Genomic DNA, 144,179 nt, shown 5'->3' on the forward strand with positions numbered 1-144,179 from the left:
TGACAAACCCAGTAACACAATGGATAAATCCCATGAAGGAACTCGCACAGGGCGGAAAGGTCTCAACCGTCGCGCACCCTGTATAAAGCGAGAAACCAGTGGATGACGACCCACTGAAACACCACCTATATGCTCATGGTGAGCTGAGATAGCTGCCACATAAACCTTCAGGGTGGCTGGTGTCAATCCCTCCGAAAAACGGTCTTGAAGAAACTCCAGTACTGAAGCCACAGGGCAGTAAACTGGATCCACATCATGAGTTTCACACCATGTCATAAACAGTTTCCACTTGAAAGCATATAAGCGTCTCGTAGAAACTGCTCTAGAGTTCAGTATAGTCTCGGTAGTTTCAGCAGAAAGACCGGGACATATCAACTCACTCCACTCAGAGGCCACGCCCACAGGTTCCACAGATCTGGCCTCGGATGCCAGATCCGTCCCTGTGCTTGCGATAATAAATCCCGTCTGAGGGGAATCTCCACCGGAGAGCCCGCTAACAGATTGATGAGATCCGCAAACCACGGCTGTGTGTGCCATCGCGGAGCCACCAGCAACAGCTGTCCCACTCTGTCCCGCCATAATATTCTGCATAATACCGCTGGGACCAGCCGAATCGGAGGAAACGCATACAAACTGGTCCTGGGCCAGCTGTGAGCTAGCGCATCCAGACCCAGGGGTGATGGAGGGCATAGGGAGAACCATAGCGGGCAATGCGTAGTCGTGCTCGACGCGAATAAATCCACTTTCGCTTCCCCGAAAATATGCCATAGGTGATTCACCGTTTGGGGGTGTAATCTCCATTGCCCTTGTTCCAGAGCCTGCCTGGATAGTAAATCCGCTCCGAAGTTCAGTCGTCCGGGGATGTGAACAGCCCGGATCGACAGAAATCTGTCGTGAGACCAAAGAAGAATACGCCTCGCCAGTCTGCACAGAGAGCGAGAACATAATCCTCTCTGATGGTTCAGATAAGCCACGACCGCAGTGTTGTCCGTTCTGAGAAGCACATGACGGCCGGTCAGTAGACTCGAAAAATACTGGAGAGCCAGAAAAACCGCCAGTAATTCCAATTTGTTTATGTGCCAGCTGCGTTGTGCCGCTGTCCACACTCCGTGGGCTGGGCGCCCCTGACAAACAGCTCCCCACCCGGTCAAAGACGCATCTGTCGTGACAGTCTCTCGGGAAGCACAAATTCCCAGCCGAACCCCAGTGAGGAGAAATTCGGCTGATGTCCATTGTTTTAACGACATCACACACCTCCGCGCCACCGAGATCGTTCGATGCGGAGAACAACGGGGTGAAATATTCTGTCGTTTCGTCCACCACTGAAACGGGCGCATGTAAAGCAAACCCAGATGAATCACGGGAAGCGCCGCCGCCATTAGACCTAGTAGTCTGAGGCACAGTCTCACTGTCACTGTGTGACCCGCCCTGAAGTGCTGAACGCATGACGTAATCGACTGAGCGCGCGGGACAGAAAGCTTTGCTGTCATCGCGCGAGAGTCCAATTCTATTCCCAGAAAGGTAATCCGTTGAGAGGGGATTAATACACTTTTCTGGAAGTTTGTGCGTAAACCCAGGCTGTGTAAATGATTTAGCACAATATCTCGATGAGAGTGTGCTTGAGTCTGAGATTGCGCTAACACCAGCCAGTCGTCCAGATAGTTTAACACACGGACGCCCCGGAGCCGCAACGGGGCCAGAGCTGCGTCCATGCATTTTGAGAATGTACGGGGAGCTAGCGCTAAGCCAAAGGAAAGAACGCGGTACTGATACGCTTTGCCCTCCAAAGCGAATCTGAGAAACTTCCGGTGTCTCTCGATGATCTGAATATGAAAATAAGCATCCTTCAGATCGATCGTGACAAACCAGTCGTTTGGTTGAATCTGAGACAAAATAGATTTTACCGTCAACATCTTGAATTTGCTCGACCTGAGTGCAAGATTTAGACGGCGTAAATCCAGAATGGGTCGTAATCCGCCGTCCTTTTTTGGTACCACAAAATAACGGCTGTAAAACCCTGACTCCATCTGAGAGGGGTGTACTTCTTCTATAGCCCCTTTGCTCAGTAGAGCTAACATTTCCTGTCTCAGCACCGCCATGTCCATCGGTTTCATCACCGTGGAGAGAATTCCGCGGAAAGGGGGCGGGCCTTTCCGAAACTGAATGGTGTATCCGTGACAAATTGTGCGTAACACCCATTGAGAAATGCCGGGCAAGCGTTCCCACACGGCCCGAAACAATATTAGCGGTTTCAACATGCTCGTTTCCTGCAACGCTGTTGCACACATAGAAATGTCCGGGCACGAAAGACTCACGGTGTTCGTGCACAGGGGAAGTATATGCATAGCAGGCGTTGCATCTCGTTGTACGTAATCCTGAAACGTGTCCACGGCAGGAATTAGGCCAACAGATTGAGCATCGGGCTCTGCCGCTAGTGAAACAACGGCGGCTGTGCGAGCCGTCATGACGGGCCGTTCGATGACGACCCTTTGAAGCGCTCCTCGAGCTCTGAAAACTGGATCGTGCATAGTGTCTGAGGAAGAGATTGGTGTTACAGTTCGCTCCAATGCTGTTCGAGGCGCTGTTTGCGGCGAAACAGTCAGGGTTTGAGCGTGGGGACTGCAATGAGAGTGTTGGATGCGCGAAAGCGGTCCAACAGCGCTCTCTAGCGGAGGGCACAGTCCCTGGCAGGCAGCGAAAAAATCAGGAGCTGCTGTTAGGTGCCCGAGAACGAGAGGCATTGGCCGTCGAACTCAGGTTCAACCTTTTCCGCTGGCATTGTTGAGCCGGTGGAGCAACCCTAGGGCCCCAGTCCTTGCGAGGGGGCGCCATAGGTGAAGGCTCTTCCCGAGAGGGCACTCGCTGGCGGTGAGAGGAGGTTGAGCGAGAACGCGCGGGCGCCTGACGGCGTTCAACCTCTCTGGGTCTGCGGGGAATCAGCTGGCGGAAAGCGGCTGATTGCTGTTTCGCTGCTCTGAACTTCTCCACCACTGAAGTGACCGCCTCTCCAAATAAACCGTCCTTAGACACAGGGGCATCCATGAGGAAAGATTTATCCTTTTCCTTTATATCGGTGAAATTAAGCCAGAGGTGGCGCTCAACCGTAATTAATCCAGCCATGGAACGGCCCACTGCTCGAGCAGTATGTTTGGTAGCACGAAGCGCCAAATCAGTTGCTCGCCGTAGTTCCTTGACCGCCTCAGGTGTAATGCCGTCCCCCTCGTCCAATCCTTTTAACAGCTCCGCTTGGTAGGCCTGAAGGACCGCCATAGAATGAAGCGAAGCAGCCGCTTGGCCAGCGGCCATATAGGATTTTCCCACTAAACTAGACGTGACTCGACACGCCTTCGAGGGGAGGAGGGGGCGGGACTTCCACGCCACGGCCGAATTAGGCGCAAGATGTTCGGCGAGAGTCTCTTCCACCGGCGGTATCGCTGTATAGCCATGACTCGCCATACCCGAAATGGTGGCGAAATCCGCGGCCGCAGCGTTCGTGACGCGCGCCGCAAACGGCTGTTTCCAGGACCTCGAAACCTCCTGGTGGAGGTCCGGGAAAAAGGGTAAAGGCCTCCGGGGCTGCGCAGGTGTCCGACTAGTTAGGAAACGGTCGTCCAGCTTCGAAGAAGGTTGGGCCTCGGCCTTTTCAACCTCCCATTCCAGCCCCAATGTAACCACTGCACGGGAAACCACATCCAACAGCTCACTGTAGGAGGGGGAAACACGCCTCTCCTGTCCACTAGGAGGGAGAGGGCTCGTGTCGGCCGCGAAGTCCTCGGACCCCGAGGCCGCAGTGGAAAGAACGTCGTCATCATGGCGGTCACAACCGAAGGAGATGGCACTACATGCCCCTGGTGTGGGCCGTAAATCCTCACAGGAAAAGACGACAGGTTCAAAAGTTTCGCAATGGGGGCATGAAGAAAGGCCGCTAAGCGCCTCCTGTGCGTGGTGTAAGCCTAGGCAAACTACGCACCTGTCATGAGTGTCCCCCTGAACGATGTACCTGGTACACGGGTCCTTGCACTTCTTGAAACTCATCGCGTCCGCGGAGAGGAGTATACTGCTCGTAGACGATCGCTGAGAACGCGAGACAATAGGGCACAGAAGATTCGCTTCGTACTGAAGGAATGAAATCTGAGGTAAATGGCGCGCGGCACCAGGTATATATATGCCTACGCATGCTGGGCGGTGCCACGCGCTATTTGGCCAATAGGATTGGCGGGATGGTATAGGGCTTCAGACATTCGTCACACCGAAGGTGTTCCCATACGTGGTGACGTCACCGCAGCATCGAAGTGACCTATGAAAGGGAACCGGGGCGGTTAATGACTCTGTTGGATTCTAACAAGTTAAATATATTTGATCAAATCTGACTTGGAAACAACCAGGACTTCTGCTGTGTTATGCTATGTGTGGCTAAAGACTTATTAGACATAAAGCAGAGACATGACTGACTGTTAATAAATTGTAATAAATTGTAGTGTGTGCATTTTATTGTAAAAGTGTTTATTTTATTCAATAAATAAATCTCACTGTTTTGTTTAATATTTTAGGCTATATATACTTAACTAATTAGACTAATTAACAGAAGTATATATCATTATTTAAGTTAATTCAATTAATTTCAGACTTATTATTATTATTTACCTCCTGTTTTTGCTGAATGCACTAAATTCAATCAGTACCTTTTCCTCTTTGAAAGTATTAAAATAGTCAATGAAGGACGCGTTAAAGATTCTGAATCGCAAAGAAGTATCGGAATGGAACTGGAACCTGAATCGATTCCTCACGATTCCCATATGGAACACGAATCGCTCCGTCACCTTTCCACGGGAATGACCCTTAAATAGCGTGAGCAGTGGGTGTGTCTCCAATGAAATTATCCTCGTAATAAGTATACTAGGTCATATACTCAGACCACAACCGTTAAAACACATTCCAACCTGAAGAATTTCCTGTTCAGAAGTGGATATCGTTCTAAGAATTAACACGAAGAGCGCGTTATTATTATTATTATTATAAAATCGCTGTAGTCCGGACTCATTATAGTTCCTGTGCCGCGCTTTCCACACGGACTTGTTTGACAGGAGCGCCCTGTGTCTGCTTGAGATGGCGGCCAGATCGGAGAACGCGAGGGCCGAATAAACAATCAACCTGCGCGTCTACAACCTCCCGCGAAGCGCAAGCCGTGTTATTTACCCCATATCTACACCCTCCAGAAACGCCATGGAAGGCGGGAAACCCACCCTGCCGCTGGTTTACCAGGCCGTGCAGGCGCTGTACCACGACCCGGACCCCGCCGGCAAGGAGCGCGCCTCGGTCTGGCTGGGAGAGCTGCAGAGATCGGTGTGTTCATCAGCGGGCCTACTGCGCCACAGCACCCTCACTCACTAATGAACCTTCACAACATGCATTGCGTTCAAAATAGTATCCACTGAGGCCGCAGTGAAGCCTTGTAAACCATAAACTCTAGTTGTGTTGAGAAGTGGAGCTGATCACATGCGTTGTGGGGGTTGATTTGTATCCATTGCTAAATCCATTCAGCTTGCATGTGGTTTGATGGGTTGAAATCGAGTTTTGGGTGGGTTTAAGCAGCAAGTTTAGCAGAAATAGTTCTTGTGAACACCAGAATCTAAATCAGGTTTATCATCTAGACTAATATGTTAGAAACACAGATGTGGACTGTGTTTTGAACAAGGTAACGTTAGCTAGTTCCCTGTTGGGCATTAGCTGTTCCAAAAACCAGCTTGTCCACCCTAAACACCAGAATGACCAACTAGTAGCTCTTTTTTCTGGTTTACCATCCTAGAGCAGCTAGAAATCAGCTACTGTGTTTTTAAAATAATCTAAGTTAGTTTAAAATTGGTTTATCAGCAGAGTAGGTTGAATTCAAACTTTGCTGAGTTAGGGATCTAGACAGCTTTTATTATCATTAGACATATTTCAGATATTAATAAAAATAACTTCTATGTTGCAATTGTTATTTCAAGGCAGATGCATTTATGCTGCCTCTGGTAACACCATAAGTTTGTTGTTTTGCCCTTTGAGTTACTGATTCTTCACTTAGTTCCGCATCAGCAAACTGCAAAACGAGTGATAAGGAAGGTGTTAAGATTGCAAACTAGTGGGAGAAATTTTGCAACTCATATGTTGGTTTTTGCAGAACTAAGTAGTGCACTATTGTGGCAATAATGGTATGAATTGCGTGGCTTCACATTTGACACTTAGGGTTAACTATCCTGCTCCTCACAAGACAGTCTGTCCCTTATACATCTTAAAATAAATAAATAAGCTTATCACCACCTTGTCAAATCTAATCTTTTTTGTTAAATATTTTAATGAAATGTACTAAGGGACCAATTAGTTAGATTGCATTTATACAGACTTCCAAAAAATAATTTCCGATTAGTTATTTCTGTTCTCTTGAAATCTCGACTCTGAAATCTGACACTGTTATGTTACATTAGACTAAATACAGTAAATTAAATAAGAATTGAATTTTTTTTTTTGCAAAATTATGTCACTGTGTATAACTCCATTTTAAGACACTTAAATTGATCTGCTGAAACAGTCTGTATTTTCAGGTTGTGAATTATACGTTACACATAATGAGTTCCCGGTTCCTAGTCCTTCAGTTTATTTGCATTAGCAATGTTTGTGTGATGCATCTGATGTTGAAGTGTTTATTCATTTTTTGCTTTTCCTTGTCTATGCAAAATACAACTTGTCCGATTTGATGTTCAGTCGTGATAACTAGAGAGTGGGGTGACTGATACAATGCTAAATATGTATGTGAAATTAGCTAATATAGTTTTTTTTAATGTTCATTAGACATTTACGCACACATTAGTCATAAAACATATTGATGATTGTTCTGTGGTGACACCTGAAGGGAGCAGTTACCGAGAGAGAGATAGGAGATAAAAATATCAGATAGTTGATAATTATGAGGTTAATCTCAAAATCATATATATATATATATATTTTTTTTTGTACTCCTGTGCAGATGTATGCATGGGAGATCTCGGATCAGCTTCTGCAGCTGAAGCAGGACGTGGAATCGTGTTACTTCGCAGCCCAGACAATGAAGATGAAGATCCAGACGTCGTTCTACGAGCTTCCCCCAGAGACCCACACCTCACTGAGAGATTCGCTTCTGTCTCACATCCAGAACCTCAAAGACCTGTCTCCAATCATCGTCACACAGGTAACATCACTGTCTGTTTGAACCGCCATTGTATCTGCTAAACCTGATTTGGATGTGATTTGTGTGGCCAGACTCAAAATGTACGTAGGGGTGTGCGATATGAAAATTTTTGATTGTGGACGATTAAAATGTCTCCACGATCTGCTTTTAGAGAAATATCGTAGTTCTGGCGCCGCCGTATTAAGATACTGTACAACACCGCATATATTCACATCAGTGACTACGTTTACATGCAGTTAAAATTCGGGTTATGGTCGGGTTAAGGTCAGTTTTGTCAGGGCAGAGAGGGAGAGAGAGAGAGAGCGCGAGGGAGATGAGAGAGAGAGAGAGCGCGCAAGGGAGAGGGAGATGAGAGAGAGAGAGAGAGAGAGAGAGAGAGAGAGCGAGCGAGCGAGCCCTGGCCGCACGCTCACCGTCTTCAAACAACATGAGCGCTGTCTTGCTCTATATCTCCCTCGCGCATATTAATCACTTGACACGATGGTGTCGATGTTTAAATCATTTAAAATGAGAATGTAAGTGTGCTCACCCCATTTTTGTTTGTAAGAAAAAATGTGATTAGATTTCATATTGCAATATATATCGCAGAAAAATAAAATATTGCAATGTCATTTTTTCCCAATATCGTGCAGCCCTACTTCAAACAACCAAACTGCAAAATTTAGATTTTGTATATTATGCGTATATTATATTATTTGCAATGTGTATCTCGGTTTTAATTTTTTGCCAACTAAAACAATTATGACACAGATTTTTATCTTCACCCACTTTGGCCTAAATAGCCGCCATTGTTTTTTTTTTTTATATATTTTGTTACCTTGAAAAAGGCTTTATCTTAAAATAGGGAAATTAGTTTGTCTGTACTCCTCGCACAAAAAAGTAAAACCAACATGACAAAGAATCATGATAAAATTGTAAATGGTGATCTGAAATGTTTGCCTTATCGCCTACCCCTAAATGTCCATGAGTGACCTCAAACATCTGGCGTTCATGATGTGTTAACGGGGACAGTCCATCTCAACCACATAGCAGTGCTAAATATTGAGTGCTGTTCAGAAAGTGTAGTTAGTGTTTTAATGTCTTTCTCTCTCCCAGCTTGCATTGGCAATCGCAGATCTGGCTCTTCAGATGGCCTCGTGGAAAGGCTGTGTTCACACCCTCATAGAAAAGTAAGAATCTACTTGGGACTTTCCTTCATTTGTATTTTATTGATATGTTTCTTACCTGTGGCCCTGGTTGATCCATTACTGATCCATTAAAGGAACAGTTCACTATAAAATGGATATTATTCCATACTGTTAAACTGTCAGGATTAGGTTTGCTTGGCTGCAAAATTACTTAAATAGCACAAATTTTAATCACCTGAAATGTGCAATAATTCTAAAAGAATTGCATTTAAAATAGTTGATGTCATCTTGAAATTTCAGTATTTACCCAGTTCTCTGTTTTGGCTCTTCCAGATACAGTAACGATGTGTCCTCCATGCCTTTCCTGATTGAGATACTCACTGTTCTGCCAGAAGAGGTGCATAGCCGCTCTCTGAGGATTGGAGCCAATCGACGGACAGAGATCATTGAGGATCTGGCCTACTACTCTACCACAGTGGTCACACTTCTGGTCCGTACGCATTGATCTCTGCAAAACCATTTCTGTCATTTGTTTGGCACTTTGCAACCATAAAAAGGTGCCTAGCCAGTCTGTCTAAAGTTTAACAGTTATCACATCCTTAAGCCACTTAAAGCATACAAGATACATGACTCCCCATGCAGGGCTCAAGGAGTATTGTTAATTATTATTTTTATACATTTATTTTAGCTGTACATTTGTAAGTGTCTGAATTTTGTTGACTTTTTTTTATTTAACATGCATATTCAATATTCAAAATAATTTTATATGTTAGAATATTTAAATTGGGAGAATTCACAAAAGGAAGTTTTGCAAGGCATAAAAACGCATCTCTTCCTCTATTGGGCCATCATATGTTGCTTTAACTTTGCTAACTCCCTCATCCTTTGTTCTGTGTTGTCATTCCACACATGCAAATCATTTTAGTGGTTTAGAGTCTTCGTGAACATGTAAATGGATGGTTTATGATACTAAACTTGGCTGTTGGTGTATTTCCATGACTAGGTGACGTGTGCTGAGAAGTCCGGACATAATGAGAAGATGCTTATCAAGGTGTTCCGGTGTTTGGGCAGCTGGTTTAATTTAGGAGTGCTGGACAACAACTTCATGGCCAGCAATCAATTGCTGATGATTCTCTTTCAAGTGCTGGTGAGATCAGCAAATGCAATCAGACAATCACTAAGCTCCCACTTTCTCTTACTTTTATTTTGTAAATATCTCCCCCGACTCGTTCATTGCAGCAGAGGGATGAGACGTCCACAAACTTGCATGAGGCGGCATCGGACTGTGTGTGCTCAGCACTGTATGCGATCGAGAATGTGGCCATACACATGCCTTTGGCCATGCAGCTCTTCCAGGGAGTCCTCTCTCTAGAAACAGCTTACCACATGGCTGTAGCCCGAGAGGACCTCGATAAGTATGTATGGCATTGTTTATGAACAATGAATGCAGTTCATACAAGCCTTAAACAAAATATCTCTGTTCTGATATCCAGTGAGATGCCATAAGACAGCATTGTATGTCACAAAGGACCATATAAGTACATGTGTAGCTAAAAGCTTTTGACACAATAAACAAACCGGAGACTTGACCCTCAAATTCAATATAGTTTGATGTTAACATGTTGCTAAACTAAAATCTCAACTTGCGCAATTCATTTCAATCGAGTTTGACGTTGAGATTTTGCTACATTAAGAGATCCAATATGTGCACTACTATAAATGGAAGCCTCTTCACAAATGATTTCCATAGTTATATTTTAGCGCGTTGCTATGCTAAAATCTCAAATTTGAGCAAATCCACTTAACTGTAACCTGTCTCAAATTTGGTTTCGGTAGAGTTTGTTGTTAGCATGTTACTATGATAGCAGCTCAAACAAAGTAATATGCTAAAGAGGAGACTTGACCTAATTAATTTCTGTCAAGTTTGACGTTAACACTTTGCTATGGTAAAAGCTCAAATTGCGCAAATATACTAAACTGGAGTCTCAGTTTACAGTTGATTCCAATAGAGCTTGACGCTAACAAGTTGCTATTCGCATACTATTTTATACAGGAGACTCCATTTACATATAGTTCGATGTCAAATTGTATAATACTCCAAATGCTGAAAATACATTACATAACTATTGTGTGAAATTATTATTTAGGTTAAATCAATATTAATAAGGTTTTGGGACCGAGCAAGTGATTTGTGTTCAAACCTGTTGTAAACTGCATCTGTTTTTTTTTCTTCCTTATCTTGATTTCCTTTTTCACCACAGGGTGCTAAATTATTGCCGGATCTTTACGGAATTGTCTGAGACATTTTTGGAGATGACTGTAAGGACTCCTGGTCAGGGCATGGGAGATCTACGCACCCTAGAGTTGCTGCTTATTTGTGCTGGCCATCCCCAGTATGAGGTTTGTGTGAAACACATTCACGCGTAATAAGTGAAAGTGAGTATGAGATTTTTAAGCATCCTTTTTGACCGTCTGCTGGGAATCTTTTGTCCTCCTCCAGGTGGTTGAGATCTCGTTCAACTTCTGGTACCGTCTGGGAGAAAATCTTTATAAAATGAACGATCCAGCGATTCACAGAATATTCAAGCCGTACATACAGAGACTATTGCACAGTCTCGCCCGCCACTGCCAACTCGACCCAGATCATGTGAGCATCCTTCCCTTCAAATACAAGCCACTTCTTTCTAGTAGCTACATGATTTCCATCCGTTTTTCTTCATCATCTCTTATTTTGTGATTCCTGTACAGGAAGGAGTGCCAGAGGACAACGATGATTTCGGGGAGTTCAGGATGAGAGTGTCTGATCTTGTGAAAGATGTTATTTTCCTAGTCGGATCCATGGAGTGTTTCTCGCAGGTAGAATTTATTCTAATAGAAACATGAGTTGAAAGTGATTTGAGGAAAAGGCCTCAAAATGATTTTGGATGATTTACTGAGAAACCAAAGGGAATATTCAGCCGTACCATTCTTTTTATAAATGCCTTGTGTCCTCTCATCAGCTATATTCGACTCTGAAGGAGGGAAACCCCCCATGGGAAGTAACTGAGGCTGTTCTGTTTATCATGGCTGCCATAGCTAAGAGTATCGATCCGTAAGTATCGCATTGTCATGATTTAACAGCTTCATGTTCAAGACTTGCTTTCACCAGTCAAATTCACACCGGCGGCTTTCATGCGATTTTCATTTATGCTTCTGTGTTTTGAGGCTGAAAAGGTCACTCAAACCTATTTGTAGTATTTAATTATACAGTTTTCATTTAAATTTTTTTAGTTTTGCAGTAAATATAGACTTTGATGCTGATATGGCTTTGATCTGATATCTTGTATAGCCATGGTTATTGATGCAGATTTTCTGATTCATTTAGATTGTGATTCACAAGCTCTCAATTTGATTCTTATTTGTATGTTTATGATTAACTAAAAATAACTTTTCCATAGGAATCATTTGCTCATGAATCAGGCTACACTGGTTACTTTGGGTTTGAAAGTGAAAGTGAATATTAAGTGAAATTGGTTCACTTAATATTATTTTTTTTATCACTAGAAAGCCATTATTTTGCAGGATCAATCAAACGAAGATCACAATTAATCGTGAAATCTTTGTTGCGTTGAAAGTTTGATTGTAACTCTAAAACGTCTCCCTCTGCTGGTTCCTAGTGAGAATAATCCCACTCTGACGGAGGTGCTGGAGCAGGTAGTGTTGCTTCCCGAAACGGTCCACATTGCCGTTCGCTACACCAGCATCGAGCTAGTTGGCGAGATGAGCGAAGTGATTGACCGGAACCCTTGCATGTTAGGTGACTGTCACAATCTGATTTAATAGGTCATCTTCACACGATGTTTAGTTTCTCTTTGTGTATTGTATTCATGATTTCTGTATCGGGTTGGCAGATCCTGTTCTGATCTTCCTGATGAAGGGTTTGCGGGAGAAGCCGTTGGCCTCTGTGGCAGCTAAAGCCATTCACAACATCTGCTCAGTGTGTCGAGATCACATGGCACAGCACTTCCAGGGCCTGCTGAACATCGCCCGTGCACTCGACTCATTCGCCCTGTCCACAGAAGCTGCAGTTGGCCTGCTAAAAGGTGTGGAGGGGATCTATGCTAAAGGGATAGTTCACCCAAAAATAAAAATTGTCATTAATTTCTCACCCTCATGTCGTTCCAAACCCGCAAGACGTTCGTTCATCTTCAGAACACAATTTAAGATTTTTGTTTAAATCCGAGAGCTCTCTAAACCCTCCCATAGACAGCAAGTGTCCAGGCACGTAGCAAGGGTATCGATAAATTAGTCCATGTGACATCAGGTGTACAGTTGTAATTTTATGATTAAAATCAAGAATACTTTTTGTGTACAGAAAACAAAAATATCAACTTTATTCAACAATTCCAAAGATGAACACAGTTTAGAAAGACATGAGTAATTAATGAATTAATGATGTTTTTGGGTGAGCTATCCCTTTAAATGTGGTTTATTTTTATTAATCTTTGATTTAGTTCTTTACACACTTCTCCTGTAGTCATGGCCTTGTTGTATGGCTGTTTTGTTTATGTGGTGTGATTGGTTTATCTCAGGCACAGCGCTGGTGTTGGCCCGCCTGCCCCTGGAGAAGATCGCAGAGTGTCTGAACGATCTGTGTGCAGTTCAGGTCATGGCACTGAGGAAGGTTAGATACCGGTGACTGTGTGGTCTATATTTCTCACTGTCTTTGGTTAATGCAGTAAAGTAATGTGTTGTCTTTGTGTCCAGCTGCTGGCTCAGGACTCCAGTAGTGGGAAGTCATCAGACCCCACTGTGTGGCTGGACAGACTGGCTATTATCTTCAGGTTAAGACTCCCAACATCACTGTTGCCCTTTAAGCACAATATTGGACTTCACACTTTATTGGACTGTGAATATTTCTAGTCCCTTGAGAAAAGTTTTGAGAATTTTTCCAACTTATACTCTTAAAAAAGGATTTTAAAGTAATTTTTGTGAAGGTTTTGGTAGTTAGGATAGTTAGATAATTTTATAGAATTTTGAAAAATTATGTATTTTGTTTGGTAATTTTTTTTCTATAACTTTTTATGTTTGTTTTCTTTGTTTTGCTTGGTCATTTCTTGTTTTAGTTTTTTTTTGTTTTTAATAATTTATTATTATTAGCATGTAAGAAAAAAACACTTTTTTTAATGGCTGTAGAATTTGTCCTCCTTGCAAACTATTGTTTTATGGTTTTGAAAAACTTTAAAGTTTAGAAATTTTAGTGAAAATAATTACTAGGAATGAATTACAACATATATGAAATAAAATTTAATCTGAATTCTACACCACGTTGTCTTAAAGTTCATAATTTGTTGCTCACAAAGTTCATTATTTATCTGAGCATTCTATTGAAAAAGGATTGCAGGTGTAAATATTTCACAATCCAGTTAAATCCTGGCGGATAAAATGAAGTTCTACCCCCATTTTATCCCATTAAACAATCATTTTCACTCCGAAAAAAAGGTCACATTTAAAGATGTTTTATTTTTATTTTTCTATTAGACACACAAACCCCATCGTAGAGAATGGACAGACACACCCCTGCCAGAAAGTCATTCAAGAGGTATGTTTACCTGTGTGTTGAATGACACAGTACTTTGTCTGCAAACGTTTCCTTCTGATCATCTCTGTTCTTTGTTGTAGATCTGGCCAGTGTTGTCAGAGACGCTAAATGCCCACCAGAATGATAACAGGATAGTGGAGCGCTGCTGCCGCTGCTTGAGATTTGCAGTGCGTTGCGTAGGCAAAGGCTCTGCGTCCCTATTACAGCCACTTGTTACTCAGGTTTGTCTTTGTGCCTTAAGAATACACGTCCACTGGAATGGAAAAGCCAGTGTGGATCTCAAAAAGATGTATATGTGTTTCAGATGGTGAGTGTGTACCAGGTGTACCCTCACTCCTGTTTCCTGTACCTGGGCAGCATTCTAGTGGACGAGTATGGCATGGAGGAAGGATGCAGACAAGGCCTGTTGGATATGCTACAGGTAACCTAACACACAGTTAACCTCATAAAAAATGATTTCATATGAACCCTGTACTGCAGTGAATGATTAATATTAATGAGGAACTAAGAGTTCTTGATCAGCAGTTGTATCTTTCCCTCTTGCAGGCTCTCTGTATGCCGACCTTCCAGCTGTTAGAGCAGCCTAATGGACTGCGCAATCACCCCGACACAGTGGACGATCTTTTTAGACTTGTCACAAGGTACCAGTTCTGTGCTTCTGCAATAGTAGGGCCTTTTGCACCACTTTGGTTCCAGAACTAAATGTGCGATACTAAAGTACTGCGACGATTTAGTGCTAACTATTTTCCAGTACCATTCCCAAGTGTTGAATTCGCACTGACAGCGTGTACTAGTGCTGTCACTTTTAGTTTGAAAATCGATCGGACCAACCAAAAAAATGAAAATAGGGAATCGATTTTAACCAAATATGTACACTATTAATTTTAAAATAATTAAACAATTAAAAAATATAGATGTAACAAAACTCACAAACAAGCAGAAAAAGAAAATAAAGAAATCCGAAAGTGCAGTATGCCTTGCGAAAGCTAGACAGAAAATACCAGCAATTTTACGCGCCTATAAGACCCAGTGACGTCGAAAAGAGCGTCTGGCGCGAATGATTTCAATGTTTAATCAATGTAAAGACGCGTTTACGTGCGTCTGGAGCTCTCGCGGTGTTTCATTGGCATGAAACTTCATGCCAATAAATAAGAAATATTGCTGACTTGTGCATTTCCAGCTCTCCCTTTACGTTCGTCCGTTATTTGACGTTGAAAAAGGAAACGTTTTTTAGACATGGAAAATCGATTTTACAATTGATTCAATGAACACTTATGTCTTAAAAATCGAAAATGATTTTTTCACAAAAGTGACAGCCCTAGCGTGTACTAGGACATGACGTAAGCCGGTTGACAGCGACATCATTTGTGCCCAGCGTTCAACAACAGGAGGATGGAGGACGCTGTGATTGGAGCTGTGTTTTTGTTGCGTCTCACTGGTTTCACAATAATGGACATGGAATGTCGACGTATACGAAAAGCGTTTGAAAGAACGGAAAGGAGGATTAAATAATCTCCAACGACAACTGGCAGTGTTTGCTACAAGTGCCTGCACTTCAGTGTCTGTCCATCTATCACTGTTCTCCATACTTGCGAAATAAATTAAAACTATTTTTTTTACAGCGTTTTAAATCATGGCCAGTGAGGCCAAAAAGTGGGTAGTTCCACAATGAGTTCTGGTACTGTGAAAAGGTTCCTGCTGCGGGAAAGGCCCTAGTGTTAGAAAAACAAGCTCAAAATGAGCGACTCGCCACACAAAAATAACACTCATTAAGACGAGCTATTTTATCTCCTTATGTCAGGTTTGTCCAGCGTAGTCCGGTCACGTTGCTGAGCAGCAGTATTATCGTCCACATCCTCCAGTGTGCCATCGCTGCCACCACCCTGGACCATCGAGATGCCAACTGCAGCGTCATGAAGTTCATTAGAGATCTCATTCACACCGGGGTCACCAATGACGTAAGCTAAGCCAGGCAATCGAAAGACTTTGATTACTGTTCATTCTTTGCATAAAACAATTTTTCTTGTCTTTCAGCATGAGGATGACTTTGAGACACGAAAGCGTCTGATTGGCCAGGTGATGGAGCAGCATGGACAGCAGCTAGTGACTCAGCTGATCAACACCTGCTGTTTCTGCCTGCCACCTTATACTCTTCCTGATGTGGCGGAGGTTCTCTGGGAGATCATGCTCTTTGATCGGCCGGTATGTTTGTACTCTGATTGTCCCTCAAATACAGATTAACTTTTATGCATTGCAACCCTCTGCAATAGATTTGCCATTGGCTAGTACTTTTTTCCTTTTTTTTTTTTTTCTTTTTTTTTTTACTTGTCAGACTTTTCGTACAGCTTTTTACTGTACGGAAATCTGTGCTAAACTTATTCTTCGGCCTTAACCCAAACACTAGCCCATTGGAATCTCACAATTATTAACTAATGGCTTACAAATAGACATTATGTAATCACCTAGCATGAGAATTGATGCGATTTATTCCTGTTGTAGAGTGTTATATTTGTCAGACTCTTTTGCATTTAAAGAACAGACATTTTACTGTGGTATTTTAATATATTTTTTTATTATTAAGATGACCTTTTTTCCCCATCCAATTTAACATTTATCCATGTTTTTCTCACAACACCCCAACAATTGGGGATCAAATAATAAAATTAGCTAATAAAAAAACTAAGATCAATATAAAATCAACTAAGAAATAATATAAAATAATTGTATTATATTTTATTCATATGAACCCATTTAAGCTTAACATTCTTATCTAATATCTGTTTTTCTAATAACTATATTGTTTTCAAAACTCTTATCTTTAAGTATCATAAACTTCAAACGATTTCAAACTGAAAACTTTTCAGATTTTTGTGGATGTTTACTTTTTAAAACTTTCTGGTCTGGCTTTTCCATGCCAACTTCAAAGTTTGTCTTGACGAACATGTTTATCTAGTTTTATTTTATTTCTAATGTGTTAACTAGTGTTTTACTAAAGATTTCGAAACATTTATTTACTAATCCTGTCTGTTGTCCATTTAAATACATCTCAGAGATCTTTCAGTATCATTTTTTTTCATAAATGAGGCTGTGATGCCAGTTGTCACATGTTGTGGCTTTCTCATGTCTGTAGACGTTTTGTCGGTGGCTGGAAACCACACTGAAGGGTCTTCCAAAAGAAACAGCAGGAGGCGCTTTATCCGTCACAAACAAGCAGCTCACCGACTTCCATAAGCAGGTCACGAGGTGAGTTTGTGCCTGCCGTCACCTGAGCCTTCAAAGAAGGCTGTGAACATCAGATAATTTCATTATACTCCCGAGGAAATTGACCTGTTCCTTAATTAAAAGTACTTTTGCCTACAATAAAAAGTAATATAGTGCTCATCAGTGTAGATTACAGGCAACATTTGTCTTTTGAGGTATTGCGAGTTGGTGCACGTTTGGTTCTCCATGTGGTTAGCTCAGCACGGCATTCATAAACAAGTTCCCATAACCAGTCGTCCAAGATGGTGAAATATTTCATACTTCAGCAAGTCTTGACCTGAGGAACGAGGAGCCTCCCAGCGTGGTGTTGTGCACAGATGCCAAATACTTACTCTGACAATGCAGAATGAGTCACAGGCTTGCATGGGAAGTCCAAACCACGCGAGACTGACTGATACAGCATCGATGTGTTCCTCGCCCATGCTTTTGGAGTGTTTGAAAATTGACCTGTGATTAGTAATAATGGGCCAGCTTATTGTTTATTAGTTTGTTGAAGAGTAATGTTAATTTGCTCTCTCTGTTTCTCCATCTATCTATCAATCTGTCACCCCAGTGCAGAGGAATGTAAACAGGTTTGTTGGGCAATAAGAGAGTTCACCAGGCTGTTCCGATAGCTGTCCTTAACGTGCTGATGCTGCAAGACCAGGTAACACAAGCATACTGAACACTAAATGTTATTGTGGATGGAACGTATTTCTCAGTGAATGAAGTTGAATTATTAATGAAATTATTTTAATTCAAAGTATCAGATTAATGCATTTAAAATAATTTTTTTGCTTTATTTATATTTGTCTTAATCTGTGTTAATTAAAAAATGAACTATATATTTATATTACATTTGTAAGATATAATATATTGCAATATATTAACTGAATTTTTTTAATTACAATTTCTGGAACTGGAGGGTTTACAAAATAATGATAAAAGCATTATACAAGAATAATTTTTTTCTCAAGTCAAATCCAATCTTTTTTCCTCAATTTGTTTTTTACCTGTGCAGAGTCACGATTTTGTGAAATTTAATTTTTTCAAGTCAAAAGCAGATTAAGTTTACATAACTTAGATGTTGTCAAAAAACTTTTTTTTTTTTAAAGTCACCAATGACTGGAAAAATCATAACATTTCATGGTCAAACATGTTAGAATAGCAAAATTTCGGAATAAATTCAGCATTATAAAACATTCTCTCTCGTTCTCTGCAGGTCAGATTTTTTTGTTTTGCTAACATTTGGAGGAATAGGCAAAGGGAGCCATGATGACCACTGTTGAGAAACTAAAGGGAACTCTCGCATGAAGGATTTGGCAAAATGGGAAAGCCGACCAATTGAATTGGAGCTTTGGAATGGCAGGGTTTCAGGAAAAGCAAATTGCCTTGTGGGTGTCAAAAGACCGCAGCCCCATCCCTCCCTTTTACCCCTACGAGCACACAGATGCCAGCCGCAGCCAGAGAAGGTGGGGAGGGGGAATATTTCGGAAAGGGACTCCGTCGTCTTGTGGGAGGGGGGCCGTCGAATGGACACTGAAACACGTTCACTCATTTCAAAATATGGATGAACGTCTGGATCGATCAGATTTTCGGGGGTCCATCAAAAACCAATGACAAATAAGGATGTGCCTGGTTGCAAATCATAATGCATCGTTAAAAAAGAGAGACTTGTACGTTTTTAAAAACAAAAATGGAGATTTATTTTCATGGACGTGTGTTGTTTAGAGATCAAGTTATGGCTTTGCTGCCAGTGCCATAAAATGATTACCAAACTAAAGATCGTCGCAGCAAGCAGCAGTCTGCGCCTGTGGGACATTTGCAGAGGGAGAGTTGGCGTCACCCTTGATCTTTTTAAAAGTTGGCTGGGATTTTATTCGTACAGGTTATGCTGTAAATTATGGAGTGGACTGACTGGCAGGGGCTTTTTTTTTGTTCTTTCACCATATTGGCATATCTCGAGATGCAGAGATCGTCTTCGGGCCGATTGTGTGAACAAATAAACCAACATTGTGAGGAACAAACTCATCTGTTTTGAGTATCATTGCAGATGCCCTCGTTTGTTTGAGAAGTGACTTGTATTCTCTTTCTGCAGCTCTCAGAACCTGTTTGACCAGGTTTCATTTTAAGAAACGTACATTTGTCCTTTAGGTCTCGTTTTCTGAGTCATAGAGTAAATCGAACCCTCCTCTATTGTCTGAGATTTTAGAAGGTCCAACAATCATGTGTTTCTCACAATTGCACATGTATACCCTCAGGTCACCCCTCCCGTGTACGATTTGCTGAATGAACGTTATGTGATTAACTCAGTAGTCATATCTGTTCAAGTTCAACAGGTTCGTGTTACTGGCACCGACCCTATAGGATGAGGTCAGCAGATATTATCCACCTGCTCTCGTAATGTTTGCAAAGGACTTGCATGAAATACGAGTCTTAAATCTGAGTGACAGCTTATTTCAGGATCAGGAGTTTTACTAACGTTGCTCAAGCATTCACGGGATGAATCCTACTGTGGTAACCTGTTCATGCCAGCAACCATTTAAAATACTGCAATGGTATTTATTGAAATTTAACATTTTAAAATACCAGTTAACATGAAGACAAAAAAAAGGGGGGGGGGGATGTCAAGTTTGGTCTCCAATGGAAATGTTTTCAGTATGGCATCAGAGAGGGCACCCTATATATTCCAGTGTTCAAAAGGTCCTCCAATTCTGAGCAGTTAATTAGCAAGATGGCGTTCATTTTTCAGTTAATGGATGTTTTGAGCCCAGGTGGGGTGTGCGTTTTGACTCTGCAGAAGTCTGTGGAGTTCTTTGAACTGCTCCACCGTTTGGTCTTTTAGGTCAGGGTTGGAGATCTGCAAACGAATGCTGTCTGTCGACCACGAAAGCTCGCCTGAAAACATCTCGGTAAGGATTCTTGCAACAACAGGAACAACCTTGATGATGAAAAAAAATGGCAGGCTTTAGTAAATTTAGCAGATAGTGAATGATTATTAAACCGTTTATTTTGTTAAAGCAATCTATGCTAGGTTTGAAAATCGTTACATGTTGAAATGTTATTTCTGGATGCTTATTGGCTAAAATACAACATCTATTCATCTAGTTATAGTTGTGAACGCAAGGCTGCATGTTCCTGCTAACACAAGTTAGCAATATAGTAAAGAATACTAATATAAGAATTGCCCTAATCTACATTATGTAATAACAGCTGTGACTTGAAAAAAGTTCTCCCACCTAGTTATAGAAGATATATTGTGAATACAATGCTGCTAACACCACATGGTTTGCTATGTATAAAATATAGCTCTGGTTCTGGATGCTGATTGGTTAAAATTGGGGGTTCGATTCCCCGGGAACAAATGATACGTAAAAATTGATAACCTGAATGCACTGTAAGTCGCTTTGGATAAAAGTGTCTGCTAAATGCATAAATTTATTTTATTTTGTTTTATTTAAAAGTCCTGTACAGCACTCAGAAACAAGCACTGACAAAATATATAAATGTTAAGTAAAACAACAACATGATTCTTTCAAATAAGACACCAAAATGTTTCTAAAAAATACTGGGATGGGAGCACGTCTAGCATCAAAATACTCAATTTTGATACTCAAAAAAAACATATCAATTACATTCCAAAATCTGCGCGCATAACAAGAAAAGGCAGTTTTACCAAACTCAGAGTATGATCTAGGCACAGTTAAAAGTAATTTAAAGGAAGATCTAGTTCTATAACTACCAGAACAATAAGATAAGAGACTACAGATATACTATATATCTATGTAACGATGCTAACAACACAATTTAGCATGGTTTTGTTAGTTCTGACATATTACATTATGAAACTGTTTCTGGTTACTGACGGGCTATAAAACACTATACAGTAATATATTTAACATCAATTTGCCTGGTTGCAACTATGCATTGTTGCTAACAATGGAATTTAGCAATATAGCATGATTTGCAAGATTGTTAAATTAAAAAAAGAGTTCTGGTTGCTGGTTGGCTGAAATGCACTATAAAGTAACCGCTATAGTGGCAAACACATGTGCACCTAATTATTGCTTGTGCATCATTGCCAAAACACATTATGGTATGGTTTTGCTAGGTTTAAAGAATGCTACTACATAAACTGCTCAGGTTCTGGATGCTGAATTGCTCAAATACACTAATGACATATCTGACATGACACCAGTTCACCTGGTTTTTGTGAATATAACATCGTGAGTCATTGCTAACAACTTGATTTTGTGATTGTAGCACAGCCTTGTATACCATAAACAACTAAACTGAGTCTTTGCACTCTAAAGTAAACGAATTAACATGGATTTCATCTCCAAACCTGGACAACGATGAGCTTTTTCTCCTTGGGCTTCCTGTCTGGCCAGTCCTCACCGAAGCAGAAGTAGATCTCAAAGGGAGGTGGAGTGGGCGTCTCTCCTTTCTGATACAAAATGAGACCTGAGAAGAAGAAAAAAAATAGCTATTTTGTTAGACTGAATCTTTTACATAGCAAATCTACAAAATGATCCCAGCTGATCATATGCACATTTGACGTCTCCTGAGAAAATTCCGGAATGTGAGTTCGGAAGTGTTTTTTATATATACATAATAAAATGTGGGGGCAATTTAGTATTTTCTCTTTTTCACTTCCCCGAAAAGACCATAAGCTTCTGTAGAATTAACACAACAAAAAGAGCAAGGGGTGTTTAATTGGCGGTCTATGTATTTTAACATTGTTGTGCTGCCATAGAGAATAGATGTGAACATTTGATCACCTCATGAATCAGTTAAATTTTCATCAAGTTTTAAAGCTGTTCTTCATTAACAGTACATAAAATGCATAAACGTGTAAATAAAATCATTCTTCCAAACTCAGAAACTTGAGATTCAAAGGAATTCCAGGGCTTGCCAGTTATGAATCCCAATCCAGTCTCATATGTGCTCAACTGTTTGTCAGTGCTCTAATGCAGTCACAATAAATTAGATTGTAATTATTGAAATTGATTCCTCTTACACTGAAGGAAGTTGTTCAGACTGAAGACCCTGATCTTCATTTCTCTTTCCATTGGATTGGGCGGACCCTGCTCTGGTACACCTGGCCCAGACCAGAACACTTTACACTGGCACAGCCTGATGGCGTAGATATCTTGTCCCCTGATCTCCAAGATAAGCCCTCGGTCCATCACATCCAGCAGATGGTCAGTATAGAACCTCTGCTTCTCGTTCTGGATCTCAGCGGTTCCTGGAAACAGCACCTGCTGCAGTGTTACCGGACCAAACAGCTCTACTTGCTCTGGTGTGGGCGCCAGGTTACCGTAGTAAAGTCTACAACCCTGAGGGTTACTGACAGTCAAAGAACCAGCTGTCCGACCCCTGTACTGGAACTTGATATCTAGATCAGTCACTGGAGAAAAGAAAACAAGGAACATTTTATTGTCATTTACTCACCATTGTTTCTTGGTCATTTTAAAAAGAGATGTTTAGTACAATCTCGATGCTTCTTTTTTCCATGCAATGCAAGTGAATGGTGATAAAGTGATATAAAATTACTTCAGTCATTATAAAAGTGGTTCATACAAGACTTCTGTAGTTATACAGTAAGTTTGTGTGAAAAACAAATGTAAATTTATATTGATCACTGAAAATGTTCTCAACAGCTCTGAAATTTCACTCATCTTTATGTATCTGGTGTATCAAGACATGTTAGGCTAGGTTTGACATCAGTTATGGCAATAATGTCAGATATCAATGGTTCTTATAACGGAGCATGATGTGTCGAATTTGCAAAAGCACATATTCAAATAGCATAACTGAAATTTAAATGTCAAATTCCACTCACAATTCTATTATACGATTCTTAAGACTTTAAAATTCAGAGCACAAGTATTTTGGACAAATCTTGTGATAATTTTATGGGGCTTTTTTTTATAACTTAGAAGGTTTTTAAGGGGTCACCATTTACTTTCATTGTATGGAAAAGAGCAGCATTAACATCCAGCCTAATGTTCTCCTGTTGTGGTGTATGGAATTGCAAAAGAACGAATGATGACAGAAAGATTAACTTTTTTTTTTTTAAATAACAGATTACCAGTCTTACAACTGAAATTTTCATAATTTCATAATACAGTTAAGGTGTGCCTTATATGTTTGTAGTGACTCTATACACACTTCTTGCAAAGTCATTTAACATCAGCATTACTCAAAGTGAATGGGTGATTTTTTTCTGCAATTTAGCTACGTCTTCATCATAAACTGCAACTTTACTCCAGAAGAACTAGGCATTAGAGGCTTACAGGGTAACATGTGTGGACTGCTCAGCAACTCTGAGATGCAGGGATGAAGCTGGTTCTCTGCTTGAGCTGGCACCTCTTGCATTGGGCTGTCCACTATGTCTGGAGGGCCTACAGAATGAGTGACTACATCTTGAAGACCAGGAGGTGGTATGGATCCAGTCCCCATTCCCAGACCATTTGGAAGTCCACTGCCATGAATGGGATAAGACGTCTGCTCAACTTTGATAGCACTGTGACTGGGAAATTCAGTCAAAGAACCAGCCGAAAGTCTGGTGCTGGGCTGGGAGAGGTGAGAGGTCATAGGAGCACCTCCACTGGGGTTATTATGGACAACTTCTCCTAAGAGGTTCATTGGAGGGTTATGGTGGGTGGGATTATAGCCATCAGCAATAGAAGAGGTGAACGGAACGTCAACTCTAGTAGGATATGCTGAGTAGCTGGAAGGGTCTGTCAAGCACCATGCAAAAAATCCTTACTGTATGTATTGATTATCAATAGTCATTTATTTTAAACAACATCCACTTTAAAATCTTACCAATGGAGAGTTTGACAAAGTTTTGCAGCTGCAATGCAAAAAAAAAGAAATTCAATTACTAAATGAAGACAATGGCAAAAATTGTGTTGATTTTACTATTTATTTATTTATTTTTAACTTGCAGTTATTCAAGCTATTATTCTACGCTCTATGCTCTTTAGAACTTACCTCCTCTTCATCATCATCTCCAGCATCTAAACCAACAAAAGAAGATATGATTTATTGGCTTGTCCATCTTTTAATCCTTAGAGACTTCTATGGTTTCATTCCTGTGTTTATATCTTCTAATTAAACAAGATGTCGTGGTGGGAAATATTGAATAATCTGAGCTAATCAATTTAGATCTTTAGAGCAAACAGTGTTGTTTCAACAAGTATATTATGTTACTGGATTGCAGGCATGCGTTCCCGGTCCTTACCTCCATTGACTGACTGGTTGCACACCTCATAGATCTTATAAGGCTGAACGGGGGTGTCCTTAGTGCCATCGTAGTGGAGTCCGAACTCTCTGCTTTTGTTTAGGGCACAGCGGAGGTTGGCCTTCCATTTGGCTGGATCAGGCTCATCTACTCCTTCCTGGTACTTGCCTGTTTCCAGAGCCCAAGCCTGCAGAGCAAAAGGAGAAAACATGCTTGTGTCTAAATCTTTAGACGCATGACTTGTCCCTTTATTTTTTTTTAACAGACAATGAGCCTTTGTTAGGTCACAGTCGACTTGAAGTATAATTAGAGGGCAAGACATTCCTATTCTAGTATTTGACTGGGAAAAAATGTGTAGCGCAGGTTAAGTCGTCAATATTTTTTATGTGTTTTTCTGAAACTGAAAAACTACATTTTAAAGCATACATCTGCTAAAGGTGAAGTCTGTCAAAATACACTTGCACAGTCACAAAACTAATTATGAATTCACAAACTCTTCTAAACTATTCTTGACTTCCCCTAAAATCTTGCCACAGTGAAGTCAAGTGGAATTGAAACTCCAGCCTTTTTAGTTCTCCAAAGTTGGTTGCAAAAGTACTAAAAAGATGATCAAAGTAACACATTACTAGAACTCAATGGCTCCGTGTTCTACAAAACAGTAATTTGTTTTCCAATTATTTTCTGTTATTTGAATAATTAAATGCTGAAGAGTGAAACTACTTGGAGATTCAGTACTCTCAATCTTCCCCACCCCCAACCCACACACAAGAATAAAATAAAATCCCCCAGTTCTAACTTTAGAACAGAAAGAGTACAGGAGTTAAAATAGATATAGGAGGCTTGGGTTGGTGTTGAATCTTAGATCTTATATGGGGAAATACTACTTCAATGTAAACAAAAAAGGTTACAAAAGCAGCATGGGTGATGGCAAAACCATATTATTCACCTTAAATATAGTGTTCTCCTCCTCCAGGGTAGGCATATGGCGGGTGGCATGTCTCCATGGGATCTGGAACAGTCTGCGCTCTTGATTGAGCCAGTGCAGTCCTGGGTATTTTCCACTGTTAATCTGGCAGGGTGAGAAATGTTTACTTTATTGTAGCACTCACTATCATATGCCTATGCACATATTTTAAAAATGCTGTGTCATGATACATGATGTGGCATAATCAACATTATTAACTATTTTTATGATGCTTTTTGGTCATTTATAAAGCTTGACACCACATGGTCATGTTCACTGGAACATCATGAGGACGAGTTTTTGGGGTTTTTTTGCCTACAGAAATGCTCTTTAAAATTACAGTGTGCATAGTAAATCACAATTCACCTGTGCCAGCAGCCATGGCTTCAGACGGACCCTCCGTGGTTGACCACTCATGGTGCTGGAAAACGAGGGGTTCGGAGGAAGTGGTAATGGTGAACACTGTTCTTTTGGTCAGCTATTATCGTAATGGGGCAAAAAAAGATGAATATTTACATTGTTGACAGATGATTCATTCTGGAGATTGCCAACTATCAATGAGAAACTTAATCATAAGCTGAATCTTCAGAGTCTACCCCAAAGAAAGGTGTGGAGATTGATAAGCTGAAAAAAATCTGTAAAAGTATCACTCCACACAATTCTAGGTCAAAAGCAGCACAATGAATGACAAATGTGACAAGATGTGAACCTTCAGGCCTCTGCCAAGTCCTTAAATCACTGCTATCAAAGCAGGTGCGCGTGGGAAAATAGAAAGCATGTGGGTATTCAGTTTAAAAAGCTCAGTAGCAGGGAGGTCATGTTACCTCTGTAAATAATCGACAACATGACTGAGCACTATGACAGACAGCCATGCGCAAACACCACCTTTAGCGCCGTCTGCACTTTAAAGGCATTTTAAGTTGTTTTCATTACTGCTGTGACTTCTGCAGAAATGAAAAAGAGGCTGTGAAACTTTCCAGCCCAATCCTTCTGATTCTGACATGAGTCCGGAGACTTTATTATGTGAATATTTTCAATGAGTTTTAAATGGCGTCTTGATATTGCACTCCCATAAAGGAAGTTCTAAATACTACTAAATTCATTATGAATTGACAAGAGGAAGAGTAATTTTGGTTTAGGATGGGGAAGTAGGTGGGGTACCCAAATAAAGATTGTGTTCTGTTCCCTGATTTAGTTCCTTTAACTCTCTGTTGCTGAACTTCTTCACTTTCTAAGCATATGCATACGATATTGTTAATAAACAAGGTTTAGCATTGCATACAATTAATTTTTTGTTCCCCTATAAGAATCTTTGTCAAGTCCTCTAAATTATGTTTTGAGAAACTTATGGGAAACTTTAAATTTAAAAAATTAAATTTTATTATGACATTTCACACAATGTTTAATCACCCAATTTCTCTTTAGATATTTTAATAAAAAATTATAAACTTCACTTAGTATTATTTAATTTCTCTCCACTGACACGTCCTAAAATACTAATATATATATATATATACATATATATATATATATATATACATATATATATATATATATATATATATATATATATATATATATAAAACATTGGATTCTAAATAGAAGAAAAAGAGTGCTGTATTGTTAGATATTGACAGACGTTTTGTTATTTTAAAATTAGTTACATGCAAACACACACAATACAATTAATACGAAAAATCCCTCAACATTCCATGCTCTTTAACTTTTACAAACGGTTTAAAGAACTTAAAATCACTCACCTGCACTGAAAAGTGTCCAAACGGTGAGTCGGCTCGGTTCAGCGTTCACCTGACGCATTTAGACAGATCAGGTGAGTTTAGATCTGCGTCTGTGTACGTTCTTTAGCTCCAGCAGATCAAATTGGTCGAGGACTGACTGATCGAGGCTCTCTAGCAGCACTCTGGCAGATCCATGTTGTTGTTTTTTTACAGACATGAGACAACAGAAGACGTATTTGCAGAAGTTGAACAGGTACCACCCTTCCGGATGACAGGGGCTAGTGTAAACGGAAGTGGTGTGGCTTTCATTTTTCATACATGCACCGTGTACCATCTACACTGTGTTTTAGTGTGTATCTTAATGCCAGTAATACATAAATGCATGAAAATGTCAGTGCATTTTATTAAACAAAATAAATCGGGTAAACCCTGTTTTATTGGTCAGATTGTACTGTTTTGATTGTGAAGTTTGGTGTATCATTTGTGAAGAAAATACATTTCTGAAGCGTAAATATTCAACAATTATAGCTTATAACAATTTGGCATAAATACAGAAAGCAACTGCGCATTTAATAAGAGTGTTTTATTTAGTATCCATAAGAGATATTTTGACTTGTAGTACGTTTATTTATTCACTAGTTGGGTTCTGTCATTATTGGTATTTGTAGATGTACGTAGACTAGCATAGTAGTTTTTTGTTTTGTTATCAAGACTGAACAGTTTTGTTCTTATTCTTTTTGTATATAAATATTTATTATTGTTCATGCAATTTTATAACTTCATGATATTAAAAAAACACTATTTTTCGTTTAAAGTTTATTTATAGAGTGTCTAAAATGAACAAAAAAGTGGAAACGATATTAATAATGTCATTACACAATGCGGCGTCAATTCCGAAGTTGCGTAATGACGTCGTGCGTGACCTGCCGGGGGTTTCCAGGGCAACTTGAATTGTTTTAGGATTACGGCGTGCACGCAGAACTATTCAGTCGCTTTATTACATTGGATAAATCATTCTTTTGTAACGATCTTGCTTTTAATCTTCAAAAGACCGTTCACAACAGTAACAGTAGGTGAAAACGGTGTTTTTAAATCCTGTGCACTGTAATTTAAAAAAAGTTTACTAAGTATTGTTGTGTACTAAATCAGGTCACATTCAGTAAATTGTGGTGATGTTGATTTGCACCAGGTTTAAACTCGAAAAGACTCCAACTGATAAGGATTTCATTTAATTTTTGCACCTTAAATGTTACTAAATGAATGCTGAAAAGTTTGTTTATTGTGGAGCCAAGAAGTTATTTTTTAACTTTATTTGGCATGAGTAGGCTTTTAAAGTTTAAAAACACAATGTCAAACTTCGCAGCTGATTTATTTACATAGCTTAGTATATTTCTGCAATGCAGTGTCTTCAACTTCAGTGTTTTGGGAATGAATTGGGGAAAAACCAAGCACACGTTTGTGAGCACATTAAATGTAAGGACCTCCAAATGATGCTCCACAGTCGAGAGGTTCAGAGCTTTCTGAGACCTCTTTCACAACTCTGCCACATGGATGTCAGTTTTGACAGGGTGACAGGTCAGTACTTTCTTCACAAGCTAGATAATTCACTCTTGAAGTTTTGACATCAGTCTTACATTATTATAAATTTGTCGTCAGACAGGTCTAAAGAGGTGAAATCAGCGTTTTCAACTTATAAGAAGAATAAAAGTGCTCCAACCTCTTTGACACAGTTGTGCAAACAACTGGAGGAGAGAATCACCCAGAAATCACAGCATTACTCCATCAGCCATGAAGACAGACAGTCTCTGGTCAGTCTCAAATAGATGCTGTAAATAAACATTTCAAACATTGTCTGGAGCATTTTGAATTGTGCGTTAGCAGTATTGAAAACAGTTGTGCTGCTTATATATTTATTTTTATCAAAACTGATTTTTCAGGATACTTTGATGAATATAAATGTATTTATTTTAACATTTCAATTTATAAAAAAAAAATAATAAAAAAATTATATATATGTGTGTGTGTGTGTGTGTGTGTGTATGTATAAGCCAAATCAAACATGGTTAGTTGTACAGTAAATGTTTATGCAGTCAATAGCAAACTTAAAATGCTCTCAGAATTATGAATTGATAGTTGAATGTGTTTACATGATATATCCCTTTTCTGTTTGCTTTTGACATTCAGACTGCAGTGTTGACCTCTGAGCTGAGTCTGATCTGGCAAGACCTGAAAACCCCGTCTGTGGACACCACGCTGACCCATGAAGAGAAAGTGCTCCTTACCTGCCAGACCTTCAGTGAGGTGCTGCACATCTGTGAGCAGCTGTTTCTGCAATCCTTGCACCTGCTGGAGACTCTGCGGAGGCGAGGTGTCTTCAGCAATCATATCAACCGCAGCAGGGTGGCAGCTCAGCTCGCTATTGACTGCACCAGTCTGTGAGTGTGACTCTTTTTACCGAGATTGCATTGACGTAAACCGGTTTGATCACACACTGTGGTGACATATAGCATGACATTACTTATTCATAGCGGATTGTATTCATAGCGGACTGTTTCTGTTTACAGCTTGAACGTTCGCTCCATAAGATGCAGAATTGTCACAGGAATCAAGGATGCACGGAAGTGCAAACAAAGTGCTGTTACACATAACAATGAAAGGTCCAGGATGGCCACATCATGGGAAAAAGCATTGGAGGATGACCTCAAAGAGGTGCGCTTGTGTGTGTGTGCTAGCTGTAAAGAGAGACGTTAAGGTCATATTAATTCACTTCTGTGTCTACAGATTCAGGAGAGAATCGGAGAGCTGGATCTACAATGTGTGTATGACCTCCTGCCCTGTAACATGGAGCCAATCGCCTATGAGACGGACACACAATGTATGGCAAGATACGCAGATACAAAAAGGGATAGTTTACCCAAAACTGAAAATTCAGTCACTTCTGACCATACAATCAGTCTATGGGGTACAATGTTGTTTTGGAATCCATTGACATTCATTATACAGAAGACTAGTGCTGGGTAGATTACTTTGTAGAAATTGTAGTCCATTACTGAATAAAAAAAAATTAATAAAAAATATTGTAGTTAGGAACATAATCTGTTGCATTGCACATTTTAGGTAATATAATCAGACTACTTTTTGATTTCTTTAAGATTACTTTTGACCTAACTCATCAACATTCTTGTACAATATTGGTATAAATGTAGACATAATTAAAAAAATTATAATAAAAATATATATTAATATATATAAATAATAAGAAAATCAAAAATGGCAAAGAATACCAAAAAATTTATTCCTTTCTTTATTTACCACATTCCTCATCCTACATATTGCAGGAACTGCATTTCAAAATAAAGTCATTTAAAATAAAACATAAAATAGGTGAAATATTAAATTTATGCTGTGTGGAATTTTGTGTATTAGGCAAGCTTGTAATAAAAAAATCAATAAATAACTGCAGTCTGAGATAAGTGGTTTAAAATAGAATATAATCTAATACAGATATTTAATTTTCAGAATACTCCAAATTATTTTTAGTCATTTACTACACAGCACTGCTGTAAACGGTAGCAAGATTCTAATGATACCAAGGTATCTTATTTCCACAGAAGAGGTCAGTAAAGACATGAGGGTTAGAATATAGAAAAATGATGCTGAATATTCATTCTTGGGTCAAGTCATAGTTTCCTTTAAAAGTGATATCATTCTGGATGTAGCTTAAGGATACTGTCATTTTCTCATGTGACCAGGTTCTAAAGCCAATAAATCGATCATAGTGAAACAAGAGCAGGATCAGAGTCCACCTCAAAACCGACTGGTCAGAATAAAGGTGACTCAAATTCCATATTGGCAGTTTTCAAACAGTTGCATATCAACCTTAATGATTTCTTCTTCCACCTTCTTAGGGATGTCATTCCATGCCTGACCTACAGAGGGAAACACTGCTGGAGGAGCTGGAGATAAGGCTACTCGATCCACCTTCATCCCCATTAGTCCTGTTGTCCACAGATCCTACCTCCAGCCTGGAGAAACGCATCAGTCCTGGAGAAGATCTGAAGAGGTTGGGTTGTTACAAAGTACCCTTACAACATACTAATCACTGTGTCTGTGTGTGAGAGTAATGGGAGCTGAAACTCAATTGTAGTGTGTGTTTTTAGATTATTACAGGAGAGAGATTACAAGGATGATGGTAACTGTGGGACAGATCTGTGCTCACTTATAGAATCCCTAACCTGCTATAGTCCCAGCAGACTCCAAAGGCTCAAAGAAAAACTACAGGTACATACAGAATTAAACTCATTGCAGACAAAATTATGTGCAAGACCTATGCCACCTGCAAATCAGACTTTAAAGAAGGACATTTCTTTCTAGAAAATGGAGGAAGAGGAGGAAACCAAGAAGCACAAAGTTCTTGTGAAGAAACCTCTGCACCCACAAGGAGATGTGGTCAGTGTGACGTTTTCTCCTCAGAACATCATGCGCACAGCAGCGGCCAAAGTGTCTGATCGGATTCTCCCAGAGACCATCAAACTCGGCATGTACCCACCAGTCTACAATGAGGTGAGACTCTGATATCAGCAGTTATTTATATACTGTTTAAGCATTTATTTATACTTTCAATGAGCTTTTATTTTTATATTTTCATTTTTTTTTTTTTTTAGTTTATATATATATATATATGTTAACATTATATATTTACATTTATAAAATAGACACTGAAATTTAATTTGGCTTATATTAATAATTTTAAAACTCTAGATTGATTCCGCATCGGTCACTCTGACGGATCAGATCTTGGTTGCAGAAAAAATGGATATCGGCAAAGTCTTTGAAGAGCTATCCAGAAGTATTTCAACAAAGTATTTCAACTTTGATGAGGTAAGTTGATTTAGGGCTTGGGGATTAGCGATGGTATTTTCAAATGTAGATATTTCTTAGGTGTACTATCACAACATCCTTATATGATGAAGTTGAGAATATTAAACGCAGCTTTCATTCTTTTTTAAAGGACTCCAGGATTGAACCTGCCCTGACAAATGTCACATTCTGCCCAAAAAGAGTGATTAATGACCAGCTAATGAACCCATCTCTCAGGAGGCCCAATCAATACAGCATATCCCACAGGTGCTTTCTCCTTTCTTATTATATGTGTATTTGTGGTTCTTTCACATCAAAAGATGATCTAAAAATTTTTACCGATTTGCATAAATGCAGAGAGAGAGCAGAGAGGGCTGCGAACAGGAAGTGGCCTGTGAATACGACCGCTCGAGCGTACAGAGCCTGGTTTCAGTGGTGGAGGTGTCAACTATCAATGGATGATTATCTTAACTACATTTCTAATCAGGTTAGTTTATAATAGGAGTGTGTGTTTATGGGTAATGCTAAATATATTCAGGATTTGTGAACTTTAACAGTTGTGCTTGTGTTATTCGTGCCCTGGTTTTGAAGGACTCTGATTATCTGTCAGTGCTGTTTCACCTGTATGACAGTGAGGATGATGATGATGAAGAGGCAGAGAGACACAAGCTGGCTCAGCTGCAGAGAGACGAAAGGAGAAGGTCTGTTTTTTTTCACATTTATTATGAGAATGATGCATGATGACTTACACTATTTTATTCTCTATAACTAATGTAAAATGTGAAACATCCATGACACATCTTTTCAACTTCTTATACTGTGGTAGTCAAAAAAATGGCTAAACACCAACATATTGATAAATGTATATTATTATACAGTATTGTTATTTTATTCATATAAGGTTCATTTTTCCAGAAGGCAACAGGAAAGGATCAGTTCACTTAGGAGACAGAAACAAGAATTTGTTCCTGGATTCTGGAACATCAACACCATAGAGATGGGAGGACTGGGAAGGGAACCAGAAATGGATGGCATGTTATAGTTTTTTTTTAAATAGATAAATAAATACTGGTACATTTATAAAAATGTGTAATTTAGTGTCCAAAACTGCATGAAAGAATGAATGCAGAAATATCTGTGTTTCAGAGAAAAATCCAGAAGAGGAAATACAAGAAGCAGTGAGCTCATGTTTCTTTCCTCATAATCTGACATAGCAGTTTTCCACTGATTACTCTGTCTATCACGTCATGTCACTGTTATTTTTAGTACAGGCTTCTGTTTAGCAGAAATAAGTCTGACGCACACTGTCTAACTAACATAGTAACTTTTTAGTGTAATAGTCAGATAGATATGTAGACAGACAGAAAGATTGACAGATATACTGATTGATTGATTGATTGATTGACGTTCTTCAGTCTGAAGGAGAGGAAGGTGAAGGTCCAGCTGCTGGACTTCTGGATGGAGAACAGATGCAGGTCAGGCTGGAGAGGGTCTGGAATACCCTGTATCTGCCAGAAGGACAGCGACTAGACATGGCCATCAAATACAGCTCTCATGAGTACAGAAACCGTCTGCAGGAGGTACAGATAATGATAATGAATTCTCCTGGCTTTCCATCCTTATCATCCAGGATTTATGTTGTCACATGGATGTGTCTGTGCCCTTAGGCAATTGCTGCATGGGAGCAGGGTGCTGGGTTGATCCAGAAGAGGGAGCTCTTGCTCTCCAGGTTGGAAGACTTTGAGCGGGAGGCATCTGACCCCAACAGATTTTTCCAGCGAGGTGCATCAGAGGCACTTGAAATATGCTGATTTACAAAGATTTTTGAAAATGAATCAAATAAAATAATGACTCTAATACAGATTATTTTCAAATACACAGGTTATAATGGTTCATCCATCGCTAGAATGGAAGAGGCAAGTCAAAGGGAGAAGATCAACTCTCAGATTTCAGTTGTAGACCAAGAACTGTCCAAGACTATGGGCCACATCACAACCTGTTTCAATGATAACATCAGCTATAAGGTGAGTGCATCAAAGCTTGGCTACGCACCATTGGCTATCTGCAGCTGTTTAACATTCTCGCTGCTGTTTGGGTTGTAACAGGGGCGGCCGTACAGAGAGAAGATGCGCTGGGACCGTACTGAGATGCTGTACTGGCTGCAGCAGGAGAGGAGGGTCCAGTCTCTGGAGATGTTTGTAGATGGACGGATGGCTCTGCCTGTAAGGCTTCCTCCTTTGAACCAAAGCAAGGAGCTTCAACTTGGCAACCATCAAACCCTCCAGGAACAGCCTCAAATTAATGCAACACTGTGAACTCTAAAAAAATATACCATAGTATTGCAAATAAAGCAAGATCTGTCAGTTTTGTAGACCTGTTTGATTTTGATTACTGGTTTAGTATATTCTTACTATTTTGCCGAAGAACTTTTAGACTTTGAAAAGGAGTTGGTTTAAGACTTGTTAAAAAAACAAAAAACAATTATGATTTATTTTATAAATCTATATCCTTGTTTTGGCAGCTTAGAAATAAAATCAGAAATGATATTATAAAATGTGGAAAAAAATAAATGTATTCTTTTATACATCCATTTTGTGTGAAAATTAGTATTTTGTTTTACAGCATCTATATTACACAAATTGCATGCTGAAAAAGAATAAAATAGAACTAATAATATCAATGTGAAGTAATCAAGTCTACAAATAATTGTGTATTAAATACATAGAGTAGAAACTACCAAAGATAAATAATCATTTTAAATTAATTATTTTATTATTAACTTGTTTTATTATCTGTTAGTTCAATATTTTACATATATATTAGACACAGGAAACACACTTTCCTTTCTTTTATCATTCAAAACATATCAGAATAGTAACATTGTGTGCTTAACTTTCCCTTCACAACAGTATTACTGTACTCTGCTATTTAATATGCAACAGTAACCTTTTTTTTTGATAACTAATCATTATTTGTTTATAAAGATTATATAGGATATATAAGACGTTTCTAAGTATGATGTATTACATTTTCTCTCTATTTCGGGTTTAGTTTAGTTTTTTTGTTAAGTTATGTTGTTTGATTTACTCCCAGTAGTTGGCAGTGCACTCTTTCCCGCTTGTTTTTATGTCTCTAATCACCAGAAGCGAAGAAGAGATTCGAGGCGCTCTGATTGGCTGTGTGCACATCATGTCATCTTTTCTGTTTCTAAACGTTTCATGACATACGCCTCTGATTCTAGATATTTCTAACAAAACGACAGCGAATAATAAGGGATCGGCAGGTACGTCATCTTATTTTGATGCTTAATATTTTTTTAAACTCCGGCTTTTCTTCAAAATTATTTAGTTTATGTAACGTTAGTCTTATCTGATAAAAACAACACAAGTGGTCCAAAGAGCAGCCTCTTGAAAATAACAATATCCATTTATTAACAACAAATTACTATTTCTAAAACATATTCAAGATATGGATATAGAGATAACAATTCATTATTATGATAATAGTCATTTAGCGTTTAAAATGATTCGAGCTAACTTACACTAAAAAGAAAAGAAAAAAACGCACCTTGACCTTATGTTAAATATGAGACCTAACCTAACGTTAGTCTTCTTCTTAGCGTTTGCATTGCGTGCCTAGTGATGATAGCACAGTGCTTCCTTATGAAGCATCAGTTAAATCATTTGACTTTATTTCCATTGAAAGTGATCGTTTGTAAACAGCGAATTAAACGGATATGTTTTGAAGTATTAAAAGTCAACGGTGTCCGTCAGCAAAGTCTTGCTCTCAATGACATTCATCAGCCACTTCTCCCTGAACCTCGTTTGTCCTGGACTATGTTTGGACCTGTTGGCCTCGACGAGGAAGTGGACGTCCACAGGCCGTGTGTCTGGTTTGATTTTGGAGATCTCTATGGTGAAGTACACGCTGGCTGTGACTCTCGGGATCGGGGCGCTTGGGGTCGGGATGCTCCATTTGACTTCGTACTGGTACTGCGTTTTAAACTCCAGCTCTGTCTCCTGGAGAAACCTCAGATTGTAGAGCCAGCCAGGCTGCTCTATCTCCCATGTGTCCATGTAATGTCTGATCTGCTGCTCTCCGATCTTGATTGTGAAGTCTTTGCATGGGATCCAGTCGATGTTTTTGATTGTATGCTCACAGTGAGCGTTATTCGCGCTGTCCATCTCCACTGCTGTCACTGTTTCTGAAATGTTGTTGACGTCGGTTTCCATGGTGATGACTGACACAGCGCACTGAAACTCGACGTTTTACTATTTATTTTAGTAGCCTAAGTTTACTTTTATATACCACTGTAATTTTTGGATTTCCCACCACATTTTTACTTATATTGTTAATTATCTGTATGACATTCTTTCTTCTGTGGAACACAAAAGAAGAAATCTCGAAGTTGTTATTTTGACATGTTTTAGTAGAAATGAATATAGACTTCATATTTCCATTGTAAGTTACTCGTGAACTGTATTTCAAGTTTTCAAACCACACCATAGCTTTGTGTCAGCAACAAACCGAAAGTTTAAGTTGTTATTCATAGAAAATGTAAGCCTTCGGTGAGCTGTTATCCACTGGGAGGTAACTCACGAATGATTAAATATGAACTGAATTAAATAATACATTGAAAAGATCTCATTCAAAAGAACAATCCGTTCACTAACTTGAGATCTTAAGTTACTTCTTTCATTTATTCTGTTTGTTTTTGAATATGAAATGCATGAGAAATCAAGAGAAAGAAAGAGAGAAAGAGAAAGAAAATTTGCATGCAGAAAATGAAGCCTATTTTCAAAACCATTCATTGTTTTATCATTGACACCTTTTATTTTTTTTTACATTTTAAATTTTTTTAAATGTTACATTTTTTTATTTGTATCACTATGCTAATTTTAATCATATTCATTTATTTTTATTTTTAACAATACGATTGTATTTGATAATAATAATAATTGATATAATTATTATTATTCTTTTATTTATATATTGTTATAATACTTAAAAAATGAAATATTGCTACATTTAGAAAAATATATTTTTTATTATTATCAATATTATGTTTTCTTTTTTAGACAGGATAATGTTTGTTACTGTGTTACAGTAAAGAAATTTTGTTGTGAAGAATGTTGAAAAATTATTATAATGTAAATGAAGCACTTATTCTGCTCTTGCTTCATGAATAAGGACCATTGTCTTTATGCAAAATATACTCTCATTTTTACTTTAATAATACTCATTCACTTTAAATATGAAGTATTGTGGTAAGACGTCCTGGATTTATTATTCTTAGTAACATTATATATCATTAATTTAATAATAACAAATACCAGTCTTTCAATTTACAGGTTGTCGGTAAGCTAATTCTAATCATTTTAATGTATGCAAATGTTAATAATAAAACATTATTAAATAAATATGATAAAATATTATATTTTCATTTTGTGTATTAACTAAAAACAGGAAAAAATTTTGATACTTTATTACAGTAATGAGAATATGTTTTAAAAAATATTGGAAAAGCATCATGAAAATGAAGCTCTTGTTCTGTTCATGGATACCTTCATAAAATACCTTCATTTTTATACCTTCACAAACATTTTATTCACTTTGAATATTTAATATTGTGATTACTGAGTGTTGCTGTTCAGTTGCTCAAGGGTTCCTAGGATTTTCTGGATGGTTTCTTGCATATGATTGATTTTTTTAATATTAAACATTATGAATTTAATAAAAACCAATAACAATCTTTCTCATTACAGGTTGCCTTTAAAATGAGAAAATCTCCTACCTCATGTATTATCATGGAGTCCTTATTAAGTGGATGTGAAATGCCTAAAAGTTTGACTGAGCTCTGCAGGGTTCGGCAGCTCTGATACCCAATCCACACACACGTCTGTTTCCTCAAGAAATATCCCAGAATTCCCTTGAGTTACCTCACCGCATGTCGCGCATCAGGAGCACCCTGGACACCTTTACCAAAGCTGTGAGTAGAACGGTGAACACCGACTTCCTCGCCAAGATCACATCCCTCAAACCCGGCACCGCCCAGGGCAAAATTATTGAGGTTAAAGTGGAATGTCCCGAGGCAGAGGCCGGAGCTGTCATGACCTTGGCGGCACCTGAGCATCCCAGGGAGAAAGAGGTGAAAAAAGATACAGAACCTCATAAAGAAGCCCCAAAATCTGCCAGCAATTTGTCGAGCAATGCAGGAAACACAACCAGTGCGGTTGCAAAGCAAACTCTGCAATGTTTTCAGCCTGCAGCGTTCACAACCAACATGGATGAAATGTACAATCACCTAGCCGAACATGTCAGTACCTACTTTGGAAGTGACACACAAAATGACAAAAGGTCACGAGACACACCATCTAAGATCCAACCTAGCACTCTTCTGAAAAGTAGCAAGGATCCTATCATAAAGGCGGTGCCTGTGTCCAATAGATCCACACCAGAAATGCCCCCTGCTATTGACAAGGATGGCTCTGTCCCAAGTACACAAGCCCCTTCTGTACCCACCCAGGATGAGGGTGTTTCAACCATCCCCATATCGCCAAGGAAAGGCATCATTCATTACCTGTCCTATCCAAGGCCCAGCATCCAGGCTTTTGTAGGAAACTACATCACTCCCCTCGTCCCAAAGTTCAGAGTGGATTCAAAGAGTGGCACAGTAGAGAAGGACAAAACCTCAGGATCTGAACTAGCCGCGTCCCAGGATGCAAAGAATACAGAAAGCAAGGGGACAAAAGAGGCAGACGAGAAAGCACGGAGACTGCTGTCTCAGAGGGAGAAGGTAGATTAATATCAGTCATTTTCAGTTATCAGTTATTTTAGTGTGGTCTGCTGTACAGTTTTTTGGGGTTGATCTAACGAAAATTGGCAAAATGAAATAATAATAATATATGGTCATACAAGTTGGCGTAGTTTTCTTTTATGCAAAAACAAACAAACAGCAATAATAATAATTAAAAATAAAATACGTTTTGAAAAATAAATTGTAATTATATAAACTGTATTTTATATTAAATTATAATCTGTATTTGATAAAAATAAATATTGTTTGAGAAATGTGTGTGTGTATATGTATATACAATTTCAATAATTATAGATAAAATATTTTATATAAAAATAAATGACAATCATATATGTATATATATGCATTTAAATTGTATTAAATATTGTCTGAAAAAAAATTATATATATATTTCTATTATTTTTATTTCTATTATTTCTTATTGTTGCAATACAAAAAAAGTCTTGGACCCAAAGAAAGACTTAATTGTGATACATTTATTCAACGGAACACAATTGCATGTACGTACAGTGGCATTCAAAAGAATCTGTGAAAATGTGAATAATTTAAACGAAATAAGAGAGCTGAAATTATACATATATTTCAATAATTTAATCTATTTTTATTTTGTCTCGTGTGTACACATATATTCAGGACAGTACTAAATAAACAATAACATGCATTTTGTATGATCTCTCTTATTTTGTTCAAATCATAATAAAATTATTATATAATCTTTCGCATGCCACTGTAGTTCCTTCTGCTCATATTTTATAAATGAGACCCATTGCCTTTGTGCCAATTATAATGACTTTACTTTTGATTTTGAGGTCAGTTATCACCCAAAACTTTTCTTTGTTAGAAGCTCACACATTGATTAGAATGAAATCATTGAATGTAACTGTTCTGTGTGTCTGTAGATTATAGCACGTGTTAGTGTGGATAACCGAACCAGAGCACTGGTCAAGAGTCTTCAGCGAGTCACTGATGTGAAGATCACCATCAGCAGGGTGGAGGAACTGAGCTTCCACCTGCTGGAGTTTCCTGAGACCAGAGGGGTGGCAGTCACTGTACGTTTGTGTCCAACCATCTGCCATATCCGGATTGATTTTTCTACATTGTAATCTCCGTCAATAACTCTCTATGTTTCATCTCTTCCTTTCTCTCGCTGGCTGTAGGAGAAGGTCATCCCGTGTCTGCTCCGTTTGAGGCAGGCGAGAAACGTCAATCTGCAGGCTGCAGTGAGACAGGCTCTGGCCCTGGTGGGCTACACTGACCCGGTCAAAGGCAGAGGGATACGTGTCCTCTCCATCGACGGAGGAGGGACCAGGTGACAGACACATGACAGCTGGGGAAAATGATTAACCTAAAGTTAACAGATTGTGAAAGTGCTTTATGTTAAAAGTAGGTCAGCCCAAATTTACCTAAAACTAGGTCATCCAAAAATAGAACTGACACAATTTTGCAATCCCTTTAGCTGTTGTCCATCATCGTGGGAAATTTGTCATGATTTTACCAAGAATAAAATAAAAAATAAAATGTATATTAAAAATAAAATAAAGTCACAGTAGTGAATGTGATATTTACTTAATCTAAGTAAAAATAAAATATATATATAAATGTGTAGTTGTGTGTGTGTTTTGTATATATATATACAGTCGTGGCCAAAAGTTTTGAGAATTACATAAATATTAGTTTTCAAAAAGTTTGCTGCTAAACTGCTTTTAGATCTTTGTTTCAGTTGTTTCTGTGATGTACTGAAATATAATTACAAGCACTTCATACGTTTTAAAGGCTTTTATCGACAATTACATGACATTTATGCAAAGAGTCAGTATTTGCAGAGTTGGCCCTTCTTTATCAGGACCTCTGCAAATCGACTGGGCATGCTCTCAATCAATTCTGGGCCAAATCCTGACTGATAGTAACCCATTCTTTCATAATCACTTCTTGGAGTTGGTCAGAATTAGTGGGTTTTTGTTTGTCCACCCGCCTCTTGAGGATTGACCACAAGTTCTCAATGGGATTAAGATCTGGGAGTTTCCAGGCCATGGACCCAAAATTTCAACATTCTGGTCCCCGAGCCACTTAGTTATCACTTTTGCCTTATGGCACGGTGCTCCATCGTGCTGGAAAATGCATTGTTCTTCAACAAACTGTTGTTGGATTGTTGGAAGAAGTTGCTGTTGGAGGGTGTTTTGGTACCATTCTTTATTCATGGCTGTGTTTTTGGGCAGAATTGTGAGTGAGCCCACTCCCTTGGATGAGAAGCAACCCCACACATGAATGGTGTCAGGATGCTTTACTGTTGGCATGACACAGGACTGATGGTAGCGCTCACCTTTTCTTCTCCAGACAAGCCTTTTTCCAGATGCCCCAAACAATCGGAAAGGGGCTTCATCTGAGAATATGACTTTGCCCCAGTCCTCAGCAGTCCATTCACTATACTTTCTGCAGAAGATCAATCTGTCCCTGATGTTTTTTTTGGAGAGAAGTGGCTTCTTTGCTGCCCTTCTTGACACCAGGCCATCTTCCAAAAGTCTTGGCCTCACTGTGCGTACAGATGCGCTCACACCTGCCTGCTGCCATTCCTGAGCAAGCTCTGCAGTGGTGGCACTCCGATCCCGCAGCTAAATCCTCTTTAGGAGACGATCCTGGCGCTTGCTGGACTTTCTTGGACGCCCTGAAGCCTTCTTTACAAGAATTGAACCTCTTTCCTTGAAGTTCTTGATGATCCTATAAATTGTTGATTTAGGTGCAATCTTAGTAGCCACAATATCCTTGCCTGTGAAGCCATTTTTATGCAACGCAATGATGGCTGCACGCGTTTCTTTGCAGGTCACCATGGTTAACAATGGAAGAACAATGATTTCAAGCATCACCCTCCTTTTAACATGTCAAGTCTGCCATTCTAACCCAATCAGCCTGACATAATGATCTCCAGCCTTGTGCTCGTCAACATTCTCACCTGAGTTAACAAGACGATTACTGAAATGATCTCAGCAGGTCCTTTAATGACAGCAATGAAATGCAGTGGAAAGGTTTTTTTGGCATTAAGTTAATTTTCATGGCAAAGAAGGACTATGCAATTCATCTGATCACTCTTCATAACATTCTGGAGTATATGCAAATTGCTATTATAAAAACTAAGCAGCAACTTTTCCAATTTCCAATATTTATGTAATTCTCAAAACTTTTGGCCACGACTGTATATATAATTATCAATTAAAAACTATATGGGATATTTAAATTTAAGTGTTTTGAATTTAAGTGAATTTAAGCTAAAATTTAATTAAAAGTAGTTAAAAACATCAACTGTGACAAGGTATTTATATTTTATGTATACCTTGTACACAAAAATACAAAATTTCCAAAGTTTTCATATCCTGAAATGTAAAAAAATAATAATAAAATAATAAAATAGTTAATGTGCATGATATCAGCTATGTCAACTAGTCTTGAACTGTTATTTTGTTTCAGTGAATCCTTATGTTTCCTGTTATAAGATGAACACTATATGTGCAGTGAAATGCTATGTGTGCAGGCCTGTAACTTGATGTACTTTTTTTGCAGGGGATTAGTTGCATTACAGGCTTTGCACAGGCTTGAGAGTTTGACAGGGAAACCCATCTACCAGCTGTTTGACTACATATGTGGAGTTAGTACAGGTATGTTTTTATAACTACTTGGAAAATGTATTTTATATATAGGCATGAAACTTCCTTTAAATCTGTGTTGTTGTTTTTCTAAGGGGCCATCCTGGCCTTTATGCTGGGTGTGTTCCAGATCCCTCTGGATGAGTGTGAGGAACTCTATCGGAAGTTGGGATCCGATGTCTTTAAACAGAACATGATTGTGGGCACAGTGAAAATGGGCTGGAGCCATGCGTACTATGACAGCCAGATCTGGGAAGAGATCCTCAAGTAAGACAATGATGTGAAAAAGCTTAATTTTATTATTTTACTTTTTTTTCTACCTATATATACATTTTTTAAGAGTGACGTAAACAAGCCCATATGAAACAGAATTGTATGATTTATTTTATTGTCATTGTAAAGTTCAACAATAGTTTGGAGTTAAAAGTAAAAATTGCAAATTTGAATAAAAAGTAATAAAGCTAATAAATAATATAATATAATTACATTAATATAAAGGTGAAGAGGCACATATAAAACTACACTGAAATTAAAGCAAAAACAAATAGTAATAAAAAAAATTGAGTAGCATAATAATGAAATGACAGAGGTAAAGAGACACATTTAAGAACACTGAAATAAACAAAAATAAATAGAGATATTATACATTAAAGTGATTGTAGTACAATGTGTTGCTCGTTTAATGTTTACATTTTGTTTTATTTTAACGTTTTGTTTATTCTCAACAGAGAAAGAATGGGGTCTGAACTGATGATTGAGACTTCCAAGACCCCTAAATGCCCTAAGGTGGATTTCAAGATATACTTGTTTAAAAAATAGCATTTGTCATCTTTGAACTGTTTCGATAAATCCCTCAATGCTTCCTCTAGGTGTCAGCAGTGAGCACCATAGTGAACAGAGGCCTGCCGCTGAAGGCGTATGTCTTCAGGAATTATAACTTCCTGCCAGGGGTTCGTTCACACTACTTGGGCGGCTGCCAGCACAAAATGTGGCAGGCCATTCGAGCATCCTCCGCTGCTCCAGGATACTTTCAGGAATTTGTACTAGGAAATGACCTCCACCAGGTAAAGCACGCAAAGCCCGGTCTGCATATTCTGCATTACATTCCTAATCCTTATGTTTTTGAGGCTAATTATTATGATGTGACTTTTTTAACATGTTAAGATTCAAGTGCTCTGACTATTTGTGACGGCATCCTTGCACAGACATCTTGCAGTATTGAAAATCATTACAAACCCTTTTAGAAGTTCTTGTCAGAAGAAGAGGGAGGAGAAGCGAACTCCGCACATACATGCACTCAGGCTATTTCCTGTACCGTCTCATCAGGGCCGCACATTCAGACTCATTAGTGTTGTTATTGAGTGCCATCACTTAGGGCACTTCAGTTCGGCTCTCAGATTGCTGTTTGAAGAGACTGATGTCAGAGAGATTATTTAGACTCCTCTCACTTTTCTCAAAATCTCATCATAGCTTTAAAGGTTGGCTGCGTATTTGCAATATGCATCGATTTTTGTGGATACACAAACTAGTTTTGTAAGGGAAGTGTATGATTTTGAGTCGTTCATGTGTCTGCATTACCCTGGAGTAGCTGGCAGGTTTTTTTGCCTCTCTGCCTGTCTTCATCCAGCTCAAACTGGCACGGTCCCAGCGCTGCCACACTGAACGCACCCTCACAGTCTGAGATTTCATCAGCCAAGCGGCAGACGTTAATGTTGAATCGTAGCCTTCAGCGGTGTCTGTTGAGCTATCAGGAAGGCGTCATTCTGTCCGTCTGCCTATTGACACCCTCCAAGTTCGCATACAGCTTTTCACAATGCCCCTGTTGTCCCAAAAAGGCCAATAAAGCTGTCGGTCACCAAGCTAAATTAATGCCCAGATTCATTCAGAGTCCGATGAGTTCTGAGGTCAATAGGAAGATGGGCCTGTTATTAGAAATGGTGGGATAAAACCGCATCTGATATTGCCATTTTACATATTGCATTGTCATTTTGCATATTACATTCCAAATTGAATATTGCTACCCATATGCTTCCATAATCTGAAGGATTGTGACTAATAAATGAAGTTTTTTATATTTTTTACTATTAAATAAATATTTAAATATTTATTTTAAATAATATTTTTGTAAAAATAATTTTGAATTTATTCAAAATACATAAAAGTTCAGTTAAATTCTAAATTAAAATTTATTTAGATATTTCTGATATATCACATGGGTAAATTACATAATTTTTCTATTCATTTATACATGATATACAAGGATTTTTTATATTCATTTATGCAATATACATAAAAAAATGCTGCCCATTCATGAATTCAAATGAATTTGATATTTTTTGAATATTATATATAACAACTAAATAACGTTATTTCTTGTCTGTTCATTTATAAATGTATATTTTAATATTTGAATTTATTAAAAAAACAAAAAATACAGTTAGATTATGAATTAAAATAAATAAAATCCAAAATATATATTTATTAATTTATTCAAATGACATTAATTTATTAAATAACATTTATTTTGATACTTTTTATGTTGTTGTGCTTAAAGTTAAAAGTAAAAAAATGTTCTAATATCATAATGAGGAAGGAAGCGTTATTTAAAAAATGTAATTCTTGAAATGATTATCAAGTCACTTGCCATAATCTTCTATTATTATTTGTAGATAAAAAAAATAATATTTCAACAAAATGTTGTTCACTTTTTATTAATAGTTGAAAACCTTTGTCCACCAAATCAAAGTCTTATGGTGCAACCAGAAATTTTCCTTCCTTTAAAAAGATTCTTCCCTTTCTTTATAAAAGACACTCTTATGTAGAGTACCATTGCCCTACTTGATGCTTTTATGCGTCCATCAGATATAATCCTCATTTTTTGGTCAAATGTTCTTTGGAGAACACTAGATGGGAAATTTGGAGTGACATTATCCTCAGGGAAGGCCTAATTTATTGACGAATAAGATGACAATGAACCATTTTAAGATGGTATTCATTTTTCATCTGATAGTCCGTGTAGCTGATTCAAATATTTTTTTTTGGCCTAAGGGCCAAGTTAACCCACATAATGCACATTCACTAGGTTAATCTTTCCACAATTCCGCATTCGAAGCTGCTGTGCGATGTTTTGATGTATGTTTTTACTGTGTGGGATGAATGTGTCCTCATTAAAATGCAAATGTAGTGGAGGCTCTTGGCACTAAAACCTGTAGCCAACAGAGCACTCGATGCACGGACTCCGAATGCCACCAACGGCAGAACCTCTCTCTATCTCTCGCTCGTTCTCTCTCTCTTTCTTGCACTGAATAGCTCTTCAGTTTCTTCTCCACATGCCAGGCCTGTAATCTGTTATGCATACTCTCCTCGAGGACTCTCTATCGTCAAACAAGAAGTCAGTCCTCAACTGTTTGTTTGTTTTTCTTCTTCATTGATTGATTCATGGAGTTTTTCATTAAAACAATAGTTTATGCAAAAATGAAAGATCTGTCATCATTGACTCTTCCCATTAAGGAAATATGATTTTCTCTTTCCTGTGGAGCACAAAATTAGTTTTTCATGCTGCTCTTGTACTTACAAAGTAGTGTTAATAGTATATTTGAGATGGCATTGTAGTTTTTATTAATAGTTAATTTTTTTTATATATATATTTTATTTTAATAGTCTGTGCAGTTTTTTTTTTTCAGTTTTAGCTTATTTTAGTACAGATACATTAGTTAAACTACATAAATTGAGAATTGTTAGTTAATTGTAGTGTAAGTTTTAGTTAACCTTTATAACCATGCTACAAAGTGTTTTTTCATTCTGAAAATAACAGTAAAACAGCATCATAGTCTATATGACTCGTGGATCATGTTCCAAGTCTTCTAATGTGATTTTTGAGAGTAACAGAGTGAACCATAAGCTTGACAAGCATGGACAACATTTACTTTCATTATATGGAAAAGAGCAGCCTGGACATTCTACTAAACATCTCCTTTTGTGTTCTACATGAGACAGAAAGTCAAACAGGTTTTGAAAGTCATGAGCATGAGTAAATGATGACAGAATGTTAATTTCTGTGTTTAATATCCCTTTAATTATCTTTGGATTGCATTGATGACGTATCATTCATTATCTTTGGACTCAGAAAGCAGCCTGCAGTTCACTGATACGCATCAGTATTCGTGTCACTAAAATGTAGGGCATACTAGAGAAATAAGGGATGCTGTCTATTAGACGATTTCATCTTGTTTCCTCTGATGTGCTCCTTAAAGGAGGCATGGAAACAGAGAAGGATGATGCCAAGTAAATGGATTTCAGATGCGTCAGGTGAAATGAACACATCTACCCACGTCTCCTGTGGAGAGAGATCATTATACTGTACAGTGATGATTCCTATAATCATATCAGCTAGAAATGCAAATTCACCTCTTTTATGTCATACCTCTAGTATTTCAAAGAATAACCCAGATTTCCACAAAGAAGCCTTGCTTTTCAACAAGAATAGAATAGCTATTTTGGCAGAAACTGAACATTTATTTTAAATACTATATTTTAGATTCTCCAGCTGTGAAAGAGCACACACAAACCTTGTGAGTCACTTTCCCACTTGATACCTGGCTGTGATGTTGTTAACTTTTGATCGATTTTTAATTTTATCCAGGACGGTGGTCTCTTGATCAACAACCCTACAGCTCTGGCCATCCATGAGAGCAAGTGTCTGTGGCCCAACACACCTGTGCAGTGTGTGGTGTCTCTGGGCACAGGCCGATACGAAACCGTAGCCAAGACCAGCTCGAGCACTTATACCAGCTTGAAGACCAAACTCACCAATGTGATCAGCAGCGCCACTGACACTGAAGGTGAGATGATGGGGTCACATGATCACATCTGTCAGCTGTCCCTGTGTTGTTCTGTGCTGCTGTGTAGCACCTACAGCTCTGCATATCCCATAGGATCCCAGAGTTAGAATCGAACAGCTTAAGTTTATTTTTAAACAAGGTCACTGATCATTTCAGTCTGATGTTAAGAGCTTATATAAAGCCTTTTCATTTTTTTACAATTTAATTTAATTTAATTTAATTTAAATAATAACTTATCTATTTTTTATTGGTAATTACAATCAAAAACAAAATTAAAAAACAAATAATGAAACCTGATATGACATAATCAAACATAAAAATAATAAATCAGAAATAAAACGTTGCTATTATTCTATTGTTTGTCACTCACTATGTAAACCTCTTCTTCTTATACTGTAGAGGTCCACACTATGCTGGATGCCCTCCTCCCCCCGAACACTTATTTTCGTTTTAACCCTTACATGAGTGAAGACATCTCATTGGACGAAAACAGACAGGAGAGGCTGGACTTCCTGCAGGCCGAGGGTCGGCGGTACCTGGAGCGTAACGAGAATAAGTTAAAGAAAGTGGCTAGTGTTCTCACTCAAGAAAAGGGCATCGTTCAGAAACTAGCCGAATGGGCCCAACTCAAAGCTGACATGTACGATGACTTTGCTTTTCGCTCCAAACTCTGAAACTCACACTCTAAACCACACTAGCACAACCACTGACCTTCTCCGTTGTCTGTTTATCATATAACAAGGTAAACTGTGCACTACAGTGGAATTACGTGTTAAATATGTTGCCATATGACAGATTAAAACAGGGAATCAAGTCTGTTGCCTCATATTGACGAGCACATAAGAAGACTGAAAAGGTTTGATTTCAAGGCATTAATTTTATTGTAAGAACAACTTGTTTGAAACGAAGAGCCTTGAAAGCATGAAATGTTAGTGGCAGCACTGACTAGCTAGCACTTATATTTGCTCCTTTACATTTGTTGGGACGCACTAATGTTATTTTGATCGATTTATTAACAATAGGATAAAGTTGCTGTTGTGTAGCGTCTCCCCTCGAGAACCTGTAGTAATAGTCTTTCTGACTGTACTGTAGTTAGCATGAGGAGAACTGCTAAATGTCTGTAATGTCTACTAATGTCTAAGTGATCCTTGATTTTGTGTATTATGTTTGAATGTATCAGTATACATTTTTATTTCCTTCCATGGGCACTTGGCTATAAAATATTTTACAGAATTTATTGGTTCTGTTCAGACTGAGTGTAATATATTGTAAAATATAAACCCTTGAATGCAATGAGTAATTATAAATTAACACTATTATTTATATATATATAAATTAATACTATTATTAATATATAAAATTATATTATTATTAAGTAATAATAACTATGTTGATTCAGTTAATGGCTTGAACACCTTAAAACTGTATTCCATGATGATCATAGAGAAATAAATAATTTTAAACCCCATTTTTTTCTCATGGATTTGAGTTTCATCGATTTCTCGCTCTAAAGAGGTGTCACATCAGATATGTTGAAGTAGTTAGTTAGATTGTCTTTTCACTTAATAAACTATTTTCTTTCATTCTAATGATGAAGACCACCTATTGTTGGGAATCCAAAAATGTGATAGTATTTATCAGTTTATTTTGGCTCGAATGTATGTATATCTACACTTTATTCCTTTCGTAATTCAATGTTGCAGCCTGTGAACTATGCAACTATGCAATTACATAAGTTCTCAGATATATTTTATTTGTGGCCCAATGAGAAATATAAAAGACACAGCACGTATACACTGAAAAAAAATGGTGAAGAAATAATTTTCACTCGGAAATGGTTGGTAAATTTCACAATTACAAAGAAACAGCAAGTAACATTTAATTAAACATGACATTTGAAATATTACTTTCTTGTAAAATGTAGTAATTTTGTTTTATTTACAACTTCAAAAAATCTGTCACATTGACCACCATTATAGAAAATAAGGTTGCTTGTTTTCTCAGCTCGAGGAATGTGTTTTATCCATGGAAACGTTCAATGATTTGTCAAATCCCACAGGTGAGTGTGAGAAGAGGCTATGTCTGATAGAAATATGCTCAAATCTGCATTTCAGTGCTACTGGAAGATGCCATGTATGTGAGAGACTGCAAACTATTCCTCTAAAAAAATGTAGTGCATGGATATGCCCTATTCATTCTTTTTTATTGAACAATTTCTAATCTGGATTGCATCTTCTCCAGTTTTGTTACTATCATGCAGTCACTGGAGTTTTTGTAATGTTCCATAATCACACAGATGCTGGATGTGTAAAGCATGTGTGTGTTTTCAGCTGAGAAGGTCCCTGACTGATAGATCCATTGATCGAGTAACAGCGGACAGGACTGTGTCTGACTTGACTCTTGCATCATCCATCTCCCATAATCCCCTCGGGCTGGCAATGAAAGACCAGACTGTTGCCTCCTGACACATTCATTTGTGCATCTAAATTGTCACATTCTTCTTCTTTGTAAAATCATATACAGTATAAAGTGTGATATGTCAGTCCCCTATGCATTCTAGACCTGTTCCCTAGCAACCAATTCTTCACCTTCACAAGATCCAGGTTTAAAAAATGTTGGGCTTCAAGCTCTTGGTTCACTTCTCGACTGTAAGGTTTATGATATTTTATGATATATATATAGATTTCATTATTGGCTTCAACCTTCTTCATGTAATCAAACCGATTATAATTTGTAAGTAATCTATCAAGCACTATAACTTTTTTTTATACAAAGGGGTAGGGTATCATTTGAAACTGGCTGCATTTTTTATTTGTTCGGTTAATATTTATCTACATACTCTCACCCCAGAAAAATTTCCCCGCTGGAAAAAGAACATATAAACAAACCACCAGCCTACCGGTTGGCTCTGGCACATACTGTATGGATTATTTCTGGATGATATATGTCTTTAAAGCTGCCTGCAAACCAATTTAGGAAGTGGGATGTATAAACAAAGCCAGTCTGCATTAGCTCAGAGAGACGTGAGCTACACTTGTATTGAGAGTACACTTGAAGTAGCCTATCAGTGCAAACTTTCTTGTTTAAAAATGTTCTTAAACTGGTTAGACCAGGGGTTTTCAAACTGTGGGTCGCGACCCACTCGTGGGTCACGGAATGGAACAAGGTGGGTCGCACAAAGTCACTTGGCTGCAGCTAATTTTGCGTTTCAATGACACACAGACACTAACACAGTTCAGTCTAGGGCTGCACGAATGTGACGAGTGGGGCGGGGCCTAGTGCCATGGGAACAGAGCTAGGCCGGTGGAGTGATTGGGAAATGAGCAACACTCACCGGTCTCAAGAACCACGGAGGAGATCGGAAGGATACAAAAGAGGAGCGATGACAGTGAAGGACGAGAGAGGACCAGGCCTGGGTTTTATTTTGTGTTTGTTTTTTATTTGTGCACGGCAGTCATCCGTGAGGGGCTGTCGCGCTGTTTTGTGTTTATTTGGTTATTAAAACTTTGTTTGATTGTCCGCCGGTTCCCACCTCTTTCCACGAAGGAGTCATCGAGGCGGTGGGCTGGAGTGAGTTCGTCCGTCCCCCCGGCAACTCACTCCAGCCCACCACATCGAGCACCCTCGGCGGCAGACTCCTTCGCCCTGCTCGATGGCACTGCGGATTCACCCCAGCGGCGAAGGATCTTCGGCAGCGCGCCCCTCCTTCCTCCCTGGCTTCGGCACCAGTGTAAAACATTAAAATCTTCACAATCACAGGAAGAAGGAGGCGGGAACTGGGAACCCACTCATCACAACGATATAGCCCACCAACATTAATAATGAACTGCAATATCCTTAGTGTGATTTTCAAATTGCAATTAAGTCCGTGTGCGTTGCGTGTTTTGAAGGTCTCAGAGCAATGTCATTAAAAGGTTCAATCGGTCTTTTTTTACCTATTTCACAATTATTTTAATCTCCAAACTGTTTTAGATAGTTCTGCTTTGCTTCTTATGCTTTTCTAAAAAAGTGTTGGATTGTGCTCCGTTCTCGCCGACACACACGGAAGGATCATGAATGCAACAAAACACAGCAGCGCAGATCACACTTCACTGGAGTGAGCCTGCTTCACGTTTTTATGGACACTACATATTTTAACGCCAGTAAACAAAAATTAAAACTTGTAAATTTGTAGTGAAATTTTCAGTTGTACTCTAAAATAAAATGGTTATTTTTCTTAAATACTTAATTTCTGTCATAAAATTTTTAAGTAAGATTAGGTTTAAAGTAATTTCACTCGTTGTTTTTTTTTTTTTTTTATATTTTGGTGGGTCGTGAAATATATTACACTTGTCTAGGTGGGTCGTGGAATGGAAAAGTTTGGGAACCACTGGGTTAGACTTTAGTTTCCATGTCCTTTATTTTCACTTTCACTACATGCAACTCTTTTTTTATGCCCCCCCCCCCCCCCCCATAGTCTTTATATTTCCCTCATAGTACAGATGTCCCATGACATTCAGGACTCTATTCACAATTTGAGAAGATGTGACTGGGTATCAGACATGACGCTAAACAGTGGGAAGACTGATATGCTCTTTTTCACTTGCACTGCCAAACCACCATCATAAATCAGATGTCCTACACTGAGGGGAACAAAATCACAAAGCAACGCTACCCATCTGCACAAACATGCACATGCCTAAATATGGCTTTGGTAAAGTAATTTAGATAATTGTGTAGAATGGAAATTGTAGATTTAAGCTGGATTGGATTTCTTTCATAACTTTCCCCCCATTTAGGCAAAGGGAGGCCAAGCTTGTTGACAAGGGGGCACCCCCATCCCACCAGTTTGGTTTCTATCATTCCTCAAAACATCTTTTGTCTTGAATAGAAGAAACTTAAAGCCTTCAGGTTTGGAAAATTTTCATTTTGGGATAAACTATCCCCTGAAGTTTGAGGACCCCCCAACTCCATCATTTACATAAGAATACCCTTTTCTTTCAAAAACAAGTCAAATTGAACAAAAGCAAGTAGTGCTGTTTGTGTCTGTATAAGAAGAGTCCAGAAATGATTGTTCTGTGTTTGTGTGTGGCTGAGACTTCTGATTAGTGTCGCGTCGCTGCAGCTGCGCCTGCACTGAGCGTGCGCGCGACGGCGCTGCGCGACGCGTTTGACAGCAGCAGCAGGAGAAAGAGAAGAGAAGAGAAGAGAAGAGAAGCTGCGTTGCGCGCCGACAAACAACACACTAACGCACACCAGTCCCATGAAACCGGACAGGTCGAGGATTCATCACTGTTATCGGTGAGTTTCACGTTTATTATCTTGAACGCAGCGTTCTTCTCTCTCTTTTGCTGAGGAGAATGCGCAGTATTTGAGTCGATGAGGAGCATCCAGTCGTGCTTCTCCCATGGCAACCAATGATGATGCGGATTTTCACGGCGATATGGCAGGGATCACAAAGGATGCGTTTCTTTGAAATATCACACAACACATCCGTTTAATCCGAACGCCGTTTAAAATTCAGCGTTCATTGTGCGTCGTGACGATAAACGGCCCGTCATGCAAGTCTATGTTTAATTGAAATCGCCAGCAGGTGTTTCCGTTATTCTCAGCAATCATCCTCAGTATTTGCTCATTATTGCGCGTTTCCGAAATGTAAATATTTTATTTGGGTATTTATTCATTTTCATTTGAGAACTAGATGGACCTGCTGTCATGGTATGAAGACAAAACACGCCGTTTACAGTCAGGATTCCCCACAAAAGACAACGGCTTTCATTAGCCTGCTGCATCTAACAAGGTCTTTGTTTCTTTTTGAAAATAATTTTTTTAAGTAATGGCACTTTCCATTAATAGGGTGCAAATGGGGCTTAAACTCTTAAAAAGGTACATATTTGTTATTTTACACTTATTTTTATTTTAACAAATTGTGAAAGGTAAATTGTCAGCCACAAACTGAACATTATTAAAACTATTATATTTTCGTTTTTTTTCTCTCTCTCCCTTCTTTGGTGTTCATAACTTTTGCAACACTGTTACAATTTGGGACCTGTCTAAATGCAGTTTATAGGCTACTCTGTTTTGTGTGTGTGTGTGTGTTTTTGTTTTTTTGCAGTTTTACATTAAATTAACATATAAGATAATAATACATAGATCGACTATGGCAGTAACAGGATGACAAATGTATGATAAATTGTTGAATAGTAGGACCCATTTGTTGGATGATCAGCTTGTCAGGATATTTATGACATATTTCTTATACATATTCGATACACACACACACACACATCAAGGGGAACAGGATCAAATCAAAATGTTGAGCTTGACACATGCAGTCAATTACGATTTTGAAAAAAATTAAATAAATGTAAAAGACTGAAAATAATAGAGGGATTTATTCATTTATTATGTGTAAATTTCAGGCATGAAAGACAGAAATATTATAAACCCACAAACAGAAATGAACTTTGTTTCCTTTGTTTGACTGGATTGGTCGGTGTTTTAATGGACTTCAGGTGTAATTTACTGTACGATTCATGCAGCATTATGCCAAAAATACCAGGATGTGGTCTGTTTATGAGGTTACGGGCTGTTGTATGTCAAAAGTGTATGCAGTTTTTTTTGTGTGTATGTGTGTGGTTACTGAAGGTCGACACTCATATTCATGTTTACACAGTGCAGCTTAGTGGGAGAATTGAGTGTATGGATGGTTTGTGCTATGCACTAATTCACTGTAATTTTTCATGGATTTTAAATACTCTGATGGCTTCATAGGTGACCTGCATGCAGTCTAACATCGACACAACTAAATGAGGATTAATGAATGGGAAAATATGGGACATTTGCTTCAATAGGATATTATTATGCACGTGTGCCTAACAGCTGTTACTTTGTGTGCTGCAAAGCCACAAGTCCCTTAGTGAGATGAGAATAGTTTTCCATTAAGCTTTTCATAGCAATTTTTAATTAGCATTTGCACAGGTGTGTGAGAGTGAATGCTAGTGTAATGCAGTTGAGAGTCAGAAAACCAATTGAGAAGCATTGAACAGGTTCTTTGTATATTTTAATTTATTTTATAATTTATAATTGATTATATTTTAATTTTATTTAATATAATTATATATTTATTTTACATTTATTTATTTTTTATTTGACATTTAATTTGATTAGAATTTTTTACTATCTCTGAAATTGTTTTGGTACATAGCAAAAAAATATACTTTTAATATAATACCTTTGTCACTGCTCCATCAAATGCATCTGCTTTGGATGTAGATGGGAAATCTGATTTTTGTGGACTTTTACAGATTTTGTTACATTTTGTTTTGAATAAGAAATACATTTTTTATTCTCTTTATTTATTGAGTACCTTAATGTATGCCTTTTCTTTGTTTGGTTGTTGCATTTCATGAAAATTATGCTCCATGAAATTGTATTCTGAACAGAGTCCAGGTGGAACCACATCAAATGCTTTTTTGGGGGTTCTTAGATGGAAATTTATAGCAACGCTGATGAAGCACAACAGGCACCAGGTACGTGCCACCAAGCCAGCTGTGCTTAATCATGAACCTTTGCCTTCTAGCCATGCATGCACTTTTCACCATCTGGTATGGATTGATTGGACAATAATGCACAGAGAGGATCACAAGAAAATAAATAAATAAATAAATAGCTTTTTGCTGTGGATTTGAAGTGTTTGTTTGTGACTCACAGTACGTTCAGGTCCTGGATATTTACATAGACACACTGCACCAGCTGCCATCGGTATGGCAGGCTAGACATTTGCATGCCTGTAATTGCTCTGCAAATATGCCACATGTGCCTTGTGTCCTGATTTTAATGCATCATAAATTCTAAGCTTCATTTAAGGGGCATGAACTAAGTGTAACAATAGTTTTTGTCACTGGAATTGCCAGGGTAAATGCAACAGGTGTTCTGTTTCCTTTCATATCAATCCTACACGATGATATAGCATATCATTGGGATTTCGGATTGTAATGAATGTCTCTGTTGCTCTGTCTTAACATGCTTGTTATTCATCAGAAAGAATAAGCTGACTCTGAGCTATTTTCTCTTGTCGTGCTTGATAAACGATTAGTGGAGATTAAGGTCAAACATGTCTGAAGATGGACCATAGATGCTCACAGCATCATGTGATTGTGCCTCTCTCTCTCAACCAATCAGCTGGTGGATTCTGTTGTTATAAGGTGTGGTCAGATGAGTGAAATTTGGAAAAATTTTGTGGGCAAATATTGATTTTGAAACAATTTTCAGTCAAAGATTGCTTTACAAATAAAGGACAATAAACACTGATTTAAATGTGCATTTTTTTAATAACACTGAAAAAATTGATGGTAGAAACAACTGACACTCAAAAAATGCTAGTGACTTTTTTTTTTAAAAGACTTAAATAATATTTTCTTATATAACATATTCCAATAATTTTTGGTGATATTTACTACTTAAAATGGAAATTATTGGATTTGGCTGCATAAATTCGCCAACTAATTGATGGGACTATATCAAAGCATGAATAATATTTATTAAATATGTTCAATAGAAGGCATAATTATTGGATTATTATGGGCCGTAACTTATTTTGCTCCTTCAGAGTTGTTGGTTTGGCTAAAAAAGCTGTGATCAGCAATGTTACAAGAAGGACTGCTTATATAGTGACTCGTTTCTCTTAGTAGAAGTGATTTATTTCATGTACTGTATGATAAATGTGTGCCATTTTATTCTATGCACAAACTGCATGCTTCTAATTGAATTACATTATAAAGCACGGCAATTTGGGTGATGAAAACTTCAAGAAATAAGTGGCATGCGTTTGCCTCCTATATAGAGTACTGTATATTGTGCTGATTAAAATATAAGCTTTTCAGCTCCATCTTTCTGGCTTGATTTATGATGTACAAGCTGAGAAAAATGCAGGACGGCAAAAAAAAATTGCATAAATGTTCAGATTTGGTCTGTATTTATGTATATATAGGCAATACTATGTTTTATTTCTCTAATAAGGTTAAGATTATACATCATTTGTTCAGTTTCAACTGTTGTTTCTTCTCACAAACTTTGTTTTAGCTTGTTTGTCCTCTTTCAACACTAACCACAAATAAAAGCCCTTGCAGAGGAGGAATTGTGCTGCTATTGAGGTATAGAGTTCAAGTGTAGGACTGTTTATGGGAAAGGAATGTTATCTTTTATGTTTAACCATTATGGAAACCGATATGGAGGACACAGTGAGTTCAGTCCAAGTGCATTATGGGGTAAAAAGGCTTAGAAATTATGCTTTAAATTTATGAATTGTTGAAAAATTGTGAGCAGATGAATTGGACAACAGTGGGCCTGACAAATTGAGTAACAATTGCCCCACTTATATCATGAAAACTAATGTGCTCTCTGCCCCACAATGCATTGCTCTTTCAGTCCAGTGATTGGATGAAGCATTATTCTCTTTGCCTGGCTATGGATGGAAGCCCTGTCATCTGCTAATTTAGTGATTGAAAGCAGAAGCTGCACATTTTTTCTGGATGAGGTTAGTGCCCTGTCCTCTTCTGCACCAAGAGAGTGTCTCCTTACATAACAGGGTTATTGGAAAAAACTATTGAATTGTGGTTCATTTTAGTCCTGTGATGGTTTTCAGGTCCATTTATAATGAAGTGTATTTTATATATATATATTTCAGTCAATGTGCACTGACTCTTACTCATTCTAAAGAAGAAAATGATCTTTTATGATCACCTCTTTTTATTTTCCCATGGGTCTCAGTGCTCTGTATAGTTCAAGGCATTATTATTTGACTTAATTTATTATTAATTATTTGGTTTTGTGGTAGTAATCATTAGGAGTGGGAATCTGCGTAGATCTCGTGATACAATTATTTTTTCATTTATGTTTTTCTATCCCCCGGTTGTCATATCATCATCTTCAGTATATGTTTATTAGGTAATTTTTCATTTATTTATTTTGTAACTTTTAATAAAAAATAATTTCAGAATATTATTTTTATTAAAAAAATAATTTCAGCACATTATAATGATTTCTAAAAGACCATACGACACAGCAAACGGAATTAATGGCTGCTGAAAATTCAGTTTTGCTATCACAGGAATAAATTACATTTTAATACATACTAAAATACATAACCATTATTTAAACATTTTAATCATATTTCATAATATTATTCTTTTAACTGTATTTTTTGTATTAGTTAAACAAATCATAATTATTCTAAATTTTGGAATATATATAATGTAACTAATAATATAAATGTATCTATAAAGTGTAAATATTTTGAAGTTGTAGTTGCCATATTATCGACTTCAGTAGGAAGTAACAAACCTTTTCAGACACTGCTTCTTTGTGTTTTGCATCAACATATCAGTGTCATCTCAAGAACGTGCGTTTAGTTGCAAAATGTCTAACGTCCGACCAACCTAACCACGGAGAAATGTGAAATATTTAAATTGGTGTAGAATGATTGTGCTGTAACCCTGCTGATTTATGGGTATTTGAGAGCTGTGGTCTGTGGCCTGCTTGCTGCTTTAGAGAGATGTGTGTTGACTTTATGACTCTGTGTAAATAACTCGGAGGTCATGGCGCCCACAAGTCCTGTGAAATTTCGCTCCTGCGGGACAGGTTTCTGTTCTTGTCCTCCTGGTCTCTTTCGTGAACCCTGTATCCTCCCTTGTTCCAAACACACTCCAAACACTCCTGTATGCTTTGATGAGGGTTTAATGTTGATCTAATCTGAGTCACAATGTGTTTTGCCTTTAAAAGTTCTCCAAAAGCCTTGGCAACTGAATTCTGTCTGTAGCATGTCTGTGAATCACAACAGAGGCTTAAGTAATCCAACTTCCCGCTTTAAAGACCTCAAACTCCCCTATACGCCTGAGACTCACTCCAGACAAACTTATGTAGACTTTAAAGTCCCCATGAAATCAAAATTAAAGTTTTTTTTGGATGTTATCAATATCAATATGTAATCAGTATCAATTTGTTAGTCTTAAGGTTATCTATAAGGCAGTGTGCTACAAAACAGTGACAAAATTTGCATTTAGAAGATATAAGCATTCAAAGCTTGCAGTTCGTCACTTCCGCCAAAATAGCTCGATGATTTTTTTGATGTCACATCGTACTTCATCTTCTCATCAAATCTTCTGACCAATCAAATGCTCTCTAGATTCCGAAGTGCCCGCCTCCTGCACTATAACTCGTAGTGCGATAGGGAACTATTCAGACAGTGTAAATAAGCTTTCGATTGGTGCAAATGAGGTCTGGTTCAAACCGTGGCAGCGCACACAGTCTCATCTGGACTTTGGCTCCAGACTAGAGCCTCCAGTCCAGAGACGCGAACGCACGGAGCAGATCAGATGCATGAGATGGCATATATTAAAAACTTTTTTTATGTCCACTATTTTGTTTTAGTAAGAGTTTCATATTGAATCCAGGGGGTAATCTATTAGACTGTGGCTGTCAAATGCGGCTTTACCGAGCTCAACGCCTCTGGCCCAAGCAGATATACACAAAATGCTATTGGCTATTTTAAAAAGGGGGTGGGGCTGCTAGATATGTCCCGCCCTCTCTTCCTGTTTCAGTTGAAATTACGTCACCACATAGAATAATGCTGCGTGTTTCAAGGCACTTCAGGGGACCTTTAATGATGCTTTGAGCTTCATATCAGAGTCCCTTGCTATCTTTGAAAAGTCGTTCACATGAGTTATATCAAATAAAAAGTAGATTATTTCCTGTCAGTTATGTAATGCACTGATATTAGCAGTTCTGGAAATGGTTAGATTAAATTTGGCTTTTTCAGTGGTGCAGTACCAGGTTTCAAATCTGAATGAGGGGAAGGATGATTTGTGTCTTATAAAAACAAGCCTTTAAAAATATTTTCTTTTGTATCTACCAGTTTTGCCCCACTTTTTTACAGGAAACCGAATCACCAACAATCACTAAGTAGTGTAAATTACTGGCATCATATGTCAGATATTGTCAGATATACAGTCTTTTTTTTTTTTTTTTGAGGATTTAGTATCAGATATTAATAGATTCTGAATTATGTCAGCTCATGTGAGCCAGTATGCATATTTGTCTGTAATAATACAGATTTAAATGGCATGTATTTTTTAAATGGAATATATTTTTCTTTCTCAAATAACTCTTCAAACATTTTCACTGATATTCAGCTGTCTGTCCTCATTCACATTCACTACCTCTGAAACTGATACAGACACCTTAAATTGATATTTTCCCTCTCTCTGTCTCTCTCTTCCTCTTTAACTCTTTAGATGATATCAGTTTACGGAAAGCCCAACATTTTTTAGATAATGCTACTAGAATCATGTGCCTCTTTATCTTTTAAAGATGAAACACAATGTACAATACAGTATAATATAATAACAATAATAATAATAAACTTTATTTTATAAAGCGACTTCAAAAGTTACTTCTGAAAGCGCTATTCACAGAAAATTAAATAGAGTTAGAAGGAAAAATTGGTACAATGATAACAATAGAAATAAAAACATCACAAACACATCAGATATAACATTATTCAAGTTTAGTAAAATTTCCATCCAGTTTAAAGTAAAGCAAAGCAACGTAACATAACGCAACGCAACGCAACGTAAAGTCTAAATAGTCTAAATAGGCTAATGCCAGTTCTGTGCACAAATTGTGTTGAGCACATTATGAGCTCCCTCTGAATCCAGATTGACAGGGTCTGGCGGGTGTTCAGTCAGAATGGACGACTGAATAGAGTGGTGAAAGACTGGAGACTTGCTGAGAGAAAGAGAGACTTGAATTGACCAAACTCACCGCTGTGTGGGCGATCAATGCAGTACAGTTATACTGAATAACAGTATCACTCCTGACATATGATTTATGAGGTATAAATATTGAAAACATTCAGGCATGTGGGCCCTCCTACGTACAGTATGACTAACTTTTTCACTTGATTCCAGACTGTAACAAAACTCTTTGGCTTGTTTTTGTCATGACAATATGGGTAATAGGATTAAAATAAGTTTGTGAGCATCTTGTGAAGAATGCTAATGTTTACGAATCCTTCCAAAATGTCTTTATTTGGTAACTTAATGCATTGTGCTTATATACAAGACCTTTAATACAACCTTGGGATTTAGGGGTTGATTTAGTAACATGCGTGATTGTGTCATAAGCGGTAGATCGGCAGAATACAGATTGACCTCAGGATTAGATTTGACCTCAGTGCTCAGATTTGAGCATCACAAATTAATATAGCAAAGTGAAGGGCTTTATAACACCCCTATAGCAAAGGATTCACGTCCTTACCATGTTAAAAATGTTAATGTCAATCAAATAGCTCTTTAGTCATCGTTAATGCAGTTTTTCTAAAGATTTTCCATTTTATTTAATACAGTAATTTTAATATTGGTTAAATAGCCATATCAGCAAAACAGAATTGACACTTTTCATGATCCCATTACATTTCCAGTGGATGAAATCAGTATGTCCTTGTTTTTTTTTTTTTTTGTTTTTTGCTTTTGTTTTTTTGCTCATCAAATATTTTTTTTTGCTTGGATTACAAATAATAGATTGTGAATGCTGCTTCATGTTAACATTCAAGTATTTGTTTGTTCATATATAGAGCCAGTTTCATAGTTTGCCAGGGAGCTGATTCATCGTGGGGGGTGTATTTTCCACTCAACTCAGATTATGAAATTATATGTTAAAAGGAGAGAGAGTGATAAAAAAAGAGGTAGAATGAGACCTCTGGCCATGTACAGTAGTTGACTCTGGATGATGATATGACAGTTCAATACCAGTGGCATAAACACTGAATCATTTATTACAATTTAGTCTACTAATTTAGTCTGGCAGCTACATATTGTTTTTAATTCATTAGTCAGGTAAAATATATGATAGACCAGGCAGCTTGTTTACATCCTAAAGCCCTGAAGTTGCTAAATTGAGTCTTTGACTTGGTTTGGTCTCAGTTTGAATAGTACTTCACTTCCTACTTCACATGCCAAGATCTGTTATGCATACGACCTTCAAGGGCTCTAGACCATCAGAGCAAAAGTCAACACGACTGTTTGTTTATTTAGCTTTTGTTCTTTCTCTTTTATTTCTTTCTTTCCTTTTTTAATAACACAAGTTTCCCTCTTTTGTTGGAAAATAGTGAAGCAGTGGTTTGATGGAATATTTGTCCCTAAACAAGTATTAAAGTATTTCTGTCATTACCATTTGCATTTACTTAATTATTTATTTTTCATAATGTCTTTCTTTAATTATAAAGGTTTCTTATGCCAAATTGATGTTTTTAGGATGCATGTCAAGTTAAAACTTCCAATTTAAAAAGTTACAACCTCTTCTTAACCTTTTAGATCATTAAGAGATTATTCAGTATTCATAACAGTTAGAGGGACTATTGCATCTGTTTATCTGGTTAATGCATCTGTGTCCATGAAACTGATGTGAAGGCATGTCAGGGCTGCTGCACAATGCACCGCACTGCTCTTGATTTACGACACTGTCCACATGACAAACATGAATTTGAATGCAGGTCACTCATGGTTTAGTAATACCACTTTGTATAATGGAAATCAAGACTCAGATTCATTTTGCATGTGCGCTCTGACTCTGTCTGTTGCTGCCAAAGGCGTCTGAGTCGTGCACATGGAAATGGCATTGCTGCCTGCTCAAGCCTGACTGCTTACAAATAAGGCCAAATGGGGCTCTAATATGCTGCTCTGTTGTGTACAATCACTTTTGTCATTTTGTCAGGTAGAGGCCAGATACAGTTGACTCTTTCAGATTTTAAGTAAACCTCCTGGATACGGAGTTGTTTATTTTAATAGCGCCTATGCTTTGACCTTCTAAGATGATCGAATGTGTAGATCTGCTCAGCACATGCGGTTTTAACTCATTTTTCTCTGGAATATTGTCATCTTATTCAATTATCTAGCAGGTAACAGTGTGATCCTGCAATAATGGGGTTCTGCTGTTTGGATAATAATATTATTCAGGACCTCCACACTCACTCTCACAGTCACTGTATGAAATGAAAGTATTCCTGTTATTTATTGTCAGTAGTTGTCGTCATAGAAGATCTCTTGTTGGGACTGTCACTGTGGGACACTGAGGTGAAACATTACAAATTCAGTAAGGTTTTCAGAATTAGTGTGCTTACACGCTAGTTCTGATGGAGCATTTCATGATGGATAGGAACCTGTTAGATCCGTTTTGTGCTGCATCAATTTGAAACCAGGTGGGAATATGGTGAATTGGATTTCTGGAAGCACATTTGTGTGCGTGTTTTCATCAGGAAAATGTAGGCAAATTTTAAAAGTGTTTGATCGTCTGCAATGCATCTCTGAATATTAAAATGACATTGTTTTTGCAACATTTTGATGTATGTAAATCCTCTTTTTTGCCTTCTGGATGTGGTGTTTTTAAATAGAGTTCTTCAAGGTTTGTGTTATGGAGTTCAGTTTTGAAATGTTTGGAGTTTGGAGTTTCTCAATCAGCTTAAGGAGAAATCTGTTCCTTCTATGCTGAAGCTAATAATAGCCATCACAGAAGCCTTTTTCTCTTCTCTCCTCTCCTCTCTCATCCGTCAGACGTATAGCTCCCCTCAGAGTGAAATACGGCCCTGTAGTTCCCCAGTTTTCCCCGCTCTCTTTTTTTATCACCACCAGCTTGTCGTGTTTTCTTTTGAAGAATACGTTTCTCATTAGCTTTCTTTTGGCCGACTCTCTCTCTGTGTCTGCTTCTTTGCTTTGGTTTGTTGTTTCCGTGCTCGTTCATTGTATATTACACAAGATTAGTTTCTCTCCGGAGTGCCGGCTTAATGTCTGGTGGGTCTGGGTCACCGGGGTGGCCCCACCATCGCTGGGCCTCGTTGCCTTGTTGCCTTGTTGAGTCTCCATGGTAAAGATATTGTGTGATCGGGAGCTTGGAAGAGAGACTGAGTTATGTGGCCGTTCTGAGATAAGAGTTGATTTCTGCCATTGTTGTTCACTGTGTGTTTTATAAACCCTAGAGTAATGCTGATTACAGAAGGAATAGGAATCAGCGTGGTAATGAGTGCTTTGTGCGGAAAATATGGCCAATATCTGCTGAGCTTATCGGAGAGGGCTGAATGCTGTTTTATTGACTGTTTTTGAGAACTGTGGCCTTTATATAAACAGATGGAGCAATACAATGGAAGGCACATAAGTCATCAGAGGGTAAAATGAGTTAAAACACAGGAAATCTGGATTGAAAAAAATCAGCCATTATGACATTTCTATACTATTTCATTTAAATATTAATTTATAAAGCATAAATAATATATTATAGTAAAATGTATGAAAAGAAATGAATTATAAAAAAATATTAAAATATAACAGTTTTGTGTGTTTGTATATAAACTAAATTAAATTGTCATATTATATTATATTATATAAATGGTTGATTTTTAGTTTTTACTGCGTTTTTTTAAATGTACATAGTTATAATTTAAAAAATGTATTCTTTTGTCTTTGTTTTTTTCAAATCAGTGTAGTGATGCTAGTGCATCAGAAATGATTATACCTTTAAAATGTCATTTTACACCACTTCTTATTTTGTATCTAGATGATTCCAATAGATTTTTAAGAACCGTGCGGTCATGTGTGGAACCCTACAGCCATTCCATCTCTCTCTTGGCATGTTGCCTTTGCTCAAACCACATCATTAACATAAAAATCAAATAGTATGTTCTTATTGCGATGTGTGGCCTCCCCAGGGGGCATCATCCAGTTCACTTCCTTTTGCTTTTTCTTATGTTCCTCTGTCTTCTTCATAATGCCAATACAACTCACTACTTAAATATAAAATAGCCTATATTACTATACATTGTAATATAGTGGTGGCCAAAATTAGTAGAACACTAGTATTTTCACCAACTAAAAATGTTTTTTAAATCTTGAAACATCTTGGAGACGTTGCCACAGTTCTTATATATATTTGTACGTTTTTTATTTATTTATTACAAAATACAACTTTTCTTTTTTAATCATTGTCTACTATCTATTCACCCATTCATTTACATAAATATATATTTTTGTCTTTATGGAGTATATTTATATATAGAATGTAATATTTGATCCTACACAAGATTAAGTGGATTATGGACTTAAAAAGTTATAAAGAAAAGCAGGTCTTTTGTTTCCTGTCTAGTTGGAAGTCTGGTGGGAATTATGTTGGTGTATTGTCTGCTAGTGTGGATAACTGTGTAACTCAGAGCTGAAGTGGAAATGACAGAGAGTTCAGTGGCGACTCGTCTCTGTGCTGGGAGCCCAGCTGGTGTGTGCTAAATCTGCTGTGTGAAAAGGCCTCTCCATGCCCTTTTGTGCAGCACTCCAGCGCTCAGTCTCTTCGGCCATTTGTGTGTGTGTGTGTGTGTGTGTGAGGGACCCCAGTCTGACGGATGTTAACACTCAGACAGGGTAAATTAAAGCTGAGAGCTGGGGAAAGTAATCAGTGCTTTTCTCTCTGTTCATATATACTCTCGACTGTATCTACTTGTCCTCCCTCATATGATACTCGAAAAGCCACAGTATGGTAAAATGGGCCCTTCATTATTAGATACGGGTATTACTTTTAGGTTACTGAGATATATCTGTTTATGCTGCAAAAATATACAATACAGGGAGGCACGGGAATGTACAAACTGGTATATGTTGCATACAATATTTCAATATCCAGTTTAAAGATCACTTTTTACTATATGGTACAGTCTGATTGAATGAACTGTGCTCTCTCTCTCTCTCTCACTCACACACACACACACACACACACACACACTTGTTACCGCATTTTCATTAAATTGTATTGTTCTGAAACTGGAAGGAGAAATAAAGCAAAAAGAAATACCTTTATTTGAGGATTTCGGCAAAGTAATAATAATTTTATATCAAAATGTATTGAAAATGGACTCCTTTTACTTTCTTAATACATGTTCTTTGATGTATACTGTGCACAGCAAATTGTGCACAATTTATTCTACATTTAAAAAGTCTTATCTTATTTAATCCTCTGAAATTATTTTTGTTTTTCAGATTTTAGTTAGCAGCTTGAAAGCCATTAAATCATTGCCATCCTAATGGTTAAAATTAAATCCTGCACAGTTTTACTCTTTGAATATGTGTTGCTCAAAAATAAGTCCATATTAGGGAAGCAATATGGGCTGCAAACGAGAATATATGTTGACTTCATGTAAACAGATGCTTTGAACCTTTAAAATGACCATTATGACATTATATGAGTCATTATGTCAACATTGAAGGTTGTTTCGTGAGCTCAGAGGGCTATGAAATCACATCTAGCTACATTAGGATGAATGTTTTGGTTGCTATAGATCTCTGTTTTTATAATATGACTTTTATTGAAGACTGTACAGAGAACAATAAAGTCTAAATGTGTTTATCCGAGACAGATGTCTATTCTGATACAGGACCGTTTTAAGGTTTCTGTTGGTTCTGTAATCTGTGCTCAGTCTTTCTCCACAGGATCCTCAGTCAATGACGATTGAGGCTTTTCTCGGTTCAGTGTTAAAGCTCTGCACAGCTTTTATATTTGACAGTCATTTCACACTTTTAGGGGTTAATTGGGATCTCCAGCACATCTGCGATTCTGTTCCATTACAGGAAATGTTCAAGCAAGCACTTGACAGAACAAACAGACATGCCAAATGAGCTTGATGTGTATCGATAGCTCTTTAAATGTACATATATCACTATATATCTTTTTCTCCATATCTTTTTCTTTGCCTCTCTTTTTTGCCTCTCTCCATCTCTCAGTCCCTACAGATGCTTTTGATTTGCTCCAGGAAATGCATTAATGCCCTTTGTACGGTGACAAAGGGGTGTGTTAATCTCACAGAGTTAGGAGGCAGGCACATGGGGGTGGATGCCAGGGAGAGTCGAGTGACTGCGTATGTGTGTGTGTGAGGCAGATGCCTGTCAGAGTGTTCACTGGCCACACACATGCTGCATGAGCCAAAAGAGAATGGTTAGAGAGGTACACACTTGATACACACCGTGACCAGGAAAGGACTGCTGTTGACTCGCTGCAGTATTAAGGTAATAGTGTTCTAACTGTTAAAATACTTTTTACCCAGAATGACCCTTTGTTTGGAGTGTTGGTTAATTTGTTCTCTGTGATTTTAATTTGTTTTGATATTTATTAGGGTAACATTTGCGTTTCTCACACCCTGTGGGTCAGAGTTACACCTCCAGGGTGAACTATTTCCTTACACTTCTTTGGATCGGGTTTTGTGACTATAGTTCCTCAGAACAAACAGCATTTTTGTCCATTGCACGGTTCACACCTGGTATCACCTTACCTGTTAAAACCAGTCAGATTTGTCTTTGTGTGTGCTGATTTGTTTATTCTGAATTCATTGCGTCTGCTGATGGGATGTCTGTAGGTGTACAACTAAAACCAAAGGTTTTATGGCAGCATGTATTGAGGTGATGGGAAAAACCTTTTTATGTTTTATCTGCCAATCTGTGGTATGTTTAATTAAATTGAAGTAGAGAGATAGAAATTGTCAAGTATGTTGATGTAGGTGATATAGTATTTATGTACTGATCAGTATACAAACGTTTGTGGATGGATGAATTAATAGATGATGGATGGATCAAAAGACAAATGGATGGATGGATGGAAAAATGGATGAAAAGAAATGGATAGATAGATGAATGGATGAAAAATAAACGTATGGAAGGATGAATGGATGGATGGATAGTTGAAAAATAAATAGATGGATAAATGGATCAATATTTTGAAAATATAAATAGACGAATTGATGAAAATAGAAATAGCTGGCTGGATAGAGAGATAAATGGATAAATGGTTGAAAAAGAAAGATGGATGAATGATGAGAAAAGAATTGAGTGGATAGATTTTTGACAATGCAGATAATGCTGAAACATTGTAAGATCTGTCTCAGCATCACATATTTTATTCTCTCAGAACCCCCTTCATCTCTCTCTCTCTCTCTCTCACCCACCCCATCGTGCCGGCATGCGGCCCGTCTCCATGACAACACCTCAGGTCAGCTCTTAGATGTGGGAGGTAGTTAGTGTGAATTTTTTGTTGTTGTTTTATGGGCTCTCTCTCTCAGTCTCTCTCTTTCTGGTCTCTGTGAGACAGCAGCTGTGTGTGACAGCTTCACTAGAGGCTGGAGGTTTCCTCAGTTTGCCTCAAATTCGAGAAAACAATGCAGTAAAGTGACGCGGCTCAGCCTCATAGCGTCTTTGTGGCTCGTCTACTAGCGTGTTTCTGTTAATGTGAAATGAATGCATGCGTCTCAAGGGAAAACACTAATATATGCGTGACCATGAACCAGCACGTGTGATATAGGGGTGCCGTTGAATCCCTCTGTCACTCTTTCTGCTGATATACGGCATGGCTTTGTGTTTGCACAGAGCCAATAATGTTTAGAAATCCCAGTTGGTTTTGGAATAACAAATGTTGTGTGTTTTTTATTGAAATGTACCCACTTTTTGGCGCATCTGTGAACCGGCAAGCCTTTTGTCCTTTAATTATAATATCCTTCAGTGTTCCTCAGATTAGCACAAACTTAAGTCCCTCGCTTTGTCATATAAGAGCTCCTCTTTTAATGATGGCATTGTTTTTTACAGCATCCACACTATTCTAAGCTGCTGACGTCTGGTCGGAACCAGATGATCCACTCTTTCATACAGTCATAGCAGGTAAGATACATTCTGTTAGATTCCCGCTGACTTTTTGATGTATTCATTGTGATTCAGTAGCAGTTTCATCTCAGACAGAGAGATACAGAGCAAAGGCATAAAAAGAAAAAAAGATGAAAAAGAATGAGTGATGTGTTTTTTATGATTTATGACTTGCATATCCCTCTTCACTTCACTAAGATGAACTAAAAAGCTTTTACTGAAATCTAATTTTTTTTTTTTATATTTTGGCTGCTTGCACACACTGATGTGTGCTGACAGATTGTTATCATGTTGACAAATGGGAAATGTGTCTGGTTTGAGGTTTGACTAGTGCAGTTTTTTTCATGATCTTTGATCGTTTATTTAGTGTGTCGTTTATTCTATACTAAAATGGATTTTGTAATGAAATCATTTAAAGCAGAAGTGGCCTAACTTGTTAAAGGCAGAGTAGGTAAAAAAAAATGTATAAAAAACTTTTTTTCCAAATTTGTTTAAACTTTATTTATATATCAATACATAATTAAAATGTAAGTACTCTGAAAAAGAAAGTATAAAAATCGAGTGACTGTAGACCTCTCACGACTGTTTTAAAGACAGCTCATTATTTCCATTCACTCCACCCCCTCCCTTCTGGGCTCCTTCCAAAGCCTCTACTACGGCTCGCTAAGTAATGTTATGTTAGCTATATTACGCAGCTACGTGTGCTAATGACACATGCTTCATGAAAAAAATATGTATGATCAAAATACAAAAAGAAAGATTTACCTGTCCAGCAGAAATAAAGCCATCAAGGAGTCACTTTTCAGCCCCTTGAGTTCCCTCAGTTCTCGCCATCGCTGGAAAGCCACGCTGATATTAACTCGCGTTTTATTTCTTTGTTTATCCAAAGACTTTTTGTTCATTGCCTTTTCTTGTACTGTTACTGTCTTCCTTTTTTTGCCTGGTTTGCCTTCACTAACTGCATAGGCTGGTACTGTGAATTTTGCTTGCTGTTTCTCTGCCATTGTTTTGGTATTCCTAGGATCCGTGCCTGTTGAATTACTCAAATCAAACGTGCACGCGCAAGTGGGCAGGTCATGTGTGGCAAAAGGGTGGTTGCCATGGTTGCGAGAGAGTGACAGTCGCCTAAGCCAATCCTATGTTTCGTCCCGAAATGGAAATAATGAGCTGTGTTTAATACAGATTAAACGGTCTAGAGTCACTCGATTTTTATACTCTTTTTATCAGAGTACTTACATTTTAATTATGCATTGATATATAAAGTTGTTTATACATGTATTACCTACCCTGTCTTTAATATGAAGGGCCAAAAAGGTCATTCAGCATAGTAGATAATAGTGTAAAGTACACTAAAACTCATAGTACAATCAAATGTACACATTGTAGGGAAAAAAAAATACTTGAAAGTGCCTCAAGTTGAAGCAGTATACTGTATGCTGTTCTATCATCCAAAGTGTTCGATTTAGCCTCTGAGGGCACAAACTGGTTGTCAGCAGGAAGTGAGACACTTCCTACAAAAAAATCCAATCAGTCAATAAAACCTTATATAATCTAATCTGATTTAATTTAGAGAAACTATCTCTGGTTCTGTGCGAAAATGATGAATCGGTAGAATAAAAATTATAAATCAAAGTTGAAGACATCTTCATAGTTTAAGTGTAAAATGCAAACATTTCAAGCTTATTTTGATATTATCCAGAATTCTATACCAGCCAAGACTAATCTATTAAACAAACACACACACACACACACACACACACACACACACACACACACACACACACACACACACTGCATACTTGACTTCTTGTTCTAGGAATGCAAGTGAAAGTGGTTCAAAAGCATGAAGTAAATGTGATGTGTTGAATACTATGATGAAAACTATGTCTTCTAAAGATTTATCTTGAAATGAAAGGACTGAATGTGATTCTTTCCTAATGATGATCCCTGCTGTGCTTAGGCATTACTGAGAGCGTCTGGCCCCATTAGAGCAGATATATACAGACCGGGTGCTTCAGAGCTCAGATGTGTTTAGGAGGAAAGAGCAGATAGAAAGAGACAGTGATCTCATGCGCATGATGCTGCTGCTGATGGGAAGTTGTTTTTGTGACGTATAATGCTGTCAACTTTGATGTGAATGACTACCTCAAACATCATAAAAGCGGTTGTATTTTGTGTTAAATGCCAAGACATTTTATTTGAATTTTTCTGGTGAACTATCCCTTTAATCTCTGGCTTTATGTCTACAGCTAAATGTATTTCCTGGAAATTGTGTCCCTGCTTTCAAAAAGGGATTGGATGGCATGACAAGTGTTACATCATAGCAGATTTTGAACTGTGTAGTGCTAGTGATATCAGCACATACTGTAAAAGCTCCTGTTCACCCATGTACAGCATGTGGACAGATGACCACAGTTTATCTGAGCGCCGAACAGATGGGACAGAGAGAGCAGTGTGCCAGCCCATCCTTTCCTCTGGTATTAGCTAAAATAAACTGTGAAAAGAGATTTTATACAACAAAGTGTAGAAATAGAATAGTAAACATGTTTAAAAAATGTTATGCATTCATTCTTTCATTCATTCATTCATTCATTAATTTAAATAATGCATGTAATACTTAAAAATAAAGTATGGTATATTATAAGCAAAAACTGAACTGGTACTGTTTTGGAAATATATTTTAAAATGATCTTTATTTACAAAAAAAGTTCTTGGCCCTTTCCTCCATATTCTCTCAAATAAATTGTGAAAGAGATTTCTCAGAACAATGTCTTAAAAAATTAGAATAGTAAATTAATTAATTTATTTATAAATAATTTTATTTTATTAATTTATTTAAATAATACATGTAATACTTTAAAAAAGAGTATGGTATATTCTCAACAAAATCAGAATTACTTTTTACATTTTTAAATGAGTTTTAAAAAATGTGTTACACTTAAACATATAAATAAGAACCAGCTATTAATTATCCTATATTCTGAAATAGAACAGTAAATATTTGTAAAAATCGTTCCTAGTCATGCATGCCATTGAATACCATGGTTATGCACAGGGACATGCATATAGTTATTGCAGTTTATTTTATTTATTTATAAAGTTTGATATTAACAAAAACAGAATTCATACTATTTTAGTAACATATTTTTAAAGTATCTTAATGTAAAAAAACTGCAAGTTCTAAATACGAACAATCATAGCAACAATAATTGTCATTAGTAACAATGCTGGAACACTATAAATACTCCTCTTGTTGCAGTGACTGTTGTCATTTTTCTTGAGTCATCTTGTCTGGTCATTAAGATACTTCTTATCTTATACCTCTCTTAGAGGAGATCTTTTATGAAACACATGTCCCACCCCCTCAGTCTCCCATTACTGATGGAAAGAGAGAATAGATTTTACACAAGAGGACATCACTGAGGCAGATTATAAAGTCTGATCAACAGATTGTGGGATATTTGAGAGCTCTTTACAACCAGTTTTGAATAAAACATAACGTTCCCCTGTTACAGTCAGACATGTGATCTTGGAAAAACGCTGCAGGAATGAAGTCAGACTTATGACACTTTCCTTCAGAAACCATTCTGTCATTTCTGAAAATTCCCGGCTGCTTTTTAAATAATTAATGGTTTGTAGTAGTTTCTGAGAGCTCAGTCTCTGTCTTCAGTATTTTTGATTATATACATATTTTGGCTACATTACAGTAGAAAATTGCACAATTACCTTTTGTACTTCTTAAACAGTAATTTTAGCCTTTGTGTGCTCTATATTCTCCTGAGCTCTGTATTTACTGGAATGAGAAACTTGAAAAAGCAGGCCCTCACAGGAGGATTTGATTACTCTAGAGTCTAGACTATATTTCTTTTAAGCTTCTAAGTATATGAAAAATATTTTGAAAAGGATCTGATAGATTGATAGATGTGGTTTTGTTACTGCATTTTGTAAATGCATTGTGAATCGTGCATTAATAAAATACTTTTTTAATTTATTGTTTTGTTTTATTTTATACCATAGAACACATCACAAAATATGAGTTAATTAAATTGCAAAACCCTGATTTAAAGCTCGTATAACTCTTAAAAACATTATATCCTCTAAGTATATAAAAACGTTTATCTGGAATTATGACTTAATAATTTATTTTATTTTATGAATGTTTAACTCTTTAAAACATCACAAGTATGAGTTAGATACATTGTGAAAACCGCTTCTAAATCTGAGATCAGAACAAATTTTCCCAAGTTTCCACATTGGGATTTTAGAGTGTGTTATTTATGTCTAAAGTGAATAGCTTTGCTCCGAGTGGTTCAGGTCACACTGTATTTCCAGCTTAACTGAACTATAAACAGCATAAAGCAACAATACTGTTTGTGAGTTTCCAGACAGGAGCTTGCTGACAATCAGCAACTTCCCAAAGCTCAGGAGAGAAAGAACGCTCTCTCATTCTGCTGTCGCTGCAAGAACGAGTGACCCTTTAGCTGTAGATAACCTCACACCAGCGCAGTGCTAAATGAAGTTAGCTCATTTATTTAGATAGTAACGCTATGCCAACTCCCACCAGTGACCTTCTGAAACAATGAGAGCTGTGGTTTAGCATTATCTTGCTTCCGAAAACGTCAGTTGTTGGTTTTTGAGCACAACAACCCGGTAATGTCTAGAAAAAATGCTAACAGAGCAGTTCAACAAATAGCTTAAAGTTAAACGTTTGACTTTCAGAAGACAAATTTGTGTTTTTTGGGTTAACATCTATAATGAAATCCATGCTGTGAAGCCAGCTCAGTTTGTTCAGATAATTGAATCAATTTACTTGACTCATTGGTTCTACTTCATTTGTGCTCTTGCAAATAAGCCAAAGCAATGTTTTTCATAAAACATTTCAGTAAACAGGGATTCTATGATGAATTAAAATGCAAAACAAAACAGCATATTGTCTAGAGAACAGATATGAGCTTGTAAACAAACTTTAACCCTAAAACTGTAAGAGCGTTTAGCATGAAGCAGCTGTATCATCTGTTTTTCCACTATTTTATCTAATTCCCTCTTCAAGGGCTTCAGACTTTGGTGTGAAAAGAGACATTTAATCATGTCCCCTCTCATTTGGCCTGAAGGCATCCTCTGCTAGAGTAAAGAGCGCTTCATTCTTTTCAGTCTTCAATGACAGCGGAGAGCTGTTGAGAGGGCTTCTCTCAGTAGTGTCCTCTCCTTGGATTTACATTAAAAAGATGGATGGGTTTGGCTGAGTTTTGTGTTTCTTATAATAGGCATGTGTGTGTAATAAGTGTGTTGCCCTGGACACGGAGTGATCATTAAATTAGCAGCCCGGCTTGATCTCTTGACTCAGGTCTTCTTCAGAGTGAAGGAGCTGTTGAGAAGAACTTGTATTATTAGAGGAAATAAGTTTCCCATGTACTCTTTCTGAGAGTACATTCTTCAGATGGATGTGAACTACAAAAGAGAGAGTTTACAAACACATTTCTTAATCTTGCCAATTAAATTGCTTTTAAACTGGCTATATATTTTACATTCAATCTTTTTCGATTTCATGTTTTCTCTGAGATCAGCTTATTAAGAAAAGTTATGTTGCAACCCTTACTATCACCAGAAAAGTTTTTTGTGTACAAGTAAACCAGAATTCTTCATTTGGAGATAAACTGAATTTTTTTTTTTTCGATCTAGCTCAGTCTGTTCGATTAAGGTGTTAGCAGGAAGGCTTTTCAGTCCGTTTGAGCCATCAGTCTGATTACAAATGAATTGTTTGGTTGCATGTAAACGAAGCCATTGACACCCATTTAAAATCCATCCTGCTATAGAGACAGAGCACATTTAGGCCACGCCCACCCAGGGGGGCAACGCTCTCCATTGACTTTGTATTGTGTGATGCTTCCTCCTTGTCATTTCTGACTTATAACAAAAACAGAACAATGCCTAAAAGCTGCTGTGTGACAAGGTATACAGTAAATAAGCTAAAACCCCCAGAACTATGTTTTTATAAGCTGTCCACTTCAAAAAATGAGCCTTTAAGGACACAAATAGTTGTAGATGTCAGTATTTCACGTTGGGTCATTCAGTTGGATCATTTCTTAAATGTCATTTTTTTAATAAGATTCGGGAGGAGCGCGTCAGATACTTAGCCTAATCAACACAGGTGGACCATAATCAAGTAATCAATCCCATAGTATAAATATCGCTGACTTACCTCTATCCATTGACGGTTTATCAGCATCCCTCCTCCACCCCCATCTCGTCACTTCAAGTTCACTTTATAAATAGACGGGGAAGGGGGGGTACTCTAGGTTCGGGCCATTCCCGAGCTCGGAGCCCTTCCCCGGACAGCACGCCAAATACGCATTCCATACCTCAGCTAATTATATGTAAGCGTGAACTATTGAAATGAAAGAAAGGTAAGGAAAAGGGGATCTGACATAGACCAATACAATTTAGTTTCTCAATATATCTCTTCCTTTTAGGTTCAAATAGGGTGATGAAATAATCTTTTGACATCGTTAAAAATAATGAATGTTTCCTGTCGACGATTACGTTTCCCGCCAGTGGCCATAGTTCGCAGAGTAATATGACACATTGTGCTCTACTTTTGTGTCCTTAAACGCTTGTTTTTTTGGGTCGACAGCTTATAAAAATTTAGTTCTTGGTTTTTTTTTACTGTACACCTTGTCACATAGCAGCTTTTAGACATCGTTTAGTTTTTTGTTATAATTAAGAAATGACATGGAGGCAGTTTCCTGCAATACAAAGTCAGTGGAGAGCGTTGGATTGTCAACCCCCCCTCGGTGGGAGGGGTTTTCAGATTATGACTTGTGTTGCTCTGTCTCTGTAACAAGCTCCTGAACTTAAATCGGCAGATGCATGTGTGCTGAAAACAAACAGATGATATCGTTCACTGGTGTGGATGCTAATATCTTTATCTTTATAGTTATCGTCCTTGGTGTGAATGGGGTTAAATGCTAAAAAAATAAAATAAAAATCAAGACCAGACCTTCTGCACAATTTTTTTTTTATTTAAATCTGTCAACTCAAATCTGCAGACTGGTTCTGACATTAACCAACTAGCATCAACTTGTCCAGGCTGTAAATTGGGGCAAAAATGTGTGCAGAAGTGTATTCCAGCCTTTAGGGCATTTATATTAGTGTATCTAGTTTTTATATTTGTAAATCATATTAATGTAAAAACAGTATTTAAGGGGGTTTACTGTATTTTGTGGATCCATGTATGTCTGCAATGTTTAATACATTCAGAGTTTATTTTGAGTCTCATTATCATGGAAATATCCCGCCCTGTTCAGAACAAACACTCAGAAAGACCCTCCCTGACCTGATGGATATTCTGTTGATGGTTCTCACACTCTATGGCCTTGTATTCACATGTGATAGATGGAAATTTCATTAAAGGGATTCACGCACTTACAGTATTCAGAACTAATAGAGGTTTCTGTAGAAAAAGCAAACATTCTAAGCTATGGTATGGTAACAGACAAAAGGTTTGTTTAATAGGTAGTTTAAATAGCTAGAAATGAACTCAAATATGAAAAAGGTTAGTTTGGCAGCAAGGACTTCTGATCTCTCTTCTTGTGAAAGAGAATAACCACTTGTCAACACAAACAACAAGTTAGCCAAGCCCACAAAAGGCAGCAGTAGGATGTGGTCAAAACAAACCCATATGAATGAAGTCCTTTGATTGTAAGGTATGGTCCCTGTTCACTTTTTTTTTACTGTAGAAGTCCATTCATATGTAAATGATGTCGTTCATTTGCATATATTCTTCTCAATTTATGCAGGGATTATGCTGAGATGAATACTAAAATAGACTGGTTTTAGATAAGCCTGTGGCAACATTTCTCTTGCTAAAAGTGAATCTGCATAATAACTTAAGAATACTAATTTAAGTTATGTGAATAAAGTCTCTAAATATAAAATATTTGCATACACATTTAGAAGTATATGGGAAATTGTTAATAAAAGTCTTAGAGCATGTGACACATATACTCTTTAGTGTGTTTACGAATGATACGTATGACTCAGCAGTAACCAAATCAGAGTTTTCTTCAGTTCTGTGAGACCAGGAAGTTACCCAGAGCTATTGGGAAGTCTAATTATGCCAAGACGCCAGAGCTACAAGTCAGCATTTAAAGCAAACAAACTTTTATTATTTAAATTTATATAAATAAACATTCATATTTGAAAAAAATATTATTTAAAGATGTAATATTATTAAATTAAAAATAATAATACTTCTTATATAAAAAAACATTTGTCCTCACACACTTTCCTTATCAACAAAAGTGGCTTAAGGCCAAAGGAAAAACAAAAACAAATCTGAGACCTATTATGAAAATTTATGTAAAAATGAAGAGACATAATTTAATTTTTCATTAGTTTGTCTTAATTGAGCTAATTTAACCAGAATGTTAATAGCCTGAATTCAGGGACAACATCTGTTGGTTAATTCATTTAGTCATAAATCATGCATTATTGCCAGAGAAAATGTGTTGAACATGCAATGATTAGAATCGATGTTTGTGCTGTGCAAATTTGTAATTTAGACAGACTCTAGATGACTGCACATCTCCACCATATGACAGCACAGACCTGAATCTAGACTTTGTCTTTGTTAGATCTCATAGTCTCATTTTAAAAGGCACAGATGTCAATGTCTACTACATTTTTTTCACAGATTCTTATGTTCGAGAATAGCTAAAGGTCAAGCTGATTGCATGGCAACAGGAAATGTGATTGACAGTTTCCATTTAAGACAGTGTCACTGTCACTCTTTCTGTACTGCAATTGACCGGTTCAGGTTTTTCCAAAGGGCGCTTAAGCACATACTGTCACCATAGCAGCCATCAGACACGCTGTGCACATTGTCTGAAACACTGAAATGTGGTAAATCTACTTGTCTTTACTTGGGTATTGAGAGAGTCTTGCCTTTTCTTGTGTTAAATGTGTTAATAGGCCCTTGAATTTCTTTACTCACTTCTGTCATTATTTTGACTGTAGTCAATGGACACTGGTTTCATTTTTAATACTATCTTATCCACTCTTTTTTAAATTTCATTATATTTTATTATTATTTTTATGACTTTTAGTTTTGTGTTGTTTTAGTTTCTGATTTTGTTTAGTTTTTAGTTTAGATTTTTGCTTTCCTTCTTTTGTTTTGTTTTGCTTTGCTTTTTTTTGTTTCCTTCCCACGGTTATTCAAACGGGGAATAAATTATGTACAGAAATGACATTATCACTAACTTTGATCTATCGCACTCTCAAAAAAAATAAAAGTATCGTTATAATCACTGAAACTGTATACACTGCAAAATGAATCCCTTACTTACATTGTACATACATCTCCACTTTGTTGTTTTTGATGAGAGAATTTGCGGAATTCAGTCATCGAACATGTGCGCATTCAACAAAGCTGATGAGTTTCAGCGATGACTCATCTGAACGTCTCTGATTGGATATTGCATCTCTAAGCTCAACAGAATCGTGTGTGATTGGTTATAATGCGCAACACTGTAAAAACAGCTAAAATGAAATACGGTGTAACATGAGCAAATCTTAACTCAATGCCGCAGCGAACACTTTTTATTCATTTACACTTTGTTAGCAACAGAAGTAATAGTTTTAATTTGTTTATGCAGGGGCATTTTTGTCCAATTTAGTGGCATTTTTGCCCAATGGCCAGGGGAAGGCTAAGCTTTCCACATGCTCCGCCTATGCCTCTACTGTAGATCGCTGCCTAAACTGTATTTAGGAAACCAGTCCTGTGCATCACAGAGAAACATGATGTAAATTCCAGATTGTGGTATATGTGATACACTTGGTACATGTGATATCCAGAAGAACCTTGCTATCTTGAATGTTTGAATCCTTCACCTTGAGATAAATCTTTGGCTTTACAGACTCATGCTCTCTCTCGCTCTCTCTCTCTCCCTCTCTCTCTCCCTCTATTTAGGTGTATGATGTTGTCAAGGTTTCTGAGCTCATGAATTATGCAAAGCAAAGCCCATTTCCCTGACACAGCCTGCTACACAGCAGAATCACTGAGATAACACGCTCTATACCTACTGGCAGGAACAACCCATGCTAGTTCACTTCTCTGACAAATTATACTCCTTCCTCACTGAAAACTTTGCACAGCCTAATTCTGCTCATATTCTTTACTTGGGTATATATTGTAAAAAGATTGCAGTCACTCATCCATCATAATCACAATGTGTTTTACAGTGGTTGTGATTCCTGTGTAAACATATTTATGCCACATGCCAAGGTTGGGAAACACACCTTTCATGGTATAGCTTCTAAAAGGAGTCTCAGTTAGCTGAAGTAATGCAAAAGTAAAAAGTGTTGCAACTTTACATTCTCCAATGTTGATTGTTTTATTTTATGAAGAGCATTTCATTTTTAAAACCACACAATGTTTTAACCCATCTGAAAAGATTTGCTTAATTTCCATTCAGTGCTTGCATAAAGCTGAACAATAAAACAAAAGGTTTTCTGGAGCAAGAAAGGCATGTGTTTTGTTGTTTTTATGTTGTTTTTTTTTTTTTTATTCTTAACCCATCTCTGAAGAAACAGACAGCAGGCTGTGTAATTTTGTGCTTCAGCCATGTGTATTGACATCCATATGTCAGTGCTGAGGGTGCTGCCATCACAGCATTCCCGTCTCTTCCAGCTGAGTGCCCTCACATGTCTCTGTGTATGTCAGGATGATCTGAGGCAATGCCAACTGTCCATCTCCACCACGGATTCCCTAATAAAGATCTTGCCATCTATTTGTGCTTTTGCTAGCATAAAAGGTCATTGTTTTTCTATTTGTTTTCTCTTTCAGTCTTGCTTGCTAATCGTGGATGCTGCTGTATGTTTGAATGATCACACTGAGTGCGAATCAGAAGGCCCAGTTGCTTTGACCTGGAGGGGAAGGATTTTGATGTAACGCACCCTGCCATGGACAGGAAGAGGAGTTGCACGCTCTGTGGAGGAGCTGTGATGCTGCTGCTGCTGGGTCACATGACCACTGCATTAGAAGTGCCTCTAGACCGTGAGTATTGCACAGTGAAAGAAAATTAAATCTAATGTGATGTAATAAAATGTAATAAATCCCACTAATGTAGATATAATTTGACAGAAGTGCTGAAAAAAATCTAGTTTTCTACCTTACCTATTTTAAAATTAGAAAGAGATTCACATGCGATTCTGTCTGGGATTTTCTAAGACATTTTTAGACAAGATCAGAAATAAAATTAAAGATCCTCAGAATTTCAGAATTCAATTATTAAAATGGAAATGAAGTAGAGTATGTCACTGTAAGTCATCGCAGTGTGCTTCTCTTTTCTCAGCTGCTGCTCCTCTCTAGAGAAGTGTTTGACAGGGTGTTAAGTCAGCATCACTACTGTGTAAGCAGAGTAATATACATGGACTTTTAGAGAGCATTGGTCATCCTTTTCTATCACTCGCTCTCTGGCTGTGATAATCAACTCTATGAATTTTTGATATATAATATACGAGATATATGAGAAAATTATAATATATAATTGATATATATATAATATGTTTTATATACTTTTATATATTATAATTTATATAAAATTATATAAATAAATATAATAGAATATTTTATTTTATTTATTATACAATTAACAAATGCAAAAAAGGCTTCTAACACTAGCTTGCTCTATTTCTTTCTAAACTTTTTTTCTTTTTATTTATTATATAATTACAAAAAAACCTTGCTACGTGTACTGCTTTAAGCTGACTGAGACTTGTACAAATATATAATTCATTCAAATTATCCTTAAAACATTAACATGGTTTACACAAATAAATTAAGCAGCACAATATCAACATTGACAATAAGACATGTTTCTTGAGGACCAAATCAGAATATTATTTCTGAAAGATCATGTGACACTGAAGACTGGTGTATGGTTGGTAAAAATTCAGTTTTGCCATCAAAGGAATTTCATAAATTTGAACATGTATATAAACTTTTTTTAAATAGTTATTTTAACTGTAATAATATTTTAAAATATTACTATTTTTACTGTATTTTTGATCAAATAAATGCAGCCGTAGTGAGCGCAAGAGCCATCTTTCGAAAACATTCAAAAATCTTACTTTGGGGTTGGAGGAAAGGAAAAACACTTAAGACCACCAGAACGAATGATTATTCATGTTTAAATACATGGGTAAAGAATGAAGCACCTTTTTCCAATCCAGAATTTTCAAAATCTTCTATAGTCTATAATGTCTATAATGCATGAAGCACCATTGTTAGGGTGTTAAAATCAATGTATCATTGACAAACAATCAGCATCATTAGAACTGCATTAGGAGAATGGCATGAGAGTTGCATGATGGGTAATGAATGCCCAACACACCTCCTGAAGTTTCACTGAGGGAACCTGATTTTGTTTGATCTTCTCTTCTCTCTTCTTCTCTTACACTAATTTGAACTCTTTTACTCTCTGCTTATGTATTTCCTGATTCATTTGGACAAAAAAGCTAAAGTTCTGGAGGGATGTAAGTCTGGGCACTTTTGCTGTGAAATTTGTTGTGAATTAGGTCTACTTTAACTTGTGTCTTTTGCTTTCTTCATTTTGAAGTGTTTTATGGGTTTGATTTGAATATTAACATATTTATCCTTTATTTACCATTAATCACCCAAATATAAAGCTGTATGTAAATTATAGCACTGATCTGTCATGCCAACAAGAACTTTGTGAACTTTGAACTTTGTGTGCGTGCTGCATGCTCTTTGGTTGTTTGTCTCTTTGGGCTTGGTTACACTGATAAACTAAAGCTGGGCACTTTTATATTTTTAGATATTTTCTTGCAGAATCAGTTTCTGCAGAGGTGGTGCATCTGTGCTGGTTTGTGCCAAGGTGTGTGTGTGTGTATGTGTGTGTGGGAAAATGAGATGCTTGTCTTCACGCTGGTTTCTGTGCTTCAGTGCCTCAGCCTCCCACAATAACTCATCAGTCCCCAAAGGATTACATCATCGACCCTCGGGAGAACATCATTATCCACTGCGACGCCAAAGGAAAGCCTCATCCCAGGTGGGTGTCACTTTGAATCACCATGGTTACCGCTACTGCAGATTCCACCGCTGTGGACGGATGCTTGGCGCTTAACACCTACCAGTCTTCCTGAAAATTTTCTCAAAATGTACTCACCCTCTGTCTATCCATGATGTAGGTGAGTTTGTTTCTTCATTGAAACAGGTTTGTAGAAGTTTAGCATTATATCACTTGCCCACCAGTGCATCCTCTGCAGTAAATGGTAATCCATATGACTCCAGTCTATCAACTAATGTCTTGTGACACGAAATCTGTAATAAGTCCATCATGAAGAAGTTTTTATATGAGTTCTCTATCCATAATATTGCATAATCAGGAGAGAAATATGCACAGATTAAGAACTGTTTACAAGCGAAAACAGTCCAAAACAACTCTAAACAAATGTGTTCTGGGATTTTGATGTGAGAGGACAACAGGGGGGCACTTTTTCACCCGAGGATGCATTATTATGGATTACGGGGTTGTATTCTGAACAGAAGGAAGGGTTTATTAAGTTAAAATGCCTAAATGATGTTTTTATTTCTTACAATCATGCAGCTTTTCACTTCACAAGACATTAATTCAACAACTGGAGTCTGTGAATTATAAACAGATTATAATGTTTTTATAAAATGTAATGTGGAATTTGTGTAATGATTGGATTAATGCTAAATTCCTTCAAATTGTAGTAAGAGACTCATTTACATCTTGGAAGCCCTGAGAGTCAGTACATTTCTGCACATTTTTTTATTTTTGGGTCATAAAAGCATCCTAAAAGTGACTTGTGCACAATGATGTAAGGCTTTTGAATTTAAACAACAGCATTATGTGTAGAACAGACAGTAATTTAACTTGTTTAAGATATAATGGCATTCATTTTGGACTGTTTTTCACACAACGGCACTTTTGTAAGGCTTCAGATGACTAGAAACATAGCACAAAAGTCATATAGACTACTTTTGTGATGCTTTATTTGTCCTTTATTGTGGAGTTTTTCAATGTAAATCAACAGTCTCTTGTATGGAAAAGAGCAGCTTGAACATTCAGCCAAATTTCTCCTTTCACGTTTCTCATTAAAAAAGATCTGAATGGCTTACAAGGGTGGGTAGATATTCAAAAAGTTAAGGAGTTAACATTATTGACAAGTGATGATTAATCAATAATGATTAATTGATTGAAATTGTCACTGTGCATATGCATGTTGTCGTAATTGATTTTCTGTGTTCACTCTTCTCAATCTAGCTTTTCATGGACACGTAATGGCACTCATTTCGATGTTGAAAAGGATTCCAAAGTTATCATGAAGCCCAACTCAGGCACTCTGGTCATTGACATCAGCGGAGAGAAGGCAGAGGCGTATGAGGGTGTTTACCAGTGCATCGCCCGCAACGAGCATGGATCTGCCATGTCCAATAACATTGTCATCCGTCAGTCCAGTAAGACAGACACATCTAATCAGAATAAATTGCCACAGAACTGTTTTGTTAATGTTTTTGCAGTCAACTTCTGTCAGTTGTTTTGTTTTGTGTGTTTTTAATTGAGGGCCCAATTCTGTTTCATAGGGTCCCCCTTGTGGTCAAAGGAGAAAATTGAGCCAATCACGGTGCAGAGGGGAATGTCTCTAGTGCTGCAGTGCAGACCCCCAGCTGGCCTGCCCCCTCCAATCATCTTCTGGATGGATAACAGTAAGATATATCACATATATCCACATAGATTTGTGACAGTAACCCACCACACATCAGTCTTGCACTAGTGTAAGCTCCCACTGAATGTCTGATTTGGTTATGTTTTCATATACTTTACATGGCAACCCAAGTATGTAAAAATCCCTGCTCTGTTTTGCTGGTTTAGTTTATTTTATGGTCCTTCTTCTATTGGCAAATAGTGTTCACAATGAAATTATACTGTACTATACTACTCAAGTAAAGGCCAAAAATAAAATAAAAATAAAAATTCCATACTATGTTTTGTTTTAGATTTCCAGAGACTTCCCCAAAACAGTCGTGTATCCCAGGCTTTAAACGGAGACCTGTATTTCTCCAACGTGCTCATTGAGGACACCAGAAACGACTACATCTGCTATGCCCGCTTCCCACACACTCAGACTATCCAACAGAAACAGCCCATCACCGTCAACGTACTGGACAGTAAGTGTCTTCAGTCTGCTGCTACAAACAGACTCACCAATTTCTGTTCCAAACAAGCATCGTTGTAAATCAGTTTTTTAAAATAGATTTGAAATAGAATAGGACTCTGCCTTTTTATGTTGAATTAAGCTTGCACAATATATACAGATTCATATTTTTATCCGTTATTATTAGGGCTGTCAATATATGAAAAAGAGTCAGAAGTTTAATTATATAATAAGTGTATTAATTTATTGAATTGACACACAAAGAATTGCATATATCTGTATTTCCCCCGAGAAAAGGCCCACATTGCTTGATAAGAAATTAAATATTGTGTAAAGCAGTGAAACATTTCTTAATGCAGAATTTACATGCATATATTTAAACAAATTTTTTTTAAATGTATTTTTATTTTACCCCCACCCTCCTTTTATATATAAAAATGCAATAATTTGGTACTGTAATTTGTAAAAAATAATTTTACTGAATAAACAGCCATTAGACTTTGACAGTCATAGTGAGAATTAAAGTGACAGTGTTAAATGCCTCTTCAGTTTTTTCCTGCTCTGTCTAGACCCGTAAATGTCAAAGCATTGCATGCTGATTATTTTCTGTTGTATTCCAGTTGAAGCTATGAATGACACTGTGTTGGCAGCTTTTTTGAATGGCTCAGATTTTTGGGGTGGTGAGTGCTAGCAGAAGTTCTCCAAGTGAACCCAGACTTCATCCCTCCCATCACTTGTGTTTCTGTCTAACCAGGAATAGCTCATTACCTAATAACCAGAAATATAACCCACTTCTCTAGAATCCCAACCCTGACTTCAAACAACTTCATCTTTATAAAGGTCTCATGCTTTACCATTTAATTGCATCTTCTTAATGAAAACTGATTTTGTCAGAAGACAAAGGGACTGAAGCCAGCGCTACAGGAGTTGACTATCATTGGCATTGTGTATGGCAAGAAAATTACTGTATTTGAATGGTAATCAGTCCTTTGTCTTTGTTTTAATTGTATAATTAACATTTCAGCACTAAACTGGTCACTAAACTTTTTCCTTTCCCTGTTTTAAAAACTGAATACATGTATTACTGTTGCATATTACATTCTGTATGCAACACTGTATAAAGTACTATAAAATATCTTACTAAAACATTGTTCATTTCTATTATATATTTTTTTCATTTGGATCCTTCCATTCTCTTTTAAGTGCCATCCAAAAGAAGCAATGGAAGGATCAAATTATTGTCATTCAATATGCGGTTCACTTGATAAAAGACATAAGGGCAGTTTTTTTTGGACGTAATTCCTTATAAATTTTCCATTTATAGTGTCAAATTTGTCCAGGAATATGCTCTTTGTACACCTCTAGTTGTATCTACCTCGTTCGTATGTGGTTTTGCGCACCAAAACTATGGGATTTAAATGCTGCCATGATTCAAAACTGAAAATACAGGTCTGAAAGGTTGAAACTAAGTGTTCGAAAACTCAAAATCTTACAAAAAAAAGTTTTGCAAGATCGAAAAATAAGATTTGCAAGCTTGCAAAATGTAAAAAAAATCAAAATATCTCTGCAAACATTGTTGTTTTTGAGATTTCCTTCTTCAGAACTGCACCATTTTTTACGATGTTGCGCAAATAATTTTTCAGAGTTTCAAATTTGTCAGTGTTCTCCCACTGTATTAGATTGTTTTCCAGGTTTGAAACCTTGTAAATGGTGATCTGAAAACAGGTGTGCGAATGTGTGAAATTTTTTTTTGAAACTCTGAAAACAGAGCTTTGCAGGCTTGCAAAGTGGTAAAAAAAATTACATCTCTTCAAACGTAATTTTGTTTTTGAGTTTTCCCTCTTCAGAAGTGCAACATTCTTTTTAATGGTGTTGTGCAATCATTTTTTCAGAGTTTCGAATTTGTCACTGTTCTCCCAGTGTATAGTTTGTTTTCAAGATTTGAAACCTTGTAAATAGTGATCTGAAAACTGGTGATTGAATAGGTGAAAAAAAGTTTTGAAACTCTGAAAACTGAGGTTCGAAAGGGCGAAACTTATTACATTACATTACATTTGCACTCCTATTGCAGACTATTTTTCAGAGCTGAGTTTACAACACCCACTTTGCGGAGATACGCACACACAGTCGCGAGCTTGCGTCTCACGTGATTTGTGGCAGTGTTGTCGCGCAGCTCTGCTCTGAGACTCTGAAACTCAGACTGAGCGAAAATGAAGCTTCGCAACCTCGCAAATAAAAAAAAGCCTGGAGGGAGGGCCTTCTGCTCTTGGCCAATGCTTTGCTGTCTGCTGACGTACAGTCCAATCACAAGTCGTATTTACTGGAAAGGTGGGATTGACCGACTGCTCCGCCAATGACAAAAGCGCACAGGATACGCAAACAGAGGATGCACAGATTTCTGTCCACAGAAAATTTCACACATTCGCACACCAGTTTTCAGATCACCATTTACAAGGTTTCAAACCTGGAAAACAATCTAATACAGTGGGAGAACACTGACAAATTTGAAACTCTGAAAAATTATTTGCGCAACATCGTAAAAAAATGTTGCAGTTCTGAAGAAGGAAATCTCAAAAACAACATAATGTTTGCAGAGATATTTTTTATTTTTTTTTACATTTTGCAAGCTTGCAAATCTTATTTTTCGATCTTGCAAAACTTTTTTTTGTAAGATTTTGAGTTTTCGAACACTTAGTTTCAACCTTTCAGACCTGTGTTTTCAGTTTTGAATCATGGCAGCATTTAAATCCCATACAAAACAGGATATTTTTCCCCTCTCATAAGTCATGGGCAATAGCTGTCTGGTTATAGAATGTGTCTGATTGTGGCCTATCTATGTTCTAGACAGTCCATCTGGGGAGAGAGCGCCCACTTTCATGAACCCACCAGAAACACACAGTAACACCATGGTCCTGAAAGGAGACATGCTGCAGCTGGAATGCATCGCTGATGGCCTGTAAGTAGGAGGAAGTGGAAAAATGGCCTTCTCTGTTGTCGAAAAATGGCTAATGTGCATCTTAATGTGCTGTTTGTTTGTTTTTTTTTGTAACCATGTCCGTTTCTTCTTGTGATTGGGGTCAGACTGCATCAATAGATTTGCATAACAGTTCAAAAGTGTTTGACTTTATTGTGTTTTTCAGTCCAACGCCAGATATCTCCTGGAGCAAGGTGAATGGGGAGCTGCCAAGCGGCCGTTTTTCATTTCACAGCTTCCAGAAAACTCTGAAGATAACGGAGGTGACAGAAGCCGATGGGGGAGATTACCGGTGTTTAGCCAAGAATCGCCTGGGGAGCAACAATCACATCATCACTGTAGTGGTCAGAGGTCTGTCACAGGACGTCTTTTCATCTGTCACATCTCACAAATCTTGTTTAGTCACATCATTCACTGACCCTGGGATGCCATCCTGAACCGTTTATGGACTTGAGTTGATCTGAAAGACCCTTTATGTTTCCTGTTACTCAGAAAATACTCACTGGTTTGCCAGATATCTTAAAATATATGATGAAATAATTCTAATATGTTGCATAGGAAGCAATCTAAATTCAAATTTTAAATTTTAAAATTCCACTTATGTCTATTTGATTTCAAACTTTCCTTTGATCTCCGCAGCGGCTCCCTTTTGGATCAGTGCCCCTCAGAACCTCATCCTGGCCCCTAAAGAATCTGGAATGCTCATCTGCCGGGCAGAAGGCAACCCTAAACCCACGGTCACATGGTCTGTCAACGGAATTCCCATTGAAAGTATGTAAAGCCCACTCAATTTTATCTGAAATCACATTCCCGTTTATGCTGCTTTTCCACTTTCTAGCTCCTATTTATAACAAATATTTTTAGATTGATATATAGGAAGTTCTGATTTATTGTTAATCAGTTTGTTTGTACAGTGCCTGTAATTAAAGTGATTCTCTAAAATGATTCACTGATCCTATGTTTATTTTTAAACTATAATATTTATTTAAATGTTGCTTATCCCTTGCGTAAACTAAGTGTTTTAATTTATTTGCCTATTTTTATAGTTGTATTGTTTCTGTTTAAGTTTATGCTTTCACTCTAATTAACTTTATTGTTTTTGTGCCAGTGGGAAATACTGCTCTGATTAACTTATAAATGCTATCATCTCATATATTCAAAATAATGTAGTTTGCTCATTTTTGTTAGTAGCTTGTAGCACATCTAATTGCTTTTTCAGAAGAATGGTTTGATTATAGTTTGATTGTGAGTACAATTATGATGTGATTCCTTCATAGACTCACACAAGGATCCCAGTCGGAAAATCGAAAATGGCAATATCATCCTCAGTGATGTTCGGACCGGCTCGAGCTCTGTTTACCAGTGCAACGCCTCCAATGAGTACGGTTACCTGCTGGCCAATGCCTTTGTCAGTGTCTTGGGTATGTTAGTGTATATGCATTTCTATTCTATCCTATATTTTTTATTTATGTATGGTTTTTGCATACATAGTGCATACATTACATTACATTTCAGCTGAACCTCCGAGGGTGCTGACTCCTCCAAATCATCTATACTCAGTCGTCACTAACAGTAGGGCTCTGTTAGACTGTGCTTCATTTGGCTCGCCACTTCCAAAGATCACATGGTGAGATATTATTTTAAAAAAATGTATTAGTTTCATTCTTTTTAAGTTTGCCTCTAATATCCAAACGTGTTTATTGTGAGTTCATGTTGCATGGTTATTATGCTTCTGTCATCTGCAGGTTTAAAGACAGTCAGCGCATAGAGGATGGCGACTCGTACATCATTCATAAAAACAATACCTTAGAGATCAATGTGGCTCGGCCACTAAACAGTGGCAAGTACACCTGCATTGCCTCAAACAGTCTTGGAAACAAAGAAAATCATGTTTACCTGGAAGTGAAAGGTGAGTGAAAACTCAATTTAATTGTTTTGGTTAAATCTGTGTATTTGTAATATGCTAAGTGAATGAATAGTAGTAGTAGAAGTAGTATGATGGGAAATATGGGGGAAATGAGCAAGATGTATGTTATTTTCTTTCTGCAGAGGCTACACGGATCATCAGACAGCCTGGGTATAAAGTTGTCCAGAGGAACAGAATGGCTGTGTTTGAGTGTGAAGTCAAACATGACCCCTCTCTCTTTCCCTCCATGATATGGCTCAAAGACAATATGGAGCTTCCCGACGACACTCGGTATGACCTGCAACCACTGCTGCCATTTTTGTTCAAATATAAGCACCATCTGAAGCATGGGTTAGCACCTGAGGCTCTGCGCATGATACAAGCGAGGGAAATTGATTAAAGTTTTATTTTGTTTATTTTTTAATTAAATTAAAAAATACAAATAGTTTGCAGATGGAGCAGTTGGGTATTTTTTTCTTTATAGGCATTTTTCCTATTTAAAATGAAATACACTACTGTAAGTGGTTTGGGGTCTGTAAGATTTTTTTCCTTTAACAAAAAAAAGAGAAAAGAATGTAATACTTTTATTCAGCAAGGAAGCATTAAAGTTATCAAAAGTGACAGTAAAGATTTTTATGCTGTTACAAGAGATTTATATTTCAAATAAATGCTGTTCCTTTTTATTTATCAAAGAATCCTGAAAACAAATGTATCAGTTTCCAAAAAAAAACCAGATATAGCAAAAATATAGCAGTACAACGAACTATCACTATCAGTGTTGATAGTAATAATAATAATAATAAAAAATAAGCGTTTCCTGATCACCAAATCAGTAATTTTATGTGACAAAATATGACACTGAAGACTGAAGTAATGGCTTCCATCATAGGAATAAATTATATTTTAAAATGTTTCAAAATAAAAAATTGTTATTTTAAATTAAAATATTTAACATTATTATTTTTTTTACTGTATTTTTTAAAATAAATGAAGCCTTGGTGAGCATGATTAAAAAAATATATTTAAAAAAAACGTACCAACCCCAAACTTTTGAATGGTAGAGTATATACAATATACAAGAGAATTTGAATTTTTTTTTAATGAAAATAAAATACAAATTTATCCACAAAAAAGAACTTTTGATCTAAATGTTAACTTCTGAAGTTTGAGAAAAGTAAAAATCACGATGTCTCAGTTTATTTGCTCTGAAAGGTGGCCTGTAGCTACTTGTTTTTGACTAGCAGGTGTGTGTTTGTGTGTGTGTGTAGATTTGAGGTGGGCTCTGACAGTCTGACTATACATGACGTGAGAGAGGACGATGAGGGCAACTACACCTGCATCAGAAACACCACCCTTGACCAAGATTCAGCCAGCGCCATGCTCACAGTAGTCGGTACGGTATCACACTCTCGCCTGCTTCAGGCTGTCAATTTTTTAGAAACTGTACATACATACTGTACGCACTCAAACTGTACCAGGAGATATTTATATGAGTGCTGTTTTACAGTTGAATATGTACTTTTGTATAATTAACTTTTGACTTCCTCAAACCTGCTTTCCTTGTCAGAGGCCACACCAACACCACCTATAATAATGGGTAAAATGCACTTCTTTCAGTTCCCAAACAGGTCCCAAAACCATTTGATGCATTTGTATTTTTGCTTTTTTTGTTTATCCTTCATTACCTTTCCAATATGTGCTTATGGATGTCTTTTGTGGATGTTTCCCATTAATACATAAACTGTTAAAGGCAATTTTGGTTTTTAGTTTTCGCAAATGAGGCAGCTCACTAAACTTTTCCTGACCTCGTTTGGAAATAAAGACCTGTGTGGTTTCAGCTTTACCATCAGACTCTCAAGGCAATTTGTGACTAATTTACATTTTGATTAGCAGCAAATCTGTACAATCTCATCTGCTTACACCACACTAACTTTAGTTTAGTGGTTCATCTTGATGCCTATTTTTTTATTACAAATTTTGTGTTGTTCGCACAGATTTATATGAATTTGCCACAAATTCTCTAGAATGTAAACTAAACAGTTTTTCTCATGAGATTGGCTTGATACTTTAAAATGGTGCCTTTAACAGAATGTCGCATTTCAGTCTGTGACATTTTTTTTTATTTTTAAGTTGGTGTATATTAGTTAATTTTTTATTTGGGCTTGTGTTGCATGTTTCTAATGTCTGGTGTAATAAAGCTGGATGTTGGATGAGTTTTGTGTCTCATAAAATCTGGTTTTCCAGACCAACCAGACCCGCCCACAGACCTGGAGCTGACAGACCAACGAGAGCGCAGTGTTCAGCTAACATGGACCCCTGGAGATGAAAACAATAGTCCTATTCAATGTGAGTTCTTTGTTTGTTACCTTGTTGTAGATCCATATTATAGGTCAACAGAAACATTTAGGTCTGCTTTTCTGATCCATTTATATTGGTTACCTTAGCGTTCCTGATCCAATATGAAGATTCGCTCCACGAGCCTGAAGTATGGGTCAATATGACTGAAGTCTCAGGTACCAGCACCACAGCACACCTGGAGCTCTCCCCGTATGTGTATTACTCCTTCAGGGTCCTGGCACTCAATGACGTGGGTCTGAGTGAACCCAGCGCTCCATCCAGACAGTACAGGACCAATCCTGCACGTGAGTTACCCTAGCAAGAAAACAGAATGCTTAAGAATCTTTAAATGTCCTTGTATTTTCTTGAATCAAAGTTTGATTGTGATTCTCACAGGGCCTGACGTCAATCCATCAGATGTTAAAGTCATTGGAATGTCACCTGACAGCATGACAATAACTTGGAGGGTAAAACACTTATGATTTGATTTTATTCAGTATAGTACAATCCAAAACATAAACGGTTCCAAAGGTGTGTTTCACAGCAATGTTATTGAAGAACCATTTTAGGATCCTTAGAGAACCTTTTAGTTTAGCTGAGTTTCTAGTTCCTAGTTCCTAGTTTACGTGGTTTCCTTTTAATGTCTGGTGACCAGGAGCTGACCGGGCTGGAGTCGAACGGTCCGGGCCTACAGTACAAGGTGAGCTGGAGACAGAAAGATCTGGATCAGCAATGGACTTCACTCAATCTGGCCAATGTCTCGCAATATGTGGTGACAGGAACGCCCACTTTTGCACCCTATGAAGTCACCGTGCAGGCGGTCAATGACTACGGTCATGGTCCCAGACCAGGCGTAGCACAGGGATACTCAGGAGAAGACTGTGAGTAAACTTCAGAAAGCACTCAAATATATTTATTAGTGCTGTGAAATTGCAATTAATCACATCCAAAATAAAAGTTTTTGTTTACATAATATATGTGTGTGTGCTGTGGATATACTCTATAAATACACACACATGCATGCAAATATTTTAGAGAAAGGGTTGTTCATATATTAAATATATTTATATATAATAGAAATTATATGAATATAAATAAATACATGGAAATATTTTCAAAATATACACTGTATGTGTGTTTTTTTTAAATATATGAATAAAAAATATAGACAGTACACACATATTATGTAAACAAAAACTTTTATTTTGGATGGGAATGATCATGCTTAATTGTTTGACTGCACTAATATTTATATATATTTTATATGTACATTTAAATATTATTTTTTTACCTTATTATATTATGCTGATTTGGGACAAAATCTGAACAGGCATCACATGTATACATGGAAAATGTTCATCCGAGATGGTGGACACATTCATAGAAATATGGAATATAGTTCCATTACAAATTGTAAAAAAAAAAAAAATGTGTATGTGTTTGTCATCTTAGTACCAACTGTGGCCCCAGAGAACTTAAAAGTTTCGGTTCAGAGTGGGACAGTGGCTGAAGTGCACTGGGATGCTGTTCCTCTGTCAACAGTACGAGGGCGACTGAATGGATATAAGGTACTTACTTAAGACAGAAAATGCATTTACATCTATAATATTATTCACCAATTACGGAGATCTATCTAAAGATGTTGACATTTCAGCTGCAAACAGTCTAAGATGTAGCCATTTTGTAGGTGAGTTACTGGAAAATAAGAAGCCTGCAGAAGCAAGACCCTGAGCCTGTGAAACCACAGGAGCTCATCTTCCACGGGAGTGAGCTGGAGGGTCTTCTGATCGACCTTCATCCCTACAGCCAGTACACCCTCAACATAAGAGCCTTCAACGGGAAAGGAGACGGACCCACCAGCTCTAATCACATATTTGAAACACCAGAGGGAGGTAGAGTGTGTACTTACCATATGTACTCACTTGTCAAAGTATGAAGAATTATTTAAAGGAAAATAATCTATATATATTCTTTTAGTTCCTGGGCCTCCTGCAGATTTAAAAATCCAAAATCTGAACCTGGACTCATTGATTGTGAAGTGGATGCCACCTGTAGAAAATAACGGTCACTTGACAGGATACTTGCTCAAATTCCAGCCTAGTAAGTCTGAACTGGGACATATATTATGGGATTTTGTTGTTGATTTATAAAAAGATGCCGATCGCTTACACTTTTAATCCTCTCTATGTGAACTCTCCTCTCTTTTCTTGCAGTCAATACAACAGATGAACTTGGGCCGCTCAAAGAGCTGCTTCTAGCAGCAAACGAGACCAGCATCACTCTGGAAAACCTCAAGCACAGCACTCACTACAAGTTCTATTTGAACGCCATGACTGTCAAGGGCTCTGGTCCCACTGTCACAAAAGAGGGCTTCACAATGGTGGACGAAGGTGAGGACTAGCTTTGTGAATGATTTCACAATATAACATTTTCAGGATTTGAGGCAAGGATCGAGGTGCAGTATTTTATCCTCAACGGTGGCTTCACATAAATTGCAAGCAGAATAAAACTTGTACAAAGGTTTGTGTATCATTTCCTCAATTTCCTGGATCGGAGTGTTCTTATTCGTAGTCAATGTTATACATCTACAATATAATGCTTTTATTTCATTAAGGGTTGCATATTCTATGAATAGATTTAACACACACATAACATGCCCTTCTTTTGTTTATTTATATATTTGACTTATTTTTTAAAATACTTTTATTAATATTTTATTATTTAAAAATAGTTTTCACACAAATTTACCATTAGTTTTATTTATATTTGACTTATTTTTATATTTTATTTATATTTGTGTGTACTTTATATTTTATTATATTTTTAAACAATATGTATATTTATTAAGTCTTTATTCTTAATCAGTATTTTTTATCTTATTTAAAGCATACAACTTCAAAAAAATTTTTTGAACAGAAACACTGTAGTTCGAAAAAACTAACTTAATTATTTTTAATTCTAATATTACATGCAATTTTGCTTCTCAATTAACTATATACTCTTTTAGAGATATATCACAGTTCTGTTGGAAAACAAGACAATAATGTTTTAGAAAATTTATTCTTTTATTAATTGATCGATTGATTTTTACATTTATACATAGATTTTTTGCGCTTTTCATTCTGTATGTGAAAGTAAAAAGCCTTTTAATTTTCATGATTGAACCTTTTTTTTTTGTATGTATGTATATGTATGTATGTACCTTCCAACAGCATCATATTTCATGACTTACTGTATATATTTAGAAGGAACCTGTTTTGGTTGTCAGGTGGCTGCTACTTACAGTATATCCCCTCTACCTTTGTCTTCTTCTTCTTCTTCTCTCTCTCTCTCTCTCTCTCTCTTTCTCTCTTTTCCATGAAGCATTAATTCGGCATCCCGCAGTAGAGGCGGGTAAAGGTAACAACAGTATCAGGCTGATGAGAATGCATGCTGGATGAACATCAGCTATGAGACTAGAAAGGCACTATAGCACTGAAAAGAGATAGATACATATGCATGAACCTCCTCAGGACAAAAAGCTTTACACCTGACTCGGCCTGCTCCATATGTCATGGAGAATCATGTTACCAGCAAATGCAAATTCCATCTCACTGCTTTCAGTAGGGCTTAGCTAGAACATCTGCTGTTTGAAAGGAATAGTTCACCCAAAAATAAAAGCAGTTGGTTGATTGCCTGAATGACTGTATTCTGTTATTTTTTCTGTGAAACACAAAAGGAGAATTTTTTTTTATCTTAATGCAGCTCTTACAGTAAAGTCTACAAGTCGGCTCCAAAAATGACATAAAAAAGCATCATTACAGTGATTCACACGGTTTGTACAATATATTTCAAGTCTTCAAGTGATGACTAAGTTTGCAAATTGGACTAAACTGAATTTATTCATTCACACGATTCATGAATTGAACTGAAACACTTATTTGACTCATCATGAAAAACTCTCTGCATATAATGATTCTTTTGGTCACAGTTGTATTGTATGATTTTAGAGGACTTGATATCATTGAAGACTTTTGAACTACCATGTGTACTTCTCTGTACAAATGTCTGAACTTCAATGCCATGCAACTTGTTGAATTATTCACTAATTATCTTTCCACTCAGTGAACTCTAGTGAAAAAAAACCCTCATCATTTGTAAGTTGCTTTGGATAAAAGTGTCTGCTAAATCACTAAATGTAATTCAAGAACTGCTACTACTCAAGAGTCATCGGGTCAGTGATTTGAATTCGAGAACCGAATCAAAGAGTGAATCATTCTTCTGGGTCGGTTCTTTTAAATGCTGTTTAAGTTCACAAATTGGACTAAATGATTTGTTTATGAATTGAACTGAATCATAACATTTACTCAGTCACAGTTAGCTCACTGCAGGAGAAGATTATCAGTGAACAATGACTTAAATTTTGGCCCATTCATCACAGTAATGCTATCACTTCAGGAGTCTTGAACTGTTGCACATGAGTCATATGGCTTTCCTTTATTGCCCTTTTAGACAGTTTAGGGGGTTAATGACTGATTATTGTGTGAAAACTTTCATAATATGAAATTATTTTCAAATCCAATCATACAGGTTTGGTGAGTAAATACCAAAAGTTTCATTTTGGGGTGAACTATCCTTTTAACTAGTGCAGACAAGGACATTAGATGTTTTTGAGTGTAGAGTGATGTTCAGACATATAATACAGACCCAGATGTCTCTTCCTTGCTCCCAGTGTCCTCTCAGAAACACACAGTAACTAGCTCTCATTGCATCGGTGAACTGCATGTTCCTGCAAGCTGTTAACTCAGATCTGCATTTCTCTCTATCACCGCCTTGTTTTCTCTCTTTCTAATGTTTTGTGTTTCATGTTGTGTGTTTCACTATTCTCTGTATTCTTCCAGGCTCAGCCCCCCCTTCACCACCACCAGCCCCCCCTGTTACTCAATCATTCCAGCCCCCGTTTCGCAAGGGTACAAACACTCCTGTCCCGGCACCTTTTCTCTCTTTCCTTTATTGCTATGCCTGTGTGATACTGTATTGAACAGGAATCTGTAAATGTTATACCTTTTAAAATCTCACAAGAAGTCACAATCATTATTTAAGCTATACATGATTTACACTAAAATAAAAAGTGAGTGATGACAATTACATACACAGTACAGTTCAAAAGATTGGGGTCAGCAATTTTCTTAAGAGAAATTAATACTTTTATTCAGCAAGGATGCATTAAATTGATCAAAAAAGACAGTAAAGAAATGTATTAAAAAAAAAAAAAAATTTAACTTCATATTTATCAAAGAATCCCGAAAAATAAATGCAGCCTTGGTGAACATAAATAAATTCCTTCATAAATATATATATATATATATATATGTAAAAACTGACCTCCAAATTTTCAATGGTAATCTACTGTAAGCCATTAAAAAAAATACATCTGTAGTGATCCAAAAGACACTTACAATATTTGAATTTCATTAGATTAGATGTAAAATATCGAATCAAGTTGCATTTGCAAAAAAAAATATGCTGGAGCTTTTATTGAAAGCAATTTTGGTAACACGTAACTTTAAGCCTTTATGAATAATGCATTATAAAAGTCGTTTTAATGCATTAATGATGCCTTGTAATGCACCTTATGATGCATTGTACAGTCTCATGAAAAATTGTAACCACAGTTAATACATTATAACACTTGTCAGTTCATTGTTACACTATGCATTTTAAATTCAGTTTTAATTATTTATAACAAGATATTATGTATTACAATGCATATTATGAATAATAACAATGCGTTATATCCTTTAATAACCCTTTATACATTTAATAACATATAACATATAAAGGTGATACTTTTGGGGGCCACTAGACTCTTTTCATGATCTCTAAATTCTTACGTCACTTGTATCTTTCCTTGTTTGATCAGCGACTCCTGTTGGTCGGATGTTTAGGAGCGTGAACTCCTCGGTGGAGGAGGACCATGCTGTGATAAGCTGGGAATACTCGGGGCCGGATGGGAATGTTTATGTGGAATATGTTGTTGATAACAGTAAGATTGTCCTCCTTAAAACTGTCAAATTTCACTGCCATGCGTTTATTTAAAATCACAGTTTAATATGATAAAGCTCATAGACCAAGCAATTTAATATTATAGAAATTGTGTAATATCACAAAAAAAAAAGTTTGTCAAAGAACAAATTATACTATAATAATCAATAAAATCAACCTTTTTGCTATGTAATTGGTTTTGCCGTAATCTCTTCCCTGCCGTCGGCCCTTCTCTCCAGGTAAAGAACCCTGGAAAACAGAGTTTGTAAATGGCACTCGGACATATCAGATTAAAGGACTTAAGCCCGGGATGTCCTATAGGGTTCGGGTGGTTGCCAAAGACCACTCGGATGCTACGGTCCACAGTACAGAGGAGCTGTTGATTACAGTTCCAGGTGAGGAGACCGTGTCTGTAGACCACCAGTATCACCCTCACCTGTCAATCACCCGTGAAGCCCCGCCCAGACTCAGTTCCAGACATTACCTGTAGTTTTGGTTTGGAATATTAGCATGAATCCAGATGGGTTTATGGAAATGTAAATGCATGCCAGAATTACTGTATGTTTGTCCATCTTTTCTTCCTTTCTGTTTTCTTTGCCATCCTACAGCAGTTGTCTTATGTATCGTCAGAGGACATTAAATACACTTCCTCAAATCCATGTTTCTTGTTACCCTCATAAAAACAAAGATTTTAGGTTTTTGTTATCTTGATGTTCAGCTCATGTTCATTTTTACTTTACTGCAGATGCCAATATTTGTGTTGTTGTTGTTGTTTTGTGTGACATCTGCACGATAAATTAACTATAATATTTTAAATGAAAGAAAAGTGAGGATTGGTTCCTTTTGTCCTCTTTTTATTTTCTGCAGCCATGACTAGCAAGCAGGTTGACATAGCCACGCAGGGCTGGTTTATCGGACTGATGTGTGCCATTGCTTTGCTGATCCTGGTGCTCCTCATCGTTTGCTTTATAAAGAGGAACAAAGGAGGCAAATACCCAGGTAAGTGTATGTACAAAATTGATGTGCGAAACTGGTAGTTAAGTACATCTGTGTGGAGCTAATGCTGAATCTGAAATTTTTAAAACAGTGCTCAGGCCACATAAAAACAAAATTTGTAACATAAAATAAAAACATTTTTAAGATTCTGCACACACCTGCGAACCCTGTGAACTTCAATACTATACAACTTGTTGGTTTTCCAATCTCATAGTAAAGGAAAAAGAAGATGCCCATCAAGACCCAGAAATCCAGCCCATGAAAGAGGATGATGGGACATTTGGGGAGTACAGGTGAGGAAAACAACATATAGGAGTTACTCTACACCTATTTATATGCCTTTGATAAGAAATCATGAAATATAAATGTTTTCATTGTTAAAGTGATGTTGTTGTTGTTTCACGACTGATTGAAAGCAAACTTACTTCTCTTGCTCAGGGATACAGACCGTAATTTTTTCATTCCTCTGAGGTGAATGTAAACTTCTTTGGCCTCACCACAAAACAGCTTAAAGAAAGCAGGAGCAAACATGTGTATTATGTGACTGTAAAATTATATAGAGTGTCAAATCAATTGCATTCCTCATTGACACTAATGATGGATTTATTGCTGTGATTTGTTATTATGTTTTGTGTCATCATTAAAATTTATTGTAATGTTTATTATCAGATATTTAATTTATGTTTTATATTTGCGTGTATTTTTTGTAACATGTTTGGTCATGTTGTCATTATTATTCCTGAGGCAATGGAGTAAATATTATTGGAACTGGATGGTCTCAAACCACGATAGCTAATTCAGTACACAAATTCAATATAGAAGTATCATATATTAAATATTAATTTAATTATATATAATGTACCTTGGAATATTCGCCAAATCAGAATCACAATTGACAGCAGCCATCAGCCATGTTTGTTTTGTTGTCTTGTATTAACATTTCACATGTCCTGTTCATGAAGTCCATCATTTGTTGTGTATGATGTCACTACATACATTTTTTCTTTACTGTAAAGTGAAATCCTCATTGTCAACCATGTCAGTCTGTCTTATTTGTTCCTCCTGTGTGTTTTAATTTTGGGGGGAGTTCAGATCTTCAGAAAGGTAAGAGGGACTTTGCAAGTCTTGCATGCATAAAATCATCTATTATCTAGTCACATTAGAAATTCAAACAGATGGCTGTAAATTTTACTTTAAAGCCAAGCCCAACCTTAACTAAACTTTTAAATCTGAAAAAAAGAGGAAATTGGAATATTGCATAGTTTGGATTGCATATTGTGATTTTACTTTGTTGTATTGCTTTATTTATATTTTACTGCATTTGTTTAGAAATCCTCAATGGTTATTTTATGGGTTTTCTAGAAGTGGTTTATGCATTATGATGGATGTGGCCAAATTTACCCTTTCCGAATGCACGTTATGACCAGTTATGAACATGCCTTCCGGATATAAGAGAGACGCATATAAGGACTGCTGTGAAAATACCTGCACTAAAAAGCATGTTGGAAATGGACGATCTCCACTATCTAGTTTAGATGGTTTAAATTGTGCTATTGTAATATCCTCCCCTCCCCTTGTCTCCACTCTTTACATCAGTGACACGGAGGATCACAAGCCCTTGAAAGGCAGCCGGACCCCATCCAATGGGACGGTCAAGAAGGACGACAGTGACGACAGCCTGGTGGATTATGGCGAGGGAGGAGACGGCCAGTTCAATGAGGATGGCTCATTCATCGGCCAGTACAGTGGGAAGAAGGAAAAAGACACGGCGGAGGGCAACGAGAGTTCGGAGGCCCCTTCTCCGGTCAACGCCATGAACTCCTTTGTGTAACTGCCTGAAAACACATCGTGACCTTTGACCCATCCAACACCCCACCTCCTTGTCACACCATCATATGGAGAACAGTCTCTATTGCACTGTGACCCCCTAATATCACAGCAAAAGAAATAAAACACACTCCCCTAATGAAGGACTGTGAGAATGTGAGAAGAGAGCCAGTCCAAGCTTACCGCGATTGGTCGGAATGAAAGTCACGTGACATTGAGACATATTAATTGTATTATGTCACAGCGAGCATACATATATATTGATATGTGTATAGGAATATATAAATTGACATATATTTTATTAACATGGCCCAGTTTACATCAGATGACATTGTATCACACCATCTTGTCCCTTGGACTCGCATAGAATCAGTAATTAACGTCACATCCTCAGCAGTAAGGTGCGGTCACATTTACAGTTATAAAGCAAATTTTCACAAGCAAAATCCAGTCGTTTCGGTAAGAATTGCTGCAATTTTGCATGTTTTCACAGATTCAAAGTGACTTCTGTGTGAACAGTGCCTCATTCATCACTACACTATTGACAATATCCAATGGACTTTTTTGCGCACAAAACTTCGCTAATGTGACCGCACATTTAGCCAGCGTTGTGGAGACCGTGAACCTTGTCTTGACTATATGATACTCACTTTTGCTTCACAGCTAATGCCTGTTGCATTCTGTCGTCAGTGTTCAAATCAGTATTATGCACATTTCAGGCACCAATGTCTGTGGGCATTGTTGTGGAGTATGTAATACGTGTACAAGCTGTTCTTAGGCGTCAGAAGTTTTGAATATACAAAAAAAAAATCCACAGAATTTAAAAACTGGTTATCAGGGATGTGAGGTAGCATGTTTTTAAAACACAAGCACTCTACATAGTTGTGGTTTATCCTTTTCTCAGTTCTCTCGTTGTTCATTTTGCGCCCCGTGTTTGTTCAATTTATTTTCCGACTACATTTTTCAATGTTCTATCCCTGAAGAGAAGTCATTGATAGACTTATTAAGGTTCACTTCATCCAGGACTTTTATTGTGAAGGAAAGCCCCCCAGTCAGCCATGTAGCCACCTGTGACCCCACTTTGGGCGCCAGAATTCACTCTGCTCTTGGTTTGGTTGCATGGAAGGCCCCTCAGCACGGTTCCTTAGTGCCTTGGTAGAAAACATTATTCTATACTCAAAAAGAAGATTCCCTCTCATCGCTTTGAGCGCAGCCATTTTTTATATCAGTAATGCAAGCGACACTGAAGTCCTGGGCTGAGCGAAGACCGCAAGACTCAAGGAAATGATGTCATCTACACAGCCGCCACAGAAGTCACCTCAAATTGGGGTGAGGGGCATCTCATTCCCCTTATTGACAGCTCAAAATACTGCCACTTCTCTGTAAAGAGTGAACTGCTGTTGATTGGTCTTATTTGACACACTCATAACGCCAATGGAAATGACCAACTGTATTTGCAGTGGCTTGCGATACCAGTAGGCAGAAATGTACACATCGTCACATCATGTAACTGTTTTTTAAATAATGTTGCTGCATGTTATGAAGTATTACGAGCTGTCGAGTGAAGTGAAATCAGGGCTTCACTAAACACACAGTCTACAGTGGTGCTGTCGTCAAATACGGCTTCAGTGTGTGCGGTTTTTGCAGGCATGCATGAAAATATGTGTGCATTTGGAATGGATGAGTGTGAATGTGTGTTTATGTCTGTCCACACTATAAATGGGGTGAGCCTTTTTTTGGCAAAGCCCTAGATTTTCATGATTTAGCTTGTCATAACTTGCATCAAGTTTTTTAGTTTGGAATTGTCTGCTTTTTAATGTATAGATCTGACACTTGGTTTGTAAATATCCAGCCAAAATTAGTTTTAGACGCATTAAAGGATGCTGAGGCGGCACCGTGAATGATCAAAACTGAGCCCTTGAGCATGAAAGTATATCCCAGAGTGCTCTTATGGAACTGTCTAAACAATTTGTGTACTTAAAGTCACTTCGGATGAAAAAGCCCCTCTCGAAAAGTGATGACAACCTTATTTCCTGAGTCTGAAGAACAGATGACTGAGTATGCGCAAGGTAGCGCTGCAGAAAACCGCACAGTGTTCCACCTGAATTCACACACCCATCAGCTCTTACTCTTTTAATAGCACTGCTGTTTTCTTTTTCTATTTGGCCAGGTAGTTTATGACTTTTTTTTTCTGTAGGAAAAATAAGAAAATGGACACAACCCCAAAGAAGGAGGCCGGATTGCACTGCTGTGGGTGCAGAACCTTTTGATGTGTTTTTGTCAGAGGGGGCAAAGACGAATGAAACGTAGCGTGTGAAATAATATTCTGGTTAATGTTAAAGCTACATGAAAATAAAGCATGAAAGGCTGTGAAATGGTTTACTCTATAATATAATCGGCAAAAAATACATTATTTTGTATATAAAAGGATTAAAATAAATGTTGGTTTCCAGATTTCACTACCATCTGTCTGTTTTTGATTGTATTCCTTAATAATCTCAATCAAAGAACATTAATTTAAATTAAAGAAATTATTATATTTTGTTGCTAAAACATTTTATTATGTCAAAGTGACTTTTAGAGTCAAAGATAATTCAAGCATTTGAAGCATTTTGTTTTGCTAATATACAGTGTATATATATATATATATATATATATATATATATATATATATATAATTGTATTTATTATTAATGTTAATAATGTGCAGCAAAATGTTGATAATGTAACTAGTTTATGTTCATATTTTTATTTAAAATGGGAATCTACCCCCAAATTATAACTTGACAGTTTCCTTTTTATAACAAAACTGTTAATCATGTTTTTATTTGTATGATTAAATTCATTTATTTAAAATTGTCAGAAAATGACTTCCATAGGAAAATGCATTATCACAGTGAAAATGAAATAATTTCATATTCACTTCTGGCACATATTTTGCGGATATCTTTTTATAATGATATTGTTCATCTGGTTTTCATTTTCATTCTTATAGTTTAATTCATTTATTTAAAACTGGTAGAAAATGTCCTCCATACATCTTACCCCACTGTCCCTTAAATGTTATAAGCGCTAGAATAAAACCTTAAGCATTCACCCAAGTCATTTTAGCCTTTTTATCCGATTGGATGTATTTACTTATTTAGAGATTCTTGAAAAAAAAAAATAAGAATAATAAAATAAATTCACAATATATAGGCCTATATGAAAAAAAAAAAAATATATATATATATATATATATATATATTTGCCACATTTTCTCCATACAAAAAAAAAAAAAATCTATTTCTTTCCCTCCCCCTGCCAGAGTAGGAATTTAATCCAGTGGATGTGAACAGATGTGTGTGGATAAGCCTCTTATTACCTTAAATCACCAAAAATCACGTGCTGGTCCATATATATATATATATGTGTGTGTGTGTGTGTGTGTGTGTATATATATATAATTGATAAGTGTCCTAAAATCACCTTGACTGGGTTGAGATCCACTGCAGCAGCACAGGGACTGAGACAGCATCCCTCTGTGTTGTGACATCCTGGCATGCGCAGCTTCCGCTCTCATCCAATAGCAGGTTGGAGCCGCGCTGGGCTGCGGGGCGAAGCGCTGCTTCTTGTCCGGGTCTGTGGGTTTGACGAAGGATTTAACTCATTCTTCCGGTAAGTTTGCTGCTCATATGATGATATGTAAAGCTTTGGGGGTTTCGGGTGAGAATACGATCTGTCTATGACCTTCAGGAGTTTAATCTGCATGCTAAAGTCCGGATGAAGGTGTTCCGCGCAATTCGGGAATACCGCAATGCAGAAGAACAGGGAGGATGAGTCCGGTCATAGTTGATGCCATCCCTTGAAAAAGCAAATACATAAAATAAACAAACAATATATATATATATATATATATATATATATATATATATATATATATATATATATATAATTAGAATACTTATTACATGTATTCTTTTTTAAATTATAAATTAATGTGTGAATTCATACAAATTCCATGATTTAAGGTAGGCTGTTTTTAACATACCGTTAAGTGTTATGCTGAAAGAAGCTGTGATGCGAGTTAATTCTAAGATATTTACTTGCCTAAAGTTTAAACGGGACAGAAGTTAGTCGTCGGTTTCCTGGCAACAAAAAGGATAGAGATTGTAATGACAGTATTGTGTCGGAGGGAGGCGCTAAAGGGTTATCACCAATGACGCAGTGATTACAAAAATACACTTAATATGTTAAGATCACACCAAACTAATTATAATATTTAAAAACCAAATGAAGAAAAGGACAATGAAATCCATCTATTTTTATAGCTCTTTTAAATTGAAACGGAAATCCTTGTATTTCAGTGCGTTTGAAGATCTTTCAGATTTTTACTGCCACTCCCTTAGTATGAGATTACATGCAGTGACCTAAATCCAGTGTGCAGGACTAGAGCAGACAGCAGATCAGAGGATGCATTGAGATTATAAGAGATTGGTGAAAATAAGTATAGACCCAATGTGCATAACTTATAAAAACAATTATATAGAGAGATGGATGGCCAGACATGTTCTATAGATGTATGATAAACATAACTGAGGTGGCAGATAAAAATGTCCCTGCTCTCCCTCTGCAAGCATGTAGCCTATAAAAGTGCAGTGGCAACAAATAAGAAATGCAGCATGTGTTAGCAAGGATAGCAAATGTGTATGTGTTTATGCTAAGATTCAGATTGACCTTTCCTTTATGTGTTACATCTGCAGTCATGACTGAACTTGTGTGTGTAAACATGCATGTCTACATATGTGCATCTGTGTGTGAGTCAGAGAGAAGGTATGGATTGCCGATTCACTTTTAACATGGGTAGGATGCGATACATTGTTAATGTTTCCATTTTAGACACAGTCTGCTATGGTCTGCACATCAGAGTGAGACAATGCAGCTTTCAGTAGCTTTCAACACTGCAGCTATACAGCATTTCACCCACACACACACAAACACACAGGTTCTTTCTGTTTTTCTCTTTCTCAGGCTTGGTTTTTAACTGTCAGATCAAGATGGTGACCCCAGCCATGCTTCTGTGTGTGCTCTCTTACTTCTTCTTATTAGCCGGTGAGGAACTGAATGTGTGTGTGTGTGTGTGTATTAGGCTAAATTTTAGGCTGTGACACTCAAATAATACCTTGTGAAGTGGAAAGCTGCATGTTTGTAATAAATCCTAAAATAATAGAGAGGTGAGCAAGTGATATAATGCTACATTTCTCAAAAATCTGTTCTGATAAACAAACAAATCTTAACTTCTACATCTCGAAAAGCCTGAGGGTGGGTAATATTAAACAAATCTTGATTTTTAGGATGAACTATTCCTTAAAAATGATCTATTTACATTTATATGACTCATTTTATATATATATAATGGATATTCTGCTGAAACAAACAATACAAAGTTATGTCCAAGTAAATTAAAGTTGTTCTGAAATTATATTTATTATTATTTTTTTCAGCTGCAATTAAACCCAGGATATTTGAACCCAGAATTTTTGACAGTAAGTCTATAACTTTTACCTACAATTAAATACATAGAATGCAGTATTGATGTACTTCACCTCAGTATATTTTACCACAGTCGAATGGATAGGTTGTTTATTTGTATATTGAATATAATGCTGGCTCATCTCATGTCATGTCCATCAGAGGAGGCCACAGGCTTTGGGCCCATTTTTGAGGAGGAGCCCTTGGACACAGTGTATGCGGAGGATTCACCGGAGAACAAAATCTCCATGAACTGCAGGGCGCGGGCCAACCCTCCTGCCCTTATCAAGTACATTTTTACACTTCTGATCCTGCACTTTGTTTGTCATTACCACTGGGAATTACAGGGTGGTGTTTACTAGATTGTTTGCACTTGCAAAAAGAGACTTTGAGAAAATCAAGCAGAAGGTTATTAATAAAACACTATATTTCACAGATGGTGGTTAAACAACTGGGAAATTAAACTGATGGAACAGCCTGATGAGCACTTTAGCCTGGTGGGAGGAAACCTGGTCATCACCAACCCAGACAAGGGCAAGCATGCTGGGAAATATGTGTGTGTGGCTAAGAACGTGTATGGCACTGTCATCAGCAAAGAGGCCACCGTCAAATTTGGATGTATGTGACAGATACAGTAGGATTTCTTATACTTGTAAAGATTATAAACTGTTTCCAGATGTTTGTTTTGTCATAAGCTCTCCTGAGTTATTATTATGTATTTTCTTCTGGCTGTAGACCTCAACCAGTTCCCTACAGATGAGAGAGAGCCGGTGCATGTTAAGGAAGGACAGGGAGCAGTGCTTCTGTGTTCTCCTCCCTCTCGCTATCCAAGTAAGACGTGATCACTTTTGTTTTCAAATCTTTGATTAGCAGCGCCATAGCACACACATGCAACATTTGTTGTGTGTCACCATGATAAAAAAGCACTTTTTCTCAACACTGAAAAAAAATGAGAAATAAAGATTCACTTACGATTATGTTTTCTGATACATTTTAAAGTAAAAAAGTAAAATGTACTTTAAAATGTAATGTAAATAATTTCAAATAATATCACTTTTTGACATTATACTCAATAAAGTGAGTAAATCTAATAAATAAAACATCAGTTTCTAGAGTTACTCTTAAAAATCTGGTTCATTTTTAATACTTGAACAATAATACCACAATATTTAATAAAGAATATCTGAGATATAATTAGTTAACCCTTTAAATATGGTTCCATTTGTTACATAAGTTAACATGAACTAACGCATTTATTAATCTTCATGTTGATTTTAGCATTTACTAATACATTATTAAAATCAAAAGTTGTATCTGTTGATATTAATTAATGAACCTAAACTAACTCGAATTAACAATGTGCAGTAATAAATACTATACTACTAATAAATACACTTGTATTTTCCATCGTTATATAAAGTTAATCAATGCATTTAACCATTGTTAACTAATTAAACTTTATTGTAAAGTGTAACAATATATATATACGAATACCATACTCTCTGGAAAAAAAGGTACAATGCATGTCACTGAGGTGGTATCTTTTCAAAAGGTACTAAAAGGTATCGTCCCAGTGGCAGCTTTTTTTTTTTTTACCTTTTTGTTTTGTTTTGGAGAGTGCATAATACCTAGCAATCATAGAGGTGATTTATGCGCACATCCACTTTCCTTTCACCAACCGAAATCTCATTTCTGTCAGTTGCTTTGTTTGTCTCTCAGGTGAGGTGTTATTCCGCTGGATCTACAACGACTTCCCCAACTTCATCATCCCAGACCAGAGGCGTTTCGTGTCTCAGACCACTGGGAATATGTACATCGCTAAAGTCGAGGCATCTGATGTTGGGAATTATTCTTGCTTTGTGTCAAGCCCCACCATTGGCAAGAGTGTTTTCAGCATGCCGATTCCTCTGCTTCCACAAATAGAGAGTGAGTGCTGCCACATTACCCACAATCCTAAGTTTTTTTCCTCATAATTGCCTTACTGAGACCACTGTTGCTTTTAAAGGTTAATTAATGATCTCTGCCTTCACAACAGAGGAGGTGAAGCGCTATCCTGCTGATATCCGTGTGAAGTTCCCCAAGACTTATGCTTTGGTGCATCAGAACATCACTCTGGAGTGCTTTGCCCTCGGAAAGTGAGTCATACCATTATGAGACCTTGGTACTTTCATATACAGTATAAAATACAGTGGCAATGAAGGAATGTATACATTCATGGTCTTAACAGGCTACCCTGAAGTATTTCATGGTACATGTCTAATAAACATAGCAATACAACAGTACTTTTCTGTTAGTGAATCAGTCATAGTATTGGGTTTTTGTTTGTTTTTAACCGTATGAATTCAATGTTTACCTTTCAGTCCGCTCCCACACATCCGCTGGAGGAAGTTAGACGCTGATCTCCCACCCAACTATGAGGTCAGCATGAATGGAGCTTTACTGCACCTGCTTAATGTTCAGTACGAGGATGAAGGGAGCTACGAGTGTGAGACGCTCAACGTTAAAGGGATGGACTGGTATCGACAGTGGCTCTATGTGGAAGGTAAGACAAAAGGACAGACACTGGTTTAGTTCTTTTTATATACGGTTTATGATAACTAATAATAAAAAGTAAATAATATTCTATTATCAGGGGTTCAATACGTTTTCAGCCCTGCAAGGTTCTCATAAGAACACCTGGAGATTTAGTTTGGTCCTCACAGTGCACATACAGTAGTGTGGCCTTTACTGTATAGAACGTCTTGCACAAAGTTACTTGAGTTACCTACTAGACAGTATTGGATTTCAAATGCTGTGATCGTTTCCTCAGGTGCTCCAGAGTGGGCAGAGCACATCAATGACACGGAGAAAGATGTTGGAAGTGAACTCACTCTCAGATGTGTTGCTGTGGGGAAGCCTTTACCATGGATTCGCTGGCTGAAGGACGGCTATTCGGTTAATACTGTTTTATTTGTTGAGGAAAACCCATATGAGACCCTCAGAGTAATCAAGTAATCACAGTTCTGTCTCTTTTTTAGTACGGCAAAGGGGAGCTGAAGTTTTCCAGTCTCACTTTTGAGGATTCGGGGATGTATCAGTGTGTTGCTGAGAATGAATGGGGGACCATCTATGCCAGCGCTGAGCTTCGAGTCGTCTGTGAGCTTTTAATCATGGCTTTTTAAGTATAGCTTACATAGTAAAAAAGAACTGGAAGTGTCTTCAAAAATAGTTGAAGGTTGAGTGTCTCCAATGGTCTCTTCACAGCCTGCGCACCAACATTCATTTATAATCCAGTGAAGAAGGTTCTGCTCGGGGCTGAAACGGGACGTGTGGTTATAGAGTGCAAACCCCGCGCTGCTCCTAAACCCAAGTTCATCTGGAAACGAGGCTCAGAGCTGCTGACCAACTCTTCAAGGTTTGTCAGTCGATCTTAAACGCTTGCATTTACTTACAGCTGAATCATAATGTTTTGGCAGAGCTGGAAGCTTAGCTACAGTTATCTTCATCCTCTTCTCTCTTCGTCCTTGTTTTTTAGGATGTTAATTTGGGATGATGGAAGTCTGGAGATTCTGAACGTGTCAAAAAGTGACGAGGGCTCGTACACATGCTATGCAGAGAATGACCGCGGCAAATCCAACAGCACAGGGACCCTCACTATCACCCGTCAGATGGAATTTTATTTATATTATTTATGCCAGTTTAGACAATACTATATTTTTATTGTTTAGGTCAGTTTAATTTGAGACAATATCAGATTATTATTATTTTTTATCATTTAGTCAGTTCAGACAATACCATCCTTATTTTATTTTATTTTATTTATACAAGTTTAGTCAATAGCTATTTTATTTATTTATTATTTATACCGGTTTTGACAATACCTATTTTATTTTATTTATTTCAGTTTAGACAATAGCTATTTTATTTTATTTACTTATTTATTGCTTATTCCGGTTTTGACATACCTATTTTATTTATATCAGTTTAGACAATAGCTATTTTTTGTATTTATTTATTATTTATACCAATTTTGACAATACCTATTTTATTTTATTTATTTCAGTTTAGACAATAGCTATTTTATTTTATTTACTTATTTATTGCTTATGCCGGTTTTGACATACCTATTTTATTTATATCAGTTTAGACAATAGCTATTTTTTTGTATTTATTTATTATTTATACCAGTTTTGACAATACCTATTTTATTTTTCTTTTTTTTTTTACAACAGTTTAAACAATACCTATTTTATTTTATTTGTATTTAAGCCAGTTTAGACAATACCTATTTTATTTTATTTGTATTTAAGCCAGTTTAGACAATACCTATTTTATTTTATTTAAACCAGTTTAGACAATACCTATTTTATTTTATTTAAACAAGTTTAGACAATACCTATTTTATTTTATTTATACCCATTTTGACAATTCCTATTTTATTCTATTTTATTTATACCAGTTTAGACAATACCTATTTTATTTATTTATTATTTATACCAGTTTTGACTTTACCTATTTTATTTATACCAGTTTAGACAATACATATTTTATTTTATTTTTGACAATAACAATATATTCTTTTATTTAATATTATTTATGCCAGTTTAGATAATACCAGCTTTGTTTTATTTTGTTTTATTTTATTATTGACAATTCAGACAGTATGACCTTTGTATTGTTTTATTTTATTTATGACAGTTTAGACAATAGCAACTTTTTATTTTATTTTATTAATGTATAATAATGAATATAAATATTTCCACTGAAATGTAGTTATTTAATTTTATGTTACCATAATTTAATTTACATTATCTTGTAAATAAAATTATTAATGGCCATGGGTAGTCTTTATTTAACTTTTTTTTTTTTTATCAACATCAATGCATTTCAGGTTGAAATTGATATGAATTTGTCTGTATGTGTGTTTATCGTAGATTTTGTAACTGGCATTTTTCATTTTTTATACATATTCCTTGTAACTTCTCAGTAAAAATGAGGTAATATGAGGTATATGCATTTGTATCCGTTTCATTTTCTCAGAGGCCACCAAAATCACGGTGGCTCCATCAGACACTGAGGCGGTTGTAGGAGAAAACGCGATTCTCCAGTGCTCTGCATCATTTGATCCCAGCCTGGACATCACCTTCATCTGGACTGTTGATTCCTACATCATCAACTTCTACACAGACTTCGAACACTACGAGCTGCTCATGGTGAGTAGAGACAGGAATCTCGGGGCACTGGAATCTCAGGAAGACAGGTCATTTCATTATGTGTGTGTGTGTGTGTTTGCAGGGTCACGAGAACAGAGGAGACCTGCTGATCAAGAACATTCAGGTGAGGCATGCAGGACACTATTCCTGCACAGCTCAGACTATAGTGGACAACGCCACTGCAGAAGCTGATGTCTCTGTCAGAGGTTAGTGATTCGAACCCTGTGTGACCTAGCTCATGAAAACTATACCTCTGTTGTGTGCATATAATCAAAAACCTGAACAGAACTGTATTAAAAACAATGCGGTGATGTTTGTATTGTTTCGGCTTCAGGTCTGCCTGGTCCTCCAGGTGGTGTCCGTGTGGAAGAGATTGGAGACACGTCAGTAAAACTACGATGGAGTCTGGGATCAGACCACGGTAGTTCTCTTATCCAACATGTTGTACAAACACGAGACTTTTACGCCCTGGATCCAGAGGACTGGAAAACCGCATCCACCTGTGAGTCCACTAGAGGGAGACAAAACACATATTTTAAGTATTTCCAACTATTTTATTTAATTTTTTTACATTATTTTTTTGGAAAACTGGTCTGAAAAACACGGAGCCCCACACATGGCATGCAGGAGAAAATAATTTTGAACTGGTTTACTATTTCGTTCACTCGATTTATAAATTGTGCGCACGATTTAGCAAATCGAGGGAATGCAATAGTAAATCAAGGGAATGCAATAGTAATCGTGTGCATGTTTTAGTACATTGAGGGAACGAATTAGTAAATTGTGCGCACAATTTATAAAAAATTTTCTTGCATGTCATGTGCGGGGCTCCGTAGAAAAATAATACATAATGAATGTTTTTTTTGTACAAATGTTTGTTTTAGAATACTATATTACTATATGTAGTTTTGACTTTTCCAACTCATTTTCTTAGAAACCTAGTCTGAAAAAGAATACAGAAACAACGGGGTTTTTTTTGTATGAATTTTTATTTTTTTGGTATTTTAGAATATAATTTATTCAATTAGATTCGACTTTTTCTGTCACACTTGGCAATAAGATCTTGCGAAGAACTTCAGAATCAGAATTTTTTAAGAGAACAAATATTATTTTCCCAGCTCCTGTGTTTTTGGACGGATCTGCGGAGTTGGCCACCGTTGTTGACCTTTATCCCTGGATGCAATATGAATTCCGTGTGCATGCCATCAATGAATTTGGAGCAGGGGAAAACAGCCGGCCATCAATCAAAATCAAGACATGGGACGCCAGTGAGTTTATTTGTGTTTAATTAATATTTAATCTTATATAAAATAGATATTTAATTAATATATATATATATATATATATATATATATATATATATATATACATACATATACTAAAAAACAGCACTTTGTATATGAAACAAAATGTGACGTCCTGTGAAGCACATATAGATTCTCACCCAGTGTTTCTCTTGTCTCAGGGCCTACAGTGGCTCCTTCTGACGTCATTGGGCAAGTTGGAATAAGCGGAGAGCTAATCGTGACCTGGACTGTACGTGTTCTTTTGCCACTGTATTTATGCTATGTTTTGTCGGTCAATGCTCAGTGGCAAATTTCTGATGTCTCTCATGTGCTTAATCCCACTGCAGCCTGTAAAGCCTCAGTTCTTCTTTGGTAAAAAATTTGGCTATACTGTGGCGTTTAAGCAGCATGAGGATTATCAATGGAAATGGTCAACTGTGGAGGATCCTGAGACTAGACGCTACATCTATAAAGAGAGCATGACCCAAGACACTGAGATACAGGTCAAAGTGAGCACCTACAATAACAAAGGAGAAGGACCCTCAAGTCTTATATCGGTGGTCTACTCACCAAGGCTTGGTGAGATGTATTTCTGTTTATTGATTGATTGAATGATTGTTATTAACTGAGAAAAGAACATTAGAACATTATTTTATCCTTATTTTAATTTATAATCATTTAATTTTATTACTGCAGCCTTATTTTACTGTATTACTTCCATTATTGTAATTAATCCTTAATTTAATTTAATTTAATTTCTTCCTGGAACCTTATATTACTGGCGCAATTTTTATTTATATTTATTATTTTATTTTATAATATCACTGGGACCTTTGTTTTAATTCATCCTATTTATTTTATTCTATTCTATTTTATTTCTTTCTGGAACCTTATATTAATGCCCCTATTTTAATTTATATTTTATTATTTTATTTTATAAAATCACTGGGACCCATGTTTTAATTTGTCCTTTTTATTTCATTTATTTTTTATTTTTTTCTACCTGGAACCTTTTATTAATGCCCCTATTTTCATTTATATTTTATTATTTTATTTTATAATATCACTGGGACCTTTGTTTTAATTCATCCTTTATTTTATTTTATTTTATGCCATGTGTGTTTATTTTATTTTATTACTGTAACCTTAATTTTTTATTTAGCCTTTAAGTTTTAATTCATCCTTTATTTTATTAATGTGTTCATTTAGATTTTAATTTATTTTATTACTGGAACCTTAGTGTAACACTTTAATTTAATTCATAATTTATAACTTTATTTTGCTTTATTATTGGAACCTTTATTTTATTTTATTTGCTCTTACCTGAGTGTAATATCTCTCAGCGCCGACTGAAGCTCCATTAGACGTCTACGCCCGCCAGGTCACCTCTACAGAAGCTTTGGTCTGGTGGTTACCGGTCTATCAGGCGCCGCCAAACTGGGTGGACGGATACCAGGTGAGACCTAAGTGGAATAGTAGGGAATAAAATTTATTTTAATCCTCATGTCTCTTCATTTGGTGTCCAGATTCGTTACTGGAGGAAGTACGATGATAATGAGGCTGCTGCCTCACGAGTTATTGTGCACAGAACAATGAACCAAACACGCCTGGAGAACATGCGGCCTGACTCCCACTACCTCATAGAGGTACGAGCATTCAACGGAGCTGGGCTCGGGCCACCCAGCGAGCATTGTGAAATGTTCACCAGGAGACCACGTAAGAGATTTACTCTTATCTACTTCACTCAATACAGATATTACATTTGAAACCAGAAGCTCAAGGAGCTTACATGTACTGATAATATATGTGTATTATCTTTCCAGCCCCAAGTCGCCTATTGAGAGTCTACAAATATGTCAGCTTCAATCGCAAATGGCTCTATCTGTACTGGGATCACATTTATAACTACTGGAATGAATCCTATGTGGAGGGATACAAGGTGAGTCAGTTATACTTTTCTCTGTTTTCTGTTGACAAAAGATTTGGGAGACACATTCATTCATTTCTTGTTAATCTTAGTGTTTACTTATGATTTTTTTAATACCCTTTTTTTTATTGGAACCTTTTTAACACCTTTATTTTAATGAATCTTTACACTATATTTAATTTTATTATTTATATTATTTTTATTTTAATATCCTTATTTTAATTGATCATTTATGTATTTAATTAATTAATGTTTCTATTTATATATTTATAAATTTTTTGTGTGTGGTTACTGATGTTTTGGGAAAAATGTGTAACCTTTTGGATTTTTCTCTTCTCAGATTTTGTTCCGGAAGGAAGGAGAGCGTTATGGGAAGCTTTACACCACAGGCAGCCACTACATCGACTTTCCCATGCCAGAGACGGGCGATTACGTCATAGAGGTGCGAGCCCGCTGTGAGGGAGGTGATGGACCCATATCACAGATCAGAGTACAAGGTGAATACTGTCTTTTATTAATCAGTCATCACTGTAATCATGTTGATGATAACGACAAAATGCTATCTGAAGCTCTGCGTAATTTCAAGTAAGTGTTCACTACAACAATTGAAATACCTTTCACATATTCACAGATGCAGTTCCACAGACGTCACTGGTATTGCTGCTTATCTTTCTTATTGTTTTGTATTATGTTTAGGTAAAGCCTCTCTGGGCCCTGAGTCTCTCAGTGTCGCCGCTGTCTTGCTGCTGGCACTGGCCTGGATGAATTTAGGCCTGTAGGCAGAACCAGTGTCAACACAACTCTTGGTTTCCCTTACAAAATACCCACAATCAACTAATTAAATGGTATTGTAAAATAAATATATGGTAGCAGGATAAGGTGAATTTATTTGATGACTTTCCAGTCAATTATACAGAAATAAGACATATTTACTTATTTATTTATTACTTAATATTTATGTTTTGCTAGTCATTTTTTCCATGTCTACACCTGCACTACATTATCGCTTATAGACATGTTTAAAGAGTTTGTTTATACACTTGGTCGTCCACACATATTTAATTTCCATTTGACAATGTTTACAAATCATTTTTTTTTTGTGACTGTTTGATTTTAAAATTTCTTTCTTTCTTTCTTAGTAGTTTACCACAAGTTTGCATTGCTATTTTCATTTGTATATTAGTAAACATTGAAAACATCACCAAACAAAGTGCTTCTCGGTTTGTCTTCCTATACCAAGTTTTACATGTCAGAAAGATTGAAACTTCCAGTTACAGTATATTTAAAATAATAATAATAATAATAATAATATTTGTAAAATATTTTAAAACTAAAATTAACGTTTGAATCATGCTGATATAGAAATAGCGTGAATTTAAAAGAGTCCAGTATCAAATGTTATTTGTTAAAGTTTATAAGCTAAGTTTATATTAAAAACTGCTGTAAATGGACTACAACCGATGTCAAACGTGTCAAGCAAATAAACTCACGTCCTTGTGGTAGTTGTAGTTCGTATTTAGCAACTTAGCAATGAATGTGTGTAATTTATTTTGTACAAAAACGTTGATCTCTTGAAGTTAACAGGCTTCAATTTAGTTATATCCATTCGCTATATTAATTATTTATTTTAATAAACATCATCTAGTGGCATCAGTGGTTAAACCAGTTGTTGGAGGACGACATAAACACAGCGAGATGCACGTGCTTCGTTTGCCGGCTCTTTTAAGAAAAATGTGGTAAAACTGGACAAACAGTCACATTGGTTATGTACAAAGACAACTCAGCGTTGGAAGAGAAACGAGTGAGTTTTTGTTGTTGTTGTGGTTGTCTTTTCTTTTTGAAAAAGGGTTTACACAGTCGCGATGGTTTTGATGTCAGTATTCATCCAGTAGATGTCAGCATAACGTTAACTGAAGAACAACAGCGGAACAATGAATCCTATTCTCACGTATCATACTGTAGGCATTTTATTCACTTTATTCATAGTATGCAATAACAGCAAAAACTTTTAAGACACTGTCATATTTGTAATATAATATGTTTAGATATACATAGAATATACAGTGCACATTAGTATATAAATAAATGTGCATATGCAATGTAAACGCATGGGACGCATCTTCCTCGTTCCTCATTGGCTGCTGCATGTATTTTTTACATGTATAATTAATTATAAATTATCATTAGGGCTCTTAATGAAGCCTCACTGTCACAGACATACAGACCAGAGATTTACTAACTCCTGTAAAGCATGATGAATAGCCTACTGCTTGTTGGTCAAGAATTTCTCAAACTGGTTTACTTGAGTCATTGACCTCAATATGAACTGAAATATTTGTTTCTTTCTGTCTCCACAATCTCAAAACATACATTTACATTTATGCATTTAATATATGCTTTTATTCTAGAAGGAATAGAAGAGAAGAAGAATAGAAGAAAAGAATAGAAAAAATTTAAAAGTTGCTAAAAAAATTTTCAGTCAGGTGAATGGGCGCCATCAGAATGAGTTCAAACAGCTGATAAAAGCATCACAATAACTTTGTAAAGAAAAAAGCTGTGTGTTTGTGTTCAACAAATTCATCAACACATTTTAACTTTAAACAGTTGCTTGTGTCAAAGATATGAGTGCTCTATCCATATATTGTTTGCTCCAGTGATAAAGTCACCCCCCCCCCCTTTTTTTAAAAAATCAGGACAGAAATATGCACATATTTTGATGTGAGAGGACAACAGTGTATGGAAGTTTTCACTGGAGAAAGTGCTATTTATTATGGACTTTTCATTATAGGGTGAACTACTGCTTTAAAATAGAGAAACGCAAACAATTTGTAATAGAAACAATATTCATAATCTACAGCAATAATAGACAAAATAATACACCCGTTTCTTTCTATCTTCCTTTCTTGAATTCTGAAGACTTGCTTCTAAGAATCCCGGAGCTGCAATTGACCATTATACTGAAACACCCATTTGCATTTTTAACGACACTTCAGATGCCTGAACAATATAGAGTAGTTATAAAGACGTGACTAACAAGTAAGACTAGAATTGCAACATAAAGCATGCAATATGTCTGCTTTTCTCTTCCAGATAGCTGTATACGCCTACAAATGCATTTTATGCAGATCAGTCATGCAACTGTGCTCCATACATTCAATGTTTCAGAGGCAAATGCATTGACTGTTATTTAGGGGCGCCATCGTGGCAGAAAGAGAGAATGGGAATGCTGGCAGAAGAGTCTGGAGTGGTAGTGAGCATGTAAAACAGGCCGTATTAGCTCTGACAGATGCTCATAAATCACTGTACGTGTGTGGCGAGGCCTGTGGTGCTGTGGCAAGCTGTATTCGAGAAGTGGGTAATCTTATTCTCTTATTCTTATTCTTATGGGGAACCCTTAATCTCAGGGTTCAGCGGGGTCTCGGCGAGGACATATACAACCCTCCTGGGCCGGTTTGATGTGGATTGTCATTCATAATACACACCAAAGCGTTACGGTGCTTGTCAACCCCCCTGTAGTTTTATTGGTTTGACAGGGGGTGTCATATATGTGCGTAATTGCTGGTTGTGTGGATGTTTTTATTCGATTGTTTGCACAGTAAAGAAGCACTACGTGCTCCTCTGTGCCTCGAATTCAACATATCCCATGCTGCTTTGTTTGTTCGTGACATCTTATTTAAGATCGTCTAACAGCATTTCTCAACCCTAATGCAACAATCCAGTGGATCTGAAAATGAAGCCTTCGGAGAACCAAATGTGTTGTGTAAATTCATTTGACTCGTGACTCTGAGCTCCACAGAGGTGATCGATTGCGTTTTACGGTCCACAACAGAAGCGAACCACCTCTAGAGATGCTATTGAGGTTTTTAGTGAGCTTGGTCTGGAATTGCTCTTCAAATCTCTTCTCTGGCTTGTCAGCACTTTGCCAGCATTCGCCAGCCCCACCCGCCTTCTGCGAGACCCTTTACCTACACTGGCTCTTCCCACTAAATCACAATTTTTCACCCCTGCAATAAGCTTGGCAAGACTGATGGCAATCAACACCATCATCTCCCAGCTTAATTACGGATTACCTAGAATTCGGAAATGAGTTCTGAAGCACTGATAATATTCAGCCCAAAGCATCAACAGCCAAGCACAGATAACCAGTTGTTGTTGCGATTGAGTTAATAGTCTGTTAAGGCACATCAGAGTGGCATTTTATTTAATTTTTGTTTTTTTTTACTTGCTTGGTCTCAGATAGCATAAATTCATGTTGCTGTTTTACCCTTTCTTCACAAACACAACGCTGTGGAAACCTATTTTGGCCCAGTCTCTTTTCCATAAAGAAAGGTGGCTTCGAGCCAGGAAAAATGGTTCTGCATCAGTCTCTTCTCGGCTCCTTACTCGGCCGAATTATTGTGAAAAAATATGTAATTATATATTATAACAGATATGAATAATGTTCCTTAAATGTAATACTTATTAACAAACAATATCATTATTATAATTCATACATAATAAATAAATCTTAAAAAATTTGATTAATCCTAAATAATAACTATAATAATAAGAATAATTTTATAATAATAATGGAAAACAATGCATTAAGAGCTGGGGGGGGGGGGGTGAAAACTTTTTTTAATTTGAAGATCAGGGTAAATTTAACTTATTTTGTCTTCTGAGAAACATTTAACTATCGTCTGTAGCCTCTGAAGGGCATTACTAAATGAAAAAAATATGACATTTAGGCAAAATAAGAAAAAATTTACACATCCCCATTCTGGCTCTTAATGCATGGTTTTTCCTTCTGGAGCATCAGTGAGCATTTGAACCTCCTGTAATAGTCGCATATGAGTCCCTCAGTTGTTTTCAGTGTGAATAGATGGATCTCAAAATCATACAATCACTTTTGGAAAGAGTTCAAATATGCAGAAGATGCTGGGAAACCAAAAAATGTGCAGGAGCTGGGGGATTTTTCTGAAGAAATGCAGGCAGTTCAACTGCTCCAGGATCAACCTATTTTTATATAATCTATGGGAACAACACAGGACTCATGAACAGTTGTGGATCCTCCAGGAAAGGACACACAGTGTTAAGATTCAAGGGTATGTAAACTAGGGTATGTAAACAGGTATTTTTTTTCTTGTGGAGTATATATACATCTGTTATGTGAAATAGCTTATATGACAGTACTAAATAAAACATAACATTCCACTTTCATGAGCTCTCTTATTTTGTTTGTGCACAACTATATATATACATTAATTGAAATTAGTGAAATAAATCAACTTTTTGATGATATTCTAATTATATGACCAGCACCTGTATACACAGAATGACTCATTGAACTGTTAATAATGAATTTATTTGTAATGAATAAAGGGATTTTACATTTGATTATTTTGGTTTTCTTACTTGAATGCTTTTGTTCGGATGTAAAATAAAAAAGTGAATTATTATTAAGAAAAGAATTGCAGGAAAAGATGCAATGTTGCTCTGTAATTTTGCTTTGGAACCTTTAGAAAATAGAAAAGAGTTGACTTTGCCAACTCTTTCAACTTCAAACGGGTGTAGCTCAGTAATTTTTTTGTCAGATTTCAACAAATTATACATCATTTTGAAGGACTTTTTAATGAGAAAAAAAACCTCAACTCATTTTTGCTCATTGTGACTTATTTTGCCAGCACAGGTCACATATGCTCCTTAATTTCCATTTGAGAGTGGTCAGATTTAAAGTCTGAGATTATTCCATCTGTTCTTGAATTTCTAGGTGTACGGAAACCAGATAAAACTGTCAGGTAAGTGTTTACATAGCCATATCCGAATGTAATTGCTAAAACCTCTTATCTAATATGACTCGAAGTGAATAGAGACTATGTACCATAAAAAGTAGACAATGTAATTATTCAAGCCTATTTGTGAAACTGGACCACAAAACCAGTTACAAGGGTAATTGTTTTTATTTATTCTTTTAGATTTTTATATCAATAATAATAATAAATAAGTTTTCCATTAATGTATGGTTTGTTAGGGGGACAATATTTGTCTGAGATACAACTATTTGAAAATCTGGAATCTGATGGTGCTACAAAAATCTAAATATTGTGAAAAATATTTCAAATCCAAAGCAAAGCATTTTATTAATAAAAAAATTAAGTTTTGATACATTCATGGTAGGAAATTTACAAAATATATTTATGGAACATTATCTTTTTTAATATCCTAATAATTTTTGGCATGAAAGAAAAATCTATAATTTTGACCCATCTTGCACACACAACATCTCGCTGTCACCAAAATCGCTGTTGCAAAACCTCAACTGTGTGCATGCGTCAGTGGAACCAGACGATAGGCTTAAATGTTCTGCGACTTGACTGTTAAAAGCAGATGATTGGCTTTCCAGCTGGAGGGGCGGGACATGTGCATACAACCGCCATCTTTGCCGTTAAGGGTTTTCCTTATATAGTTGTATTGAGGATTCAGGAAGTGGTATGTCTCTTATAAACTGTCTCTGGTATGGAACAGTGATTAAACTGACTTGGAACCAGAATTCCAAGAATTCCGAGAGGAATCCAGTATTCAGACAGACCATGGAATAACTAACATTTATTTACTAATGGAACGTTATTCTAAAATAATTGTTTTTAAAAAATGTTCAAAAGTGTTTCACTTTGGTCTGTTACTGTACGAACATTGGCTTTACATTTCCATGCTCCTAAACATGACGCTGAACAAAACAAACTGGTTGTTTTACTCATGAACATAAAATGAGTAATGGACAAAAGTTCACATCTGTCAAGAACTTGAATCTGCTCAAAGTGCCCCCAGAGTGTTGGACGAATTTAAACATGATGATTTTTTGTCCACAACTAAGTTTTTGCAACTTTTTTGAGACTGCCATATAAATATATGTATGGATAATCTGACATACTGGTAATGTGGTTTAAGTGGTACATTGTCCTAATGAATTGTCCTTTTTTTTTGCAGGTCTGAGACAGCTACAATGACGCCACAAACACAGTTTATAGTTCCTGTATTTCTATAATGCATTAATGAATAACAATAATTAAAATAAAATATAATGTCAAGGTTTTGTGTTAATTCCAGCTATGTTGAGTATTCTGTGAATAATTTAGATTTTAGGTGCATATTCTTAATTCTTTGCAAAACAACCTGAACTGTTTGCTATTGAAAGGTCGGTATGTAGTTTAAATAAATAAAAATGATATTCTTGACAAATCCTGTGTACAGTTTGTATTAATAATTTAAATTATTTAATTATATTAATTAATGGCCTAATTACCAGCTATCAGGTAAACATTCAAATCAGAACCAATACAAAACTGCAACGGAAAATATTAAATATGTGCTAATAAAGACCAATACAAACTTGTAATGGAACCATCAGAACCAATACAAAACTATGATGGAAAACATTATGTGCAAATCGTGACCAATACAAACTTGTAATGGAAACCAATACAAACCAATAAATCCTAATGGAATATGCCCAAAACACACTACATAATGGAAACCATTTGGTAATGGTTTTAATGGTTAATTGCTGATGGTTTGTAATGGTTTTGTAATGGAAACCATTAGAATTTCTGTAATAGCCATTACAATGAAACAAAATATTATATAGATTTGCCTTTTTTATTTTCATTTTAACATATAGATAAATTGAATACAGACCAAAGAAAACCTGTTAGATTTATCCCGCAGCTGAATTATATTTTATGTTTAACCACTAAAGAGACATCAGAGCCAGCGACACATATCAGAAGGTCTAGCCGAGGAGAGGCTGCTTCTCGGCGGTTAGATGATCACTGACCGTCTCTGAGATCGGCAAAACACATGTTTAAATAGACGCTGTCTTTATAAATAACCCACAGATTTGAGTTTTAAACAACTACATTCTCGCCTGAAATACTTTTAAAATAACATTTCATAACACAATAGCAGTAATATTTTGAAAATGTTGATCCGAATAAATGGTGGTTGAACTCAACCAATGCTGCGTGAACTCAACCAATCACGATGTTTAGCGACCAAGTCCCGCCCCCGAAAGTTCCAGAACTTTGAAAAACTTTGAGGACTCTTTCAGGGGCATTTTTTTTTACCCGGAACTTTATTTAGTTCCTGGTTCCTGCGGTGGAAACACAACGAGTACCAGGCCAAAGTCATTGTTGAGACAGTCACTGTCCTCTTATCTAGTAACCTTTCACCAACACTCTGGGTTTTCACACTCTCACCTCTCAATCTCTCTGATGGCCTGTGTGTGTGTGTGAGTGTGTGCGTTCAGATCTCTCTGAGGCTGGTCTAGCACACTGCAGGCCTGCTCATGTCATGCTGGGAATAGAATGATGTTCTCAAAACCCAAACCATGAATTCTCTTCAAGGGGGATACAGACGGAGGTAAAACGGTGAATAGACTAGAAACATAAATGCGACTGTTTCATATCCTGTGGTCAGATTTGGATTCAAACATGTTTGGATTTGTATTTTAGCAGTGTGGCTAGCAGTGAATTTATTATTTTATTTGTTTTTATTTTTTATTTTTTTGACTGAGGCTAAATAAAAGTTATTTTAGTAAATGTAAATATTCCCTTAATTTATGCTTGCATGGAGACAAAGGGTAAAATATTCCTTGGAGATGTTTGGATGTAATTACATTTTAAAACTTCTTTCTCAAACCCTGTTGGCATTACTGAGCTTGATTGATTTTTATCAAAAATATCAAAACTGAACATTTCCTGCCATCTCATTGCTGCAGTCTTCTCTACAGCAGTATTTTACATTATTAAGAGCCCTTCTGACACAGAAAGAGAGGCGAGAGGGGGTGTGCTGTAAAAACTCAACGCACAGGAAGTGTCATCACTCGTCAGCAGTGACAGGATGATAGATGACAGGACTGACAATCTGAGAGCAGCTTGTGAGGGAGACAGATCGACAGCGGAGATGTCACGAGTCCAGGCGCACCAGAAGAGCTGAGGTGTGTGTTACAGTCATGCCTGACACCCACTGTGTCATAGTTTGGGGTCTCGGGTGTTTTGGGTTTATAACAAGTTAAGTTCTGTCAGTTACCACACACTCTTCCCTCCGATAATAAGACTGGATGATCTTAAAGTATTTACACAAAGTATTTCTGTTTACCCGCTTTAAACTGTCATAGTAAACCCACACAATCACAGACAAGGGTAGAACATAATTTTCTAACACTAGTTTTATGTTGACATCATATCATAATTTTGAAAATGTTTTTTTTATAAATATCACCAGGGGCGATTCTAGGATTTTCATTTTAGGGGGGCTCAGCCCCCAATGAGGGTATGATGTAAAAGAAAATGCTCATTATTAACTAGTTTCATTCATTCATCCAGTAACATGCATATGGCACAGTTTTCTAATCACTGAGGTACCGAATGTGAAGTATTAAGGGTGGTTCGGGGGCATGCTCCCCCGAGAAAATTTTGATTTCTCTGATCTACATATGTGCATTTTAAGATGTTTTAGAGGCCAAAAAAATTGGATGACAATAGCTTTAAAACCATGTGCGGGCAGCTGTTTTTTTTCTCACCTCATCAGCATCACTCTCTTTTTCTCTTGGTTTTTATCTTGCTCTGTCTTTTCCCTCGTAAAGCTGAGCTTTGACTGATATAGGCTTTTTATTTTTGTCTGTCAGTGAAGAAAGTAAACATAGGGTCAACTGATAGGTTGATTTATGAATCATTTTCTCAGACAAATCTACCAGGAAAGCTAGGTAACTAAGTCCATCAACAATGAAATATAAATTATTTTATTTTTTAAGCTTTTTAGCCTTTGTAATCAACAATACGGTTGGTTATTCACCAAGTCACGCCGTGAAAATCTATTTAATTTAAAATCATTTAACTAACCAGCTAAACGTGTATTAATGTAACTGTCTATTGGCAATATGATTAATCTGTTCTATATTTATTTCTATTTATTAAAAATAACAACATGAATTATCAATTTGCCACTTCAAATCAAGTACTTAAAAGAAAATCACAAATCCCTTTTACTCTTACTCTAATATATGTATGTACACTCCTCCTGATTCATTATCACTTAATACAAAACTATATTTATTAATACAAAACAAAAAAACTCCAAAATAATAATGATGTTCTCTCTCTGGGCCATCTAGTGCTTTCAGATAATGATGTGTGTCTTTAATCATTTCTGTGCATGGCAGCATAATCTAATGCCAAAATACATAATAATATGTTTTAAAGTTTAAAAAGTAAATAAATAAAATAAATCATGATCGTTTTCTAAAGTATGTTTTCATGGGTGTTAATCGCTTCATTTTTGTAGGAATAAAAAACAACTATCACACTGTGTGATAGGGCTGAAGGTGAACGCAGCGAAACGTATTGGTATTGGATGAGAAACCGAACCGTCCCGTGTTGCTCCCAATGCTCCAGTAACATTACATTATGTAAACTGCAATGCATTTATGACAAAAAACTGCACCGATGCAGATGTAATATCATAGCATTAGTAATCTATCAATAAATGCACGCACACACGACACACACCTTGTGCTCTCTGATGTTCGCTCTGCTCGGCGCCACTGAAGATTGAAAAATGCGCTAAATCCAAGCAAACTCAGATAAGGGGAGGAGCCGAAACTTGACCCAGCTTGCCGCCGTTTCAAATGAGTTTTTTTAAAGGGGACTGAAGCGATCAAAAATGTATTATTCAAATATTTTTTTAGGGGGGCTGGGCAGAAGTTTATGGGGGCTGAAGCCCCCCTAAAAAGGGCCTTGTGACGCCCCTGAATATCACAAAATATTAATTATACAGCATAATTGTAAATATAATTATATGTGTTTTTTTATTGGTTTATTTTATTTATTATTATTATAGTTGTAGTATGTGACATTGTGTAACCTGAACCAACCTTTCCATGTCAGGTCAAATTATCTGATATTTTAAAAGACCTTGACACATGGTCATGAGGGTCTTCTCATGATATTTTACTGTATTTTCCACACTATAAGGCGCACTTAAAAGCCTTTAATTTTCTCAAAAAATGACAGTGCGCCTTATAATCGGGAGCGCATTATATATGGATCAAGGCACTCTGTCAAAATGTTGACATTCCCTTTAGCACAGCTCCATCTAGTGGATGCATAACGCAAACCCAGTCAAACGTTTGACTGCAGTATCTTCTATTCTATGCGCTTTATAATCCGGTGTGCCCTACATATGAAATCAGTTCTAAAATAGGCCATTCATTGAAGGTGCGCCTTATAGTGCGGAAAATACGGTAAAAAAATGTTCTAGCAATTTTTTCTTTATTGCTATGTAATGACACAATTTTTACTTTAGGCCCCTCAAAATAAACTTGAATTCAGAAATGAAAAAAAGCATGCTTATAATGAAAAAGATGCATTTTTAGTTATTAAATGCACATTTTTTATCAAAAAAAAAAAAAATCTAAACAAGAATTGAATATAAAAGTTTTTATAACAGATGTTGTCATTTGAGCTTAACTTGTATGTGAACAAGTTTTGTTCTTTGGAAGAACATGTAGCCTACATGAATATGATCTAATTTCTAAATGCAACTTCCTTGCATGTTTTACTGCCATTTTTTCCTTCTCTCTGGTGACATGCTCAGCACTTATCCAATCATTTATACCATATAAACTCAGTCTCTTTCTTACAACTGATGGAAAACATCATCCGGTCCTCACAGAAGAAAAGATCTGTCGCTACTTTATTTCTTTGCAACTTTAGCTGATTATGCATTTCATTCTGACGTACGCCACAATACAGAAGAAAAGATCTGTCACTACTTTATTTCTTTGCAACTTTAGCCTTCATTGTAATTATTCAGTTTTACTTTAGCTCAGAATTGCCTTTCACACATGTATCATCAGTTAATGTGAGAAGACCATGTCTCGCCAAAACACACATGCAGAACACCTGTGAGGTGTGTGTGGGTGTCCATTTTCTTGAACAGAGTGGATGTAATGGATATTGTGTGGGAAATCACCAAACTCATCACCTAATTGAGATGGATGCATTTTTAATGACCAAGCAGCCTTTACTGAACCTCATCTGCTGCAGAAGACATTAAAATTTGCCCACATAGTGGACTGCAGTAATAAGATGCACTGTGGCGAGATCCTGCAATCCCAGCAGCCCGTCTAACGATGCTGGGTGTGTCGTGTCTGTGGTGTTCTTTGTTTGAAGACAAGACACCTAAAGGCAGTATATATATGAGCATATCTGCCTTTCCTATCACTGAGATCCAGACTTTGATTTGAATCTTATCAGTTTCCATTTCACCCACAAAAACGCACACACACTGGTGCCTAATTAATCATCTGGGAAGATGTTCCCCCTCCGAATAAACTTCCACAGGAATTCCTCACATAGGGATGCATAATTAGCTCTAGTCTCGAGTCTTGCTGTCTGTCTCTTAAAAGCAGACGGTGCTCTGAAGACGAAGACTGGCTGGGGTTCGATTAGGAGAATGTGATGTGACTCTGAAGCGCATAAATTCAATTAAAACAGAATTGTTTGTCCATTTTGTTACTAATGGTTTAGGCTTTTACGCCAGTTGCTCGCTCCGTCTGGAGTCGCTTAAATTAGGTTATGTGGTAGATTAGACGATTAGAGCCTTACGATTAGCAGTTTTTGCAATTTGGACTTTGTTCCTAATCAACCAGACTTTTCAGATCGAAAGTAAATTAGCATTTTAGGCATCACAGGCACTTCTGTCACGGAGGTTGTTCCAAAAGGAAGGAATAGACTGTAATTATATGCCTTGTAAATTTTTGTACGTATGTCCTTTGCAGATTAGGTGAACCCAGAAAGCATTGCAACTGTGCAATTGCAATTTGTAAAAATGATGTGATTAGTGTGTTAGCACTGAAAATTCCCAAAAATTAAAAGTGCACTTCAAATGCCTGGATGATGCATTAACTGAAAAAGCGAAGTGTGCAATGCTTTCAACTGTCACAGATTTCCTTTCCTATCAGACTCTGAAGCTGGACGATAAACGAACCATTTATATACTTATTGGTAGAGTACATATTGTAATATTAGTGCATTGTGCATCATTAGGGGCACAACACTCTTGTTGGGTGAAATAAACAATAAAGTTATAAGCAATGACAGTGTATTTATATTTTGTCGATGCTCTATCCGATAATGAACCTAACAAAAGTGCTCGAGTCTGCGGTTGCTATGGTTACCTCTGCACCTAAGTGTCTATTTACCACCAGATGAGTCCTCACTAATCTTTATGGTTAGTTACCCAGCTGAAACATGAATAGATGCTTCTACATGTACATTCTCTGATGGTTTCAAGCCTTGTAGGGGATCAAACCCCTGATACTTTGTAATATCAGCAGCACAGAGCTAGTGTTCCACATTCAGGGGGTATATTGTGCTCCTGGAAATCTCATTCTCTTACATGCATCCCTTCTCTTTCCCTCTCTTTTTTTTGTGAGCATGACTTTGCTGGAGGTAACAATCTCCTCACCATTCTGCCGTCTCCCCAGCAGAGAGAGAAATGCTCCCTGAAACACTCTCTCGTCTGCTCTTTTGTCTGGCAACAAAGTGTGTATTTTTCACTGACCGCTCCAGAGGAGTCTCCAGAAATAATGTGAGGCTTTATGAAGGATATCTTCGGTTCAAACCAAACACAAAAATAGCAGGAAATCGACCCCTGTGGAAAGACTGATGGGACCTCAGGGATAAGATAGATGTGGATGAATGTTGTTCAGGATTAGCTTATAAAACGCTGTGAGCTTTTTCCGGCTCATATCTGTCATTACAGAGGTTCCTCACTATCTGCGTGTTATAACCCAAAGGTTAGCACATAGCAAGGACTCGGTCTTTACACCATTATGCCCTGTTAATGAGCATTCAAATTTCGTTTTCCCAGTCCTGCCTGTAATTAATCAGATATTCTCACCTATTTCACTACAAAGAAGAAGAAAGCTCCTTAACCTCCCTAGATCTGAGGAAGGATGCATTTTAGGAACACCTGCTCTGCTTGCGGGAAGAATAACGATGTCCTTGAAAGCAGAGTAATCTAATCGGCTCCTCAATAACTCATGTTTTTGCAATCTGTAACATTTATTTTTAGCCACGGGCTGCAGAAGGCATTAGATATTCATCTTACGTATTCATGGTTGCATAGGTGATTTTTCCTGGCCTGGGATCATCAGTGGAATAGAGATGAATGCATAAGTGCATGCTGGAATAGGTGGATTTTGCTAAGGGCAATCCTATGTTTGGAAAGGAATACTAGTTTACTGCATTTCTACTATTAGAAAATTATAATTATTATTACTAAGTAGAATATAAATAAAAAATTACAATTACAATTATATGATTATATATAGAATTACATAATTACAATGGGATGAACTATTGTAAATCTGTAGTATAAGTGCACTTTATGGCAATTGTTGCAGCTGATCCTTCATACCGTGCATACTGAAAATTTGCATACTGTGCCCTGGATACATCCCGCAAAAATAGTATGAGTATTATGACTGCTATACTGAGTGTGCAAATTTAGCTCATCCAAACATAGTCTATAAACCTACAATGACTGAAATGGCCCATTTCACAGCGACAACTGAGGAAAACACAATATTCCACCAATGTTTCTGCAATAACAGAGCAATGGAACGCATTCTATAATTTAAGATAAACAATGCATAAGTAATTGTAGTGAAAATGATGTGTTCCCTCTTTGGTAGAAGATAATGTGCATCATCTTCATTTTATGCTGCTCCTTCATCCAAGAACTTGAAGTGGAAAATGGTGGAGTAGATCATTAACCTTAATGAGATGAGTTAATTGGGCTTAATCACTCAGAGAAAATGAGAACGAGAGACCCTGCGCATTAATGTGAGTCGAGCACTTTCCATTAACGTGGGCCTTATCTCTATAAAGTGCAAATGTTACACCATATAGTTGTCCAGGTTTATTTGATATATAAATCAGGATACTAATGATACAGGATACTAGATGTCTGAAAAGCCTGCATGTGTCAGATTCCCCAAAGTATTTAGGATTTAATGGATAATGCTGTGGGTCTGTGAAAACTTCGTCTCTTTTATGTCCAAACCACTCAAATTAGCTCGAAACACATTCCCCCAGCCACTCCACTCCTCTGTGTCTCTGGTTAGCATTTTGGCTCATTTTGCTAACTACGCTAATGATATTTGCTGATATGACATTGTCAGGGAGGGGTGAGAATGACCCTTAGTTGGCATTTACACAACCCTTAAAGACACACATTTAAGTATCGAAGCATTATTAATTTCTATTGGATGTAAATAGTGCAGCTATACCTTAGCATAACACTACTTTGGCTTATTAGCACACTTCTATAATGCATACCAGATGCTGGTGACCTCATGGTATTTGGGAATGTTGTGTAGAGGTCACAAGGTCCATGTCAGGCTAATTATGTCAGACAATGATGCATTACGCTGCTAGGCACTTTAATATAATGCCTATATATGAGTCATTGGAGATCTATGGGAGCGCTCGTAATAGAGTGTGTATAATGTAATTGATTTTATTCATAAGGCTGAGCTGTAAATGTGGTGGAACCCTGTTAATAAAAAGCTTTATTGCATGTAAATACATGTTTTAGGCAACAGGCATCAGGTAACAGATGCTCATGTCCCATTCCATCTATCCCAATGACATACGCAGATATTGTGTGTGGATTATCCAGTGACCGTTGACCCAGGAACACCCTGTTGGGATTTATGGGAGAAGTTGGATCTGACGAACAACATCTAGTCCATGACACCCTTGGTATCCCAAACCTCCCCAACCATGACAAGGTCAAAATACACTTTTTAGCTGACTCATGGGTTTTTCCTCAGTAACTCAGACTCATTAGATTTATCAGACTTTAATCAGCGTAAACACTTCACTTTCTTGGCAATATTGTGTTTGCTTTGTGTGAAAATTATATTGCTCAGTGCCTCAGTGTGTTTAATGAAACCAGATGTCTCTGGCTTAGGCAACATAACACTCTATTAGAGTAAATATCTCTGGAGGAATGAAAAGGCCAAGATTACCTTCCATAGTTTTAGCACATTTTGTTTTATGTTATGGCTGTTTAAACCAGTTCCAGCTAATTTTAGTAAGTTTGTCTACAACTCACAAATTGCTGAAAAGGTCAAGTCAGTAAATAAAGCATTATCTAATTAAATATGCACTCATTTGCATGGATTTCCACTTATATCTTGTTGACATATTAGAATTAAAGTTAAGGATAGGGTATCTTTTTATCCGTCCATAAATAGGGAAATACTGATTTACATTTTCACCATGTTTTAGGAATAAAGTGTTATATGAGGTAAATTATATATTAACAAGCCATTCTGTAAAAATAGAGATTTCCTTCCCAGTTTCCTTCCTATTTTATGTTACTGTAGAACTTGGTTCAGTCCCTTTGCTGTCTCAAGATTGCAAATGTGTGCTTAAAGCTGTACCATTTCATTTAGGTGATGTGCCGGTGAAGTTTCTTGTTTGTTCTCAGGAGGCGATCCAGACAGCTTTTTAGTGAAGATTAGCAGTCAGACTAATCATCTTGGAGGTGTTTTATTGTAAAGCGATGCCTTTCAGTCCCAGATCAATTGTTGCTAGACTATTGGGTTCACCTTGTGCACATCTACCTAATTTATATATTGTGAGTTTATTGTGTGTTCCCTTATCAGTTAAAGACAAAATAATTATAGTGAAAGTCTAAATAAATGGTCTTTTCCATTTCTCCTGATAAATAAGGTTAGGCAGAGAAGAGTTGGTCTTTTGGTTACCAGGACAATTGCGTCTGCTGGTTCATGACTGAGATTCTTGTGTAAATATGAGCACACACCTGCAATTACCACCAGAGCAAAAATACTCAAGAGCCATTAGTGTAGCTCAAGTCATAATTGCCCACCTTTGAGAATCCTCAGCAAGACATCTTTCTAAGAAGAGATGGATTCTGGATTCTTTGTTCGGATGCTTTTTTTTGTGTGTGTTTGTGTATCTGACTCCATTTACTTTCCTCTTTTTTTTGGAATTTTACATCTATCCATCCATCATCCATAGTGTATATATCCATCCATCCATCTATAGTGTATCTATCATACATCCATCTATTCATACATACATTCATATGTTGTTTCTATCAGCCATCCATCCGTCCATTCATACATTTATAGAGTGCATCTATCCACCCATTCTTCCATCCATCCATAGTGTATCTATCATCCATCCATCCATCCATCCATCCATAGTGTATCTATCATCCATCCATCCATCCATCCATCCATCCATAGTGTGTCTATCTTTCCATCCATTCATCTATCTGTCCATTTATCCATCCATCCATCCTTCAATCCAGTGTGTCAGTCTATTCATTGATCCATCCATCCATTCATCCATCTATAGTTTATCTATCTACCCATCCAACCATTTATCATACATCCATATAGTGTATCTGCTGTATCTATCATCTATCCAACTATAGTGTGTCTATCATCCATCCATCTATAGTATCCATCCATCCATCCATCCATAGTGTATCAATCTGTCCATATTGCATCTATTCATCCATCCATATTGTGTACAGTATATATTTATCCATCCATCCAGTTCTCCATCTGTTTGAGCAGTCAGATCAGAATACGTTTTCTCCCTTATGGACCCACTGCTATGTACTTTTGCAATTTTGGAGATAGTCTGTATTATTTTAGTCCGAATTGATTTACCCACAATCCAGTCCTTTTCCAGCAGATAATCAGTGGACAACGCTGGTTGGGAAACAACCCTAAATTTCAGAGAAACCAGCAGTCTTCACGATCAAACACAACACAGGCGGTGGTCCAAGGACTCTTGCTGATCTTCAAAGAATTGCAAGATGCTAATTCTTTATGCAAATCGTTTGATTTCGACCAACTTTGTTGACCACATCAAAGTCAGGATTCAGAGCTTCTGGGCGACCTTTCAGTCATTTTTTTTTAGTTCATCTGTGGTTTTTATGTGTCCTTGGGTGGGTGGATATATTTGTCCGTGTGTGTTTGCGGGTTTCAGAGAAATCCAATTTTAGATAATGGAGACAGTAATTGAAATGTATTTTCCCACTGCAATTCGGACCTCCGTAATTTGCCCAGCCTTCCGTAATGGATTCTGCTATGTTGTTAACAAATGTGTCCAGTTAAAATTACACCAGAAAAGTAACAATATCAAACATGCTTACACCCTGATACTACCCTGTCTGTTTTTATTTGATGTGAGGACCAATTATCGTCTTTAATGAGAGAAAGAATATAGCAGGGCTCTGTCGTCTGCTATAATCACCATCTTACATACTAAAGCGGCTATATATCTGTTTGACATCACCGGAGACCCTAATTCCTCAGAGTCTAATATTTTAATTAGGGGACTATTTGAGGTGGTATTTTTCCTCCATCTCCTAGGTATTGGAAGTCAGTGGGAGTAGTCATAAAATGTTTCCTTTTGATCATCTGACCAAGCAGCAGGAATCCAGTGTTAGTGTCATTACACAACAGGCATACACTCACACAGAGACACACACAAATGAAGGCATTATCACCAAGGCTGAAAATTAAATTTAAAAGCTCAGTGCCTTTTGGAAATCAAGAATGTTTTATCATGCACAACAGCTTTGACTGTGTTGAAGTCTGGAAGCGGGGACAAACTGCTCAAGCAGACAAGAAGCATGGCAAAACCATGCCAGAAATTAATGGATAGAATTTATTTAAATATATTGTTTCATATTTACTGTTTAATTTCTTCATTTTCCCCAAAACATAAATAAATAAATAAATAAAATGGTCATTTAAATTTAGAACATTTTAAATGATCACTTACAGTCTGATCACTTACAGTCTGATCACTTACAGTCTGATCACTTACAGTCTTTCCATATGTGATGTTGTAGCTGACAAACATCCAGATCATGATTATGGTGCTGGTAATTGATAAATGAGGGCTGTGTTTGTTACTGACAGCTGGCTTGCATGGCCTTTCGCCCCTTGCTAGCTCAACCTTCACGGCCCTGAAATAGCCAATTACTGCATCTGCAATTGAACGTAACAGGCCAATGAGCAAATGGTTGTCCAGGGACCAAATTGAGGGGGTGGGCTACAGGCTTCAGGTGCAAAAAACCCCATGTACAGTTCAGGCCGATGCACCTGATTCCACAATTCTTTGTTCTATTACATGTGTCATTCCCAGATCAGTGAGGTAGTCACTTCTTGGTTGATGGGCGTCTCACTGACCACCTCTGACCCTGGGACTTATGGTCTGTGAGGTCTCCAGCTCTGTTATAAATCAGCTTTTAATTAGACAAAGAACAGGAACGGTTATAATGCTCTCATAAGGCACTGGACTGGGTAAAATGAAACTTATGAAATTGCACTGGTACTGTCAATTATTATTATCTTTCTGGAAATATGTTGGTGAAAACTTAATGGCAGCATTTCGAGAAGTAGGACACTTGGACCGCTGACATCATCATTATAACAGTATATCAGTAATTTACATTTTTTGTATTAATAATAATAATAAGTTAATAACTAAAATTGTATTATTGTTATTATTAATAATAATAATAATAATAATAATAATAAAAACTTAATTAAGAAATAATTTAATAAAAACTATTAGAACAAGAAATATTAATACTGAAAAATATGTTTTATTTTATTATTTTGAGAGGACAACCAAGAATAAAAACAATAATAAGTTCATAATAAATGTAAATAATTAAAAAAAATACTTTAATAATCATAATAATAGTTATAACAATACAAATTGTATAAATATAATTGTATACATTTATAAGTTTAGAATTAAAATGTGTAAAATGTGTTTTTATTATTTTTAAAAGACAGCCAAGAACAAACAACAAGAACAACAATAATAATAAACGTTTATAACTCAAATTGTATAATGATGATATTATTATTATTAGTAGTACTAGTAGTAGTAGTAATAATAATAATAATAATAATAATAATATTTATGATAATTTTATGTCATTATTATGGCATTATTATATATGTTATTAATAATAACAATAATTAAATGTAATAAATAAAATTCTATAAATGAATACGTTAATTAAATAAAACTATTATTATAACAAAAAAACAACAATAATAATAGTAAAAGTTAAGTTTTTTTATTAATAATAATAATGATCATAATGATAATAAGGATGATGATGATAATAATAAAGTTAATAAATAAAATTCTATAAACTAATAAGATAATAAAGAAATAAAATGATTATAATATGTAACAACAAAAACAAATATCAGTAATGATAATAATTATTGCAGAAATGCCTCCAGAGATATTTAGACAAATTTAAGATGGGTAACTAAACCAGATCGATATTCTCTGAAGGTATTTGAAGGTAAAGGATTATGTAAAGTCAAAAAACCACAAAGCCATCCGCTGCATTTACTCTCTCAGTTGCTGAATGGTTTTCAGTACGCTGTGCATGAGTGAGCCCAGGTTTATAGCTCACAAATGTGTTGAAGTATAGCACTGTGATATGTGTCTGCACTGAGCCGTGTGATAACATGAAGCTGACCTGCTCTTACAGTGACAGCTTTTGTGAGGTTGCATGCCTCATTGTCCACCTGGGTGATTGCTTGCCATCTGTAACTCTTCTGAAGGTCTTTACAGTAAGAGCCTTGAATACAGTGAATGAATAGTTGGCTTGTGCACGGTTAAACATGAACTCCATGGGTCATAAGTAACTCAGAGGCAGTAATAGTAGAAGAAACGAAAGTGTTATTTAAGCTATTAAGCAAGCTTTTCTTACACATTTTATGTGTTATTAAAATCATGGTCATGCTAGAGGTCGTGTCTGCATGGAAGCCCTACAAAGAGCATCAGAGGCCCCCTTCCTGTCTAATTAGGTAGTTCTTTACTGCAAAGTGTACCAGCCTTCATTCTGATCATCAGAAGGATAGCTAAGAATAATATAGGCATGAAGACGTCAGACCATATGGGGTCATTTCATAACTAAATGAAATAGATATTGTGATTCTCTGGCTCTGAAATGTAATACTCTGTAAAACCCCTCTGATGGTTTCTGGCTGTTCAAAGGGATTCAGAAGCACTGACTGCCTACAGTATGCAATTACAAAATCCACCCCTTTCTGATAACTTTCCCTGAGGTTTTTAACTGGAGGTTCCTTTTGTTACCCAATTATAAGTCTCATTATGATTTTCTCTGGTGCTCTGGTCAGGTTATACAGCAGCGCTGTATCGTCCCAGGCATTGAAGGGAACAGGAAATCTGGGGCACAGTGGACAGATGAAGCAAGAATTACATGGCACAGCTTGTGGGATTTACTTTAGCCCAGTGGCTTTATATCAGCTTTATCAGCTTTAGTTATGCTTTGAAAAGCTTGCTTTCTATTCTATTCTATTCTATTCTATTCTATTCTATTCTATTCTATTCTATTCTCTTGTGATATTTGAGAAGTAAACGTTATCACTCAAATTATGCATATAATATAATTATAACTTAACAATAATAAAATTAATAATCATTTAAAATGTAAATTTATAAAATTTTATTTGAAAAAGTAGAAGTCTCATTTAAATATGAATGATAAAAATAAGAATAATTAATAACACATAACTTAATTTTTAAGTATAATATACTATTTATTTATATTTAATAACATTTATTTACAATAAAAAATTAAAATGAATTTAGAATAAAACGTATAAAAGTAAGTTTGAGAAAGCTTTTTTTTGACAAGTTTGACAAAAGTTTGACAAACTTTTTAGGCTAACAGTATAACAGCTTTTAGATAATATAGCATTTAAATTGTGTTTATTTATGAAATAATTTAATTTATGTTAGATTCTAAACAAATCTATGAGAAAGTAGGCCTCTCATTCAAATTAAGATAATAATGTAATTAAAATTGTTTTTTTTTAAAGTATAACACATTTATTTATTTACATTAAAATTTATAAAATTAATCTTGAGAAAGCTACTCATTCAAAATGTTCAGGCTGACAATATATAACATCTTTTTAATAATATAACATTTAAATTGTGTTTATTTATGAATTATTCGATTTTTTTGTTACATTATAAACGAATCTATGAGAAAGTATGGGTTCTCATTCAAATTGTTAGGCTAATAATATAATAAACAATTTAAATGTTATATTATTATAAAAAAGTTATTCTTTTATTGAATTTATTTGTTTTAATTTATAAAGTGATGTTTGAAAAAGTGGAGTTATTATATTGAATTAAGCTTAAAATAAAATAAAACAAAGACATTGGTGTTTCAAGCTTTATTGGGTTTAATTAGTCATAGGACCTACATTTTATAAATGTTTTTGTTGGTGAAGTATTCCTCTGTGTCTGTGATGTTTTAGATGCATGCAAGTGCAGATGCAGAGCACACTTATTAAGTGGACTGTTGCTAATGGCACGTGCACAATGAAATCTGTCTCAATGACAAAAAAGCGAGGAGCAATCGGCACCTCGGAGATAAAACAACTGTCACTTACAGCCTTTATTCTGCTGTCTCTGGATCAGTCAACCTCTATGCGTGCTTTCAGAAGGATAAAAGCAGCTCCGTTCATCAAGCGCTCCGTCCATCCATGGCATGTGAAGACGTGGCCATATAGGCATATATCATCTGTCAGGCCTGTTTTAAAGAAATGCATTCATGCTTTGTGTAACGAATGCGAGGAGCACCGTTGTGGCTCCGCAGCCCATTTCTGAGATAAATCTCACCTCTCCACCCCTCTGTCACCAACTCCGTCATACAGCAGAGTTGCTATGACAACCGCAACAAGGATGAGGGAACAATTTTGAAGAGGGAGAGAGAAGGAAAAATTATAACAGCCAGCACTCCATCAAGTGGATTTTCATGCATGCGTTTTTACTCGGCCCTATTCGAAAATCGACGTTCAGTCTTGGAGATGCTGCTGCTAGTTAGGGCTGATGGGGCATTCTTTAAAGATTGCCACTGTTGTTTATTATACAGGGTTCTTAGCCAAATTTAACATTCGTTCAGGTTGAAGGCCTCAGACTGGTAATAAAGTTGTTTTGTTTTATGGTGCATTTGTTGCTTTTCAAATAAAATGAGTCGCACTTTACCGAGCGCGGTATCTGTGACACTCTATAGTAAAGTGCATGATTATTGGACAAGACTGGGCTGTTCTCAAAATATACTGAGTTGTAATATTTAATATCCAAAGAAGGAGGTTGTAATTTTTAATGTTAAGCGATTCCCAGAAAGCATTAGCATATTTGCATAAAACACATTGCTTTGAAACATTGAGCACTCCTTTTTCGAATCCTGCCTTTTTATTATGATTTTTTTTGTTTGTTTGTTGTTGTTTTTTTACTCAGATTTTGAATCTGGTGCTTTTAGGTGTTAATCTGTAAATGAGAAATAATTCCCCAGGGCTATATTCGCTTTTGCTGCTCGGCTCTTTCCTTTAGCTGCCATTGTTTACAGCATGAAAACATTTCAATAGGGTCTTTCTCTGCAGAAGTGTCTGGTTTTATTGAATGATTTCGTGTGCTGTCCCTGAGGTGAAGTGTGTGTGTGTGTGTGTGTGTGTGTGTGTGTGTGTGTGTGTGTGTGTGTGTGTGTGTGTGTGTGTAGTGTGTTCATTCTGCGAGGCTGTGGATGGCCCTGTAAGCTGATAGTGTACCACACCATACTATTAGCATACTGAAGAGGGCCATGAGCTCAAACGGCTTCCTGACCTGAGGTCAAGCTTCATTCAGTTTCGCAGCCGTGTGGCCAGTTTTTTATATGTATAGATAAATTAGAGATTAAGGGATGAAGTATATATAGAAATGCATATCATTCGTATAATGTAATTTGCTTTCAAATGCCTGGATTTTATTTACAAATGTAAATAAATGTAAATGCAAATACCTGTATTTAATTTTCTGTTATGTAAATGCATGTGATTGTATTAAATATATAACATTTTCAGGTTTATTAAAAAAATGTAATTTTTATTAATTACTCACCCTCATGTCATTCCAAACCCATAAGACCTTCGTCCATCTTCTGAACACAAATTAAGATATTTTTGATGAAATCTGAGAGTTTCTGACTCTGCTTAGACAGCAACACAACGGACATGTTCAAGGCCGTTGTTCAACCGTAATGTTATGAAGCTACGAGAATACGTTTTGTGCACAAAATAAAAAATAAAAAAAGACTTTATGCAATAATTCCTTCTCTCCTGTGTCAGTCTTCGACGCACGTTCACGAGAGTCGTGATGCATACAATGTTTTGATGTAGAACCTGGATGAGCTGCGACTTGTTTACAAGCAAACAAAGATGCACACCATACATAAAACTGTCTTCATTAATATTTCTGATGATATCGACAGAGTTTTACTTATCTGAACCAAAATATACAGACAATGAAATAAGAGAGATGGACATTTTGCATTGTGGTACTCTCATGAACGTGTCAAAGACGGAAGAGAAGAAATTGTTGAATAAAGTTATTTTGTTTTCTTTGCACACAAAAAGTATTCTTGTAGCTTTATAATATTACAGTTGAACCAGTGATGTCACATGGACTAATTTTTAACGATATCCTTACTGCATTTCTGAACATGATAGTTACTTTGCTGTCTATGGAGGGTCAGAAAGCTCTTGGATTTCATCAAAAATATCAAAATTTGAGTTCCAAAGATGAACAAAGGCCTTATGAGTTTGGAACGACGTGAGGGTGAGTAATTAATAATAGAATTTTCATTTTTGGGTGAACTTTCTCTTTAATAAGATGCGATTTTTACTATAAATATATGCATGTAAATAAATAATTCTTATTTTTGTGTTCTTATGTACTAGAAGAGATAAATATAACAGACTAAATATCAAGTTGCTTCAGGTGTGTAGAGCTGAAAAAGTTAATCCAAACAGAAATAGTTGGCTGCATACCTAATTAAATCCAAACGGGAGAATGTCTAGCAATAATATGTTTTATTATATAAATTACAAGTGAATTATAAACTATCATTTTAGTCATTTTATTTTTCTGTTTAATTGACTTTTTGTTGATTTTGTGTTCTTTTAATATTTTTCATCATAGAGATTTGTTTCTACAGTAGCTATTTTATTTCTGAATAATCTCTTCAATAGGAAGCTTTAGTGCCAAAGGGATGCACTTCAACATATTTCATTAGATTAATGAGGTAAAAAGTGTACAACCAAATGGTTGCATGAATCCTCAAAACCAGCTTTGTATTGACCATATTGTATGGAGGAGTGCTCAGCACGACCGTGTTACATGCTCCCCAACCATTACTGTGGTCCATGATGGCAGTAAAATTGGATCACAAATGTGTCAGATAGGTCATTGTATCTTTTAGATGCTACATTTCCCTGGGGAATAAGGCTAGTAAAAGTTTTATTGGCTTGTTTACTGCAGCAATGGGCCGCCTGGTAGTATAGAGCTGTGTGTGTTTGGATTGGTCCTATAGATCTGTTTTAGCCAGATCCACAGAATCCAAAGCCATTGTTCCTATCCCTGTCAGGGCCGTTATGTTGAGTATTAATGGAACCCCTGCTAGCTGGCCCATCCCAGAGAGAGAGTTTCAAATGAATTTAGTGAGCACTACAGCTTCTGGACCCTTAAAATCCATCTTAAGTCACCTCCTGCTGTTTTACTTTCTCTCAGGAGAGACGCCACACGCCACTTCAAGCCCCTACTGACTGTGCATATTGTCACCTTCTGCTTAACTTCAACATAAAGAGCCTCTTTTGTATGTAAATCCTCAATGTGATGAAGTTTAGCTTTTAGTGGAAGCTTATGTGTTTGAGCTTATATGGCTGAGTTGTGGATAAAAGAGTGTCCGGGGAGGAAGGAAAAGACAATGGAAGTGGCGTCTTATCGCAGGAACAGACGTGGGGCACCGCCTGGCCACCGAGGAAGAGGGGAGATCATGACCAGCTGGAAGCACCTAACCAGACGGAAGTACATGTGAATCTCTGAATATCTCATTAAACCCAGAGAGGGGCCTGCTGGAGTGTGACAAATCTGACCCCGAGCCTCCAGATCTCTCTGTTGGGTAAGCTTAGATTAGGCTGCTTAAATGCAGAGTGTGTTGGCTTTTAACCACACCACTGATAGAGATCAGATTCACTGCGCTGAATACACAGGCACCAGAAAAAGAGAGAGGAAGATGAAGAAAACGCAGAGAAACACTGTCATGTTAGTTTACTTGAGAGGTAGCTTCAGTCCATCATTTGATCTATCATGCACAACAGCAATCAACTTAAGCTTTGGCATTATGGAGGAACAGCTGGTGCAGACATATGTTTGCTATATGAAGATATACCATAGACTTGTGTGTGTCTATTCAATATATATTTAAGGTACTTACTGTATAATAAAACAACTTATTATAATAACAGACAAACCTGAAATATACACTGTAAAATATTTCCAGGATTTCACAATATATAACTGTAATATTTCACAGGTAATTACATTATTACCACTTCACAGGCTTTAACTGTGATATTTCCCAATATAATACCGTATTTAGACTTTTACTGTGAAAATAATGCAGGCGCGGGGCTTTTACAAGAAACTACTGTGAATTCCGTCATTTTCGCGCTGCAACTGCGTCATCTGAGCTCCCCCGGAGCTCCCTGGCCTGATCTCCTTCATGGTCTCACTCGACGGATTCAGTGCGGTAAGTGTTTAATTTCAAACTTTGTCAATTTGATGACTGTTTTTAATATGAAATTTCATGTTATTTAAAAGTATGAACCAAATTAGCGTTAGTTAAGTTCTGTTTCATGTTTTTGTAACTTAGCTGGAGCAGACTCGCGTCTTGGTTTGAGCGCGCAAATTTGAATGATCAGACGTTGGTTGTGTTAATAAGTGTATAGCTAGTAGTACCATATTAAGTTATTAACTGTGAGGCTTCACGTTAACTACACCGTCAAAATTGAACTTTAGCTTTGCTTAATGCTTTTCTTAGTTAACGTTCGTTACTCTAACAGCGCTCTCTTTTCCCACAGCATTTTTCTACCACCGGGAAATAAAGTTATAAGGTAAGCTGTGGCCTTAATGTGTGTATTATGACAGTTATGATCAACTAGATACATTATAGTGTTGTGGATTTGTGCAAAGGTGGAATAAATTAATCTCAAATTAGTAATGTTAGCTAGCTGGGCGTCGTCCATATTTTTCTGCCGTGTGTGTGAAACGGAGCAGCCGTTGTCTGTCTCGTCAACAGAAAAAATAAAGTGCATTTTATTATAAAAAAGATATAGGAAAATAAACGTGTAAATGATGTAAATTGTTGTGTGCAAATGCATTGCCTGGGTAAATCACACACATCTAACTTACTTTGTTGCAGGACTATTCTTGACTGTGTGTTTGTGATGTAAATGTTTTTCAGTTGCTGTTAAGTTATTTAAATGGTTGCTGATAAATTGAATCCAAGTAATGTCACCTTGTTAAAACTGTGAGCTAACTTTAGTTTTGCTCAGTACTGCAACAGCAGTGACCCACTGAAGGTGATGACTGGGAACTGAAACCTTTTTAATCCCACTTGAATTAAACTAATATCTTTCTTCTCTGTCTTTTTGTTTATATGTGCTTCTTGGGCATCAACCCAGAGACAGGTACAAAATCAAAGAGGCAGAGAGGACACATAAACCAGCAAGTCTGGACACTGATCAGGAAGCTCATTAACTTTGAATGGATGTCAGTCTAATGTAAGTTGTGTTCCAACTTCAGAACAGACTAACGAAACTAATGACTAACGAGTCTTTGTTTTAAGCTAGAATTAGTTATGCAGTAAGATGTTTACTTAAGATATTAAAGGGTTAGTTCACTCAAAAATGTAAAGTCTCATTAATTACACTCCCTCATGATGTTCCAAACAATTTTGTTCAACACAAATTAAGATAATTTTAAGAAGTCCGGGAGCTTTTTGATCCCGCTTATAGACTGCAATGTTATAACCACTTTCAAGCCCCAGAAAGGTGGCTTGGGAAAAGCACAAAAAAGTCCTGGCAGAAAGCGCTGTCATAAGGATGTAGTGTAACAATGCCCAGTTCCAGGAATGCACTCATATTTTGTTGGTAGTACCAGTTTGCAACAATTATTAGTTAACAGTAAGTTGTTAACAGTTCGGAAAAAAAGAAATTATTTGTCATTACACTACATCTTTATGCAGCGCTTTCTGCCAGGACTTTTACGTGCTTTTCCCAAGCCACTGAAGTGACGTCGACGTCTGGGTTAGCGGTAGCATGAGCCGTCAGGCAAGTGTTATTTAAATAAACTAATGATGTACTTTCAAACTTTCCAAAGCCTTGTTTTATGAGTACAGAACCTATTTGTACTACTGTAGAAGTTTGGCACCATTCTGGGCATTATTAGTGGGGTAATTTACCAGATACAGCCTAGGATCCATTAGCGCCTGCACTAAGCCATCCGGCTGATATCTCTAAATAAGCTCTAACTTTAATAATGTTCAACCAAGGGTAAAAAGGCTTCTGGGGGGTGTTTGGCTCGAGGTCATGGTGCAAAGGAGCCTAGGTTGATTTTACTCCGAACCATCCGTTTAAGACCTTTATCGGCATTCCATGTCTGAAAAAATCTCACTCCATTATTAAAATTAATAGCAAAATATGTTTAGAAATGTAAACGCCATAAAGTAAACTCAAAATTCATCAACAGCATATTATAAATGTAAACAGTAATTATTAAAGGAACAGTTCACCCAAAAATTTTTTATTTGCTGATAATTTATAGTTTATTTCTTCATCAGAACAGAATTTAAGATTTTTAGGGTTTCATTTCAGGCTAAAGTTGAATGGAGCATCCAATGATGGAATGACAATCCAAAATACAAATATAAATTATCAGCAAATTTTAATTTTTAAGTTAACCGTTTCTTTGAGTACTGCACATTATTACAAACTGCTCTGAAACAATGAGTCATGAATGAACTCAAACCTGGTGGATGTGCAACAGTTTTCACTTTCAAACGTGCAATTGCATGTCTTAAAACTGTCACTTTTTGAAGTTTAATAATCCCATTTCACTGTATATCGTGACTCCTGTCTTTCCGTCCATAAAATTAAGACATGCAAAACACCTTAGGGTAAGAAGTGCTCATTCCTGTTTCTGGATATCTACCTTCCTGCAGAGTTCAGTCTGATCCAACAAAAGGTAGATATCCAGCTACAGGAATGAGCACTTCTTACCCTAAGGTGTTTTGCATGTGCTGTTGTGGTCAGCAAATAGCAAATTAGAAAAACTAAATGGATTATTGAAAAATAATGAGTGTAAAATATATTCTAATGTTAGACTGTATTTTCAAATATATAACAAAAATAGGGAATCTCTCAGACTTTGAAATGTTTTTTTTTTTTTTTTTTGTGGTCTTAGGTGCTTCCTGGTCATCAACCCTGATACAGGATCTAAATCCAAGAAGAAGCAGGGAGGCATCAATCAGCAAGTGTGTTCTCTGCTGCGCAAACTTGTGGATTTTGAATGGATGTCAACATAATCAGATTTTGTGTTATAGGAGAACTCCGGACAATTTTAACATTGAGCTAATTTTTTTGTAAATTTGGAGTGCTGTCAATACAGAGAACAACAACAAAAATCGGTGTTGCCTACACTTTTTATCCTCTTTTTAAAATTTGCACCCTGTTCACTTCAATGGGGCAATGTTTAAACCTGCTTTTACCCTCTTAACATCCTTGATGTGTCATTACAAGTGCACAGCCAATGTGAGGGATTCCTTCAGAGTGAACACGAGTGAATCTGACTGCAGTAGATGTGAAAAATATGAATAAAAATGAAGTTTTTGTTTAGTATATGTTTAGTTACCTATGATCACGCGCGTGAACTCGACAATCGACTACTTTGGACTTCAACCGAAAACTGGATGTAAATACAGGTATGAGCGCTGGCCGAATTAACTTCATTTTTATTCATATTTTTCACATCTACTGCAGTCAGATTCACTCGTGTTCACTCTGAAGGAATCCCTCGCATTGGCTGTGCACTTGTAATGACACATCAAGGATGTTAAGAGGGTAAAAGCAGGTTTAAACATTGCCCGTTGCCGACTCCTGCCCGCTGTTATGCAATGACTCTTGCAACGTTTGTTATGATATTGTTGTATCAATTTTATTGAAAATAAAATCAATTGTGGAAACTATTGTTTAATCGTTTTTTTACTACTTTTATGTCATCATATTGCATTACTGTATTAAATTGTAAGTTTACAGTTAATTACTGGCTACTAATTGCATTACTTTTACAGCTGAAACACAATAAATTACTGTTCAAGTTACAGCTGATAACTATATTTATACAGTTATGCACTGTGAAATTACAGTAATGATGTGATATCAATAACTGAAATGACTGTACACAACTGTAATTTTACTGTAATTTACATTAAATTTCTTACTGTAAATTACTGTGAAAGTAATGCAATTAGTAGCCAGTAATTTACTGTAAAATCACAGCAGAATTTTTAACAGTGTAGAAACCCTACCCCTAAAAATTTTTTATATCAATAAAATGCATTTTATATTGATTTATATTTCCAAAAAATGGCAAGTACACACATACAAATACAGAAGTGATTAAGAAACCTGCCCCAGTTCTATTTCATCCCAAAATATAAAGAAATGTGAATAACAACCTGAATAAATAAAGCTGAATAAAGCTAAATAGAGCTGAATAAATAAACATTCCATTGATGTACTGAATGGTTTATTAGGATAGGACAATATTTGGTCAAGATACAACTATTTGGAGTCTAAGAGTGCAAAAAAATCTAAATATTGAGAAAATCACCTTAAAAGTTGTCCATATTAAGTACTTAGCAACTAAACAAAAAGTTTTTATATATTTAAGTTAGAAAATTTACAAAATATCTTCATGGAACATGATTTTTTTTTGCGTAATACTGTTTTTTATTGCATTTTCTTAAACACTTACACAACAATGTACAT

At 36.7% G+C, this 144,179-nt stretch overlaps 7 protein-coding genes across 19 annotated transcripts; 5 read left to right on the forward strand and 2 right to left on the reverse strand.

The window, feature by feature from the left end:
- The first annotated feature begins 4,892 nt into the window (after positions 1-4,892).
- tnpo3 (transportin 3) lies at positions 4,893-19,181 on the forward strand. The gene is made up of 23 exons (XM_059511034.1): positions 4,893-5,343; positions 7,004-7,204; positions 8,300-8,373; positions 8,665-8,821; positions 9,335-9,478; positions 9,571-9,746; positions 10,593-10,731; positions 10,832-10,978; positions 11,080-11,187; positions 11,331-11,422; positions 11,988-12,127; positions 12,222-12,413; positions 12,903-12,994; positions 13,078-13,154; positions 13,852-13,912; positions 13,993-14,133; positions 14,217-14,333; positions 14,459-14,553; positions 15,714-15,870; positions 15,947-16,114; positions 17,043-17,155; positions 17,727-17,819; positions 18,375-19,181. The coding sequence occupies exons 1-22, from the start codon at positions 5,224-5,226 to the stop codon at positions 17,785-17,787; spliced, it is 2,772 nt and encodes a 923-aa protein (XP_059367017.1). The 5' UTR covers positions 4,893-5,223; the 3' UTR covers positions 17,788-17,819; positions 18,375-19,181.
- A 716-nt stretch (positions 19,182-19,897) lies between these two features.
- Positions 19,898-27,403, reverse strand: irf5 (interferon regulatory factor 5). Its single transcript, XM_059511035.1, has 10 exons — positions 27,129-27,403; positions 25,735-25,846; positions 25,351-25,473; positions 24,405-24,591; positions 24,155-24,180; positions 23,987-24,014; positions 23,452-23,898; positions 22,173-22,562; positions 21,498-21,616; positions 19,898-20,093 (listed from the first exon to the last, which is right to left on the reverse strand). Exons 2-10 carry the CDS (start codon positions 25,783-25,785, stop codon positions 19,905-19,907), a joined length of 1,560 nt encoding a protein of 519 aa, XP_059367018.1. The 5' UTR covers positions 25,786-25,846; positions 27,129-27,403; the 3' UTR covers positions 19,898-19,904.
- Positions 27,404-28,000: 597 nt separating this feature from the next.
- Positions 28,001-34,338, forward strand: ccdc87 (coiled-coil domain containing 87). The gene is made up of 19 exons (XM_059510474.1): positions 28,001-28,682; positions 28,764-28,915; positions 29,292-29,542; positions 29,672-29,816; positions 29,889-29,982; positions 30,860-30,939; positions 31,016-31,170; positions 31,268-31,388; positions 31,482-31,670; positions 31,869-31,988; positions 32,119-32,234; positions 32,325-32,454; positions 32,559-32,668; positions 32,883-32,998; positions 33,114-33,145; positions 33,383-33,547; positions 33,635-33,749; positions 33,849-33,991; positions 34,073-34,338. Exons 1-19 carry the CDS (start codon positions 28,505-28,507, stop codon positions 34,280-34,282), a joined length of 2,622 nt encoding a protein of 873 aa, XP_059366457.1. The 5' UTR covers positions 28,001-28,504; the 3' UTR covers positions 34,283-34,338.
- A 775-nt stretch (positions 34,339-35,113) lies between these two features.
- On the forward strand, positions 35,114-48,371 carry LOC132105712 (calcium-independent phospholipase A2-gamma-like). 2 transcript variants are annotated; one of them, XM_059511036.1, is made up of 10 exons: positions 35,114-35,250; positions 37,733-38,763; positions 39,684-39,833; positions 39,942-40,093; positions 42,337-42,431; positions 42,515-42,686; positions 43,148-43,205; positions 43,289-43,483; positions 47,062-47,260; positions 47,660-48,371. In XM_059511036.1, the coding sequence occupies exons 2-10, from the start codon at positions 37,915-37,917 to the stop codon at positions 47,932-47,934; spliced, it is 2,145 nt and encodes a 714-aa protein (XP_059367019.1). In that variant the 5' UTR covers positions 35,114-35,250; positions 37,733-37,914; the 3' UTR covers positions 47,935-48,371. The 2 variants fall into 2 exon arrangements, with proteins under 2 accessions (XP_059367019.1, XP_059367020.1); XM_059511037.1 differs by lacking the exons at positions 47,062-47,260; positions 47,660-48,371 and adding an exon at positions 44,047-44,371.
- On the reverse strand, positions 35,476-36,226 carry akap14 (A-kinase anchoring protein 14). Its single transcript, XM_059511909.1, has one exon. The coding sequence runs from the start codon at positions 36,197-36,199 to the stop codon at positions 35,717-35,719; it is 483 nt and encodes a 160-aa protein (XP_059367892.1). The 5' UTR covers positions 36,200-36,226; the 3' UTR covers positions 35,476-35,716.
- Positions 48,372-52,315: 3,944 nt separating the features above from the next.
- On the forward strand, positions 52,316-101,686 carry nrcama (neuronal cell adhesion molecule a). 12 transcript variants are annotated; one of them, XM_059511047.1, is made up of 33 exons: positions 52,316-52,540; positions 67,900-67,971; positions 78,797-79,006; positions 80,470-80,487; positions 80,918-81,023; positions 82,266-82,459; positions 82,586-82,708; positions 83,000-83,170; positions 83,778-83,837; positions 86,002-86,113; positions 86,298-86,482; positions 86,771-86,902; positions 87,409-87,552; positions 87,647-87,758; positions 87,877-88,040; positions 88,181-88,328; positions 89,306-89,430; positions 89,605-89,634; positions 90,282-90,383; positions 90,482-90,679; positions 90,771-90,841; positions 91,030-91,255; positions 91,827-91,942; positions 92,062-92,266; positions 92,352-92,474; positions 92,588-92,764; positions 93,738-93,773; positions 95,255-95,323; positions 96,277-96,399; positions 96,638-96,793; positions 97,266-97,397; positions 97,609-97,687; positions 97,833-98,428. In XM_059511047.1, the coding sequence occupies exons 3-33, from the start codon at positions 78,913-78,915 to the stop codon at positions 97,867-97,869; spliced, it is 3,768 nt and encodes a 1,255-aa protein (XP_059367030.1). In that variant the 5' UTR covers positions 52,316-52,540; positions 67,900-67,971; positions 78,797-78,912; the 3' UTR covers positions 97,870-98,428. The 12 variants fall into 12 exon arrangements, with proteins under 12 accessions (XP_059367030.1, XP_059367025.1, XP_059367027.1 ...); XM_059511038.1 differs by lacking the exon at positions 97,833-98,428 and adding an exon at positions 98,991-101,686 and having other exon boundaries at positions 52,321-52,540; XM_059511040.1 differs by lacking the exons at positions 52,316-52,540; positions 97,833-98,428 and adding exons at positions 66,202-66,333; positions 98,991-101,686.
- A 1,041-nt stretch (positions 101,687-102,727) lies between these two features.
- Positions 102,728-113,939, forward strand: cntn1b (contactin 1b). Its single transcript, XM_059511051.1, has 24 exons — positions 102,728-102,878; positions 104,232-104,312; positions 104,705-104,746; positions 104,895-105,021; positions 105,169-105,350; positions 105,468-105,563; positions 106,452-106,658; positions 106,768-106,867; positions 107,093-107,274; positions 107,542-107,666; positions 107,750-107,867; positions 107,976-108,126; positions 108,247-108,374; positions 109,752-109,924; positions 110,007-110,130; positions 110,259-110,426; positions 111,043-111,192; positions 111,390-111,460; positions 111,558-111,789; positions 112,554-112,666; positions 112,737-112,926; positions 113,034-113,149; positions 113,478-113,634; positions 113,834-113,939. The coding sequence occupies exons 2-24, from the start codon at positions 104,258-104,260 to the stop codon at positions 113,914-113,916; spliced, it is 3,090 nt and encodes a 1,029-aa protein (XP_059367034.1). The 5' UTR covers positions 102,728-102,878; positions 104,232-104,257; the 3' UTR covers positions 113,917-113,939.
- Positions 113,940-144,179: the final 30,240 nt, after the last annotated feature.

This window comes from Carassius carassius, chromosome 26 (genome assembly GCF_963082965.1).
Source record: "Carassius carassius chromosome 26, fCarCar2.1, whole genome shotgun sequence".
NCBI lineage: Eukaryota > Metazoa > Chordata > Actinopteri > Cypriniformes > Cyprinidae > Carassius > Carassius carassius.

What these genes read in the sequence shown, in the direction of transcription:
- nrcama (XM_059511038.1), top strand. Translation starts at nt 78,913, where the DNA reads ATGGACAGGAAGAGGAGTTGCACGCTCTGTGGAGGAGCTGTGATGCTG. An exon ending in TGGCTCAGATTTTTGGGGTG is followed by an intron (nt 83,838 to 86,001) that starts GTGAGTGCTAGC and finishes TCTATGTTCTAG; the next exon opens with ACAGTCCATCTGGGGAGAGA. An exon ending in GAATGCATCGCTGATGGCCT is followed by an intron (nt 86,114 to 86,297) that starts GTAAGTAGGAGG and finishes TGTGTTTTTCAG; the next exon opens with TCCAACGCCAGATATCTCCT.
- tnpo3 (XM_059511034.1), top strand. Translation starts at nt 5,224, where the DNA reads ATGGAAGGCGGGAAACCCACCCTGCCGCTGGTTTACCAGGCCGTGCAG. An exon ending in GCCCGAGAGGACCTCGATAA is followed by an intron (nt 9,747 to 10,592) that starts GTATGTATGGCA and finishes TTTTCACCACAG; the next exon opens with GGTGCTAAATTATTGCCGGA. An exon ending in CCATGGAGTGTTTCTCGCAG is followed by an intron (nt 11,188 to 11,330) that starts GTAGAATTTATT and finishes TCCTCTCATCAG; the next exon opens with CTATATTCGACTCTGAAGGA.
- akap14 (XM_059511909.1), bottom strand. Translation starts at nt 36,199, where the DNA reads ATGGAAACCGACGTCAACAACATTTCAGAAACAGTGACAGCAGTGGAG.
- ccdc87 (XM_059510474.1), top strand. Translation starts at nt 28,505, where the DNA reads ATGCAGTGTCTTCAACTTCAGTGTTTTGGGAATGAATTGGGGAAAAAC. An exon ending in GGCTCAAAGAAAAACTACAG is followed by an intron (nt 31,389 to 31,481) that starts GTACATACAGAA and finishes ATTTCTTTCTAG; the next exon opens with AAAATGGAGGAAGAGGAGGA. An exon ending in CAACAGATTTTTCCAGCGAG is followed by an intron (nt 33,750 to 33,848) that starts GTGCATCAGAGG and finishes TCAAATACACAG; the next exon opens with GTTATAATGGTTCATCCATC.
- cntn1b (XM_059511051.1), top strand. Translation starts at nt 104,258, where the DNA reads ATGGTGACCCCAGCCATGCTTCTGTGTGTGCTCTCTTACTTCTTCTTA. An exon ending in AACCCTCCTGCCCTTATCAA is followed by an intron (nt 105,022 to 105,168) that starts GTACATTTTTAC and finishes TATATTTCACAG; the next exon opens with ATGGTGGTTAAACAACTGGG. An exon ending in AATGTTCACCAGGAGACCAC is followed by an intron (nt 112,927 to 113,033) that starts GTAAGAGATTTA and finishes TTATCTTTCCAG; the next exon opens with CCCCAAGTCGCCTATTGAGA.
- irf5 (XM_059511035.1), bottom strand. Translation starts at nt 25,785, where the DNA reads ATGAGTGGTCAACCACGGAGGGTCCGTCTGAAGCCATGGCTGCTGGCA. An exon ending in GAGATGATGATGAAGAGGAG is followed by an intron (nt 24,015 to 24,154) that starts GTAAGTTCTAAA and finishes TTTGCATTGCAG; the next exon opens with CTGCAAAACTTTGTCAAACT. An exon ending in CAGTCCACACATGTTACCCT is followed by an intron (nt 22,563 to 23,451) that starts GTAAGCCTCTAA and finishes TCTTTTCTCCAG; the next exon opens with TGACTGATCTAGATATCAAG.
- LOC132105712 (XM_059511036.1), top strand. Translation starts at nt 37,915, where the DNA reads ATGTCGCGCATCAGGAGCACCCTGGACACCTTTACCAAAGCTGTGAGT. An exon ending in TGCTGTCTCAGAGGGAGAAG is followed by an intron (nt 38,764 to 39,683) that starts GTAGATTAATAT and finishes GTGTGTCTGTAG; the next exon opens with ATTATAGCACGTGTTAGTGT. An exon ending in AGACCCCTAAATGCCCTAAG is followed by an intron (nt 43,206 to 43,288) that starts GTGGATTTCAAG and finishes TGCTTCCTCTAG; the next exon opens with GTGTCAGCAGTGAGCACCAT.